Source organism: Bubalus kerabau, chromosome 11 (assembly GCF_029407905.1).
Source record: "Bubalus kerabau isolate K-KA32 ecotype Philippines breed swamp buffalo chromosome 11, PCC_UOA_SB_1v2, whole genome shotgun sequence".
Classification (NCBI taxonomy): Eukaryota; Metazoa; Chordata; class Mammalia; order Artiodactyla; family Bovidae; genus Bubalus; species Bubalus kerabau.
The window spans coordinates 10,093,325-10,237,503 of record NC_073634.1 but is presented as its reverse complement, the minus strand read 5'-3'; the positions used below and the strand labels follow the sequence as shown (position 1 = coordinate 10,237,503).

Below are 144,179 nucleotides of genomic sequence, written 5' to 3'. Positions count from 1 at the left end.
CTCCTAAACACCACAGAGCTTCAACTGCCTTATTGATGGTGATGATGATGGTTCTGATGGTGATGGTGGTGATGATGGTGACTATCTTAAAGGTGATGTGAAGATTAAGTGATATAACACATGTCTGAGAGGAAAGTGCTTAGTACAAATAGACACCAGATGCATTTTAGATTCTTTTTTTAAATTTATTGGCATATAGTTGCTTTACAATGCTGTGTTATTACAGTAAATTGAATCATTTATACATGTATATATTTCCCAGGTGGCTCAGTGGTAAAGAATCTGCATGCAAATGCAGGAGATGTGGGTTTAGTTCCTGGGTCAGGAAGATCTCCTGGAGAAGGAAATGGCAACCCACCCCAGTATTCTTGCCTGGAGAATCCCGTGGATAGAGGCGCCTGGCAGGCTACAGTCCATGGGGTGGCAGAGCTGGACACGACTTAGCAACTAAACAACAACAGGCTTCCAAAGTGTCACTAATGGTAAAGAAATCACCTGCCAATGCAGGAGACATACGAGACTCAGGTTCAATCTCTGGGTCCAGAAGATCCCCTGGAGGAGGGCATGGTTATTCTTGCCTGGGAAACTCCATGGACAGAGGAGCCTGGCGGGCTACAGTCCAGAGTCACAAAGAGTCGGACATTACTGAAGTGACTTAGCATGCACGCACATCACGCTTTGAGCTTCAGCCAAGCTGTTGTGTGTCTCAGTGGTACATTCTCTTCTATTGCTGAGAAGTACTTAATTTTTGCATGTACAGCTATTGATGGATTGGTGCACACTATGCCAGGAATCACTCGATTACCTCTTGGCCCCAGATTCACCATTCAGTATCTGCTCCATGGAATGGACTTAGTTTCTGAAACATTTATCCCTTATGGTGAGCACCGTGTAGTTCCGTCAGCAGAGGGAGCTGGAGGGACCATGCCGGAGAGCCTTCCTGTTTCCCGCTGCTGTGTTCCGTGTTTTTCTTCCTCTTGCTGCCCCATCTATCAGCAGCATGGGTGTGTGATGTCTGCTGGTGCCCCTCCAAGGCTGTACACACAGAGGAAACCGCCTCTCATCTGTCCTGGACACCATGCAGTTTAAGCCTCTGGCCCATGATGGATACCCCCCGACCCCTCCCCTGCCCCTGTGCACGGCCACATAACTCTGACTCACCTGCACACTGGCTTCCCAGGTGGTGCTAGTGGTAAAGAACCCGCCTACCCGTACCGGAGACATGGGTTCGATCCCTGGGTGGGGAGGATCCCTCTGGAGGAGGGTATGGCAACCCACTGGTTCTCTTGCCTGAAAAGGTCCATGAACAGAGGAGCCTGGAGGTCTACAGTCCATGGGGTTGCAGAGAGTATGACTTGAGCACAGCCCAACACGAGGAATAAAAATATATTTACGCTCTCACTTTCTACTTGGAAATAATATTTTACTACTTCAAGTTGTGTGTGCCTTACCACCACACAAAGACCCCTACCTTGTCCCTTGTATGTTGATATTACGTCTACCTACATTGAAAATTCCATCAGAAAATGTCACTGTTTTGCTCTCAATGGACTGTATCCTGGATATTTGAAATATTATGTCATGCAACTCTGGATCTTATGAAATCCTATGTAGGATGCCACTTTGTTTAATCAGGCAACTGACCTAGTTGGACTCAAGCCCAAAATGCTAACCAGCCTTGTGGTTTCACTGTCAGTTTTTTTTCACTGTCCTTCAGTTCTGTCTGGGCTGGTCCCTGGAGCTCAGGAAGCCGTCTATCCTATAGTGCAGTTCTCAGAGTTTATGCTGTTCTATTTAGGGTCAGATTCACGCCTCTGAGGCTTGGCGGTGAGTTTGCTTTCCTGAGTGCCTTCCTGTCTACACTCAGCAAGGTACTCTCAGGTTCTATACACCTGTGGCTCCCTCTGCGAGACTGCCGGTGCTCTTAAGCGCCCCACCCTGCAGTGCGTTTCCCGTCGTGGCTTCCAGCGCCCCCACCAGGTGGTAAGAGGAAAGAAGGAAGGGTCAAGAGATGTTGGCCACGCCCTCTTGAGACCACAGCTCCACGAATCAAAACGGACGGTATCCCCGCCACCCCCCCCCTCCGCCCTCCACCACAGAGACCTCGGCTCTTGAAACCAAGCAGGTACTCAGTAGTGTAAGTTATGCGTGTATGTGTACATATGTACCTTTGACAATAGTCTTTCCCACGATGATTTATCGTAGGATATTGAATGCAGTTCTGTGTGCTGTACAGGAGGGCCTTGTTTATCCGTCCTGTATATGGAAGCGTACATCTGCTAATCCCAACTTTCCACTTCATCCTTCCTCCAACCCCTGCTCCCTTGGCAGACACCAGTCTGTTCTTTCTGTGATTCTGCTTCTGTTTCATAGATAGGTTCGTTTGTGTCATATTTGAAAAACCAAACTGATTTCTATATGCATCTAATCCAAGCTTCATAGCCACAATGAGTGGGGAAAAGGTGGTTGAATGCTTACTCCATCTTATCTGGTACTGCAGTCTGGAAAGGTGATAATATAGATACTAAGTGTGGGCATTAAAACCCAGGTGAGACCAGGGACACTGTCAATCTGCCTGAGATATCACCCAGGGTCAGTAAAGACCATTCTACAACGTGCTCTAGAGGTAAGATGACCACCATCTAAAGTGGGTCATATTTTCAGAATCAGAAATTATACTCTCACTATGAAAATTGTACTTGGACAACAGGTGTGAAACAGAAGCAGAGCTTATGGGCACCTTATTTAGAAGGTGCGGTGGGGGAAAAAATTATTCCTTCACATTGCATTTTACCAAGATCAATTGTTTAATTGCCATCAATCTCCTGTATCACAAACTTGTTTTGGCTGTCCACCTTATTTGATTGAATTACCTGTAAGAAATATTAATAAAGCTTTATCCTAAATGTTCATTTGTCATTCTCAGTGCACCGATTCACCTGAAAGAGTGTATTCTGTAAATGGTAGACCTAGTTTCTTTTTTGTGTGTATGCAGAAATAAGCTTTGGTTAATCTAAGAACAAAACTCCAAGGACCTCCTGGTGGTCTAGAAGCTAAGACTCAGCATTCCCAATACAGGGGGCCTGGGTTTGATCCCTGGTCGGGGAAATGGATTCCACATGCCTCAACTAAAGATCTCACACGCCAAATCGAAGTTTGAAGATCTCAAGTGCTGCAACTAAGACCAAATAAATAAATAAGTATTTTAAAAAGAACAAAACTCCGGACCTCCGGAAATATCAGCTATGGCCATTCTTATTCTAGAATAAAAGAAACCTGGATAAACTGGCCGAAAGAGATTTCTGAGGCTTAGGTCTCTGAGAGTGACCGACCGGAAAACCAAGGACTCGGGTCATCCCCATGACACCATGGGACAATGAGAGTGTGCCTCCTTCCTTTCTGAGACCCTGCAATGAGGCTTCCCACAAGAAACTCTGTCCAGAAATAATTTGTACCCTTGAACTCATCTTTAACTTTATCACTGAAATTCCCAACAAGGATGCTGCTCGAGGCCAAGCCACCGTGGTTTGTGTGATGTGGGTGCCTCTGTGCAAAGAAACCTCAGAGCCTTTCCCACCGGCACTAAGCAGTGGCCAGATGACAATGACTTTAAACCTGGATCACACTCACACCAGTGAGTGGGGCACAGAATGTGTGAATCAGCCCAGAAGGTGCTTTGCTTTACTGCACAAATGAATCGTTCCCTTCTATTGGGGAAGCTCCAGTACTTTGGCCACCTGATGTAAAAAGCTGATTCATTGGAAAAGACCCTGATGGTGGGAAAGAGTGAGGGCAGGAGGAGAAGGGGACGACAGAGGATGAGATGATGGATGGCATCACTGATTCACTAGACCTGAGTTTGAGCAAACTCCAGGAGAGAGTGAAGGACAGGGAAGCCTGGCATGAAGCCTGGCAGTTCATGGTTTGCAAAGAGTTGGACACGACTTAGCAACTGAACCATAACAACAAATGGGGAAGACAGAGCATGACATGTGCACATCCGTCTGTGACTAGAACACTGTTATAACTGCAGGTTGAACTCTCATCAGGAAAACACACTGGTGAGAATGAAATGAGCCTTGTCTAGGAGAAACAGGTACTTGGTCCCCCAGCTGATGGTCCATCACTTATGAGGATCTCAATGAGACCAGTGGGTCAGGAAGCACATGGGGACCACCAGTCTCAATGGGCCAACAGTTCAGACTTAAGCACTGTTCAAGCCCTAATATTGCTATCTGTCAACCAGTGTAGACAATTATTTCCCAGACTGTTGTCTTGGCTGCTGCCTCTTGCCACTGTCTTTCTATTGGCTTGGCCAAAAAGCTCCATAACATCTTACAGAAAAACCTGAATGAACTTTCAGGCCAACACAATATTTTGCACTTAAGATCCCTGGGTAAGGAAGATCTCCTGGAGAAGGAAATGGCTACCCATTCCAGTATTCTTGCCTGGAGAATCCCATTGACAGAGGAACCTGGCAGGCTACCATCCATAGGGTTGCAAAGAGTCAGACATGATTGAAGTGACTTAACACACACACTCACACATACATGCGCACACACACACACTCACGCATGCAAAACCACTGGTCGATTCCTTGTCTCCTCATTGGCCAGATCATGTTGGCTTAATTGTTCCCCACTTCCTGTGGTCCAGAGTAAAGCATGAACTTCAGGCCCTGCACAAAGGCCAGGCGACAAGGAGGAGCTGACATTAGCCCCACTCTGCTCCCTAAGGCCTGTGTCCTGACTCAGGGCTGTGTCAGCCCAGAAGAAGGGGATCTTCCTTCTAGTTCCCACAAGGACACACTAGAGATGAACCAAGGTCCTGTCTGGTCCTTGACCTCTGTTTTCTCTTTTCCTCCTTGCGTACTGGGCTCCAGTGAATGGTGAACACAGAGTAAGAATTGTCTTCTTCACAGAGATGCTTTAGGCAAAGTTTTAATCACTTGTTTTTATTTGATTGCAAAGATATATAAAGTGATGTGTATGATACAAAACAGACACAACAGTCCACAGCCACCACTAGGAAAATCTAAGGGACTTTGTGGGCTGAATGTGTGCAGGAGTCTGGAGAATTCGCCCTCTCTCTGTCCTGTCCAGGGAATCAGAGCCTTGCACCACAGCTTCCGTTCCTTCCAGTGCCGGCCAAGCTTGCTCGGGGCCGGCGGGACCCTTCCCAGTGATATCAGCCTGGTGTGAGCTGTGTGTTCTATCCGTCAAGGTCTCTGCTCACTAGGGGCAGGATGGGAGGCAGAGGGAGGCGGTTCACATCCATTTTACTATCCTTCTGGCTGGGAGCTCCTCCCAGTGGGTTCTGTCTTACTGCGTCTTTTCCAGAGAAAAAATCCATGGCATAATTCTCAGATGGTTCCACGTGACTCCCCTGGAGCTTTTCACAGGCATGTGGTAGCGTATTTGGGTCCAGAATCTAGAGTTGGGAGGAACTGATTTTAAGCCTTTCCAGGTGATGGTAGGCAAAACCCTGAGAGCTCTTCTCACTAGATGAGGTAGGGACTCCGGCTCTTGGAAGGAAGAGAACTTAATTAAAATCAGTTTGAGTGTTTGATCCTCCAAAGCCAGATTCACCGCTGCTTGTAGTTCAAAGATGCTGGGTCCACTGACGTAGTTGGGGCTCAAGATGAAGATTCCCCTCCTGCTTTTCTTAATAATGCTGACAATGTCCTCTGTGTACACTGGAGAGAAAGAATTTAATTATTTGCAATTGTTATTGTTACACCTTGAGTCACCATAACCCTGAATCTCCCAGATCCACCCAGCAGGGGTCTTTGTGATGGCGAAGGAAAGAAGAAGCCTGATTTTCTCGATCACTTCTACTGCATCAACTAACTCTACAGACAGTTGGATTATACTCCATGTCTAGTGACTGTCAGTTCAGCTTCCTCCCCTGTGTTCTCTCCCCTCAACTTCTGAGTCCCTCCAGGATCAAAACTCACTGGAACCAGGTTGACTGGAATGAGGGAGGGGCAAGCAATGTCCCTGGCTCCTGGGTTGGGGCCTCTGAGGAAGAGGAGGATGGTGGGATGAATGAGGTCCACACATCTGATGGGTGCCCGGCCCGGGAGCCTGCTGGGCCCATTGCTGAGTCTGTGGCTGGCAGAGTCCCAGGAAGGACAGGGACCACTCATTTGGGAAGACAGAACTAACTTCCGGTTGAGGAGCCAGAAAAGATATCTTTGTTCTGGAAGTCTCCCTGGGCTTTCTGAAGACGGATTTTTTTTTTTTTTTTCATGATGAAGCATGTCTCTGCAACACATGGCTTTCTGTGTCATTGCCCAAGATATTCTAAGCTCATGAGTCCTTCCAGAAGATACGTAGCCCAAGAGAAAGAATGGAGGACAACACGGAGAGTGCATGCCTGTAGCTCTCCTCCTGTTCCTCGTTTTCTGCCAGCTGCAGACCTACCTCCCCCGGGGGCCACGTCCCTTTCAAGCAGGCACAGGGTATATCCATATTTGTTTTCCAAAACATCAGGGAGAAGATTCAGAGCCAAGGTTTCCTCACTCAGAGATGAAGAGGCCTCGCTCTCAAAGGGGCTCCATTTCGCATAGGATACAAAGGCGTCAAACTCCTTTTGGTCTGAGAAAGAGAACAAGAAAGAATGTGAATACCTACCTAAGCTCCAGCCTTATGGTAAGTGGGGAAGAATTGAGACTTGGGATCCTTGTTTAGTTACTCAGTTGGATCGGACCCTTTGTGACCCCATGGACTGTAACCTGCCAGGCTCCTCTGTCCACGGGATTCTCCAGGCAAGGATATTGGAGTGGGTTGCCATTTCCTCCTCCAGGGGGATCTTCCCGACCCAGGGGTCAAACCCACATCTCCAAGATTGGCAGGCAGATTCTTTACCACTGAGTCACTGGGGAAGCCCTGAACTGATTTTGAAAGTCAAAAGCAGCATCTGTGTTCACTTTTTCAGAACCACACTGCTGAGGGGCATCCACTGTACACCCAGAATCAGATTCTAATCAATGAGGCACTCCTGCGTCTTCCCTGAGGTCAGATCAAACAGCCAGGGCTTTTTCTCTGATTAAACCACACGCACTCCGGAGTTCCTCCAGACTGTCTCTGTAGCTGCAGCCCCGCTGTCTCATTAGGTACACATCAAAGGACAGTCTGCTCCATCAAAGCATGATAATATCCAGAGAGCAAAGCCCCGTGAGGGCCCAACACGCTAGCACGCTGACGGCACACGTACCTGGGTTTGAACCCCCAAGTGTAAAATCAGGGACGAACAACCCCTGGCGGGCTGCTGCCAGAGTTTCCTGGGATAATGTAGATGAAGAGTTTAGTGTCACTTACAGCAGGCTTGTTCCTTTCCCTTTCAGATAGAGAACTATATTTTGGAACTTGTTTAGGATATTTTAAGGTCTCATACGGAGAAGGCAATGGCACCCCACTCCAGTACTCTTGCCTGGAAAATCCCATGGACGGAGGAGCCTGGTGGGCTGCAGTCCATGGGGTCGCTAAGAGTCGGGCACGACTGAGCGACTTCACTTTCACTTTTCACTTTCATGCATTGGAGAAAGAAATGGCAACCCACTCCAGTGTTCTTGCCTGGAGAATCCCAGGGACGGGGGAGCCTGGTGGGCTGCTGTCTATGGGGTCGCACAGAGTCGCACATGACTGAAGTGACTTAGCAGCAGCAGCAAGGTCTCATAAGATTCTGTTGGGGCTTCCCAGCAGCAAAGAATTTGCCTGCCAATTCAGGAGAGGTGGGTTCAATCCCTGGATGGGGAAGATCCCCTGGAGAAGGGAATGGCAACCCACTCCAGTATTCTTGCCTGGAGAATTCCGTGGACAGAGGAGCCTGGTGGGCTACAGTCCATGAGGACACAGAGTCAAACAGGACTTAGTGACCAAATAACAATAACAACAAATGCTGTTGTTGACTCAACTATTATAAATACACATAGATTCTAAGGTGTGCTGAAGAACTAAATGGAAACTTTGCTACTGCTACTGCTGCTAAGTTGCTTCAGTCGTATCCGACTCTGTGCGACCCCATAGACGGCAGCCCACCAGGCTCCTCTGTCCCTGGGATTCTCCAGGCAAGAACACTGGAGTGGGTTGCCATTTCTTTCTCCAGTGCATGAAAGTGAAAAGTGAAAGTCGCTCAGTCGTGTCCGACTCTTAGCGACCCCATGGACTGCAGCCCACCAGGCTCCTCCGTCCATGGGATTTTCCAGGCAAGAGACTGGAGTGCGGTGCCATTGTCTTCTCCGAATGGAAACTTTAGAACATCTCAAAAGTTAGCCTCTGGGCTCTGAAATTGGACACAACTGGCTCATTTTCCAGCCCTTTGCATAATGCCTCTCAAATAGTGTTACTGGAGAGAGGGGATATATGTATACATATAGCTGATTCACTTTGTTGTACGGCAGAAACTAACACAATGCTGTAAAGCAGCTATGGGTGCGTGCTCAGTCACTCAGCCGTGTCTAACTGTTTGCGACCCTGTGGACTGTAGCCCACCAGGCTCCTCTGTCCATGGGATTTCCCAGGCAAGAATACTGCAGTGGGTTGCCATTCCCTTCTCCAGGGGATCTTCCCGACCCAGGGGGTTGGATTCTGCCAATCCCCATTGGCAGGCAGATTCTTTACCAATAGTGCCACCTGGGAAGCCTGGTGCAGACATGTCCTGTGTGCCTACGTTGTGCTACATGCTATTCTAACCCTCAGTGTGTCCATTCACCAAGCCCACATGGCATTCATTGTGATTACAACCCTACTTTACAGAAGAGAGAACGAAGGAGGCATGGAGATGTTAAGTCATCCACCATCTTGCTTTAGGATGTTGAGTGGAGAGTCATTTTTAAGTCCAATATGTCCTACAGTAGCATCGTTGGCAAGATTCCTAGTAACTGGAATGAGAAGAGATCATTTCTCCCCCGGGGGCCTAACCCTCCCAGGTGTAAAGCCACCAGACCAGCAGTAGGACCTCAGAGGCTGGGGGTCATGACTTTGCCCCTCAGGGAATGTGCGTGTCCCAAGCTCTCTCCCTCTAGGTCCATTCAGAGGGGAAACAGCAGAGGCGAGGCGGGCCGTCTTACCCCCGAGCGTCTCGTCCTTGCTCCAGTAGGTTCGGTAGAGCAGCACTATTTCAATCCAGTACATGTAGAGCAGTGCGCCCGCGGTCAGCACGCCTGCCAGGCCCGTGACTGCGCCCAAGAGGATGTAGAGGAACACCACTGAGGGCAGAGACGCGCGGCTGTGAGCTGAGCAGTCACAGAGGCAGAGTGCCCTCCCACACACTCACACTCACACAGCGCCTGCCCGGCACCTCTGCCAGAGGTGATTTACCGGAAGCACTGCCATTGAAAACATTTCTCTTGATTCCAGACATGTCTTAAATCACATCTTGAAGGAACTGTCATAAAATAAACTCAAGAGAACCCAGGATAATGGCCAGTTCCTGATTGGGGTGACTGGGGAAGCTGACAAAAACTACTTTTATTTACTTTTCCCTGATAAGCTTCCCTCTCATTTATTATAATTTACTTTCATGTGTTATCAAATCTACTAAAATCTAAACTTCCTGAAGCCCAAAGCTACTTCCAGCTTGCTTTCTCACCTCTAAAGTACCTAACACCCGGCACCTTCAACCCACACCTTTAAGAGCATCCACAGGCGCCAGGCATTACCTGCGTCCTAGTTAAGCCCCACAAGCATTCCAAATGTGCTTGTTGTCTCATCTCTATTCATCGGTGAATGAATGATATCACCTTCAACTCTGAACTTCTTAAAGAAATTTGAAAGCCATTCCTTATCAGGAATTTCCTCTCCAGCCACAATCTGTGATATATACATGTAACTCCTAAACTGAGCGTTTTTCTCCATCTCCCTTCTTTCTCTCCTCCACTCTCCAAGTCCAGACCATCACATGCTCTGGATTTGGAAGCCAGGGGAGGAAAATAAGAAAGAGGGCTAGGTCCCAGCGTGATGCCTGTCATGTAGGGCATGTTCTGTAGGTCTTTACAGAAAGAATGAATGAGTGAATGAACTAAGGAGTGAGTGAACAAATGATAGGTTTCTCCAGCACAGCCCCTGTATGCAAAATATTAGTAAGAGGACCAGCTCTTGGCCACCGATGTGAAACTTACAGCTGTGTGGCCTTGGTGAAGGTATTGAGTGAATCAACATAAGCAAAGTGCATGCTTAGCTTGGCATCTAGTGCATGTTTGTGGCTATCATCACCATGACTGCTTTTTAGGGAAGTTCCTCTCCTCCTAGGTAAAAGCAGTTGTGTACATTCTGCATCCCCCTTCAGGCTCACCTCCTGTCTTCTTTTTTAGCTGGATGGACTGAGTAGTGTTCCCAATGGAGTTCTGGGCAAAGCAAATGAACTTCCTGCGAAGATCACTCTGAGTAACTTTTTCCAAGAGGACAACACGTTCTATGACTTCATCCTTTAAGGTGGATTTAACACTAGGAAAAGAGGCAAAATAGCACACCGCTTGGGTAACACTGACATGCATTGGGTAAGATTGACATGCATTAAACAGTTTTTGGAACTTGTATAAGCAGACAAACTGTTTGGCTTTCAGAAGAGCTGTCAGATAGTACAAGGAGATGCTGGAAGGATGGAGGATACTCAGGGATGACCCACTTTTTAAAAATGATGGAGTTGGCTAAGCATCATACTAAGCACTTATACTAGAATATAATTGGTTGTTGGAGAAGACTTTTTAGAGCCCCTTGGACTGCAAGGAGGTCAAATCAATCAATCCTAAAGGAAATCAGTCCTGAATTTTCATTGGAAGGACTGATGCTGAAGCTGAAGCTCCAACACTGGCCACCTGATGCAACGAAGTGACTCATTGGAAAAGACCCTGATGCTGGGAAAGATTGGAGGCAGGAGGACAAGGGGACAACAGAAGATGAGATGGTTGGATGGCATCACCAACTTGATGGACATGAGTTTGAGCAAGCTCTGGGAGTTGGTGATGGACAGGGAAGCCTGGCGTGCTGCAGTCCATAGGATCACTAAGTGTCAGACACTACTGAGCAACTGAACTGAACTGAACTGATAATTGCTTGTGGGCCTCATCTGATCTTTCTTTCATGACAAATTCCCCTTGAGAAGAGATACTACAATTTATAAATGTCTAACTTCTACTGAAGGACTTCCTGGTGGCTTAGCAGTAAAGAATCTGCCTGCAGATGCAGGAGCCGCAAGTTCCGTCCGTGGGTTAGGAAGATCCCGTGGAGAAGGAAATGGCAACCCACTCCAATATTCTTGTCTGGGGAATCCCGTGGACAGAGGAGCCTGATGGGCTACTGTCCATGGGGTCACAAAGAGTCCAACATGACAGAACAACTAAACAATAACAACAACAGCATTGTAAATAAAGCTGCTGTGGACATGCATAAAAAAATAAGAAAAAAATAGCTATCCCATCTCTGGGTCTCATTTTCCAGGTCGGATTGTGTCGACTATTCCTTCATGTCTCATAATTTTGGTCAGACTGCTTATTCCTGTGCCTTTTCCTCTGGATACACTCGGACCATTAAGGACTACAGAGTGCGGACCCTGACTCACCCCACTGTGAAAGGAGGACCACACGGGGGATGGGAGTGTCTGGCATGGGTGCAGAGTCTTCTCCGGTCTGTTGGACACACCGAGTCTATTCAAGCAGCCTGGGTCAGTGTGCCTGCTTATTAGCATGGTGGGCAAAGCAGCCACAGCAAACTGTTCTACAAACAGAACTTTGAAACAGCTGATAAAATTTTTTTAAAAATAAAAACTTTTAAAGTAATTTTTAAAAAGGGACTTCAAGGACTTCCCTGGTAGTCCAGTGGTTAAGATTGCATTTCTAATGCAAGGAACGCAGGTTTGATCCCTGGTCAGGGAACTAAGATCCCACATGCTGCACAGCGCAGCCAAAAAAAAAAAAAAAAAAAAAAAGGAGATAGGGGAGAACTTCCAATAATCTAGTGGTTAAGATTCTGGGCTTTCATTGCCAGGTTCCTAGGTTCAATCCCTGGTCAGGGGAGTAAGATCCCACAAGTCACAAGGCCAAAAATAAAAAATAGATTTAAAAAGTAATAAAACAACTGAAATATTTAGTTCTATGACCCTCTTTGACTATACCCCGCCAGGATCTTCTGTCTATGGGATTTCCCAGGCAACAATACTGAAGGAGGGTGCCATTTCCTCCTCCTTCCCAACTCAGGGATGGAACCCACATCTCTTGTCTTGGCAGGCAGATTCTTTACTTCTGAGCCACCAGGGAAGCCCATACAAAACTGCCTTTGGCCCCCAAGTTTAAAATTAACTCACACTTTGCACATCTATGCTTTTGCTTGCTCCACTAGCTGGTGCTAGTGGCCACACCATCAACTGTGGGTGTGTGTGTGCAGCTCTGGGTGTACATTTGAGGGGTTTTTTAAAGGTGAAAGCCTTTCGTGGGAGTTGCAAAGAATAAGTTGGCTCATTTCCTTCTTACCTTCTGCCCTTGGGTGTTTTGATTTCCCACTCCTGGTCAGAATCTCTGATGTACCATTTTATCACAGGATTAAAGTTTATTTCGAAGCCAAATCGTGCCGTGCAGTTAAGCGTTAAAGGCTTTCCTGAAAAGGAAGGGGCCACAGAAAATAGGAAGGCCGCTGGTGAGAATGATGTGCCCTGTGAAGGAGGAAGACGCCACCTGGAAACTGTCCCCTGAGGCGGTCAGGTTCACAGGTAGAGCAGACGTGCTGGACATAGCCAACCGTCTACCCGTCTCTCATTGAGAAACGTGTAAAACCAGGAATAGATCTCAAACCTGTGGCTATATTTACCCAGATGAAGACTGGCATGGTCATACACTAAGAGTTCTGATGTGGTTTCAGGATAAACACCAGGAAAATGAGCAGTTTCAGTGACTAGCCCTGTCTTCCGACGCTGCTGCTAAAGTAGTTACAAGGGTGTTCCTGAAGAATATTTTATAGGCAGTATTTGTATTTCTTGTTGTTGTCCGACTCTTTGCGACCCCATGGACTGCAGCTTGCCAGGCTTCCCTGTCCTTCACCATCTCCCAGAGTTTGCTCAAACTCATGTCCATTGAGTTGGTGATGCTATCCAGCCATCTCATCCCCTGTCACCCTCTTCTCCTCCTGCCCTCAATCTTTCCCAGCATCAGGGTCTTTTCCAATGAGTCGGCTCTTCATATCAGGTGGCCAAAAGCACTTGCATGCTAAATGAAAATCCTGAGGTTTTGGTGATTATCTGGATATTCAGCTCTATTTTGAATTGTGCTCTGTGGATGGGTGTGCACGTAACTATACTGCCCTCTTTCTACCCATTTTCTGGGGAAGGGTTATCCAGAAATTCAGTATTTTAACCATATAAAGTTTAGGGACTTCATTTGAAAACTCACCTTTACACCTTGATAATGCTTTTCCTACAGTAATAACTTTAACATTCACTGGTACCATAAACAACCCGCCTGCCAATGCCAGAGACATGAGACACTCAGGTCCAAGCCCTGGGTCAGGAAGATCCCCTGGAGGAGGGCATGACCACCCACTCCAGTCTTCCTGCCTGGGGAACCCCATGGACAGAGGAGTCTACCGCCCACAGGGTCGCAAAGAGTCAGACACGACTGAGGCTACTTAGCACAGCACATAGGTAACTTGGCTATTTTTATATTAATTAATGCTTTCCTTCCTTCTTTCCTCCTTCCTTTCATTCTTGTGATGTTGCCTGTACTATTGGGTTGGCCAAAAACTTCATTTGGGTTTTTCCATGAGGTCTTACAGGGGAAACCCAATGAGCCGTTTAGCCAGCCCAGTAGCTCTAGTTCATTATCAGGATATACCGCTACCGCCACCTAGTGGTAATTTACCATATCTATTTTGACGTTTCTTTCTATAATGAGATAATATCATCTTCTTCTTGTTTAGTCACCAAGTCTTGTCTGTAGCCCACCAATCTTCTCTGTGGGATTTCCCATGCAAGAATACTGGAGTGAGTTGCCATTTTCCCCTCCAGGGGATCTTCCTGACTCAGGGATCAAACCAGTGTCTCCTGCTTTGGTTCCTGGGTTCTTTATCCCTGAGCCATCAGGGGAGCTGTAATTCGCATCTAAAAAAAACTGCTACGCCGTGGTCTTTTACGATAATATTACTTTTTTTCTTTCTACAAGGATAAATACTTTATTAGCACTTAAAGTAGCATTTATTTTACTGGCACAATCAGCACTTGGTTTTGAAGACAGCAGTTCTTCTTTGGCTATGTGGGAAGATGCAGATATTATTGAAGCTGACAAAATCAAAGGGAACCTTATACATTTAGCAACTGTATAAGGTCACAGTACTTGTCAGTGGCTGAGTCTAGATTCACCCCCGGTTCTGTTTGACTTGAAATCCTGATGCTCTTCCTTGAACCACACTTAGACCTGCTCCCAGAAGCACAAGGTCATTCAAGGGTGATGACCCCACCCATCTTACCAAGTTCTACTTCCAAGGTGTCCTTGATGGGATCCAGAATATCTGGTTTGAGATTAGTGTTCTTCACTAAAAGATAAAAATGGAAATTATTATTTGCATTGGAAATCTGAAGGCCTGGTCTGCAGGGTCACATTTTGATCTAATTTGGGGAAACTTTTCCAGATTTTATCCATAATCCATAAGACTAGAAATTCAAGTTTGCATGTGAAAATCATGCTTCCAGAAATGACTGTGACATCAGATTGCAGGTTTTGGCAAAACATGAGTCCTTGATAAGTCCATATCTGCCCAGGTACATTTTCTTCCAGGCCAGCCTGCTTGCTGACCACAGACTTGAACCCTCATCTTTACCCTCCAAGATTGGTTTGTGGTCCATCTGGAGAAATGGAACAGGAAGGAGAACCCACTTGAGGAAATGCACAGGTCAGCCAGATTGGAGTTCACCTCTTCCTCCATCCTCAAATTTACGATTTATTTCAAAATAAAGGTGAGTTCAGCCCTTCATGAATCATTTATCCCTCAACTTCCTGTCACAAACTTTCAAATGTGCCTCCACTGTCAAACTCCCTCCTGAAGATGCCTCATCTCCTAAGATAGGAAAATTCACCTCTTCTACTCTGGGCACCTCCTACTCTTCTCCTACTTCTCAGGGACCTCCTTCCTTCAATTACACCACCTACTCCTTGTATCTTTGACTTTCTCTCTCTCTCTGTCTTCCCATCAGCATTTATCCTTGCTCAGTCTTTCCATCTTTTTTTTTTTTTTTTTTTTGCCACTCCCCGAAGTGGCTTGTAGGAATCTTAGTTCCCTGACCAGGGACTGAACCTGTAACCTCGACAGTGAGAGCTCAGAGCCGTAATCAATGGACCTCCAGGGAATTTCCCAGTCTCTCCATCTTAAAACGGAGGGAAAACACCCTTCAGCTCACGTCCCCACCCCTTCTCCTTCCTTCCCCGCTGAGTTCTGCAAGGAGCACAGTGTGTTCATTTGTTCCCCCTCCCCTCCCACGCATCTGATTTCTGCTCCCATCTCTCCACTGAAAACCCTTTAGCCAAAGTTGCCAGTGACCTCCATGACCTCCTTGCACAAAAATCTGCTGGGCACAGCTGAGTTTTTAACTTGCTTTCCCTCTTAGTAGCTAGGTCAGAGAAGCAAATGGCAACCCACTCTAGTGTTCTTGCCTGGGAAATCCCATGGACAGAGGAGCCTGGTGGGACCCTGCGTGGGGTCACAAGAGTCAGACATGACTGAGCGACTAAACAACAGCAAGCAGCCTTGGCTGCTGCCGGGCATGCTCTCCTCTCCTCCTTGGGCAGCACATTTCCGGGCCCCGAAGCTGGCCTGTCCTCCCAGTCTCTGCTCACTGCACTAAGCGCTGTGGGCTCCTCCTTCCGCTCTGCATCTGGTGAATATCACTCCGCGGTTCTCTCCGGGTGGTCTTCATTCCACCTGCTCTCCACGTGGGGCAGCTCCAGGTACCTTCCCCGTGAGACGTCTCTGCCCTTGAAAGGTTCTCTCTCCTGCGTCATCAGTTTCACTTCCTTAACTGCTCCCTCCCTGCCCTTCCACTGATACCCACTTGCTGATGCAAATAATGACCCTTCTCTTCCCAGAGCCAGTGATCTGTTCCCGGGTCTCACCACATGAGGCCAAGCCTCACTCCCTCCTTCTTGTAACACCTTATCCCCAAGTTCCGGGGCAGTTTTCCTCTGTCCTCGCACCCCTGCTTCAACTCCTGTGAGGATGCTCCTCGTCCCCCACATCCCCCAGCGCTGGATGCTCTGGCTCTCTCCTCTCTGTCCTCACTCCCAGCCTGACCCCGTCTCCCTGGACTGTATGCCAACCATTCCCACATTCACAGCTCCAGCTCTTACACCCAGTCTGGTTTATCCAAACACCCACTTGTCATGGTGACTTGGTGACTGAAAGTCCTTTCAAGGCTAACACTGAATTTCTTCCTCATACTCACTTCTTGTTCGTCTGTCTCATGGCACGGTGCCACAGTTTACCAACTCATCGTGCCAGGAAAGTAAACCGTCTTTGAGTTTCCTCTTTCATCTTGCACTTAAACTCCATCCACATGTTTTTTACATACATATAAAGCCATTTCTAATCACCTCTGCTAGGTCTGCTCAAACAGTGACCAGAGAGGACTTCCGTGGTGGTCCAGTGGTAAAGAATCCACCTTCCAATGCAGGGGACAAGGTTCCAACCCTAGCTGGGGAACTAAGACCCCACATGCCATGGGGCAGCTAAGCCCAAGCCACATCTAGAGAAGCCCATGCACTGAAATGAAGACCCAGCACAGCCCCTCCCCACCAAAAGTGACAAGAGACATCTTTCAAGAGCATAATTCAAACCTGTTGCTTCTCGCCTGTTCCCTCTACCAGCCCCCTATACCACATCCTGCCCTTCCACTTCTGTTCCATCCCATCCCAGCTCACCCCATTCCTCCCCATTCTATCTCATCTTCTCTCAGTGTATTACAGAAAGTCCACCTCCTTGCCCAACTTAAAACCTGGCTCTCGTTCTGGACTCCTCCTTTTCCCTCTTCCTCACTCCTGATTCCCAAGCCCCTTTACGTGTAACTCCCTAAATATTTCTGGAGTTCATTCACTTCTCTCTATCCCTCCGTCCCTCCTAGTTCAGGCCGCCATCAGCAGTTGCCTGCTTGCCTAATAGCAGCCTCCTAATTCTTCTTCCTGCCTCCACTGTTGCTCCCCCAAACACATTTTCTGCACAATAAGCAGAGAGATCTATGTCAAAACCAGATCTATTCATGACACTCTCCTTCATAGAACCCTCAATGGCTCCCGGTTGTTCCTTGAACAAAGTCCAGACTTACTAGAACAGTGTGGAGTCAGTTCTGTTTCCAGATACCCTCAACTCACTTTCTTCTGCGCCCTGAATGCACCATGCTCTCTCTCATCTCTCGCACATTAGCTGTGCTGCTCACTCTGGCTGGAATAGCATCTTGCCCATCTTCAGTGGGCAAGATTTGTCTTTGCCCCTCACTTTTCGGCTGGCCTCGGTACCCAGGTGTGGGTTTGATGGGCCTCCCTCGTGCTTCACTGCTTCCCTTTCTCTCTATTCATCCTACTGAACCGTAGCAGCCTGAATCCTCCTGGTTTGTCCCACAAGATAGAAAGTTCTGAGAGGTCAGAGAAATGTCCAGATGCTCACTCTTACATCTTTAACATCAAGCCCAGTGCCTGAAATGTATTAGATGTTCTACAAATACTTGTGTGAGAATGAATACATGAGAGGATGAACAAGTAAGTGAGGAAGACAGAAATGATGACAGAGAAAGTGTGAAAAGATGCAATGGATGTTTCAAGGTATCCTCTGGGAGAGAGAAAAAGCAAATCCTGCCACTGAAAGTTTGATGGGGTGAGTTATCATGCCTGAGTGAAAGAGCAACTGCACTTGGAGGAGCAGCCAGTGCTCCATGTGGGCTATTTGCCTTCTAAGCCCTCACCCAAGGAACAACCTCTTATAAATGTAAATCTCTGACGTCGACAGTGGTGGCGAGTGCGAGGGCCAGGAAGGAGACAGGTCTCGGGGTGCCTCATGTGGTTTGTATCTCGTAATGAAAGAAGAGGAAGTAAAAGTAATTAATGGATTTACTCAGAGCTAAGTCAACCATTCTGTGTGGTTATGTTTTGAGATCAGCCATACTTAAATTATATCATATAGTTTATCCATGCTGATATTTGTAAATCAAATGAGAATGACCCAACAGAAAGCCTGGGGTGAAAATAGACAAATCACGGAAGAATAAGCCCAATGGGCCAAGAAACGAGTGACGGGGTATTCAACTTTGATAGTCGTCAGAGAAACGTAAATCGGAATGGAAAAAGAGAGTCCACCTGAGACAAATCAGAAAGTCTGCAACCTCTTCTAACTTTACTGAGGCTTTCAATGGCCAAGTCAAAGATCTCTCTTGCCAAGTGTCACATTGCAGTTGAAACTACGTGGGTTATTTTCAAATATCTTTTGATATTGATTTCTAACATGATTCCACAGTGATAAGAGAGCACACTCTGTATGATTTCAATACCTTTAGACCATGAAATTTTTGCACCTTGTTTTATGTCCTTGGATATGTCCCAATGTCTCCCGGCTTATAGTCTATGGAAACTTGAATAGAATGTATATTCTGCTGTTGTGTGAAAATTGTGTAAATCTTAATTATGTTGAATTGGTTCACAGTGGTTTTCAGGTCTGCTATATCCTTCTGCTTCTCTGTATATTCATTCTATTAATTTTTGAGAGTTTGATATTCAAACTCCAACTAAAAATCTCCATCTATCTACTTAAAAACGTAATTGTAGTATATAGTAGAACTATATGTAACTTTGTTCTGCATTTTCTAAGTTTCTTATAAACGTATTATCATACTTTCATAATTCAAAAAATAAAATAAATAGAAAGCCTGAAACCACCAAATATTATTAATATTTGGGACAAATAGGAATCTGTACATTGCTCATGGGGGTATAATTTAGCAAAATAATGCCTAAGAACAATCCCATGTGTTTATAGCACAAATTTCATTTTATGACATAAAACAATATCCTACTTTATTAATGGAAATATACATATGTAGCAAAAGCATAAACACGTAGATGGAAACAGTGGGCTACAACTACAAAGAGAGGAAGTGGGAAGGGCTGGGGACCCAGACCTCAAGCTCTATCTATAGCGTTTGTTTCAGTAAAGAAACAGTGGGATGGAAAAGCCACTGTTGAAGCTGGTGACAGGCACATGAGGGTCGCTTAACTCTGGGTGTGAAACATTTAGTATTATTTTCAAACATATTATCTCTTCATGTGTGAAATACTTAATCTTTTTTGTTTCTGTGTATGAATCTTTCATTTTTTAATTAGGATTTTTTTTTTGAGGTGGATCATTTTAAAAGTCTTTATTGAACTTGTTACAATATTGCCTCTGTTTTATGTTTTGGTTTTTGGGCCAGCAGGCATGTGGGATCTTGGCTCTCTGACCAGGGATTGAACTCACATCCCCTGCATTGGAAGGCAAAGTCTTAACCAGTGAACCACCAGGAAAGTCATATATATATATATATATATATATATATATATATATAGCATCACAAAACAAAGAATCAGTACATAGAAAACCCAAATTGTGACAACTGAATATAATCCACAACAAGGTCTTCCTCAGAGGATGGACACTGGGTTAATGGAAAATTGATGTTTACCAATATTCCAGGCTTTTCATGACTGTAGTCTATGACTATCTTCTTCCCCTCACCCCCCAAAAGGAAAAATATCACTAAGCCAAAGAAGATAACTTTAATTGAGTAATTGGACTTGAAATATCAAATATTGAAACCAAAAAATCTCACTTACCAATGGTTTTCACATGAACAACAGCTCTTACTGTCCATGAACTTGAATTATCTGTCTGAGTGTAATCACACACATACATGCCCTGGTGATAGACATAAACTTCATCCACTTCAATTGCGTTGCTCCTCTTTTCAGAGAGAAGTTTTCCATTCTAATGCAAGAGAGAAGAAAATTAAATAACCAGAGAATTACTATTCATATTAAGCTCAGCTATAGCCAAACTTCACAAATTTGAACCAGAGGTCAGTCAGGTATAAGGATATTGCAGAAATTCATACCCTCAAATTGTGAAAAAATTCTGTATTTGTTTCTTTAGGGGCACTGTAATATTTACTGATCAGTATATCTTTATATCAGTATATCTTTAGTCTTGTAATCATTAATTCTCTAACCTTCACATAGCACCTGGCCTTCCAACTCCCCACTAAGAGTGTACTAACAAGTACTCCAATGGTATATTTCTCACCACTGCAGTCAAAGGAAAAGAGATAAAAAAACAAAAGTAATAAAATAATGATAACCTATTACCCATGTAGAGACTTCCCTGGTAGCTGAGTGGTAAATAATCAACCTACTAATGCAGTAGATGCGGGTTCGATCTCTGGGTCAGGAAGATCCCCTGGGGAAGGCAATGGCAACCCACTCCAGTATTCTTGCCTGGAAAATCCCATGGACAGAGGAGCCTGGCAGGCTACAGTCCATGGGCTTATAACAGAGTTGGACATGACTTAGCCACTAAACCACAATGCATGTAGACTGCAAAGTTTTTTCTCTGCATATTTCATATGATTATTCTAAGGATTCTCTGACTGGGTTTGCACAGACTCTATGCTTCCATTTTACAGATGAGAAACTGAGGTTCTGAAGTCTGTGTTTTACTGCATATTGTACAGCTCATGAGAGACCTGAGAATCCATCTACATTTTTCTGATTCTGAGTTTCATGTTCTGATTAAGGAATTTCCCTTCCACTTTGCCTGCTGACTCGCAGAAGCAGGAATTCCCCTCCTCAAGTCTCTGGTGTGTTTCCTGTGGCCCCAGAAAGAATTTCCAGTAGGTTGGCCAGGGGCTGAGAAGAAGATCAGAGCTGGTCAGAGCTGGGCAACTGCAGGTAGGAAGTCAAACAAGACCAAGAAGGGGGACAGATGAGGTTAGACAGTGTTTAGTGGATCTCAAGGATCAAGAAGCTTTTAAAAGGAAGCTTCAGAGCATGCGGTAAAACTCAGAGATGAAACTTCTAGAGAAGATGGTAATATATCTGAAGAACAGAAATTGGTGAAGGTAGGTTTTAAATTATATGAGAAAGTAGTACAGAGAAGAGGATGCAGAGTTGGAACCAGACTGTAGCTGGGCCATGCGGAAGATGAGTAATTACTAAGCGAGCCTGATTTATTTTAATGAAAAGTAAGTATGGCTGAGTGTGTATCATTAAGATTTTATGAGATGGAGGCTTCCCTGGTGGCTCAGTGGTAAAGAATCTGCCTGCCCACACAAGAGTCAAGTGTTCAGTCCCTGATCAGGGAAGATTCCACACGCTAAGGGGCAGCTAAGCCGTGCAGCAACAATTGAAGTAACGAGAGAAGCCACAGTAATGAGAAGCCTGCACACCTAAACTAGAGAGTAGCCCCCGCTTGCCTCAACTAGAGAAAAACCTGCACAGCACCGAAGACCCAGCATAGCCGAAAATAAACTAAAATTTAAAAACAAGACTTTATGAGACAGAACTCCAGCGAAACATCAAAGAAAAGAGATAAACCATTTGTCTCAAGAGGGATGGGAAGCCCTTCTAATAAGACAATCGTAAATGATCCAAGTAGAAAGAGGTGCCGCTGGGGCCTCATGAGAAATTCTTTGTTTTGCTCAGACATGAAACAGTCATGAACAAAACAGGGAAGGAGGAGAGCGGATCAGTGTGAGTGTGTGTAAAGAGCATCAGTGAGTCCTACAGAGAACTGACACCTCTGATACCCTGTGGATGGTAGCGTTGCACAGAGGGTAGGAAGCTGCTAAGGGTTCAGAAGTTTCACAGTGAGAACCATTGAATAGGCCAATGTATGGACCTTGGAAATAATTTCCAAAACGCCCTCCCTCCCTGGCATCATATCAGCCTTTGGTCTGGCGAGTCTCATCTGCTCACCAGCTCCCCATGAGCCTGGGCTCACAGGATGTCACTGGGTACCAGGGACAAGAAGAATGAGGCCAGAGGAAATGAAAAGAAGTGGCGGTCTATGTGTGAAAATTCCATGGAACTCAGGGTTCAGAGAGGATGCAGCAGCCACGTCAGTGCTGTGGTGTGTGAGTGAGGCCATCTTAAACCACCAATGGAAAAGTCATTTGGGCACAGTCCTACTAGCAGGAGGTCACTGCTGTGTCGTGGGCACCCAAGGCTCAGTGCCCCAAGCCCTTCCAGAAGAGCCTCTCCCACTGCTCTAATTCTGCCTTGGGTCAAAGATTCACTAAAGATTGAACAAAAAACACACTCCCCTTAATATTAAAAAAAATGAATCTCTCAGTCGTGTCGACTTTTTGTGACCCCATGGACTGTGGCCTCTGTCCATGGGACTCTCCAGGCAAGAATACTAGAGTGGGTTACCATTCCCTTCTCTAGGGAATCTTCCCAACCTAGGGATTGAACCCAGGTATTCCATATTTCAGGCAGATTCTTTACCGTCTGCACCATCAGGGAAGCTCTCCCAGTGATACTGACTTGGTAAAAAACTTCATTTGGGTTTTTCCATGACATCTCAAAGAAAGATCCAAAGGAACTTTTGGACCAGCTCAATATAACATCATCTCTAGATGAATTCTGTTTATGTCAGTTATTTGTCCTTATATTTTTATTTAGGGCTTCCTTGGTGGCTCAGACGGTAAAGAATCTGCCTGCAGTGTGGGAGACCTGGGTTTGATCCCTGGGTCAGGAAGATTCCCTGGAGAAAGGTATGGCAACCCACTCTAGTATTCTTGCTTGGAGAGTCCCATGGACAGAGGAGCCTGGTGAGCTACAGTCCAGTCCATTTGAGTTAATTGATTAATTTATCATTAATGTTAAATTTATGATTAATTTATTTATTATTAAATTATTAACCTACATCTCTGATGTCTCTTGCACTGGCAGGCTGTTTCTTTACCACTAGCACCTGGGAAGCCCCATTTGTCTAATGTCATCACTTTTAGTGATATGCCGCTTCCAGGAGGTCTGTGACTTTCCATGATACCGTGTGTGTGTGTGTGTGTGTGTGCATGTGTGTGTAAGCACAGGTGCACACACACACATGCAATGCATGCATTTCATGCAGTTCATGAAACATAACCTAAATAACGACCTGTCCAAATCTTTATCAGGATGGATACATGTATGAGTTTGCTGTCCACCTGAAACTATCACAGCATTGTTAATCGGGTATCAGTTCAGTTCAGTTCAGTCGCTCAGTCGTGTCTGACTCTTTGTGACCCTATGAATTGCAGCACCCCAGGCCTCCCTGTCCATCACCAACTCCCGGAGTTCACTCAGACTCACGTCCATCGAGTTGGTGATGCTATCCAGTCATCTCATCCTCTGTCGTCCCCTTTTCTTCCTGCCCCCAATCCCTCCCAGCATCAGAGTATTTTCCAATGAGTCAACTCTTCGAATGAGGTGGCCAAAGTACTGGAGTTTCAGCTTTAGCATCATTCTTCAATACAAAATAAAAACTTTAAAAAAAGATATAATTTTAACAACAGTCATTGTTTGCCTGCTTTTAAGACAGATGCTACATCACCACTGAACACATCCTGACCTTTGCAGCCAAGCCAGAAAAGAAATAAAACTTCCTTTCGTGCATGTCACACAGTGTTAGGGTTTTGTCCGTAAGAGTGGTTTATACAGAAAGCTGTCAACTACCTTGTGGATTGTGCTTACCAGAAAGCAACAATAGCTTTCATTTCAGGGACATGAAGATTGAAACTTCAAATGCATTTTCAACTTAAATAACTGGGGACAAGCTTACTTTCCAGGACTGGGAACAGCCACCTTGACATAGTAAGATGTTGATCACCCCAGATGATGGATTCATTTGAACCGTGGGAAGCTTTGTTCTTAAGAGAGAACTGAAAATAATGAACAGAACCACTGACTTTTCTTACTACAATTTAGAGGTTATGAAATTAATGTTTTTTTTTTAATTCAAGGATGTTCACTTATAATGTTGTGTTAGTTTCTGGTGTATAGCAAACAGTTACACACACACACACACACACACACACACACACTATACATGTATGGATGTAAGAGTTGGACTATAAAGAAAGCTGAGCACCGAAGAATTGATGGTTTTGAACTGTGGTGTTGGAGAAGACTCTTGGGAGACCCTTGGACAGCAAGGAGATCAAACTAGTCAGTCATGAAGAAAATCAGTCCTGAATATTCATTGGAAGGACCAATCCTGAAGCTGAAACTCCAATACTTTGGCTACCTGATGCGAAAAACTGACTCATTTGAAAAGACTCTGATGCTGGGAAAGATTGAAGGTGGGAGGAGTAGGGGATGACAGAGGATGAGATGGTTGGATGGCATCACCAACTCAATGGACATGAGTTTGAGTAAGCTCCAGGAGTTGGTGATGGACAGGGAGGCCTGGCGTGCTGTGGTTCATGGGGTCGCAAAGAGTCAGACACAACTGAGCGACTGAACTGAACTGATAAAATCTCTCACTGTTTCCATTGTTTCTGCATCTATTTCCCATGAATTGATGGGACCAGATGTCATGATCTTAGTTTTCTGAATGTTGAACTCTAAGCCAACTTTTTCACTCTCCTCTTTCACTTTCATCAAGAGGCTCTTTAGTTCTTCACTTTCTGCCATAAGGGTGGTGCCATCTATATGTGTGTGTGTGTGTATATATATATATATATATATATATATATATATACACACATATACATATACTGGAGAAGGCACTGGCCCCCAACTCCAGTACTCTTGCCTGGAAAATCCCATGGACAGAGGAGCCTGGTAGGCTGTAGTCCATGGGGTCGCAAAGAGTCGGACACGAGTGAGCGACTTCACTTTCACTTTTCACTTTCATGCATTGGAGAAAGAAATGGCAACCCACTCCAGTGTTCTTGCCTGGAGAATCCCAGGCATGGAGGAGCCTGGTGGGCTGCCGTCTATAGGGTTGCACAGAGTCGGACACGACTGAAGTGACTTAGCAGCAGCATATACATATACATACTCTTTTTCCTATTCTTTTCCATTATGGCTTTTTACAGGATATTGACTATAGGACCCTGTGCTATACAGTAGAAACTTGTTGTTTATCTATTTTATGTATAGTCATTTGTATCTGCTAATCCCAAACTCCTAATTTATCCCTCCCCTCCTTTCTCCTTTGGTAGTCATAAGTTTGTTTTCTGTGTCTGCGAATCTGTTTCCTTTTCATCAATAAGTTCGTTTTTGTCATATTTTAGATTCCACATATAAGTGATATCATATGATACTTGGCTTTCTCTATCTGACTTACTTCACTTAGTAAAACAATCTCTAGGTCCACCCATGCTCCTGCAAATGGTAATGTTCCATTGTTTTTTACGACTGAGTAATATTGTGTTGTGTGCATGTGTGTGTGTACACCACATCTTCTTTATCCATTCACTGGATGGACACTTCCATATCTTGGCTATAGTAAATAGTGCTTCAATGAACATTGGGATGCACGTATTTTTCCAAGTTAGAGTTTCGTCTGCACGTGTGCTCAGGAGCGCGGTTGCGAGATTGTATGGTGACTCTGTTTTCCTTCTGAGGAACCTCCATGCGCTGCCTATAGTGCCGCACCAACTTCACATTCCCATCCCCAGCGTCGGAGGGTTTCCTTTGCTCCACATTCTCTTCAGCAGTTTCTATTTGTAGACGTTTTAATGAAGGCCATGGTGACCAGTGTGAAATGATAGTTCATTGTAGTAAGGTGTTTCTTAAATTAGGATTTCACTGGGGCAGTATGTTTTCAGTGTTGCTTTAAAATATAAAATTGAGACCTTAAGCACACACTCACCCTCCCTGTTCACTTACTTCTACAATGGCCATAACACTGGTTGTCACTGAATCTCAAGAGAGTCAAGTGAGGAAATAGCATCTCACCCCACAAAAATTTTACCTCCAGGAGTATCTGATGCTGAGTCTGGGAATACAAAAAGCCAACAGGTAGAGACTTTCCTGGTGGTTCAGTGGCTAAAACTTTGTGCTCCCAATGCAGAAGGCCCGGGTTTGATCACTGGCCAGGGAACTAGATCCCATAGGCCGCAACTAAGCCCTGGTACAGTCAAATAAATAAGTACATTTTTTTAAAGAAATCATAAAAGTTATTTGATCAGTGGCAATTTGAAATAATGATTTTACATGAATAAACAGATATATTTGGAAGTCGAATTTAAACTTTTGCATGCTTTCTTAAAGCAAAGTATTGAACTTCAAACAAGCATTACAAGTGCAGGAGGCAATTTAAACTCTCTTCCCAGATTCTGCCACCCAGGGGTCAACTGACATCACAAGAGATGCTCATGCAGCATTTGTGTATCTGATAGGACTTAGAGAAACCATAAGACTCAGTGGAGATGTGAAATGTTTTTGTCATGAAGTTTACTCACACGTCGTTCCTAACTCAGAATCATTTGGTAACTTGTCTTTCCCTAGTTCCTGTTCCCTTTTTGGCTTAACACTGCCCTCCCCCCACCCACTACTCACCAGTGCGAGACACCTGTCACCTGGGAGGCCTTGTGTTTGCTGTCTGGTCTGCCCAGATGTGCCCTCTTCAGAAAGTACTCTAGTCTCCTGCTTCTTCTAGAAACCCTTCAAGACACACTTGTTGGGTGTACCTTTCACTTTAACCATACCCTTTGCTTTCCAAAGGCAGTAAATTTGAACAAATCAGGTTTTCTGCATGAGCGAGTGGTCATAGTTTATGTCTTAACCTCCCATGTCATGGACTTGAGTTTTAGAAGATTTTCTGGCACTGATCAAGAGGGTGGTTCTAATGATTGGGACATCAGACTCTGGCTGCTAGGGGATAGACTGCTTTAGGAAGTCAGGTCTTTTCCGTAGACATGAGGCCACACTTTGGGAAGTTCTGGAGCAGTGGTCCCGAGCATTTTCGGCACCAGGGGCAGGTTGCATGGAAGACAGTTTCTCCATGGACCAGGGTTGGGGGAGGGGGTGGTTTTGAGATGATTCAAGCACATTAAATTTATTGTGCACTTTATCTCTATCATTATTACATCAGCTCCTCCTCAGATCATCAGGTGTTAGATTCTGGGGGTTGGGGACCCCTGCCCTAGACCTCAGATTCAAACCCATGCTTCTATAATGTACGTAAGGAGCTATTACCATAAAAAACAAACTCTGGCATCAGATTCAGAGAAGTCATTCTTACCTGGTACCAGGTCACCTCTGGACTCTGTGCATCACTTTGGTGGCTGAGACCTGGGCAGTAAATGGAGCTCACGCTACCAAGAAGAAGGTGTTGCTTATGTGAGACAGAACTCTCACAGGACATATTTGTTTGGGGCTTAACTTCTAAGATCATCCGGACACAGCAGGCATTCTCTTGGGGGCTCCTAGGGAAGTTAATAAAGTCCCGTGAACACAGGAGATCAATCCAGTCAGTCCTAAGGGAAATCAACCCTGAATATTCATTGGGAGGACTGATGCTGAAGCTGAAGCTCCAATACTGTGACCACCTGATGGGAAGAGCTGACTTATTGGAAAAAGACCCTGATGCCGGGAAAGATTGAAGGCAGGAGGAGAAGGGGGACGACAGTGGATGAGATGGTTAGGTGGCATCACCGACTCAATGGACATAAATTTGAGGAAACTCTGGGAGATAGTGAAGGACAGGGAAGCCTGGCGTGCTGCAGTCCATGGGGTCACAAAGAGTCGGACACGACTTAGCGACTGAACAACAACAACAACAACATGAACACAGCCGCTATATTCAGATAGTAAAGGACGTGGAGATGTTTGCAGAGAAAAATGCACTTGAGACATTACCTCATCCTAGGTCTACAAATATATAACCCGGCATGATTTATCCCCGTGCTCAGAAAATGAAGGCTGCTCTTCTCCTGGATGACCTGAGGAGCATTCTGAGTGATTTCTACTGCTGGGTCTCCATTCTGAGGCTGTAGGTACCACCGGACATCAGATAGGTTCTTACTGCCACTACAGGGCAGGTATTCAGAAGCTCGGGTGGGTGAGAGTTGACTTCCGTGGTAGAAGTGCGATTTCTGTGGCTCTGGCAAATCACAAAACAAGACAAACTCCTCTCCACACCTTGCAGAGTATGTTCTAAGCGGCTTTTCAGTGAAGCAATCTGAAAACCACAATAAGCAAAACAACCCAGAAACACATTAGAAGGTGAAACTCTATAGTGTTGGTGCATATACACTATAAAGAATAAAATAGATATCTAGCAGGAAACAGTTGCACAGCCCAGGAAGCTCAGCTTGGTGCTCTGTGATGACCCAGAGGGGTGGGGTGGGAGGTAGGAGGGAAGTCCAAGAGGGAGGTGATACGTGTATACATATGGCTAATTCAGGACCACACAATATTGTAAAACAATTACATTCCAATTAAAAAAAAGCAACTCTTTATCTTCCAACACTGACTGGAAAATTGCCTATTCTGTTAAATAAATATTGAAAGTTGTAATTAAAAAAAAGAAGAAGACACTCTAACTTATATTTCCAAAGAGTATATGGTTTCACAAAGAATTAAGCTCCCATGGGTCTTTCTTCTTATTATTTCCCATTTTGTGAGGAAAAGAAGTTCAGGTCTAATTCCCTTCCACTGGTCTTCAGCATCACTAATAGTAATGGAGGTTTCCTGTTAGAGATGGCCAACCCACCTGTAATTCCTCTTCAGTTGCATCCACTGAACACTCAGAGAGGGTAACTGGGCTCCCCATCAATGCTTGGGGTCAACTCAAAGCTGTTCAGCCCAATCATGTCTCCCCAAAAACGTCACCCCCATTTTAACAGCAGAAAGGAAGTGCTCTGTATAATTATATCATTTTCTCATGTGTTACAGAATATCTGTCACTTTTAACTTGGAACATAAGACTCATAGGGTCAGCAGGAAAAGTGAAAAACCCCTACCTGGAGTATTCAATCCTTTAATTCTCCCTCGTGCGACAAGCCAAAGAAATATCCAGCCCAAAGAGAGCATCATTCTCCCTGCGTCCCTGTCATCGCTTCAGCCTCAGGACATTGGTTCTGTGGTCAGAGTAGAGGACATTGCCCCTCAGAGCTCCACCCTGAGAATCCTCTTCATTTCTGTAAATCAAGAAATGGGAAATGAAGAAATTGGAACCAGCGATCAAAATGCAAGTCACACAGGAAGCTTTGAAAGGGCAGGTCCTACCCAAAGAGCCCTCACATGCCTGCACTCAAGTGGTATTTTCAGCGGTGTGTGGTAGTCCCTGTGTATGTCACTTCTTACTCAACTGAAGGAGGAAGGGCATCTCCGACTCTGGGTCCTGCTTGAATTTATACTCTGTACAGTGTGTTCTTTTGATGCTATTTCTTCCTGGAAAACTTTTTTTTTTCTTTTCTTAAGTTTCTCACCAAATATATATTTTTTCAGGCTTCTCTGGTGGCTCAGACAGTAAAGAATCTGCCTGCCATGCAGGAGACCCGGGTTTGATCCCTGGGTCGAGAAGATCCCCTGGAGAAGGCAATGGCAACCCACTCCAGTACTCGTGCCTGGAGAATCCCATGGACAGAGGAGCCTAGCAGGTTACAGACCATGGAGTTGCAGAGTCAGACACGACTGAGCAACTTTGACTTCACTTCTAATCACATATATTTTCGTGAGCAGCTTAGAAAGAGTTAAGAGAAAGTTTTCCTGAAAAGATGATCCAAGTTGAGTGAAAATGTCAGATTCTTGTTAGGGAAGCTAGGCCTGTAGCTCATGTGTATAAATGAGAATGTCTGTGCTTTGCTGGTTTGTAATAGATGCTAGAGAACAGAGGATGTCTGACTTGTGCCCCAAGTAAAACAGAGAGCATTGTCGCTGGGTGGCATTTCTAAGGATTCTCTGAAGTCTGAAAAGGAAAGAAGGTCACCCCAGGGTAGAATGTCAGACCCTGGACTGTGTTCACGGTGGTTTTGTCCACCTTGTTGATAGAGTGGCTGTTGGACGCTTCAAACCATTTGAAAGAGAGGAGAGATGAGGTTGCTGGGTGCGTACCCGGGTCCATTCAGGTTGTTGTTGTTCAATCGCTCAGTCGTGTCCAACTCTTTGTGACCCCATGGTTTGTGCTGTAGTTTGAACATTCTTCGAAGATATTGCCCTTCTTTGGGATTGGAATGAAAACTGGTGTTTTTCAGTCCTGTGGCCACTGCTGAGTTTTCCAAATTTGCTGGCATGTTAAGTGCAGCACTCGAACAGCATCATCTTTTAGGATTTGACATCGCTCAGCTGAAATTCCATCATTCCACTAGCTTTGTTTGTAGTGATGCTTCCTAAGGACCGCTTGACTTCACACTCCAGGATGTCTGGCTCTAAGTGAGTGATCACACTATCGTGGTTATCCTGGTCATTAAGACCTATTTGGCACAGGTCTTTCGTGTATTCTTGCCATTCAGATTGCCATAACAGAAAACCAAAGACTGGGTGATATACCCAAGAGAAACATCTTTCTCAAAATTCTGGGGTCTGGAAAGTCCAAGATCGAGGCACCAGCAGGATCACCTTCTGTGAGGCCTCTTTTCCTGGTTCGTAAGTGACACCTTCCCAGCATCCTCATATGGCCGAAGGGGCTACCCATGTCAGTGAAACAGAACACGGAGACCACCCTGACCTGAAGCACAGAGGAAGTTTGGAGGAAAGACTTGGTATTGATGGTAAAAGCCACAGAGAATCTGGGCACAAGCAGTACTGGACAGCTTCTGTGAGGCTTGGCCACAGCCCATCAGACCCGCAAGTGTGGAGTGCCTAGGGTGACTGGGACGAGGGAGTCAGAAAGGAAGGTGGGGAGTGGGGCAAGCCACGCCCTCCCCAGGCTACCCTGTGCACAGGAGACAGGACAGGGAAATGTTTCCTCCTGTGCTGACTTCATTCCACCTTGGAGGAGAAGGAGCGGGAGGGGGAGCAGGCCAAATGCAAGTGAGGGTGAGGAGAGAGAGCATGCACCAACTTCTCTGAGGAGGCAGGAAGAGGCAAACCCAGAAAACCACAGAGACATTATCTTGGATGGAGGCGAACAGAGTCATATACAGTGGGAGGTCCCTCCAGATCCGTTTGCCCAGGTGGGACCTGAAGTCAGGATGTTTCCACCTGGTGGCTGATCCGCTGAGAGGAGGGCATGTTCAGCAAAGAAAGGGCTTCACAAGATGGGGGAAGACCTAGGGTGCCAGGGACAGGGACCAGAGTCACCGCATCACTTTTCCCCAGTGGTAACAATGCGGGGGTGAGGGGTGGCTCTTCTTATCTTCTTACCAAGATTGTAATCAAGGAATAGGGCAGGATAAGCAACTGCCTTTCAAGATGCGGTCTGCCTCTCACCTCTGCCTGCCTTTCCTTTGCCCACAAAGCCACTGAAGGGACAATATCTCCATCTCCAGTCACTGCCTGGAAACAAGTCCTAGAAGCATCTGCCTAGACAACAGGCCTGAGAATGTAATTTCTGTGCTGATAACCTCACCAGCCCTCCACCCATGAGATAAAGAGTCCATTCCAAAGCATCAGACGCCAAACCCTGTATGACCTAATGTGGCTCCCTCGTGACTTATCTTGTGCTTCATCCCCAGAGAGACCTCCACTGACCACTTGCAGCATGATCAAGTGGTCTATCTCCCTCCCTCTTCCCCACTGCCCCAGCCAGCAGCCATCTCTCTTTTTACTCGCATGTTGGATTGCTTTGTCTTAGCACTCATTATTGTCTGAAAAACATCTTGTTTTAGAGACTTTCCCCCTAACTAGAATCAAAGCTCCATGCTGGCAGGAACTGAGCCTGTCTCGTAGGCTGCACAGCCTAGGACAAATCTTCGTGCATAAATTATAATCAATTCTATTGTCCAAATAAATGCAGAAGAATTCAGGAGTCAAAATAAATCAGTATCGGCACTTAACTTGCTGTGTGACTCTAGCTAAGACACTTAGCCTCCTTCTGCATTTCGGGATTTTTTATTTGCAAAATAAATTATTTGGACTGTAATAGCTGTTCTTTCACCTTAGAGCTAGGGGACTCAAACTTCTGGGGATTTGGCTGGGAAATATGCTTTTTTTTTTTTTAAAGCTCCCTGACTGGGGAAATCATGAGACTCTATGATTTCTAAGATTATCTCAGCTCTAACATTCCATGGTTCCATGATTGAATGACCAATGACCAATCATAGAAAATCGGCTACCACGACACCTGTAAGTCTCCAGCCCTCAGAAATTCCCATGACAAGCTCACTTGCTGGCATAGGACCTCAGGCTGCCTGGGACTGTCCCTAGGCTATGCCTTTGTCTCTGGGATTGTGTTTCTCAAATGATCTCCATTATGAGAATCACCCAGAACGCTTGTTACAAATTCAGATGTCTGAGCTCTTCAAACTATATTAAATGAGATTCTCAAAGAGAAGAACATTGGGCTGTATATTATAAACAAGTGTCAGGGGACTTCCCTGGTGGTAAAGTGGACAGGAATCCACCTGTCAATGCAGGGGACAGGGTTTCTATCCCTGGTCTGGGAAGATCCTACATGCTGTGGAGCAACAAAGCTTGCGTGCTACAATTACTGAGCCACGAGCCACGAGCCTGTGCTGGCAACAAGAGAAGCCACCACAGTGAGAAGCCCGTGCACGCCGATGAAGAGGAGCCGCTGCTCATCGCAACTAGAGAAAAGCCTGCGTGAAACAGTGAAGACCCAGTGCAACCAAAAATAAATAAATGAAAAAACAAACAAGTGTCAGGGACGTCACCGTGACCCAGAGAGCGTCCCGGGGCAGCCCTGCTCAAGGGCAAGAATAGAGCCTGGGGAGGCGGGTCTGTGCTCGGGCACGGCGGTTATTGCCAGCACTGCCGTCAACTGAACATGAGAGCTGGTCCATTCTGGAAACCCCATCCGTGTGGGATAACTCAATGGGTTTTGTGTGTCAACATCTACCTTTTTGAGATCTTTTAGTTTCTATGAGATACCTTCCATTCCACCATCACCAAAACACTTCCAAGAATCATAAGGAATTATCCAAGATGCCTTTATCAAACATTTATCATGCACTGAGCAACTTAACCAAACCAGGCTGCAAGTCTGTTCATAAAACAGGAGTAAAACAATAGCCAGGGAGCTCTGAATCTAACAGGGTCCTGCCCTTTTACATACTTTCTGCTCACACTTTGGAAGGTGGCTGTTCTCTTTCTGGTTTTACTGATGGACAACCTAGGCTCACATTGCTTGAAGAGGGGACCCCACTATTAATGATAATTGCACATCTTAGAAATATTAGAAGAGCAATCTGTGTCCATATGAAGAGGGTCTCAGAGACTAATTTTCCTATCACCATATGTCATCATCTCAGAGGAGCAGATGAGAGGGGGCTTCCCTGGTGGTCCAGTGGCTAAGACTCTGTGCTCCCAATGCAGAAGGCCTGGGTTCCATCCCTAGTCAGGGAACCAGATCCCGCATGCCTCAACTAAGTAAGAGTCTGTATGCCACACTAGGAATCCTGCAAGCTGCAACTAAGACCTGGAACAGCCAAATAAATAAAATTTTTAAGTGGAAATGAGAGTCACAGGGTGACTTCAAGTATCTGAATGGTCTCTTCTCCAAAACAGCTTCCACACCTGCTTTCCCTATTTCCTTTGTCAGAGGTTGACGATCCCTCCCCTCTGCCCAGTCAGTTGGTCAAGACTACGCTTTCAATATCTTTGGTTGACGATAAACTATTCTTTTGCTGATCCAGGCTTTTGGTGGGAGAATAAGAAGAGGAAAGGGCAGGCATCAACAAAGAATCTGAGACTCAAGTAGGGGAATCCCACCGTCAAAGACAATTTCCCGTGGGATCATCGGTGACTATACACAGAGAACACATGTACATGTAGACATCTGATCTGGTGTAATAGCAACAATTTAATTCAACTACTATAATTATGGTTCTCACATAATCCATGGTAGCTTTATATACCATTGTCTAGGAATTACAGAAGATCAACAGTATAGCTTGATCCAGTGGCTAAGAGGCTGAGCTCCCAAAGCAGGGGGCCTGGGATTCAATCCCACAGGCCAATCCCTGGGATTGATCTAGGCTAGGGAACTAGATCCCACATGCTGCAACTAAAGATCTCATTCATGTGCCACAACTAGAACCTGCTGCAGCCAAACATGATTTTTTTTAAAGAGTGTAGCTCACACTCTCAGAGCTCTTAAGGTGGTCAAGACAAACGTTGAAATTCATCAGCCACCTTAAATCCCTCTACTCTCCAGCTTTCCCACAACATACTTGAAGCTTTATAGAAAGGCTTATTTGGTAACCACAAGTTTTTTAATAACGTGAAGCCTCCATATATATAGAGGTATAAAATTTGCTACTTCAATACCACACCTATCAGTATAAAATAGTTTATGAAAAGGAACTGTGCTAGCAACCCATCCTGAAAATGTTTCAAGTTCTTTTCTCAAATTATATTTGCTGGTTAGGAAATCTAGTGAAAAAAATACACTCATGTCTTACCTGTACTTCCTGTCCTTAAGCCACTGAAAAGGAGGAAGGAACTTCAAGGCTTTATTTCAGTGACTGCCGGCTTTTCTATCTGATGAAGAAATGTGAGCATATCCATTTTGAAAGAGGAATACAGTATGTCATCCTGCCCAGAGAGATACACTTAACTCACACAAGTTTAGAAATAATAAGCTAAAACTGGAGAGAAAAAAAAGGAAAATCTTTTACTAAAGGAAAATGACCATTGACATAGTCAAATTCATGATCATAAAGAGAAAAATCAAATTAACTGCCTCTATCAGTAGAAGGAAATGACCGAAAGATGAAGCATCTAAAATTCTCTCCAGACCAACCTCCTTGACTAGATAAGGTTTGCGGTTAGGTTTAGTTGAAAGAGTGAGTAAGCCTACTTCCTTTACAGGAATTTCCTGTACAGATTATTAGCATTCAACTCAACTTCTCAACTGTGGGTTTTGGGTTTTTCTGTTTTGTTTTGTAAAACTCCCCAAAATGTAACCTTTATGATATAATCTAAAGCTTCTCTTGTGATTAACTTTTTTAATTCTGCAAAAGAAAAAAAAAAAAAACTCTATCAACATTTATTTGAAACAATAATTTATTTATATAGACATGGAAACGAATTTAAAGTCTAAAATCACCAAGGTTTTTTGGTGCCTATTTTTATTAAGGAAAGATTCAAAATATAACATATAATTAAGAACAGCCTGTGTGGCGTGTGCTCAGTTGCTCAGTTGTGTCTGACTCTTGGTGATCCCATGGTCTGTGGCCCACCAGTCTCTTCTGTCCATGGGGTTTCCCAGGCAAGTATACTGGAGTGGTTTCCTACTCCAGGGGATCTTCCCGACCCAGCAATCAAATCTGCGTCTCCTTCGTCTCTTACGTTGGTAGGCAGATTATTTAACCACTGAGCCACCTGGGAAATCCCAATTAAGAATACTACTGTTCCTTTCATAGAACAAATAAAATAACTTAATAAGAACCTGAGGACTCTCTGAGAGCACCCTGGTCAGAAAGAGTTTTGATTAAGCTTCTTGGTTAAGCCTAGAAACCATCCTTCCTCAAGATAAGACTGATTCATTGAGCATCTGAACGCTCCAGGGCTTTTTCTACATTTATCTAGCGGATGATGTAAAATGCAAAAGAAGACTACATTCACTTTGGGATGAAGGCGAAATAAGTGTTTACCCGAGATGGAGGAGAAAAAAGGGAGTGAGTTATTATAACTAGGAATGAACCCCAAAACATATCCATCCCAGGTCACAAATCTGCCTAGAATTCCAAGAGAAAATGAAGTTTCTTCCAGGCCTGTTTCCAGACAGGTCACAGGGAGCAGATGAACAATATTGCAAGCACATGAGGCTCCAGGCTCACAGTGTCATGAGGGAGCAACACAGCAGGAAGAAGAAAGACCTGGGAAGAGATGTGTCTAGATTGGAAGGGAAAGGCCAAACATAAGGGTTGTCTATGGCCTGTACTCAATACCTGTTGAATTGAACTAGATTCAAGTGAGTTGCGATATGGGAGCTGGCTTTGTGAAGCTTCAGAGATCCTGATGCAGACCTAGGAGTTGAGTCTAAAGTGATTCAGGGAGGTGATTAATAAAGTGAGTTTGACAGCTCAAATTGAGAATGAAGAGGGCTTGACAGGAGAGGCAATCTTATCTACAGCCCTTGAGGAAGAACTAAAGGTCCTTGACTTAGTTTTATGGCTGAACTGTTAGCATTTCATTTTGTTTTATTGCTATCCTTTGTTTTTGCATTCTCACTTTGATTATATTTGCTCTTTGGAACTCAAGGAAAGCCTAGGCAGCTAAAGCTCTCCTACAGACAAGAGTGGGGGACTCGGGGTTCTGTCCCTGGGAATGCCTCCAGGGGTCCTCTCAGTTTCACATTCCCTGAAGTTTAGCCCTCCACTTACTGTTATGCTCACCAGAACAATGCAACAACGCAAAACAGCTGTCTGAGGAGGCCTTACAAATAGCTGTGAAAAGAAGAGAAGCGAAAAGCAAAAGAGAAAAGGAAAGATATAAGCATCTGAATGCAGAGTTCCAAAAAATAGCAAGGAGAGCTAAGAAAGCCTTCCTCAGCAATCAGTGCAAAGAAATAGAGGAAAACAACAGAATGGGAAAGACTAGAGATCTCTTCAAGAAAATTAGATATACCAAGGGAACATTTCATGCAAAGATGGGCTCGATAAAGGACAGAAATGGTATGGACCTAACAGAAGCAGAAGATATTAAGAAAAGGTGGCAAGAATACACAGAAGAACTGTACAAAAAAGATCTTCATGGCCAAGATAATCACAATGGTGTGATCACTCACCTAGAGCCAGACATCCTGGAATGTGAAGTCAAGTGGGCCTTAGGAAGTATCACTACGAACAAAGCTAGTGGAGGTGATGGAATTCCAGTTAAGCTATTTCAAATCCTGGAAGATGATGCTGTGAAAGTGCTGCACTCAACATGCCAGAAAATTTGGAAAACTCAGCAGTGGCCACAGGACAGGAAAAGGTCAGTTTTCATTCCAATCCCAAAGAAAGGCAATGCCAAAGAATGCTCAAACTACCGCACAATTGCACTCATCTCACACGCTAGTAAAGTAATGCTCAAAATTCTCCAAGCCAGGCTTCAGCAATATGTGAACCCTGAACTTCCAGATGTTCAAGCTGGTTCTAGAAAAGGCAGAGAAACCAGAGATCAAATTGCCAACATCTGCTGGATCATGGGAAAAGCAAGAGAGTTCCAGAAAAACATCTATTTCTGCTTTATTGACTATGCCAAAGCCTTTGACTGTGCGGATCACAATAAACTGTGGAAAATTCTGAAAGAGATTGGAATACCAGACCACCTGACCTGCCTCTTGAGAATCCTATATGCAGATCAGGAAGCAACAGTTAGAACTGGACATGGACCAACAGACTGGTTCCAAATAGGAAAAGGAGTACGTCAAGGCTGTATATTGTTACCCTATTTATTTAACTTCTATGCAGAGTACATCATGAGGAACGCTGGGCTGGAAGAAGCACAAGCTGAAATCAAGATTGCTGGGAGAAATATCAATAACCTCAGATATGCAGATGACATCACCCTTATGGCAGAAAGTGAAGAGGAACTAAAAAGCCTCTTGATGAAAGTGAAAGTGGAGAGTGAAAAAGTTTGCTTAAAGCTCAACATTCAGAAAACGAAGATCATGGCATCTGGTCCCATCACTTCATGGGAAATAGATGGGGAAACAGTGGAAACAGTGTCAGACTTTATTTTTCTGGGCTCCAAAATCACTGCAGATGGTGATTGCAGGCATGAAATTAAAAGATACTTACTCCTTGGAAGGAAAGTTGTGACCAACCTAGATAGCATATTCAAAAGCAGAGATGTTACTTTGCCAACAAAAGTCTGTCTAGTCAAGGCTATGGTTTTTCCAGTGGTCATGTATGGATGTGAAAGTTGGACTGTGAAGAAAGCTGAGCACCGAAGAATTGATGCTTTTGAACTGTGGTGTTGGAGAAGACTGTTGAGAGTCCCTTGGACTGCAAGGAGATCCAGTCAGTTCATTCTAAAGGAGATCAGTCCTGGGTGTTCTTTGGAAGGACTGATGCTAAAGCTGAAACTCCAATACTTTGGCCCCCTCATGTGAAGAGTTGACTCATTGGAAAAGACCCTGATGCTGGCAGGGATTAGGGACAGGAGGAGAAGGGGACGACAGAGAATGAGATGGCTGGATGGCATCACTGACTTGATGGACATGAGTCTGAGTGAACTCCGGGGGTTGGTGATGGACAGGGAGGCCTCACATGCTGTGATTCATGGGGTCTCAAAGCGACTGAACTGAAGTGAATTTTCATATTCACTTAGATGATCCAAGGAACACCCTGATCTCTCAGTTCTTCAACTTCCTTTCTTCTAAGTGTCTTGTCCTTCACACCAACCTCAGGCATTTATTCCTACACCTGCCGTTACTAGTAATTGACAAGCCTCTGTAATTTCCATGTCAAGCATCCTCCACCCTGACAGTCTCCTCCTATCAGCTTATTCCCTTAAACACTCCAATTTGGATTCATTTGTGACATCGTGTGGTCACAGATGAATCTTTGTTGATCTTACCAATATGATACCCGCCATTTCTGCATTTTCCAACTTAAATTTTATCATCATTCAGCATTATCAGTCACTTGCCTATACCCTTATTCACTTGACACTCTATTTTATTGTATTAGCGTGAAAAATACTAACTCTACCCCCTAGTTAAACATGTACCACCAAATATGGCTGGAGAAAAGACAGGTGTGCTGACTGGTCTCAGTAAGATACGGGAGACTATAATCGCCATTGCAGGTGATTCAGAAAACACAGGTTCAATTCCTGGGTAGGAAAGACCCTCTGGAGGAGGAAATGGCAGCCCAGTATTCTTGCCTGGGAAATCCTATGGACAGAGGAACTTGTCAGGCTACAGTCCACGGGGTCACAAAGAGTTGGACATGACTGAGGGACTGAGCATGCACACCTTCACACATGAAAACAAGGAGGGAATCTCACAAAACCAAGTGAAGTTTCAGAAGAAAAGACAGGTGGCTGCTGTGGGCTATAGCAGAGCAGTCAAGAGGGAGTGAAGAGTTTCCATTAGAGTCGGGGATCCAGAGCCTGCAGAGTGTGAGAAACGCTGCAGCAAATGGATGAGGGATTAATGAGTAAGCCAAGCATAGCCTGCCTTTCTAAGAACTTTGACTTTGGACAAAGTTGTAGATATAACCTGATGGCTTCCTAACAATGAAAGTTGTGCTTTAACCCCCAAACCCACCACTACCACAAACACATTTTCCCTCCCTTTCTGCCTCCAAATACTATACCATAATTTTAGTTAAATGTTGAATATTTACAACATTGTGACCAGGTAAATACTATGTGTGGCTGAGCCATATAATGCTATATAATGTTTTTCATTGAAAAAGACCCCGATACTGGGAAAGACTGAAGACATAAGAAGGGGGCAGCAGAGGATGAGATGGTTAGATAGCATCATTGACTTAGTGGACATGAATTTGAGCAAACTCTGGGAGATAGTGAAGGATAGGGGAGGCTGATGTGCTGCAGTCCTTGGGGTCAAAAAAGTCAGACACAACTTAGTGACTAACACTTAACACTTTGGAAGATATCCTTGGAAGATTAGCCTTCAGTTCAGTTCAGTCGCTCAGTCATGTCCGACTCAGACCCCATTAATCACAGCACGCCAGGCCTCCCTGTCCATCACCAACTCCCGGAGTTCACTCAAACTCATGTCCATCGAGTCAGTGATGCCATCCAGCCATCTCATCCTCTGTCGTCCCCTTCTCCTCTTGCCCCCAATGCCTCACAGCATCAGGGTCTTTTCCGATGAGTCAACTCTTCACATGAGGTGGCCAAAGTACTGGAGTTTCAGCTTCAGCATCAGTCCTTCCAATGAACACCCAGGACTGATCTCCTTTAGGATGGACTGGTTGGATCTCCTTGCAGTCCAAGGAACTCTCAAGAGTCTTCTCCAACACCACAGTTCAAAAGCATCAATTCTTCAGCACTCAGCTTTCTTCACAGTCCAACTCTCACATCCATACATGACCACAGGAAAAACCATAGCCTTGACTAGACAGACGTAGATTCTACTTGACAAAGTAGTATCTCTGCTTTTCAATATGCTATCTAGGTTGGTCACAACTTTCCTTCCAAGGAGTAAGCGTCTTTTAATTTCATGGTTGCAGTCACCATCTGCAATGATTTTGGAGCCCCCAAAAATAAAGTCTGACACTGTTTCCACTGTTTCCCCATCTATTTCCCATGAAGTGATAGGACCAGATGCCACGATCTTCGTTTTCTGAATGTTGAGCTTTAAGCCAACTTTTTCACTCTCCACTTTCACTTTCATCAAGAGGCTTTTTAGTTCCTCTTCACTTTCTGCCATAAGGGCGGTGCCTAGAGTCTGTTTCCCTTTCTAAACAATTCTATAATCATTTCTATCTAGTTAGAAAGGATTGAGCATTCATTACATCTAAAACATGGCTTATTCAGACATGTTGGATTTTGCTAAATAAAATTGTCACATGAAATCTCAAAATAAAAATGGGTAAAAGCAGTGCTGGTCTGGTTGACAGGTTGGAGGGAGTGGGAGATGGGGAGAGGTCTGGAGTCAGCACACCCATATGCCCGCCTCACTCCATCCCTCTTCCTGGATGTGCAATAAGACACCTCTCATGAGCCCTGGGATTCCTGAAACTCAATTTGAAAGTTGATTTTAATATGTTAACCATTAAGTATTATTATTATTTATTGGTGTATAGTTACTTTACAATGCCATTACTTTCTACTGTACAACAAAGTGAATCACTATTACATACAGGTATATCCCATCTTTTGGGATTTCCTCCCTAGTTAGGTCACCACCGAGCATTGAATGGGGTTTCCTGTGCTATACAATAATTAGTTATCTATTTTATACATAGTATCAATAGTGTATATGTGTCAATCCCAGTCTCCCAGCCCATCCCATCTCTTCCCCTTGGAATCATACACTTGTTCTCTATGTCTGTATCTCTATTTCTGCTTTGCATATAGGTTCGTCTGTACCATTTTTCTAGATCCACATATATGTGTAAATATACAATATTTGTTTTTCTCTTTCTGACTTACTTCACTGTATGACAGCTTCTCTAGGGTCTCACCATTAATTATTAAACTTGCACATCAAGTTGTGGCTATTGTGTAAATGGGGCATCACATGTTTCCCGGATGGTATGTGCAACCACAAGGTAGGCTACAAAGAGATGAAAGCTGGTTTTCATAAGCCTCTCGCAGATACACAGTGTTGGTCTCAGCCCTCCCAGCCCGGCTTGTGATCACTATCAGGGTGGTCCGGAGGCGGGTCTGCAGGGACCCTGTGTCCTGCCTTCAGCGCACACAGCCCGTTTCCTGTCGGAGCTGTGGTTTGGCCACTCTCTGAAGAGCCCTGCAAGGCTCCCAAGCCCATCTCTCAGAGTAGCTTCTTCTCAGGAAGCTGGCTCCCCTCAAAGCCCAGGTCTCCTCCCTCAGAGCTGCACTCGTGCCGGGGTGATGCGATGAGCTATTTCCCCTGAGCATTTAGAGCTGCGATTCAACTCGATTGTGCTGGTGTCTCGTTCAGACAAGCATGCTGATGATGGCTGCAGGGAGCTCACCCTCCTCTATGCCTGGCTGACAGTCCTCTGGAGCCAGCTGGTCAACCAATAGCATCCGTATTGGATGTGCTGCTAGTACTTGTCAGGGGCCTGACTCCCTGTATCTTAGCAGGTACCACGGCCGAGTGTACATTCCCATCCTGTGCAGAACTTGGGTGTTATTGCCCTCCATCCCTACCCTAGTACCCTAGAAGAACCCTTGTACTCTTTTATCCTCCTCTGAGCCATAACCTTGGGAAGATCCACTGGAAGAGGAAATGGCAACCCACTCCAGTACTCTTGCCTGGAAAATCCCATGGACGGAGAAGCCTGGCGGGCTGCAGTCCCTGTGGTCGCAAAGAGTCAGACACGACCGAAGCAACTTAGCTTGCGTAGCATGAGCCAGTCCTAAGCAGCCCTGCTTCCTCTCTGCAAGACTGTCTAGACCCTCTGGTACAATGGATCTCCCCAAGAAGTGCCCACAGCTTCCCCCAAGTCTCACTGTCCAACAGGTGATTCCAAAGAGAGGGCTTGGTACCCTCTCTGCTCCAGCCTGTCACACTAGCTACCTGTATGCTCAGGATTGGCCCCTGGATTGGTTGTGTCTCAGGTTCCAGGCTTTAGAATATTGGGTAATAAGGTCTCTCTCTGCTCTCAGAGTGGAGAAGGAAATGGCAAGGTGGAGAAAGAAATGTCAACCCACTCCAGTATTCTTGCCTGGAGAATCCCATGGGCAGAGGAGCCTGTTGGGCTACAGTCCATGGAGTCACAAAGAGTCGGACACAACTTAGTGATTTAACCACCACCTGCTCTAAAAGACTGTCAGAATAATTTAGTAAATACTTCCAGCACATAATGGACACACACGGAGTGTTTCTTTGTACATCTTAGGTGGCGGACTCATCTCTGATTTTCTGAGATGGACTCCACATGTAAGGACATATGAAGTCATAAAAGAGAATGACATTATTTTATCAGCCAGTTACTTATTGGTCCTGGTTGGAAATGTTTGCACTTACATTTTAAAATATGCACGTGAATTAACTGGCATGTGAATAACCTGATATTCCTGCTGGGCATTGGGTGGCCTTATGACAGTAAGCTCAGTTTTGGCTCCTGGATGGAAGGTGAAACTGAGAAAGTATGTACAAAGTAATCTGACATAAAAAAAGATAGATGGAAATGTTCATTGTGAATGACCCACATCTTATCAAAGAGGTGGAAATCCACAGAGAATGAGGGGTTGACATTTTTTTAAAGTCTTTATTGAATTTGTTACAATATTGTTTCTGTTTTATGTTTGACTTCTTGGCTGAGAGATATATGGGATCTTAACTCACTGATTAGGAATTAAACTCGAACTCCCTGCGTTGCAAGGCAAAGTCCTAACCACTGGACTGCCAAAGAAGTTCCTGAAATTTTAAAATAAGTGAAAAAGATGTTGAGATGTTTCAAAAATAAAAGCACAACATCAATGATTCGTTAATGTATTTTAAAGCACATATTTAATATATACATTTAACACATTATTACAAAATCCATTTAATGTATTTAAAGAAACATAATAAGAAAGCAAATCATTCTGTGTGTTAGAGATAATGATGATAGGAATAAAATTTCTCACGACCATATATTTTCACATATAAATCTTAGCAATTAAATCATTTTACATTTTTAACCACACAACTGGCATACAAAGTTGTAAGTAGTGCTACAAAAGTTAGATCACTTTCTTATACTGAAAATCTTATTTTTCATTTTCAGTAGTATCTACCACAGCTGTTCTATTTAATTTTTTAAGTTGCCTTTAATTTTTTTAATTTTTTATTTTATGTTGGCATATCATTGATTTACAATATTGTGTTAGTTTCAGGTGTACAGCAAAGTGAGTCATGTATCCATATCCATATATCCATTCAGATTCTTCTCACACATAGGTCATTACAGGATACTGAATAGAGTTTCCCGGACTGTACTGTAGGTCCTAGCTGATCATCTATTTTATATACAGTAGTACCACAGCTGTTTTAAACAGTATCTGCTTTAAATGTTTTTGGAATTGTCATACTGCACCCATATATCCAACTAGGCTTCCAAGCTTACCCAGCTCTTTCCTTTCTCTGTAAGGCTGGTAGCTCTCACTCTCTCACTGATTTTCAGGCCCAGCCATTACCACTAAGGCCATCAGGAAGGCCCAGAGGACTGGGTTCACTTTAAGGAGACAGATATATGTCTTTAGACATTGAAAGTTGCACACATCCAGTGAAGAAATATCCTTTCCAATGAAGCTTATCCTACAGCTATGCTTCTCCTCTATACTTCTCTGAATAAACGAATATCCTCAAGTCACTGACTCAATGGACCTGAATTTGAGCAAACTCAGGGAGACAGTGAAGGACAGGGAAGCCTGGCAAGCTGCAGTCCATGGGGCTGCAGAGAGTCAGACACGACTTAGCAACTAATAATAATAAAAGCAACAACTAATAACAAAAGTGGCAGGACCAACACTTACAGAGTGTTAATTCTGTGCCAGTAACTGATGTAAGTGCTTCATTTATATTTATTCATTTAGTCCCCCTGTACAATTCTTATAAATTCTAATTTTACTGATGAGGAAAACTCATCACAGGTGAGTCAGAGGAGATGCCAGAGGTCATGGTAATAGTAAACCCAGGACCCAGTTCAAGTGTCTTGGCTGCACAGGCCCAGCCTTGCCCTCCATCGGAGGTCTGCGCTTGTGTGCTCAGTCTTGTCTCTTTGAGACCCCATGGAATGTAGCCCATTGGGCTCCTCTGTTCATGGGATTTCCCAGCAAGAATACTGGAGTGGGTTGCCCTTTCTCCAGGGGATCTTCCCGACCCAGGGATGGAACCTGTGTCTCCCTTGGTAGGTTTGATCCTGCTGCTGCTGCTGCTAAGTCACATCAGTCGTGTCCGACTCTGTACGACCCCATAGACGGCGGCCCACCAGGCTCCCGTCCCTGGGATTCTCCAAGCATACTGGAGTGGGTTGCCATTTCCTTCTCCAGTGCAGGAAAGTGAAAAGTGAAAGTGAAGTTGCTCAGTTGTGTCCAACTCTTTGCGACCCCATGGACTATAGCCTACCAGGCTCCTCCATCCATGGGATTTCCCAGGCAAGAGTACTGGAGTGGGGTGCCATTGCCTTCTCCGATCAAATAAATTGGTAGGCTGATTTATTTTACTGCTGAGCTGAGGAGCATTTTAAATTTGTAACCTTTTAAAAATGGAGCAAGTATATTAAAAATGCATAACCAACAAGGTCCTCCTGGACAGCACAGCAAACTCTGCTCAATGTTATGTAACATTATGGGCTACGTTAGCCTGGATGGGAGGTGAGTTTAGGGGAGAATGGATACGTGTGTATGTGTGGCTGAGTCCTTTTGCTGTCCATCTGAATCTATCACAACATTGTTAACCAGCTATACCCCAATATAAAATAAAAGGTTCAAAAAAAAAAATTGAGCAAGTGACCTTCAATTTTTTGGCTGCTTAATAACTAATTTGATCTGGTCCCTATCCCATGTCTAAACATTCAAAATCAATAAATGTCTGAGACTGTTTTTTAAAAAAAAACAGAAAATGATTTGTGTCTGGCATGAAAGATAAAAGGTTGTTTGCAGCTCCTTTTTAAGAAGTTTCCACAAATAGGTCCAATTAAGCAAGCCCTCTGTAGCATCTTAGTGGGATTTCAACGGTAGGCCTGCAACTGTAGCAAGGATAATTAAGGATGCCCTGAGGTTGAAACACTGTTACAATAGCTCAAACCTCACACCCCGCCCTGCACACAGCCCTGCAGCCCCATCCCCAGCCAATCCCAGGCACTGAGGTGTGTAGAGGTAGCAGCTCTTGCGAGAGCTGGGAGACACCATTCCAGTTCCTGTGTCACCCACTGCATAGGCAACACCACAAGGTAAACTTAAAATCCTTTAGCTCAACTTTTAGCATTAAAAAGCTCTTAAAACCTGCCCTTATTTTAAGGCCTAAGTTATTTGCGTCATGTCCAGCCTCACATCAGAGGATGAGATGGTTGGATGGCATCATTGATCCAATGGACATGAGTTTGAGCAAACTCCAGGAGATAGTGAAGGACAGGGAGGCTTAGTGGGCTACAGTCCATGGGGTCACAAAGAACCAGACAAGAATGAGTGACTGAACAACATCCAACCTCACAGTTACTGAACATGTGACTGAGCAGACTGCCTGCATCCAGTTATAGAAGGAGAAACAGGAGACGCATTTCTGTTGAGCTCCCCAGTCTTCTAGGAGCTCAGGGACTTCCCTGGTAGCTCAGTTGGTAAAGAACCTGCCTATAATAGATTTGGTTTGATTCCTGGGTTGGGAAGTTCCCTTGGAGAAGGGATAGGATACCCACTCCAGTATTCTTGGGCTTCACTGGTGGTTCAGATGGTAAACAATATGCAAGCAATGTGGGAGACCTGGGTTCGATCCCTGAGTTGGGAAGATCCCCTGGAGGAGGGCATGGCACCCCACTCCATATTCTTGCCTAGAGAATCTGCATGGACAGAGGAGAACTGGTGGGGTACAGTCCAGGGGGTCACAAAGAGTCAGACATGACTGAGCGACTAAGTACACAAACTGGAAGTCCCCGGCCATAGATGAATATTTAGTCTTATCCCTGGCAACCTAAATGCCAAGTTCATCTTCAGTCTGTGAGTAAGATGTTCACAGAGTAGAGTTAGATATTTGAATAATGCCCTCTGTTATCCACAGGCTCAGACAGTCCTCAGACTGTCAAGAGCTTTCTTCTGCTCAGCTTTTCTGAAGATTAGGACTTCAAAAGAACAGGCAAGACTTCTGACTCATCTCTGCAAGGTTTGACTGCCTTTGCAGGCATCAGATAAAGAAGATTCTTCCAGAACCTTGAGTTATAAGACAGAGACTTATCTGCCTTCCACTTCAGAACTCTGTGGGATTTCAAAAGCTTCAGTGATTGAGGCAAAAATCTGAAGTCTCCGACAGGTGTAAATTCAATTAAGATGATTTTAATTTTCCTTTCCACCAGTGCTTCATGGAGTCCACTTTCAAGTTCATACCTGACTTCACTAGACATATAACTTTTACTGAGAACAATGATCAGTCTTCGGCTTTTCTCTATCAATGAATGGATTTCATCAACAACAGCTGAAAATACAAGAGGTGGCAGGTTAATTTAAGAAAACCAAAAGGGTGGACATGAGATAAAAATCATGTTGCACAGTCCTATTTTGTATTATTTAACTCAGCTTCACTAATAAAGTTTAAAGTAAGTCATTCTCAGTTTTATATGCCTATTTTTTTAACTAATTTTTTTTTTGGCTGTGTGGCATGTGGGATCTTAGTTCCCTGCCCAGGGTTAGAACTCACACCCCCTGCATTTAAAGAAGCAATCAACTGCGCAGATAACAATGAATACCTCCTTAGCCTTACTCTGTGCCTGGTGTGTGTGTGCTCAGTAACATCCGACTCTGAGACCCCATGGGTGTAGCCCACCAGGCTCCTCTATCCATGGGGCTTCCCAGGCAAGAATAATGGAGTGCATTGTTACTTCTTTTTCCAACTCTGTGCCATACCTTCTTCTAAACATGTTGCGTATATGAACTCCTTTAATCAGCACAATGATCCTATGAAGAAAGTACTGTAATCACCCTCATTTTACAGAGGAGGAAACCAAAGCACAGCATGGTTCAGTAACTTGCCCAGAGTCACACAGCTGGTAAATGGCAGAACTGGAATCTGACCCCAAGTGGTCTGGTTCCAGTGTGTCTATTCCTAACCATGACACCATCTTGCCTCTTCACATGCATGGAAGAACAGGCTAAAATTCTAATTGAAATATTAAAAAAAAAACCCACAACACAATAATGTGGCCATTATTCTAGACCACAGGTTGATAAACCTTTTCTGTAAAGGGCCAAATGGTAAATATTTTAGCCTTGGCAGGTCATACTGTCTTTGTCACAGCTATTCAACTCTGCTGATGTAACTCAAAAGCAGCCACAGACAACACAGGAGCAAATGCATGTGGCTGCTTTAAGGACTGGAGCTGCCCTGTGGTTGACAGACTGCCAACCTCTGTTCTAGATCTAGCCCTTCGCAGACTGAGGTTCTAACCCAAACTAATTATGAATTGATACTTTCACACTGTGGTGCTGGAGAAGACTCTTGAGAGTCCCCTGGACAGCAAGGAGATCAAACCAGTCAATTCTAAAGGAAATCAACCCTGAATATTCACTGGAAGGACTGATGCTGAAGCTGAAGCTCCAAATACTTTGGCCACTCAGTCGACTCATTGGAAAAGACCCTGATGCTGGGAAAGATTGAGGGCAAGAGGAAAAGGGTACAACAGAGGATGAGATGGTTGGATGGCACGAGTCTGGACATGAGTTTGAGCAAACTCTGGGAGATAGTGAAGGACAGGGAAGCCTGGCGTGCTGCAGTTCATGGGGTCCCAAAGAGATGGACATGACTAAGTAACTGAACAACAATACAAGCATTCTTTATTTTTATTTAAGAGTGAAGAAGAAACCTGTTATTTAAATGATTCCTAGAAAATAATGGAAATATTTAATAATAAAATGGATGCAAAGTCAAGAAGAAATACTTTGTGACACCGTGTCTTCTTGGATACAAAGAAGTGACACACAAAAGCATCACAGTGTCCAATGCATCTGACAGTTTGGTATGTTATCCCTTAGAGAGGTTATTTGTTATTTAAAAATATTTTCTCTTTCTAATGTGTAACATTTTCCCTTCTTAATTTGTAACCTAGGAGGGAAAAACACTTTTTTTAAGACTTTTTTTTTTTTTAATGTGGACCATTTTTAAAGTCTTTATTGAATTTGTTACAATATTGTTCTGTTTTACACTTTGCATTTTGGCTGCACGGGATCTTACCTCCCAAACCAGGGATGGAATCTGCACTCCCTGCATTGGAAGGTGAAGTCGTAACCACTGGACTACCAGGGAAGTCCCCACAACTGTTTCTTATTTACTGCCCTATCCTAAATGCCCAGCTTAGAATTTGGCACAAGGATGGTGCTCAGAGAATGCTGAATGAATGAAAGAGTGATGGTAACTATCAAGACATTTGTGTTGCATCATTTGTGAGGCAATGGCACCCCACTCCAGTACTCTTGCCTGGAAAATCCCCTGGATGGAGGAGCCTGGTGGGCTGCAGTCCATGGGGTCGCTAAGAGTCAGACACGACTGAGTGACTTCACTTTCACTTTTCACTTTCATGCATTGGAGGAGGAAATGGCAACCTGCTCCAGTGTTCTTGCCTGGAGAATCCCAGGGACAGGGGAGCCTGGTGGGCTGCCGTCTATGGGGTCGCACAGAGTCAGACACGACTGAAGCGACTTAGCAGCAGCAGCATCTATAATAATTTGACACCAGATTCCAAATCTCTGAAAGACTTTCAGAGGAAATGTGGAAGTGTTACTAAATCTCTTTGAGTTTAGCTGTAATATACTTTAGTATCATGTTACAGCCATTTGTATTCATATATTAATTTAAAACTTGAATTTCACAATCAAAATATGGTATGAACCATCAATCTCATTTTATTTAACCTTTACCATTACTCCTAATTTCTACTTTAATTTTCTTACAATGTCAACACGATAAAGAAGAAACATTTTTTGGTAAGAATTAACCTGTGTTTATAGTCCAAAGAATCACATATTAAATTAGTTTTATTAGGTTTTGCTATACAAAATACTATCAAAAGAGGGATTCATCCTGTCCTCAGTCATGTTTGATGATTTGTGACTCCATGGACTGTAACCCACCAGGCTCCTCTGTCCATGGGATTCTCCAGGCAGGAATATTGGAGTGGGTTGCCATTTTCTCCTCCAGGAAATCTTCCCCACCCAGGGATAGAACCCACATCTTCTGATTAGCGGGCGGCAGATTCTTTACTGCTGAGCCACCAGGGAAGTTCTTACTCTGCTCTATTAAATGCTTTGTGGTAGCAATTCTGGTCCTGGTTCTGAAAATGGAGCACTTGCTCCCTTTCTTCAGAGTCAGAGACCTCTGAAACAAGAGGAAGAGTTCAAGTCCTGGACCAGGCTCCCCAGAGGCCACACTTGGAAGGAGTACAGGTTGCTCATAATTTCTGGTTTACAGGGGAACGGCTACCCACTCTAGTATTCTGGCCTGGAGAATTCCACGGACTGGACTGTCCATGGGGTCACAAAGAGTCAGACATGACTGAGTGGCTTTCACTTTCACTTTTCTTTCATTTTTAAGCAAATAGGAGAGCTATTCATCTTTTAAAAACCATCTCCACTAATTTTCCTTATTTTTTAAGGCCTTCTTTTAAAATTGGATGTACCGTGTTTATTATTAATGTGTATTTACTTATTTGGCCTCACCTCACAGCATGTGGGATCTTAGTTCCCTGACCAGGGATTGAACCACACCTCCTGTATTGGAAGCTAGGAGTTTTAACCACTGGACCGCCAGGGAAGTCCCCTTCCACTAGTTTTCTATGTGGTATTCCCTTTCTTACCTCCTCCAGGAACCACATCTCTTTCAAATATGCATAACTTATACCCAAAATGTTTCTCCAACACCCTGGGCAAAGTCTCCACAGCAAACTTGTGCTCCTCTCCATGCTCGGGCTGACACTCTTTCAGGTAGGACACAAAAGCATCATATGTTTTTCCATCTAGGAGATAAGGTTGACCCCTTTCATTAGTGTGAAAACAAGGCTTTATTTAACTAAAGACTTGAGTGAAAGTCCCGGAAGGTGGGAATGGAATCATTGAAAGAGAAAAGTCAAATACAGCATCCTCACATTCAAACACATCAGTTCAACACAGTGTAGACATTAAATTACATACATTACTATGTGTGAAACAGATGGCTAGTGGGAAGCTGCTGGAGAGCACAGGGAGCTCAGCTTGGTGCTCTGTGATGACCTAGGGGGGGTGCACAGAGGCGGGGGGCTTGTTGGTGGAGGGCGGTCCGAGAGGGAAGGGACCTCTGTATACATACAGCTGATTCACTTTGTGGTACAGCAGAAACTAAAGCACTGTTAGCAATTATACTCCAATAAAAAAATCTGTGCAGTTCTTCATATATCGATTATACCTCGATGAAGCTATTAAATAAAAGAATAAAATATTTTTGATAGAAAACAAATTTAAAAACAAAACAAGAATGTTTAAACTAGGTAATGCCTGCTGCTGCTGCTGCTACGTTGCTGCAGTCGTGTTCGACTCTGTGCAACCCCATAGACAGCAGCCCACCAGGGTCCCCCGTCCCTGGGATTCTCCAGGCAAGAACACTGGAGTGGGTTGCCATTTCTTTCTCCAAGGTAATGCCTAAGGTCCCTCAAATATCCTTTGGTTCCATGTTTTTCATGCATCCCTCTTTATCTCTGACTTTTGAAGTTGTCAACAAGGAATACACTCAGTTATCATTATAGGCCAACAAAAAAATAACATACTCAGACCTTGTGTGGGAACCAAGTAGTCAACTGGCAAATGTTTCCTAAGCATGTACATTAAGAATCCCACTGCTTGACACCAAAAAGGTCTCTTGACACAGAGACCTGTGAAAACAGATGAAGAGTTCAAGTTCTAGACCAGGCCCCCAAAAAGCCATAATGGAAGGAGTACAAACTTTAGGTTTAGGCACCAAAGGAATTTAAAGAAAATAGAAGGTTACGGAGCCCAAATATGCTCTCTCTCCAGGATCGGGAAGCAAATCTTACCTTGGCTTATTCTACTGCTATTAATATCATTTAATTCTATCGCCATCTGAATCTACCCCCAACCACCCCCTGAAAGTGAGAATAAAAACAAAGCTGAGTATTTACCCTGGGGAATGGAAAGAAGTGACTGGAGATGACTGAAATCATATGCTATAGGAACACATGCTACATGGTCTATGATGCTTTAGACAGCAATAGAAAAGCTTCTGGTCTATTATAGGATTTCATTGATGACATCTGCTTCTACTTAATTCTGGATAGGAAAGCAGTGTTCAAGGGGACTGTGTCAGCAAACAATAAAGACTGTTCTACTAACTGGGTGACTGAAAAATAATACACATTTCTCTCTTCTGCTTTCATCCAATCTATTTGAGAAGACAGAGTGGACACATGCAACATCTTGGAAAAGCTGACAAATAATGTTAGCAGCTACAAGACAGTGTAAACAAAACAACAAACAAATAAAAAAAAAACTTGGTCTAAGAGTAAGCAGAGATCTCCATGGATATGATGTTAGTTGGGATCAGTAGAGGAAGAAGGGGGAGTAGGTGTAAAAAGGTCTACCTTATCCCATGACATTTGGTTAGATGCTAGAAGAATTAAATTTATGCTTGCGTACATTACTGGGGTGAATGAATTTGCTACTGAGTTTAAGGCTAAATATTATTGGCTTCTCTATTTCAAAAGAATAGGGTAAAAGCATTCTTGGTCCATGTTCTTTATGTTGAGTATCACTTATGCTCAACAACCCAGCCCAATATCTTCAGCAGCATCCAGGCTCACAAAACAACCCTTTCTGTCTCTGGGAAAAGATTCTTCAATTCTGCCTCTAGCATCCTGGTTCAGAAGTTCAAATCAGAACTTATCTTTGGTTTAGAGCAACTGCTTTGAAGAATAGAGCACATATGAAAGACTGAACATTTGGTAAAAATTGCAGAATTCATATTCATATCAAAGGTAAGAAAAGTTGGCAGAAATAGAGCTACTTCTGAATTTAATCAGTAAGTGGGTCCCTTGAATAATTCTTAGGTTGTTGTGAAATACAGCTATCTATCAGTATAAGTAAGAGCCAGTGATTCTATTGGGCTTCCCAGGTGACTTAGTGGTAAACGAATCCACCTGCCAATGCAGGAGACGCAAGAGATATAGGTTTGATTCCTGGCCTGGGAAGATCCCCTGGAGTAGGAAATGACAACTGGCTCCAATATTCGTGCCTGGAAAATTCCATGGACAGAGGACCCTGGCGGGCTACAGTCCATGGGGCTAGAGAGTTGGACACGACTGAGCAACTAAGCACACAAACGTACATCAAACGAACTGTATCTACATCTACATTTCTAGTCATTCTCCTTTAGGGAGTTTCCCTTCAGTTACACTGCACACAAACAAAACGATGACTATACTAAGTTCTCCACTACATCACTTCTGCAATAACGGAAGCTTGTAAGAACCCCGAGTGTCCATCAAGTGGTGACTCAATAAACAAAGGTGCACCCATGGAAATAAAACATTGTGCAACCCGAAAAAACAAGAGGCTTTATAAACTAAGATGGAAGGGTATCCAAGATACAGTAAAACAAAGTTCAGAACAGGGTGTAGAGCACGGCAAGATCTGTCTTTCAAATAGGAGTGAAATATGATTCTATATTATTAACATTCATTTGAATATACTACCAATAGGAGATGAGGCAGGAAACAGGCGTTGGACGAACACGTATATATCATTTCTAAGAGTTTTAGTGTTTTGAGCTATGTATGTGCTACACACACACACACACACACACACACACAGATATAAAAGCAAGTGCAATGGATTATACACATATCTTTCTAATTTGGTAACTATTTTGAATTTAAAAAATATATATATTTATCTCTTTATTTGGCTGCCCTGGGCCTTATTTGCAGCCCTTGGGCTCTTCACTGTGGCATGTGGGGTTTCTTTTTAGTAGTGACACTCAGAATGTCTTTTGTTAGCTGCAGCACGTGGAATCTAGTTCCCAGATCAAACCCGGGGCCCCTGCATTGGGAGCGTGGAGTCTTAGCCACTGGATCACCAGGGAAGCCCCTCTATTTTGAATCTTGAGGACCTCTAATCACCTTCAAAATTAGGAAAACTGAGAAACCACAGTCCCCAGATAGAAGGAGGAGCAGATAAAAAAATAGCAGAGCTAGGGGACTGGAACTCAGGTCATGTGGTATGGAGTTCAAGGTTCTTGCAAGTCCATCATGCAGCCTCCTTTGCCGGGTTTAAATAATGAACCATGATACAACTCAACTCAATTTAAATGACTTTAACTGAGTGTGCACTTTGTGTAAGGCACCAGATGGTGTGTGAGCAATGACATTCAGACACACAGTCCTAGGGCAAGAACACGTCACAGGACACTTAGAAGGACACAGCATACATGCATGAAACCACTAGAGAATAATTTTTGGCAACAGTTAAGTAAGCACAAGAAAAAGTGGCACAGACAACATCCACAGCAGATGATTCGTCCATTTTTCTTATGGAAAACCTCTACTGCCATTGCTGCCACTGCTAAGTCGCTTCAGTCGTGTCTGACTCTGTGCGACCCCACAGACGGCAGCCCACCAGGCTCCCCCGTCCCTGGGATTCTCCAGGCAAGAACACTGGAGCGGGTTGCCATTTCCTTCTCCAGTGCATGAAAGTGAAAAGTGACAGTGAAGTCGCTCAGCCGTGTCCGACTCTTAGCGACCCCATGGACTGCAGCCCACCAGGCTCCTCCATCCATGGGATTTCCCAGGCCAGAGTACTGGAGTGGGGTGCCATTGCCTTCTCCACTATCTCAACAATATCTGCCATTAACTCAACAATATAATCAACATAAAGTGAAGATTAATTCATAGCTTCTTAATGAAACTGTAAGATAAGAGATCCCAGCATTATGACATTCGTTACCTGTTAAGGTTTCGTCTCTTCCCATGAAATGTCTATAAAATAGAACCAAGTCAACTCTATAAATGACACCCATGGTCACAAGGCAGACAACCATCACTGAGATCACAACAGCTACGATCATTCCTCTAGTGAAGACGTGGCCTGGGATGTCAACCATGTCTTCTAGAAAGAAAAAGAAAATGGGAAAAATCAGTCAGGGAAATTTCATTAGAATCTTTCTCCATCACATTGCTGTAGTCAGTTTTTTTTACCTTTAACACAAATCAACTTGTCTATCCAGTTACTCTGAACTCCTGCCCTTAGTCTCCTGTAGTGATCTTTCTGCTCCATAGAAATGTGTACAAGGGTATTATACAGAGATGTGAACTGAGAATCTGTTTCTACCCAAGGAAGTCAGATTTCTAGGATGCTGAGACACCAGGGCGAAATGCAGAAGGACCCACACATAAATCTCAGTTAGTGGGCTGGGAACATATTGTGAAGGCGTGGAATCTCTTAAGATTTATTTTTATTTATTTTTAATTAATTTTTGCTGATTTACAATGTGGTGCTAGTTTCTACTGTACAGCCAAATAAATCGGCCACACATGAACCCCCTGCCGTATGGGCTTCCTTCCCATTCAGCTCACCACAAAGCATTCAGCAGAGTTCTCCGTGCTCTGCAGTATGTTCTCATTAGTTATCTATCTTATTAGTCTCTATGTGTCCATCCCAACCCCCCACTTCCCCCTTGGTACCCATACATTTGTTCTCTACGTTTGTGTTTCTATTTCCGTTCTGCAAGTAGGAGCATCCACACCGTTTTTCTACGTTGCACATACATATGCATATATGGTATTCGTTTTTCTCTTTCTGACTTCACTCTGTGCGACACTCTCTAGCCCCAGCCATGTCTCTGCAAAGGACACTATATTTTAATTGAAGCGCAGTTGATTTACACTGTTATCCTAGTCTCAGATGCACAGCAAAGTGAGTCTGTTATGTGTAGGCATAAATTCACTCTTCTTCCGATTCTTTTCTTACATAGATCATTACAGAATACTGAGTAGAGGTCCCTATGTTATACAGTAGATTCTCATTTGTTCTCTATTTTATATACAGAGGTGTGTATATGTCAATCCCAAACTTCCGATTTGCCCCTCCCCCACCCCCTTACTCCCTGGTAACCTTGAGAGATTGAGTGCCCAGGCGAGGGCATGTGGGCTTCAGCCTGGATCCATCACCTATTCTGTGTCCTAGAGAAAGTCACTGATACCCTCAACTCTTAGTGTTTTATCTGTACACACAGGACAGCAATGAAGCTAGTAATATTTTCTCCTTCACATACAGGGCTGCTGTTTTGAAGGTGGGTTAAATATTACAAATAAGTAGTGAACACATTACCTGGCACTCAGCTCTGAGAACTTGTGCATATTTTTGTATGAAGATGTCCTTTGAGAAAACAAGTTACCTTTCCTAGATGGGTTGAGTTTATGCTCATTACAGACAACATAACCCATAAAGGTTAAATTAAATTATTCTGTCATAAAGGACAGAATAATTCTTTTTAATAAATCTGTTCAAATCTTTTAAAGTTGCACACTTTTTTTTTTTTTTTTAATTTTTTGGCTACACAGCATGAGGAATCTTATGCTGGGACTGAACCCACACCCCCTGCATTGGAAGTTCGGAGTCCCAATCACCAGACCGCAGGGAAACCCCAATAGAATAATTTGTAATAACCATTCCACAGTGTGACCATGGCCACTGCCAACATGCTAGTACATTTCCTTCTAGATTTTCTTTTTTCCCTGAAAACATTTACTTAATTGGACCCACATGGTGATCACTCTTTATCGCTTAACATTATATTATGAGGGACAGCAGTGAGCTGAGACCAGTGCCGCCACTGGACCCCTGTGAAAAGTCAAACCCTTAGCCTCTCAGGAGCCTGGTTCTTGGTGTGTAAGGTGAGGAAGTGGTGAGTTATGCAGCCTCTCAGCTGCAGCACTCTAGGTTTGCACCGACTTCCAAAAATAAAATTCCTCACACCTTTTAGCAGCAAGAGGAAGCTTTTGGTGTCGATGCCTCCCTCATTGACCGCAGTGCAATTGTATGAAAAGTTTAGATTTCTTGTATTTACGTTCTCAATCCTCAGTATTGTGGAAGCAAGCCATTTGCCTTCTGAAGTCCTGTAAGAGAGGAACATGGTTTAGCAATAGGCTGTGTGTCGTTACCAGCAACATGACCCATGAGAGAGGAATTTGTTTGCGCAAATACATCTTGGTAAAAAGCAATGCTCTGTGGACTTCAGAGATCTTCGCTTTCTGGTGAGTTCTGTTCAAGTGTGAGCTGCCTGCTCCCTGGGGATGTCAGTCCTCCTGAGACCATCTGGGGCAGGTGCTGCCTAGAACTAAATGCCTGGAAGACAATGGTGTTCAGTTGAAAATACGAGAAAATATTTTCTCTCTCAATTACAGGCATACTTCATTTTACTGAACTTTGCTTTATTGCACTTTGCAGATATTGCACTTTTTACAAATTCAAGGTGTATCAAGCAAGTCTCTGGGTGCCATTTTCCCAACAGCATTTGCTCGCTTTATGTCTCTGTGTCATATTTTGGTAATTCTCAGAAATTCACCTTTTTTCATTATCATTATATTTGTTAGGGAATCTGTGATCAGGGATCTTCGATGCTACTATCGTAATGGTTTGGGCATTTATTTTAGCCATCAAGTATTTTTAACTAAGGTATGGACATTGTTTTTTACATTTAATGTCATTATACACTTAACAGAGTACAGTACATGCCCAGTCGCTCCGTTGTGTCTGACTCTTTTGCGACCCCATGGACTGTAGCCCGCCAGGCTCCTCTGTTCATGCAATTTCCCAGGTAAGAATACTGGAGTGGGTTGCCATTTCCTTCTCCAGGGGATCTTCCCAATCCAGGAATCAAACCTGCGTCTCCTGCATCTCCTAGATTCTTTACCACTGAGTCACTGGGGAAGCCCACAGTATATAGTGTAAATAATTTCATGTGCATTGGGAAACCAAAGAATTCATGGGACTTGCTTTATTGTGGTATTTGCTTTATGGTGGTGGTCTGGAACCAAACCCGCAATAGCTCCAAGGTGTGCCTGTGTTTCATCCATTCCTCCTGTCCCGACTATTCAGTGTCCCTCCCACCGTGAAGTCTCTGCCAGCAGTGACAGGCTGTGAATCATTAGTACAGATGCAGATGCATGTCAAGCTTGTCCTCACAATCCTAATGATAACTCTTATTTTGTTCCGCATTTAAGTTAAAACACAATACTATTTTCAGACATCCTCCAAGCACATGAGAAGTACCAGTTAAGCTGCTCAGGGAGTGTCAGAAAATGACCAGAGACCACCAGTGCAGCCAGCTGTCTTTCTCTTCTGAAAGGACTCAAGATGTCCTGTCTTTGATACAAGGCAAATGCTCTTGATATCTGCCTCTTGCCAGTGGCAGGCTCTATAGGCTTGGGGCCAACCAGCACTCCCAGGTATAGGCATTCACCTGCCAGGCCTCCAGCAGCTGGACATGGGACCCACTGCAGCCTCCAACTCTGTTTCATTTTAGAACCAAATTCTCTACAGAAGTCACCAAACCAGAAATAGCTTCCCTGGTGGCTCATACGGTAAAGAATTTGCCTGCAATGTGGGAGGACCTTGGTTTGACCCCTGGGTTGCGGAGATCCCCTGGAGGAGGAAACAGCAGCCCACTTCAGTATTCTTGCCTGGAGAATTCCATGGACAGAGGAGCCTGGTGTAGAGTCCATGGGGTCACAAAGAGTCAAACTCAACTGAATGACTAACACTTTCATCTTTCTTTCAACATCAATGTAAAATCCACAAACAAGACACAAAAAAACTACTGAGGACCAAAATAGAAGACATAAGTTCATGCACCCACTATAAAGATTCAGCTTCACTTAAGCTCTTAGCTGAGTTTAAGCTCCATTTCTGTAAGTTTGGTGAGTTGGTTTTCTGTGCCTCCAGAGATGAGCGATAGACCGTGGGAAGAGGGAAATGCAGGAATCCAGTGGGGGGAAGGATGCTGAGGACAAGATACAGCAGCCGGAAGGCCACACAGTCCAGCTGAGCCAACACTGCATGAGCATCTCACACCTGATTCTGGGTGAGGGCATAGACCTTGCACTGTAAGAAGCTTGTACACATGTGTCAGCAAGAATTGAGGGCTGCCGGCAAGATGACAGTGGAGAAGGCAATGGCACCCCACTCCAGCACTCTGGCCTGGAAAATCCTATGGACGGAGGAGCCTGGTAGGCTGCAGTCCATGGGGTTGCTGAGGGTCGGACACGACTGAGCGATTTCACTTTCACTTTTCACTTTCATGCATTAGAGAAGGAAATGGCAACCCACTCCAGTGTTCTTGCCTGGAGAATCCCAGGGATGGGGGAGCCTGGTAGGCTGCCGTCTATGGGGTCGCACAGAGTCGGACACGACTGAAGCAACTTAGCAGCAGCAGCAGTAAGATGACAGAGAATATGTATACAACATATATGTGTGTGTATGTGTGTGTGTATAAAAAAATCAGGAAAAACTAAAAAATTCAGCTAAGGTGACAGACACCTCAGGACCATGACTCACTAAAACCCGAGTGTACAATTACCTTAATAATGATGGTAATGACTCCAAACCATTCAGAAGCATTGAAATGGCCATAGAGGGACTTCCCAGGTGGTCCAGTGGTTAAGATTGAGCACTTCCACTTTAGGAGGTGCTGATTTGATTCTAGGTCAGAGAACTAAGATCCCACAAAGGCAGGTGCAGGCAAAAATGAATAAATGGTCATAGGTTCAGTGTGTTTTGTTTTAATAAAGTATAACCATTCCTTTGTTGCTGCCGTTCAGTCACTCAGTCATGTCCAACTCTTTTGCAACCCCATGGGCAGCAGGACCACAGCATACCAGGCTTCCCTGTCCTTCACCATCTCCCAGAGTTTACTCAAACTCATGTTCTTTAATATAGGATATTTAAGTATTAAACTATACGCCATTTGGAACATTTTGCACTAACGCTGCCTCCTAGATATTTACACCTAACCATCCTGTTGGGTTTTTCTATCTGCTCTTACTGTGTTTCTAATTTCCATTAATGGACACTGATGGGAAAAGGCTGCCATAATTACTATGGTCAATGTCAATCGACCAACAACAAATGTCAGGGAGTACGTGATTAGTCATTTAAATCAGTGTTTTCTTGAGTCATCATTTACACCTGACAATCTTTGGAAACCCTCCTGGACTTGAGAAAATCCCTTAATTCTCACCCTTAAGAAAGAGAATCATATATATATATATGTACATATATATCGCTGATTCAGCTTGTTGTACAGTAGAAACCAACACAACAGTATAAAGCAACTACACTCCAATAAAAATTTTTAAAAAGCAAATATAATTGATTAGTTGGACCACCCTAAAAAAAAAAAAAGATAATCACTATAAGGAATGTTATACAAAGAAGCTCTGAACTATCCCTAAAGAGCAGGAGGCAGTGTCTATGTCAGCATAGCTCATGCCCAGTGAAGATATCCCCTCACACTCACAAAACTGTCTTCAAATGGCTCTCTCCATCTTCATGATTTTTTTTCCTTCATTTTTTTTTAAATTTAAATTTATTTATTTTAATTGGAAGCTAATTACTTTACAATATTGTATTGGTTTTGCCATACATCAACAAGAATCTGCCATGGGTGTACACGTGTTCCCCATTCTGAACCCCCCTCCCACCTCACTCCCCATCCCATCCCTCTGGGTCATCCCAGTGCACCAGCCCCAAGCATCCTATATCCTGCATTGAACCTGGACTGGTGATTCGTTTCTTATATGATATTATACATGTTTCAAGGCCATTCTCCCAAATCATCCCACCCTCTCACTCTCCCACAGAGTCCAAAAGACTGTTCTATACATCTGTGTCTCTTCTGCTGTCTCGCATACAGGGTTATCATTACCATCTTTCTAAATTCCATATATGTGCATTAGTATACTGTATTGGTGTTTTTCTTTCTGGCTTACTTCACCCTGTATAATAGGCTCCAGTTTCATCCACCTCATTAGAACTGATTCAAATGTATTCTTTTTAATGGCTGAGTAATACTCCATTGTGTATATGTACCACAGCTTTCTTATCCATTCATCTGCTGATGGACATCTAGGTTGCTTCCATGTCCTGGCTATTATAAACAGTGCTGCATCTTCACGATTTTTAGTTCTCCTAGTTTCCATAATTTCCAACAAGAAAACAAAGAAAAGTGTGTAGGGGGAAGTACAGGGGGCAGATCTGGAGAGGAAGTGGTATTGATAGATGGCCTGCCTGTGGCTGGGGGTGTTCCAGGATTCTCAGAGAGAGGCGCTGATGATGCACTGCGTTGCCTATGGACACCCAGCCGGCCCCACGGTGACACGCAGGCAACACAGCCAGGCATGCAATAAGGGTCCAGAGTGCACTCAAGGGGCCCAGAGTGACTTGTGCACGCCCCAGTCTCCTGATGTGGCCTTTTCTCTGGCACATTCGTAAAATCAAAGCGTTTAACACAATGTTCAAAGTTCATACGACAGGGGCCTAGTTAATCACTCTTCCATAAGATGGTGGAGGTAGCATCTTCACCCCCATCAGATCCTGACTCACCAAAAGCTAATTCCGTAAGGCAGTGCTAATAAGCCTCACTGACCTTCTTTGTCTTTTTTGACTACACCACATGGCATGCAGGATCTTAGCTCCCTGATCAGGGAATGAACCCACACCCCCTGCATTGGAAGCATGCAGACTTGACCCCTTGACTTCCAGGGAAGTCCTGACCTTCGCTTTCTAATTTAGACCTCAGCAATAAATTTCTGCATCATTCATAAGCTTAGATATGACAATTATAATTATAAAATATATAAGTTATAATTATAAGTTAAATTCATCCCAAGCATCCTATCAGTCTTTCAGGAGTCTGGTGTTTTGATCTCATATATATATATATATATGATCCAGGGGCTTCCCTGGTGGCCCAGTGGTAAAGATCCCACCTGCCAATGCAGGAGATGTGCGTTTGATTCTTGGTCTGGGAAGGTCTCCTAAATTAGGAAATGGCACCCCACTCCAGTATTCTTGCCTGGGAAATCCAATGGACAGAGGAGTCTGGTGGGCTACAGCCCATGGCGTTGCAAACCACTCAGACACGACTTAGTAGCTGAACAACAACAATATATCACATATCCATACCTAACTCTCGTCACTTCCCCTTCATGTACATTAGGATCCTTTCCATTTTTTCTCCGGGTGTTCCAGTAAATCAAATCCTTTTCATTCAGCAGAGCAGAGCAGTTGAGCTGAATATCTTTTCCTAGGTAAAAGTTGACAACCAACGTTCTGATTTTAGAAACTCAAGTTTCCCAAAGGCTATAAAATTAATAAAGCCAATGTATATTAATGTAACATATTATGCTAATATAGTGCTGCATCTAAGAAAAATTTGCCTTGTTTTCATTAAAAACAAAAAAACTTGTAAAGCAGAGAAATTAGGTCGCGATTACAAGTCATCACCAAACTATGAATTGGCTTCTATTCAAATATTTATGTTGAAATCAATTATTAAAACTTAGGAAGGCCAGTGGACTTTCTTTTCAACCAACAGTCTAATAAGTAGTGTCAGGCCAAAACACCCACTGTAATGTCTAGAAAAACAAAATGGATAAAAGACAAAAAATTAAATTAGCTAAAAATTAAAGATGTCAAAGTGAAAGGAAAACTAAGAGAAACAGTTGGACAGAAAGTACAGTGAGGAATAAAGTTCTTCCAGGGTGAACTGGGGCTTCCCTGGTGGCTTAGGGGTAAAGAATCCACCTGCCAATGCAGGAGATACAAGTTCAGTCCCTGGGCCAGAAGATCCCCTGGTGAGGGAATGGCTACCCACACTAGGCTTCTTGCCTGGAGAACTACATGGACAGAGGCGTCTGGCGGGTTACAGTCCACAGGGTCACTAAACCCAACACAACTCAGCAACTAAATAGCAAAAACACCAGTCAAGTCAGTCCACTGATTCAAAGTGAATCCCTTAATCAAATATTCAAACCATACAGTAAGTTTGAATAATTTCTCCAGAGAATTCTCACTGAGTTTTCATATTTTAAAATGACCACAGTTACTATTTGGAGAAGGAAATGGCAACCCACTCTAGTATGCTGGCCTGGAAAATCCCGTGGACAGAGGAGCCTAGAGGTCTACAGTTCAGGGGGTCGCAAAGAGTCGGACATGACTTAGTGACTAAACAACAGTTACTGTTAGAGAAAAGCCACATAGAAAGTGATTAAAACCACAGGTCTGCAAACCATAGGCACTTCCATAATCGTTTGAACACATTGCTAATTTTAACTATCACTAAAAAGGGCAACATTCAAACAATGACAAGGTTTTCCTGCTTCTGCAATATTCTTCAGTAAACATGGCATGTGTTACGAACACAACGTTGATCAATAAAAAACCAGAATCAGCCTTGAAAGACTCAATTATGCCCCCCGTTCATAAACCCAAAATATATGTATGTCAAATATACCTAGTTCCACTTTAACTTCATCGATCTTTGGTCCAAGAAGAGCTGGAATTATATTACTGTGGTCTGAAAGTGAATAAAGAAAACAAAAATGCATTAGTTTTGCAGGGAGCTCTGCTAAGACAGATGTATTACAACATCTGTTGTAATATACTTATTATTCCAGGGAACAAAGATTCTCACAGTCATCACTTTCCATTTATTACTTTATTGTATTTTCATTAGATAAGGGAGGCAGGGAATACTGGTTGCCCTTTCACTTTCCATCAACTCAAAGCTCACCTAGCTGGAGAGAGCTTACTGAACTTGGTCTCCCCTCAATTCCACCTATGACTTCTGCCCAGCACAGCTAAAAGCCAGAAGGTGCAGGAAGACAATGAAACCTCCAGACTTAGAAGATGCAGACTCACTGGGAATTGTCTTTATGTCTCCCTTCTCTCTGCCCTCAATGCCTCAAAACAGATTTACTGGGTGCAAGGCACTGTAAAGTGGCGTGTGCCAAGGATGCAGGCGCCTCTAGAAGCTGGAGAAGGCAGGTATTGGTTCTCCTGCAGAGCCTCTAGAATGAACACAATCCTCCCGAAACCCAGAATTTAGCCCAGGGAAACCATTTTAGACTTTTGACCTCCAAAACTGTACAATAAATTTATGTTGTTTGAAGACAGGAAGTTTGCGGTAATTTGTACATTCACAATGCATGCATGGAATACAGCTATATAAGTGGACAGTTGGAGAGAAGAGGGAAAATGCTGCTAAAGTAAATGAGCTCTAGAAACTGTGAGCCCACGACTTTGTTGGATGAGTCAGCCTAGGAGTTTACAGCTTCCTGGGAAAGAACAAGAAGGGTGGATAAGCCACCTGTCTTCAGACACTTGAAGGAGCTGTCATTTGCAGAAGCGACCAGATTTAATTTGTGGAGTTACTGAAGGCAACCACAGACACGAGTGGAAACTACAGGAAGGCATCAGTTCAGTTCAGTCACTCAGTCGCATCTGACTCTTCACGACCCCATGGACTGCAGCATGCCCAGCCTCCCTATCCATCACCAACTCTTGGAATTTACTCAAACTCATGTCCATTGAGTCAGTGATGCCATCTAGCCCTCTCATCCTCTGTCATCCCCTTCTCTTCCCACCTTCAATCTTTGCCCATATCAGGGTCTTTTCAAATGAGTCAGCTCTTCGCATCAGGTGGCCAAAGTACTGGAGTTTCAGCTTCAGCATCAGTCCTTCCAATGAACACTCAGGACTAATCTCCTTTAGGATGGACTGGTTGGATCTCCTAGCTGTCCAAGAGACTGTCAAGAGTCTTCTCCAACACCACAGTTCAAAAGCATCAATTCTTCAGTGCTCAGCTTTCTTTAGAGTCCAACTCTTATATGCATACGTGACTACTGGTAAAACCATAGCTTTGACTAGATGGACCTTTCTGGCAAAGTAATGTCTGCTTTTTAATATGCTGCCTAGGTTTGTCATAACTTTCCTTCCAAGGAGTCTGCTGCTGCTGCTAAGTTGCTTCAGTTATGTCCGACTCTGTGCGACCCCATAGATGGAAGCCCACCAGGCTCCCCTGTCCCTGAGATTCTCCAGGCAAGAACACTGGAGTGGGTTGTCATTGCCTTCTCCATTCCAAGGAGTAAGTGTCTTTTAATTTTATGGCTGCAGTCACCATCTGCAGTGATTTTGGAGCCCAAGAAAATAAAGTCTCTCACTGTTTCCATTGCTTCCCCATCTATTTGCCATGAAGTGATGGGACCAGATGCCATGATCTTAGTTGTCTGAATGTTGAGTTTTAAGCCAACTTCTTTACTCTCCTCTTTCAGTTTCATCAAGAGGCTCTTTAGTTCTTCTTCACTTTCTGCCATGAGTGTGGTGTCATCTGCATATCTGAGGTTACTGACATTTCTCCCAGCATTCTTGATTCCAGCTTGTGTTTCATCCAGCCCAGCATTTCTCATGATATATAAGTTATATAAGCAGGGTGACAATATACAGCCTTGACGTACTCTTTTCCCGATTTGGAACCAGTGTGTTGTTCCATGTCCAGTTCTAACTGTTGTTTCTTGACCTTCATACAAATTTCTCAGGAGGCAGGTCAGGTGGTCTGGTATTCCAATCTCTTTAAGAATTTTCCACAGTTCATTGTGAAGGCATAACTGGACTCAATGGGAAAAAAAAAAAGACTTGTTGACAATCAAGTGTTAAAATCTGGACCCAGCTGCTGAGTAATTTGGTCATTTCCAAGGCAGTTCCCAAGAAGAGACTGAATGATCTATTATTGGCTGAGCCATATGAAGGATATCTTCACTGGGTGGGATTTAATTGAAAAATTACTTCTAAGGTCTCCAGCTCTGGTGCTCTGGTGGCTTAGATGGTAAAGAACCTGCCTGCAATGCAGGAGACCTGGGTTAGATCCCTGGGTTGGGAAGATCCCTTGGAGAAGGAAATGGCTATCCACTCCAATATTCTTGCCTGGAGAGTCCCCATGGACAGAGGAGCCTGGAAGGCTACAGTCCATGTGATCGCAAAGAGTTAGACATGACTGAAGAGACTTTCCAAGCAAGCAAGCAAGGTCTCCAATATCCTGTAAGTCCAGGCTTCAGTGTTTCCATTACATAGGGTCTGGGTTCATGGTAAACCAGAATAAAAGGCATCATCCCCAAATGAAAAGCTTCTTCTACAGCGACACCTGTGCTCCTTACATGCTCTCGCCTGAGTGGACTCTCCCTAGCATATCCTCCTATCTGTCCTTCATGCTCTGCCTATAGGAACAAGCTCAAACAGCCTCCAGCATCTCTTCTACCTCTGGACTCTTTCTGAACCCTTAGAAACTCACAGATGACTCTAATTTCATATTCCATGGGGCCTCTATGTAGCTTATCATCTTGATACAGAGCAGTATCCAGGGGGGCTCCTGGGCACAAAAGCCTTTCTGTGTCCCCCATTTATTGAATACAGGAAATTGGCTTCATTCAGCATCCAGGACCTTCCCTGAGTTTCCAGGATGCAGCGACAAGGGAGGAACAGTCAAGAAAGAATAGTGCAGCCTTGGGGCAGCGTCCTGGTTCCCCCTCAAGGGGTACACAGAACAGTATCTTTGAGCTGTTTTGCAAACACTGAACCCCCACCAGGTGGGAGAACTTAGCAGTGATAAATAGAATACTTTCTGCCACATCAGTTAACAAAGGATGTCACAGTCATCTGTTGTTCCGTTGCTCAGCCAGCTCCAACTCTTTGCAACCCCATGGATTGCAGCGCATCAGGCTTCCCTGTCCTTCACTATCTCCTGGAGTTTGCTCAAACTCATGACCATTGAGTCTGTCATGCTATCCAACCATCCCATCCTCATCAGAGATTGCAGCCCTCCAATGTGAGTTAGGGTTTCCCAGATGGTGTTAGTGGTAAAGAATCCACCTGCTAATGCAGGAGTTGCAAAAGACACAGATTCAATCCCTGGGTCAAGAAGATTTCCTGAAGGAGGAAATGGCAACCCACTCCAGGTTCAATCCCTGGGTTGAGAAGAACCCCTGAATTAGGAAACAGCAATCCACTCCTGTATTCTTGCCTGGGAGATTCCATGGACTGAAGAGCCTGGTAGGCTACAGTCCATGGGGTTGCACAGAGTCAGACACAACTAAGCAAATGAGCACAGCACTAATGTGAGCTTCTGAGCCCTGAGGGAACTTGGGAAGTAGCATACCTGCCATCTCACAGTCATCAGGCTACAGCCACTCCCCAGGGTGAGCCCTTAGGAAACTCCAGATGTGAAAACACAGGATACTGGCCCCAGATAGCTGAAGTGAAGTGAAGTGAAAGTTGCTCAGTTGTGTCCCACTCTTTGCAACCCCATGGACTATGCAGTCCATTGAATTCTCCAGGCCAGAATACTGGAGTGGGTAGCCTTTCCCTTCTCCAAGGGATCTTCCCAACCCAGGGATCAAACCCAGGTCTCCTGCATTGCAGATTCTTTACCAGCTGAGCCATCACAGAAGCAAAGGTGCATAGCAAAGGAATGACTTCAGGGAGCCCAGATTCTTATATCTTCCCATACAGAGAAAAGCACTAAATTCCTTAACTTGTGATATCTAGTTTTCTTTAATTCACAATGCTCTTGAGGTTCAGATTACCTACCCTTCGTTGCAAAACTTCTAACCTGGCTCCCCGTTCACCTCCTTGGAGCAGTGCTCTCAGGGTTACTTGAGATGCTGCCTTCTGGGCTTCATAACTCTCAACTTTTAGGTTGTGAATATTTTTTAGGTTGACAATGAATGGTATGCTGCCCAAAAGAATGTAGACCCCAGACTGGTTACAACCGGGTTGATCATGCTGATGCTCACTTACCTCACCACCAACCAATCAGAAGAATGTCCTCAAGCTGACCACGCCCTCTTTGAACCATGACTCTGACTCCTCACTACCCCTTCCAGGTGGAGACACACAATCCTGAGGGCATTAGCCCACTGCGGCCCCCTTTGCCTGGCAAAGTAATAAAGCTGTTTCTTTCTACTTCACCTAAAATTCTGTCTCCAAGATTTAATTTAGTGTCAGGGTCCAGAGTTCAGATTTGGCTTTAACCTCTCATGACTATATATAATCAAATTCCTGAAAACAGTGCATTATTCACTTAATTTCATATTTCCCTGCTTTTCTTACCTCCTAATACTCAGTTTATTGACTATAGATGCTCAATAAGCAATATTGAGTGAAAGCAGATGCTTAAGAAAAGATTCCACAATGTACTGAAATAGCAAATGGAAGAACATCAGAGGTTCACTTATAACAACTTTCATTACCCACCCTCACTCCATCCCTGCAAAATTATCCAGAGTGGAAGATGCTGCCAAAATGATTTTGACCCTTATATGTGAACTAGTGATGTGGTCACAAGTCCAACTAAGTTGCCTCTGCCTTCCTGTATGACTTTAGAAGAAAGAAAATAGTCCATTTTACTAAGACATATTTGTTTCTTTCTGATTCTAAAATTTATCTTACCTCCAACTATTGTAATATTGAAGGTTTTTGTGACGTTGAATAGCTTTCCATTATGATGTAGGAAAAACACACAGGTATAATATCCCTGATCTTTAAACTCTGCATTCTTTAAAAATGGGTTTTGATTGTTCTCCATCTTTTCACAGTTCTGTTTTAGAAAAAGCAAGTTAAAATACCTTGAGTAAAAATGGTATCCTATGACAAGAATTTAAAATGTTAAGTTAAAGATCTTTAGAGAAAGAGGGAAAGAGAATGAAAAACTAGCAATTTCTGAACAAATGTCTCAGTGATTTGGTACTGCCTCTACTGGAACAATGAAATATACTCCCATTAGTGAACTGGACCCTGAAACAAAAAAGATAAACTAGTGGAATTAGAATGAGGTCTGTAGTTTAGTTAATAATATTGTTTAGTTCAGTTCAGTCGCTCAGTTGTGTCCGACTCTGCAATCCCATGAACCAGCACACCAGGCCTCCCTGTCCATCACCAACTCCTGGAGTCTACCTAAAGCCACATCCATTGAGTTGGTGATGCCATCCAACCATCTCATCCTCTGTTGTCCCCCTCTCCTCCCACCCTCAATCTTTCTCAGCATCAGGGTCTTTTCAAATGAGTTAGCTCTTCGCATCAGGTGGCCAAACTATTAAAGTTTCAGCTTCAACATCAGTCCTTCCAATTAACACCCAGGCCTGATCTCCTTTAGGATGGACTGGTTGGATATCTTTGAAGTCCAAGGGACTCTCAAGAGTCCTCTCCAACACCACAGGTCAAAAGCATATTGTATCAGTGCTAATTTCCTGTTCATGACTGTTGTATTATATGGTTATGTATGTATATTGTTAACAAGGATAAGATGAATAAAGGGTATATGTGAACAATAAAAAAAGAAAAAGAAAGAAATATAATCCTATTTCTGGTATTATTATTAGCATTATTAATATTCTCTGGGAAATAGAGTATGGGGATATTGTAAATGCTATCATCATTTCCTTTTCATCTCTCTCTTATATACACAAAGAGAGGGAGGAAATGGAGGAAGGGGAGAGAGAGAGAGGGAAAAAAAAAAAACCACTACCACAAAAATATCCCTGTTTGGGTCAAAACTTTCCACACAACTATTTCTTAATGCTTTTAGCCTAATTCCATGTATTCAGGAGTACCCATCCTAGGGGTGGGTAGTGGAGTGGGGAGCAGAATTACTCAGAGAATCATGTTCCTAGCATACCATCCAGCCCCACTGAAGTCCCTCATCAGAAGACAGCGGACTGATTAGAAAGGCATAAAGAGGGCTTCATTGGTGATCCAGTGGTTAAGAATGTGACTGACGATATGGACTCAACGTGTGTACTGAACGCCTAACCTGCAGCATCCTACGTGGATGTGGGAGCTCAGACAAGTCAGCTGAGCTGTGCAGACCCACAGCTTGTATGTTACACATTATGAGACCAGAATGCTGCACAGCCATCAGACCCTCCTTTGGGAATTTTGTCTCTTCTACTGTCTTCAGTTAAAATATTTTAAAAGCACTACCTTATATAATACCGTTCTATTGGCCAGTTGTTGATAGTAATTGTGTTCACAGGGTATCTGCAAAGATTTCTTAACTTCCACAGCTTTACTCATTACCAGTTTCTCAGTAAAACAGCTGTGTGTGCTTCTTGGGATGACATTTAATTTCCAGTCATGAGTATCATTTCTAGAAAATAAAGGTTTAGAGATATTTTATCATTAGGACAAAGACTTTTCAAATACCACTTTTCAGTAATGAATCCAATGAAAAAACGTTTCTTTATTTTTGTAGAAAGAGACTCATTCATGGATGCCCAAGTCCTGTTCTTCTACCCCAACTGTGAGTTATATAGTCTACCTTAGTATGGAAAGACCCAGCTGTAAACCCACTTCTGGAATCAACCCTGTTAAAAAGTCACATAACTTTCACAGGTTAATAAGAGATTCTGAATTTCTTTCCGACTCCTGGGAGTTCTATATGTAAAAACAAACCCCAGTGACCTCACTCTGTGCAAAACCACAGGAGTGCAATTAAGGTTTCACTGCGATGTCTCACTCTGCTCTCAAGGGCTCTGATGATAAATCAGGACTCACTCCAGAGGTGCTCGTGAAAGCATCTACTGTGTGCAGCAGTGCTCCATCACCATGCACCTGGCGCTGAGCTATTTTCTACAGGTCGGTCTCAAATCTCTATAAAAATCCACACATGGAACTTTCCTCATGGTCAAGTAGTTTAAAATTCGCATTGCAATGCAGGGGACATGGGTTCAACCCCTAGTCTGGGAAGATTCCACATGCCATGGGGCACCTAAGCCCCACATGCCACAACTACTGAAGCTCTCATGCCCTAGAGCCCATTCTCTGCAACAAGAGAAGCCAATGCAATGAGAAGCCTGTTCACTGCAACTAGAGGAAGTGCAGACCCAGTGCAACCAAAAATAAATTAATTTAAAAGAAAACCACACAAAAATCATGTATATATATATAATGTATATACATAAGTACAATCACATATATCATGTATACATAAGTACATACACAACATCACAGAGGTACCAGATTAACACTACGTCATCCATGTTCTCACTAACGGTTCATCACATAGACTATTTCTTGTCCCAGTTACTCCTTCCCCATCTCACCAAATAAAGTATAAAGAGAACTAAGTTCAGTAATAATCACTGACACGTTCAGTGAGTGGCCATCATTTCATAGAATTCAGGATTCTTGACTACAGGTATCCTGGAAGACTCTATCTAGGCTTAGTCCTGAGAAGGCTGTGCCAAGTCCATTGGATGCTCCACTCTCACTGCCCTGGGAGGTAGGTTTGTGATTGTCTGACACACACATCTTTCACCAGCACTGCCACGTGGCTCTCAATCAACTCCTGAAAACTGGACTAGGGTGTGTGTGTTCGTCACTCAGTCACACCTGACTCTTTGCAACCCCAGGGACTGTAGCCCACCAGGCTCTTCTGTCCATGGTGCTTCCCAGGCAAGAATACTAGAGTGGGTTGCCATAGCATTCTCCAGGGGATCTTCCCAACCCAGGGATCAAATCTGTGTCTCTTGTGTCTCCTGCACTGGCAAACGGATCCTTTACCACCGAGCCACCAAAGAATTATGGCCACCAGGACTAGAGAGTATCTAAACCAATTCCAGCCCATCTCCCCAGTCTGAGGTCATCACCCCGGAATCTGTTCTGCTTCACTTCATGCTTAGAAACATCATGAAGCCTGCACCACTTGATTCTTTTGACTGGTGACTTTGGGCAACAGGAGCAGCTGCATTAAAAAATGAATTTCATTGAAGCCTCACTTATCTTTGGCAAGGGTCACCTAAAAGTAAATCACACTGAGGCAATCCCCTTTCATTAACATTACTAAGAAAATAAACACAGGGCAGTATTTAATTCAGTTTTTCAACAATGACATATTACTTCACGTTGTAGGAAGAACAGGAAGAAGAAAACATATGGATAATCAGACTTCTCCAATTATTGTTTATTTGATTTGCCAAACCAAGTCCAAGAGTTCTGTGAAATATACTACCACAATGAAAAGGTGTACTTACCCCATTTGGAAGGAGTAAGATCCACTGTCATTCAACTCCACTGGCCAGAACTCCAAAACATAATCACGCAAAAGAATTCTGGGTGAACTGTGCAAGCTCAGGTCAACAAGTCCATGCGATTCATTTTTGTACCATTTTATGGTGGTTGTTTTTTTCCCATGCTCGGGTGAAGACGAGCAATATTTCAGATAGAAAGGTTCCCCTTCGACTGCGGTAATGTGAAGACGTGAGGTACAAGTTTCTTCTAAAGATTAGCAAGGTAAAAGGAAAAAAAGCCAGAATGACAAATGTAAGTTTTCTTCAGATGAAGAAGCTGGATTGGTAAGAACATCCTGAGAAAACTCGATGTCTCATTTCTGTGGGTTCCTATTTTAGGGTCAACCTTTCCAACACTAAGAAATGGGAGGTCAATCTCTCTAACAGTAAGGCACTTGCAGAAGGTAAATGAAGACAAAATTTCCAACAGCGTCTCCCAAACAGGAAGATACTGGAACTTAACCTACAGAAGCTGGAAGACAACTAAATGCATGTAGTCTCTTAAAAGAAAATGTTACACATGACAGTCACCAAGGTCACAGTGTTGCCACACTTACCCTGAAACATCCCACTTGAGGCATCACCATAGGGGAAAAAAAAGAAACCTAGAAACCTCAGAGTTTCCCCTCTAAATCATCAGAAGTCTCACCGGTCTTGTTTTCAACCAGTCTACCTAACCATTCCCCGGGCAAGGGAGAGGATGATTAAAAGTATGCTTATGTGTGTGTAAATCCATTACTTCTCTAGGTTATCATGTAGATAATCAATAATTGACTCATATAATTCCTACTGATGATTAATTCATATTGACTTACTCAAATCTGGGTCACTTCTCCTTTCTGAGATCTCTCTCTCCTTCCCTCTTTCTCAACTAATCCAGACACAATGGCTTTAGGGATTTATTGGATCCTTTGGGTCATCCTGAGTCACCTCTCCCCTCCTTCTTCACTTCCAATAGTTCAAAGTAGGCAGGAATGGACTTTTTCCCTATCCTGTCTTCTGGAAGCTCCCTTTGACTGCATTTTGAACATGAGAACCCATACATTGAACCAAGCAGTTCTCTGGGGGGATACAAAGTGTGTGCTTTCTCTATAGCCAGGGTTTATTTTTCAAAGCAACTGTCTGGTTTTAATTCAGTGTTGTTAACCACAAGGTAGAGAGGAAGTGGCTCCAATGGCAGAAGCATTCTTTGAAAACATGGCTGTCAAAACGACCTCGAAGCACAGCACCTAATGAACATCAATCTCGCTTCTGGTGGTTGTTACGAAACCTTTAACTTACAGCTCAGGACTTCAACTTGGAAGGTGTGATACATGTGTGAATGAGGGTGTTAGTTTTCATTGGCACCTAAAAGGATGGTAAGTCAGTAAGAGCTTGATATATGTTCCAGTTTGAGAGATATAACCTACATATGCGTGCTTGCTAAGTAGCTTCAGCCATGTCTGCCTCTTGTGACCCTATGAAATGTAGCCTGTCAGACTCCAGTGTCCCTGGGACTTCCCAGGCAAGAATTCTGGAGTGGGCAGCCATTCCCTCCTCCAGGGGATCTTCCCCACCCAGGGATCAAACCCAGGTCTTCCGCTTGGCAGGCAGATTCTTTACTGTTGAGCCACCAGGGAAACCCCAGGGAGCCATGATATAACCTCCCTTTGGGATGGAAATCACATGTGAAAAACTTTGTAAAAATCAGTGACAAGGATGGTTGTGATCTCTTTGGTTTCAAATAACATGAAGTCAATTTCAGACAAATGTATTTCAGAATAAAAGTTTTCACTTCCTGCTCTCTACATAAACTCACAGGGTTGAATCTTTCCTTTATCAGTAACCTCACATGAGTTTTTACTTGATTCCATTCCTATGAATCTCTCATTTTCTATGCCAGGGATACCAAAGGGTTGGTAATTTTCTAAAGTAAAATTTTAAAACACAATTTTTAATAGTTCAACATCTTTAGGAACCACCTCCACATAAATAAGTAAAACATTGATATTCCCTCTAGAACACCAATGAAGCAAGCTTGTGATTGATTATAATTACTCACCTGAGGTGCTTATAAACATAAGTACCCAAACTGTCAGGGGTATTTCTCTACAATGCATGTTTAGGATTCTGCTTCAAATGGCTTCTCTGGAAAACAGAATAAAACAGATTCAGCCAAGACTTTCAAACAAAAGCATACCTGTTTCATGAAGGAGGTTTTCAAAGTCTTCTGGCATACAGGCTAAAAAATTAGCTCAACAAATGTTTATATCCCTTCATACAGTCACCAGTGTTCCTTAGAGCTTTCAGCCATGCAGAATTAATAAAATTTCAAGGCAATTCAGGGGGAATACCTAAAAATGCAAATTTCTAAGACGGCCTGCTGTATTTTAGGTCTGGTCCACTAAATCTGACCTCGAAGGTCAAAGGTGAGGACAACAGAATTTCCAGAAAATCCACTACCCTGTGAATGAACAGTCTGCCTGTGTGGAAGTGTGAGTGTATGTGCACTGAAGCTTCTTTTTTTCCCTCCCACTACACCAAAATATTCATCACCATCTTCAATTGGGTTGAATTATTAAATATTGACCTTTTTCTTTTCAGAACTAAATTTTTCACAGATTAGGAGCTACATTTATCTTGCTCATCACTGTATGACTAAAGTCAATGCCTTCCATATAGTAAGCACTCATTAATACTTGTTAAAAAGGAAGAGGTGTGTCTATGCTCATATAACCGTAGAAAAACTCCCAAATTTCAAAGTTTTATACAATCCAGATGCCTAAGCTAAATGGACTCAATGAATTCAAATCTGTGTTGAATTTTGATACTAATCCAACCCATCTTTTGTTTGACTAATTATAATACAAATTGAGAGAGAATACAAAAATGGGTGCATTGGGGTTCATAGATCAAGACTGAATATCTCATAAACAAACTCATGTTCCTTATATAACGCATACCTGTAAAGGCAGTGAAACACGGTGGAAAGAGTTTGGAGTTTGGGACATACAAAACTGGGCTGGCATTCCTGCTTGAGTCTTCACAGGCTGTGCAACCTTGAGCAAGTCACTTAGAAGTCACAAGGCTTATTTGCTCTTTACCAAAATAGTGTTGATAAGAAGGCCTATCTCCAAAAAGTACTGAGCGATTAAATGAGCAAATCTTTATGCAGGATTCCTACATGTGTGGTAGTCTCTCTACCCCAAATAATTCTTTCACTAATCACCACTCAGTTCAGTTCAGTTCAGTTCAGTCACTCAGTTGCTCAGTCATGTCTTTGCGACCCCATGAACCACAGCACGCCAGGCCTCCCTGTCCATCACCAACTCCCGGAGTCCACCCAAACCCATGTCCATGGAGTCGGTGATGCCACCCAACCATCTCATCCTCTGTCACCCCCTTCTCCTTCCACCTTCAATCTTTCCCAGCATCAGAGTCTTTTCAAATGAGTCAGTTCTTCACATCAGGTGGCCAAAGTATTGGAGTTTCAGCTTCAGCATCAGTCCTTCCAATGAATATTCAGGACTGACTTCCTTTAGGATGGACTGGTTGGATCTCCTTGCAGTCCAAGGGACTCTCAAGAGTCTTCTCCAACACCACAGTTCAAAAGCATCAATTCTTCGGCGCTCAGCTTTCTTTATAGTCCAACTCTCACATCCATAGGTGACCACTGGAAAAACCATAGTCTTGACTAGACGGACCTTTGCTGGCAAAGTAATGTCTCTGCTTTTTAATATGCTGTCTTGGTTGGTCATAACTTTTTTTCTAAGGATTAAGCATCTTTTAATTTCATGGCTACAGTCACCATCTGCAGTGATTTTGGAGCCCCCAAAAATAAAGTCTGTCACTGTTTCCCCAACTATTTGCCATGAAATGATGGGACTAAATGCCATGATCTTAGTTTTCTGAATGTTGAGTTTTAAGCCAACTTTTTCACTCTCCTCTTTCACTTTCATTAAGAGGCTCTTAGAATACTGTTAATGCCCGAATCCTCAATGAAGTTTAATGGCTAACCTGCCAAACCACTCACATTAAGCCTTAGGAATAACATCACCAGGCCTTTGATGTAATTTCTGAGACAGAATACTCAATAATGTAAAGACAAAGGAATATAGTATGAGTGGAAAGTACCAACTGATCATAACCAAATTAGAATACATCTATGGTTTGAAATCAATCCCTCGACCACACACAATAAAATTGTGTCTACAATTTTATTATTAACACTATCCTCTTATCTCAGGTAGAATGAAAAGCTTCATTTCCTCTGGTTGAGGTCAACACAGCCTTGTAAAGGACACTGCTGGGGGTTTTTTTGTTTGTTTTATTTTTAAAATTTTCAAGGTCTGCTAAGAGATGAAGTTATTACTAGATTATTCAGCATTCTGATGATTTAACTCTGAGTTTCAATATGCAACATGTGAAGATCCCAGTATACAGATTAGCTGGTATTTGCACTGCTCTCTGTATGTGTATATATAAAATTTTTAATGTACTCATTATGGATTTAAAACATTAAGATATTAAATTATGAAAGTCATTTTCAAAAGAAAAGCTATTCTGATAAATGTCATAGACATCCTGCTACTTATCAATAAGATATATTTAGGAGGATATAAGTATTGCATTTCTTACATGGAAGAAGTTTGGTGGGTATTTTTAGTGTTATGTTTGATGTTGATACCATTTTTTTTTTTTTGCCTTTTCATAATTCTTAAATTTTTCTTTTTATTTCTTTCTTTGAAAAAAATTTTCTGATTTATAAAGTAATATATTCCAATTATGGAACATTTATAAAATAAAGATTGAAAAGAAGAAGATAATTTCAATGTGCATCATACTTTAGCATTGGTTCATACTTCTTTCTGTATATTTTCAAATAATTAAGATTTAAAATCATCTCATATCCTGCAGTTACTACTTAATGAAATATCCTTTTCCTGTGTCAAAAAATATTCTTTGTTATGAATTTAACTACCACATGATATTCCTTCTTATGGATATTTTATAATTTACAAGATATATTTTACTATAAAATGACTTTATTATTTTACTATAAAGTGACCTATGGCAGCATAGATCAGTTTTGGGGGTACAGCCTCTGGTACCAGACTGGCTGGATTTGAATCCTCATTCTACCCTTTTAAAACAAATAATTTTTATTGGAGTATAGTTCCTTCCCCTGGAGTGAGAAACGGCAACCCACTCCGGTATTCTAGCCTGGAAAATTCCGTGGACTGAAGAGCCTGGCAGGCTACAGTCCATAGGGTCACAGAGAGTGGGACCTGACTGAAGCGACGGGACGCACACATAGCTGCTTTACAATGTGTCAGTTTCCACTGTACAGCAAAGGGAAGCAGCTATACGTATACATATATCCCCTGTTTGTTTGGTTTTTTAATTTCCTCCCATTTAGGTCATGACAGAGCACTGAGTAGAGTTCCCTGTGGTCTAGAGCAGGTTCTCATTAGTTATCTATTTTTATACAGACAGTCGTACAGAGCGAAGTCAGTCAGAAAGAGAAAAACAAATGTCATATATGAATCCTTATATGTGGATCCTGAAAAAAACTGGTACAGATGATCTTATTTACAAAGCAGAAAGAGACAGACGTGGAGAACAAACATATGGATACCAACAGGCAAAAAGGGTGTGTGGGATGAATCAGGAGATTGGGATTGACCCATATACACTATCGATAGTATGTATAAAATAGATAACTCATTCTACTCTTTAGCAGCTGAATAACATTGGGCTGGTCACTTACCATCTCTGTTCCCCAATCACTTTATCCATAAAAGGGAATAACAATACTACCTCCCAGAAATGTTGTGAAGGTTACATGAGCTACTGCTGCAAAGTGTCTGGTGAGTGATAAATATCACTGAGCTATTATAACTGGTTGGCCAAAAAGTTCATTCAGGTTTTCCTGTAACAGTGTATGGCAAACTAGAAGGAACTTTTTGGCCAACCAAATATTTTTCAATATTTCTTGTTTTTTTCTTGATGCTACTATATGGCAGTATAGCTATGAGTCAAAGAATATATTCTAAATATGATAAATGCATACCACCAAACTGTACCCAGAAATGTAATAATTCATACCTCTCACCAGCACAAGACCTGGGCCTTCTTGGTGGTTCAGTGATAAAGAATCTGCCTGCAATGCAGGAGACCTAGATTCGATCCCTTGGTCAGGAAGATCCCCTGGAGAAGGGAATGGCAACCCACTCCAGTATTCTTGCCTGGAAAAACAGATGAGCCTGGTGGGCTACAGTCCACGGGGTCACAAATGAGTCAGACATGACTGAGCGGCTAACACACCAGCACAAAACAATATTCCTCTACTACACCCACATTAGCATTGAGTTCTCCCCTTCTTTAAATCTGATTGGGTATTTAAATTGGTAAAATAGTGGCTTTTACCACTCATGGCTTATTACCTCTCTATGGCTTTTACTTCATGGCTTATTAACCTGCATTTCTATTGACATAAATGAGGCAAAATACCAATTATATATTTCCAACTATTTTATATCCATGTCTTCATGCTTTTTTATCCAGTTCTTAAATTTTTAAGAAATTTGTTACAAAATTTCAATTTATTGCATAGTTTTCCTTTTCAATCCCCATTTTGATGTCTTAATGTATGGACAATTTTATATTTATGCATTCAAGTCTATCATTCTTTTGCTTTGTAATTTTTGATTTTTTTTTTTTTTTTTTTTGGTTGAGCTATGTGGCACGTGGGATCTTATCAATAGTTCCCTGGCCAGGGATCAAACCAGTGCTCCCTCCCAGCCCATCCAAGGCCCTTGCATTGGAAAATGGGGTTCCAGATCCTAGGGCAAAAGCACCAAAATGGTGTGGTGTATCAATAATACACTGAGCTCAGGTACCTGCATCTGAAGGCACAGCCCAGGCATCTATTTGATAACTGCTGTACAGCCGCTGGGGTTCTAAAACCCTGGGAGGCACCTCAGATAAAGGCAAAGGTTTTGAAATTAGGAAAATGTAGGAGTGAATCTGGGAATCTGTTACTTAGTAGCTGGATGCCCTTGGGTAAACTACCAAACCTCGCTGCACTCGGGCCCCCTCCTTTTAAGAAGCATGCTTTACTTCTGTTTACAATAGCCAGGACTTGGAAACAACCTAAACCCGTCCAGTGACAGATGAACGGATAAAGAAGATGTGGTGCTACACGGAACACTGAAGCGAAGTGAAGTCACTCTGTCGTGTCCGACTACTTGCGACCCCATGGACTGTCGCCTACCAGGCTCCTCTGTCCATGGGATTTTCCAAGCAAGAGTACTGGAGTGGGTTACATGGAATAGTACTCAGCCACTAAAAGGAACGAAATAGGGTTATTTGTAGAGACGTGGATGGACCTAGAGTCTGTCATATAGAATGAAGTAAGTCAGGAAGAGAAAAGCAAGTATCATATTAACGTATATATGTGGAATCTTGAAAAACGGTTCTGAGGAACCTGTTTCCAAGGCAGGACTACAGACATAGACATAGAGAACTGGCATGTGGACACAGAGGGAGGGAAAGGGAGGATGGGACGAATTGAGATTAGGGTTGACATACATATATGTTATCATGTATTAAATAGATACCTAGTAGGAACCTGCTGTACAGCACAGGGAGCTCAGCTCAGGGCTCTGTGATGACCTAGAGGGGGAAGGGGCAGAGAGGCTCAAGAGGGAGGGGATATATGTATACATACAGCTGATTCACTTTATTGTACAGCAGAACCAACACAACATCCTAAAGCAATTACACCCACCCCGCCAAAAAAAAAAAAAAAAGAATAGGAAGCATACTTCATTTGGCCTGTAGGAGGCTAAATCGAAAACGAAGCATCTAAAAGTTTTCCACACAGTGTCAGACACAAGTAACTGCTTGATAAACGAAAACTCTCACTTCCTTTCCCTGTTCTCACCTTTCTAGAAAAAAAAAATTGGGACGGTTTTAGACTCTAAAATTATACTATCAGGGAAAGTTGATGATGGTGATTCACCAATTATTCATGTAAGTATGCACATATACTTCATATTTAAAATTATACGCATAACATATATAATGGGGTTCCCTGACGGCTCAGCGGTTAAGAATCCACCTGCAATCCAGGAGACACATAAAGGCGACTCTGTTCGATCTGTTCTTGCCTGGAGAAAATTCCATGGACAGAGGAGCCTGGTGGGGCTACAGTCCATAGGGTCGCAGTCAGACACGACTGAGCGACTAACACTTTCATAATCGTCATATTTAACTGATCTTTCAGAAACGCTGCCCCAGAGGCTGGCCGCCCTCTTGGCAGCAGAGGACAGTGGAAGAAGGTGAAGGTGAAAAAAACAGGTCTTTCTTACCTTCAGAAGGGGTCCCGAGGCTAGGGCGGGGGCTTCCTCCACACGGTTCGGTTGGCGGAGGCAGGCGAGAAACAATACCTGCTGCCTTTCTCCCACCGTGAAAGAAGAAAGGAACCGCAAGTACAATTAAACAGAGAAGGCTGAAAAAGAAAAGAAAAAGAAAAAAAAGGAACGGAAAGTATGAAGACAGAGAAAGAGTCTGGCAGAACTCAGCTGCGAGTGGGGTGCTCTCTGCTCCTGTGCCGGGGAACGAGTCCTGGGTCTGGGACGCTCCCCGTCCGGGTTTGCTCAGGTCAGGATTCTTCGAGTCTGGCTTCTCCTCCGTGGGGGCGCTCCGGGTCCGGGGTTCTCCCAGTCTGGGGATGCTCCTCGGATGGGGGCGCTGAGTCCCGGGTGTCCCAGGTTCGGCGCGTTCTGGGTCCTGGGTGTCCTGGTCCGCGGCGCACTGGGAGCGGAGTGCGCGCTCCTCGCCGCGCTCGGGGTACAGGCTCCTGTCGCGGGGCGCCCCGCCCTTGGGTTCCGGGGAGCGGCTCGCTGGAGCCGGGAGCCGAGGGGGCTGAGGAGGCTGCGGCGAGGGGCGGCGCGCCTAGGTCCCCGAAGCTGGCTAGCGGCCCCCGGGGCCAGGAGGGGGCGCGCCGGGGCAGCTGCTACGCACCCTGGGCGCAGCGGGCAGCTTGCACCACAGCCCCGGAGTCAGTCTTTGGATTGAGAGCATTTGCGCTTTAAGGGAAGGGGCTGGGCCGGCAGGCGACCCCATGGAGGCAGAGCAGTCCTAACCCGGGGGGCCCGGCTTCCCCGAGGCTAACCAAAGGTGCGGAGGACTTGGTGTTTCAAGCCCTGGGGTCCTGGCTGGGTCCTAAGGCTTTCTGCTAAGCCTGATGGATGGGCGTTCCCTCTTGGGAAGTAAAAGAGAAGCACAGAGGTGTTACAGTGAAATTTTAAAAGGGTTAGAAGAAAAGGAGGCTAAAGGAGGTGTGTTTGTAAGTTTTTATGGTGTGGTGAAAGAAATGGAACATTTCCTGCCATATCAATAAATAAGGATGTCACAGACATCCACGATTTCAGACCTCCAATGTGAGCCCTAAGGTCACTCTGGAAGGAAAGAATACCTGCCATCTAGCTGTCAGCAGAATGTAGCCGCTCCCTAAGGTGAAGCTTGAGGCACTTCAGGACGTGCAAACACAGGATATGACCCCCAGACAGATGAGATGCACATCAAAGGAATGATTTCAGTGAGCCCAGACTCTTGCATCTTCCCACACATAGAAAAGAGCTAAATTCCTTAACCTGAAGCATCTGGTTTCTTTAATTAACAGTAATCGTTTGATTTCCCAACTACCTGCCCTTGGTTGCAAAACTCCTAAATAGTCTAGCTCCTCCCATCACTTCCTCACAGCAGTTTCTCAGAACTATCTGAAACGCTATCTCTGGGGTGCAGTCCTTATTTTGCCCCCAATACAACTTTAACTCTCAACTCCCACATTGTGCATTTTTTAAAAAATCAGCAGATGGAACTCAGGATGTATTTTTAGACTGGCCTGTGATTGTATCTTTCAAACAAAAATGAGAAATGAAACCCATGGCAGACAGGTAAAGGGCTTAAAGACAGTGATTTTCATTCTTTTTATCCAATCAAAGTCATTAATCTAATAAAAGAGAAAAACCATAGGATTTCTCAATAACTGCAATTAAAAAGCAACTGGCAATATTCAATACTGTTTCTTGATTAATAACAGTAGAGAAATTAGGAACAGAAGGGACCATTCTTACGCTGATGAAGAACACCTATAAGAAAGCTACATGTAACTACATAATTAATGGTGAAACGCTTGGCGTTTTCCTAAGATGGGGAACAAGATAAAGATGTCAGCTCTCATCTAGGACAATCATTTTGTAATTAGTAAAGGAATAAAAATAAAAGGCATAAAGATTGGGAAGGAAGAAATAAAACTACTGGTTTCGGCAGAGGACATAATTTTATGTTGATCGCCCTTTGAAATCTACAAGAAAAGCCTGTTGGAAAAAATTAATGAATTTATCAAGATCACAAAACACAAGGTGAATATATAGAAATTGACTGTGTAGTGGGAATCCCTAATAATGTACTTTCACAGCTTTGAGAAATTTCACAGAAATAGCACCTGGAAAAATAGCATATATTAAGAAACTATGGTAATGATTATCTTTTATGTTTTCCTTAAGAATAATCTCCTTGTTACAACCCCAAGGCCAGACCCAGAAGGGAGTATGACTGGGATCATAAAAGCATGGCTCTTGGAATGCTAGTCAGTGTCAGGCACTAACACTGCCTACATACTTGCTAATTGTTCCCAAGACTAGCCCAGAAGGGAAAGGCTTGGGGTAAACACAAGGAGATCTGGATTTTGTCAGTGTAGTCCATGACATTTAGGAGTACGTTATTAATACAGCATGTGTCTTGAGAAAGATTAAGATCTGAGAAAATCTTGTAGTCTGCAATTAGGAATAAAAGCTGGACTCAGAGTGGACTCTGCACCTCAGTCCAATAGAGGCTGCAGATCTGCTGACCCATTGCACCAGATTTCATGTTCTGTCTTCATTCTCATCACTTGCTACCAGACCATCAGTGCAACAGATTGCAATTCTATATACTAAAAATGGAAATTTGGAAAATGAACTTTGCTAGAAAGATACCACTTACAAAAACATAAAAAAATCAAATACCAAAGGATATTTTTTTTCAAAGATATACAAGATATCTACTATGAAATCTACAAAATACTGCTAGGAGACAGGAAATACCTCAGTGAATGGGGGGCTAGACCATGTCTATGAATGGGACACTCATTGTTAAAATATCTACTCTCCACAAACTACAGAATTTATAGAGTCTGTATATTCAGTCATAGGAGGAGTTTTCAAAAAAAACTGAAACACATTCTAAAATTTATGAAAATGCAAACCATCTAGAATAGTCAGAACAATCTTACAGAACAGAGAGGAATCAAACCAGCTTGAAGGTTTACAACAAGGCAATAGTACTCTTGGTAGCGTGATATTAGCATGAGCATACACGTGGAAAATAAAAGAACAGATCCATACATATATAGTCTGGGCTTCCCTTGTGGTTCAGCTGGTAAAGTATCTGCCTGCAATGGGGGAGACCTGGGTTTGATCCCTGGGTTGGGAAGATCCCCTGGAGAAGGGAAAGGCTACCCACTCCAGTATTCTGGCCTGGAGAATTCCATGGACTTGTATAGTCCATGGGGTCATAAAGAGTCAGACACGACTGAGCAGCTTTCACTTTCACATGTATAGTCTATAGCTATTTAACCAAGATACCATGTCAGTTCAGTAGGGAATGAAAAGTATTTTACAAATGTTGCTGAAGTAATTGGGGGAATATTTCTATATACAAATATTAATTTACAATAGACCATAGAGTTAAACATAAAAGCTGGAATCATACACATTTCATAACAGTACATAAGACAAATTCTCCATGACCTTGGGATAAGCAAAAAAAAAAAAAATTTTTTTTAGGACACAGAAAACACTATCCATGTAACAAAAAATGATAACTTGGGCATAATCAAAATTTTAAATGTCTGCTAATCAATAGGTGATTTTAAAAATGAATAGGTAAACCTGGAAAAATTCTTACTTTACTTCTCTCTGAAAAGGAACTGCCCCTCCCAAAGAGACTAGTAAGGTGAGAATTATCAGCAGACATCTGAAATTTTGATGACATCCAATTTTTCAGTTTCTTTTATTATGGAGCTAGGGAAGAGATTATTTTCAATTCCCTGTTATGATATCCCATGTATTTGCTATAGAAAGATTCCAGATTTGGCTTTATGCTTTCAAGTAGTTAATGCAAAGAAGGAAATAAAATCAGTTCCAAAATATCCTGTGTTCATGAATCAAAACAGCCTCTGTCCTTCCAGGTGGTAGTGAATCTGGAGAGAATTTACTCTTAACAGCACTGGTCCCCAACTCTGTTGGCACCAAGGACCGGTTTCATGAAAAACAGTTTTCCCATGGATGGAAGGTGGGGCAGGGTGGGGCGGGGGATGGTTTAGGATGATTCAAGCTCATTGCATTTCTCGTGCACTTTATTTCTATTATTATTACATCAGCCCCACCACAGAGCATCAGGCATTAGATCCCAGAGACTGGGGACCTCTGCTTAAGAGGACACAGAATGAAATCCACATTACAAGAACATGTCTTAACAAGTTGTCACTATTTCATGAATTCTTACTCTGGTCTAAATACTTCTATTTCTCATTTGATTACCACAGAAATACAAGGAGTTTTGGTATGATTATTCTCATTTCTCTCATATGAAATAAATTTTAGAATGAAAACTAACAAATATAATGACAACTGGATAATTGAGTAAGGTACACCAACAAAATCGGCAATATTGAGATGATAAAAATTAAGCATCTGGTTGAATAAACTCGAACATGTTCTGGCCGAGTGAGGAAGATTTAATACCAGTGTTCCACTAGAGATGATCTGAGTGTTCTTTAAGATTACATGAAAATTTAATTCTAAAACTTTCAAAATATGTTCAAAATATGTAATATAGACAAGGGATAAAGAGAGAGAGAATGAGAGAGTGAGAGAGAGGAAAAGTATAGCTGCTGCTGCTAAGTCATTTCAGTCGTGTCCGACTCTTCACGACCCCATAGACGGCAGCCCACCAGGCTCCCCCGTCCCTGGGATTCTCCAGGCAAGAACACTGGAGTGGGTTGCCGTTTCCTTCTCCAATGCATGAAAGTGAAACGTGAAAGTGAAGTCGCCCAGTCATGCCCGACTCTAGCGACCCTGTGGACTGCAGCCCACCAGGCTCCTGTAGCTAGAAGATGCTAAACCACAATGGAGAAGGACTAGCCAAGGGAGATGGAATGTGAGGTTAAGAGTCAGGGAGCTTGAGGCTGAAAATCCCTGGGCATTTTGCATGCACCCGAAATCAGGCAAACGGAAGTAAAGTTAGAGCATGAAGCTTGAGGTCTGAAATCCCTCCGCTATAGTCCTATTTCTGGAGCTCAGTGTCTGGTACAGCAGCGTGACTCAGGAGAAATTCGGATGCACAACACGGGATGCATTCGCCATCAAAGCAACCACTGCTACCCCTGGGCACTCAAGGATGCCAAGCTTGGAGTTTTCCTGGGAAGTCGGCTTGGCACCGGTGGCATGTGGTACCTTACATGTTTCCAGAACTTGGAATTCAGGGACCGCTTGTTGGCCACATGGTCCTCCCTCCACTTGATGGTCCCCTGCACTTTGATGAGATGCTTAAGGGAGTCCTGAAGCTCCTCAAACTGCAGGCCGCCAGGCGGGCACAGAGCCTCCATTTCAATGAGGATGGCCTTGGAGTCCTGCTGAATGAGGGCGCTGTGCAAGGCGATCTCCCGCTCGTAGGTGAACTCCTTGCTGTGCACGATCTCGGGAGTGAGGATGAAGAGGTGCCGCCTGCTCATCCGGATGCTGGTTTCCACTGCGCTGGCTACATCTAGTGATAAAAGACACGGCAGAGGAGTTAAGAACCCGCACACCTCTGTCACCGCGCAAGTGCCAAGCCCTCTCTTCTCCCAGGCAGAGCAGTCGAGAGTTCTTCAGCTCAGGGGGAACCTACAGTTACATAGCAGGAGACTTGGAATTCAGGTTCATTGTCTACACGTTGTGGCTTCCCTGGTAGCCCAACCGGTGAAGAACCCCTCTGCAATTCGGGAGACCCCGGTTCAATCCCTGAATCGGGAAGATCCCCTGGAGAAGGAAACAACTACCCGCTCTAGTATTCTTGCCTGGAGAATTTCATGCACAGAGGAATTATCTACACATTATCTTCCTAGAATATTAGTTTACATATTGCAAAAGGACTTAGAATTGTTAAAATTTTTTAAATTTTAATTGGAGGATAATTGCTTTATAATGTTGTGTTAGTTTCTGCTGTACAACAACATGAATCACCCATCAGTTCAGTTCAGTCTCTCAGCCATGTCCGACTCTCTGTTGACCCCATGAATCAAAGCACGCCAGGCCTCCCTGTCCATCACCATCTCCCGGAGTTCACTCAGACTTATGTCCATCCAGTCAGTGATGCCATCCAGCCATCTCATCTTCTGTCGTCCCCTTTTCCTCCTGCCCCTAATCTCTCCCAGCATCAGGGTCTTTTCCATTGAGTCAACTCTTCGCATGAGGTGGCCAAAATACTGCAGTTTCAGCATCATTCCTTCCAAAGAAATCCCAGGGCTGATCTCCTTCAGAATGGACTGGTTGGATCTCCTTGCAGTCCAAGGGACTCTCAAGAGTCTTCTCCAACACCACAGTTCAAAAGCGTCAATTCTTCAGTGCTCAGCTTTCTTCACAGTCCAACTCTCACATCCATACATGACCACTGGAAAAACCATAGCCTTGACTAGACAGACCTTTGTTGGCAAAGTAATGTCTCTGCTTTTCAATATTCTATCTAGGTTGGTCATAAATTTTCTTCCAAGGAGTAAGCGTCTTTTAATTTCATGGCTGCAATCACCATCTGCAGTGATTTTGGAGCCCCCAGAAATAAAGTCTGATACTGTTTCCACTGTTTCCCCCATCTATTTCCCATGAAGTGATGGGACCAGATGCCATGATCTTCGTTTTCTGAATGTTGAGCTTTAAACCAACTTTATCACTCTCCTCTTTCACTTTCATCAAGAGGCTTTTGGGTTCCTCTTCACTTTCTGCCATAAGGGTGGTGTCATCTGCATATCTGAGCCATAAGTATACACATATCCCGTCCGTCTTGACTTCCCTGGTGGCTCAGATGGTAAAGCGTCTGCCTACAATGTGGAAACCCGGGTTTGATCCCTGAGTGGGGAAGATCCTCTGGAGAAGGAAAATGGCACCCCACTCCAGTACTCTTGCCTGGAAAATCCCATGAGAGGAGCCTGGTAGGCTACAGTCCATGGGGTCACTAAGAGTCAGACACGACTGAGCAACTTTACTTCACTTACTTTATCCATCTTGAGCCTCCCTCCCACCCCTGCTTCATCCCACTCTCTAGGTCATCACAGGGCACCCAACTGAGTCCCCTGTGCTGTGTACAGCAGCTTCCCACCAGCGACCTATTTTATACATTGTAATGTATATACTTCCATGCTACTCTCACTCTGACTTAGAATTTTAACTCTCTTGTTGAAGAGCGCAAACTCAGGAACCTTTGCTTCTCTAAACTGACTCAAGTCTCTAGGAAGTCTTGGATCCACTTTGCTCACCCCCCCTCCCCAACCCCCAGTAGTCTCTTTTTTAGAAGCTAATTTGATTGAAACTAGGAAAATTTTAAGGAAGATGAGATCCATTTGTCAAGTGACTGTTTATGGACCGTCAACTCTACGGTGATTTCCCTTAACTTCTGGGTGGACTGAAAACATGCAAAACACGCAGCTGTCAAAGCAAGAGGGAAGAGCGTGATGAAGGAAGCACATCCATGAAAAAAAATAAAAAAGTCCAGAGATTCTTAGAGAGCAGGGGCCAAAGACTGCCAGTCCACAGGGTTGGAAGCATGAAATCAGTGTCAAATGGTGCCAGCCAGAGCCCTTGTGTCAGTAGATCCTAACAGAAATCTCAGAATACTTGAAAGCACAGAGAAGAGAGAGTTTAATGAAAGGACAGCTTATAAAGGATGTGGGTGGAGCCAAGGGAAATCAATGAGAGATGCTCAGACCTCCACAGCTGGTGACATCAGAGAGTGACAGTCACCCTCCAGGTGTGAAGGGTGGAAACGGTTATGGAGCCCAAGCTGTGTACCTGGAGGACCAGCCAACAGCAGCCAGTGCTCAGCAGGGAGAAGCACAGCTACCTAGGCTACCCCACCCGGAGGGGACCAGGGATACACCCTGCCCTCTGAGCCCCTGCCTGTGCCTCCCGTTGGCCTAGCCTGGTGTGAAGCAGATGATGCCTTCCATAAAGTTCAGTCATCAGGCCACTGGATGGAGTAGGGGGTGCACAGTGGGCTTGAAAGAGCCGATGGCGGGTAACCATCATGAGAAGAAATGCACTGCATGGCCCAGTTATGAAATTATTCTAAGGGAAAAGTGAATTTTGGTGTTGGTTTTTAATTTATTTTAGTTGAGGTGAGATCAGAGGACATGGACTTCCCAGGTGGCGCTAGTGGTAAAGAATCTGCCTGCCAATGCAGGAAACAGAGACGTGGGTTCCATGCCTGGTCAGGAAGATCCCCTGGAGAAGGGAATGGCATCCCACTCCAGTATTCTTGCCTGGAGAATTCCATGGACAGAGGAACCTGGAGGGCTACAGTCCATGGTGTCCACAAATAGCCAATGGGGAGAGCTGGAGGAAGAAGGACACCTCGGGAGAGATGTGGGTTACATCCTCCTGAATTGTATACTCTACAGTTCTCGCAAGCTGGTACTAGGCCATTAACAGTACCTGAATATTTCAGGATGAATCATATTCACCTTTGATGTGTTCATTTCTTTTTAAAAATTTTTATTTATTTATTTCAATTGGAGGCTAATTACTTTACGATACTGTGGTGGGTTTTGCCATACATTGACATAGATCAGCCATGGGTGTATCCACCATGTGTCCCCCATTCTGAACCCCACTCCCACCTCCCTCCCTGTCCATTCCCTCTGGGTTGTCCCAGTGCACGGGCTTTGGGTGCCCGTTTCATGCATCGACCTTGGACTGGTGATCTAGTTCACATATGGCAATATACATGTTTCAGTGCTGTTCTCTCAAATCATCCCACCCTCGCCTTCTCCCAGAGTCCAAAAGTCTGTTCTTTAGGTCAGTGTCTTTTTTGCTGTCTCGCATATAGGCATTTGAATACCTCTTTGTGGTAGGAATGCCAGCTGAAACTCACAGTCTATGAAACATACCCTGCCTGGTTCATGTTCCAAATGCTTCCTGGTCCCTGAGGAATTCGAGAAGCATTAGAAGGAGGGTTTCCAAAGTGTCTTTGTTCAGGACCCTGTCCACCTGGGGGTAGCTACAGGAAAGAGGAAATTAACACATACCCTCCCTGAGGCTGGCCATTCTAAATAAAGTGGTATTCCTTGTCCCCCCCCCCAAAAAAAAGAGGGTCCCTAAGGTAGTACTTGACATAAATATGGAGGGAAAGAAGAAACACTACCGAAATGCTAGAGTTGTGACCCAGCTGTCAAAAGCATGTGAAATTGACGAGGAGTATTAAGAAACAGAAGACAATTCTATGTTCTTGTGAGGACATACATTTGCAAATGTTTCTTCAGTGTCAGGAAAATTATAAAAACTTTGAGTCCTTTCAAATATGTTAGCCAGTGCCTCTGGATAGGAGAATGTAATTCTTTGGATGTTAAGTCTTCTTTCAGATCTAGACAGACTTCAGAGATGTCAGTTCTCCTAGTGGTGGACCTGGGCAGGTGGATGTGCTCAGTTGCTCAGTCCTGTCCAACTCTTTGTGACCCCAAGAACTGTAGCCCACCAGGCTCCTCTGTCCATGTGATTTCCCAGGCAAAAATACTGGAGTGGGCTGCCTTTCCCTTTTTCAGGGGATCTTCCTGACTCAGATTGAACTTGTGTCTCCTGTATCTCCTGCATTGGCAGGTAGACTCTTTACCGGCCCTGCCAGATCCACAAACAAGGATGTCTTACCCTGTCTTCACATCACTGCCACTCCTGTGAAGACCTCAGGATCAGAGTGGTGATGGGGAGAGGAGAAGAAAAGAAGAAGTACTTCCTTCTTCTGGAGAAATATTTAAAAGTTCTGGTCCTAAGACCTGGAATAATGATTGCAACTCCTGATCCAAGAGCTCATCACTTAGCTTTCTGAGGAATGAGAGTTTCTGTCCCTGATGGTTGTGGATAAGTTTACCTTGTCCAGGAAGCAGGTCTCTCCCATAGATGCATAAGTTGTAACCACATTTATTTTCAAGAACATCGGGCAGAATCTGGTGAACAAAGTACTCCACAGAGCTGGCCCCCTCTGGACTGTTTTTGCAGCTTCGTGGATAGATCACATAAGCATCATAGATCTTCCCATCTAAACATGAGAACAAGGAACACAACATTATTAACTGGTCCTTAAAAAATTCTCATTTTACTCTTGATAGACATTTCTCGGGGAGAGTTTTAGGATTATTGGTGAATATACCACAGCCCCTCCAATATTCTAGAATCTGGAGAGGATGACAACAATCTACCATCCCCAAAATGTCATCAGAAAGTGACTTCCCAGGTGGCACAGTGGTGAAGGATAAACCTGCCAATGGAGGAGATGCAAGAGACTCGGGTTCGGTCCCTGGATTGGGAAGACCCCCTGGAGCAGGAGGTGACAATTCACTCCAGTGTTTTTCCCTGGGAAATCCCATGGACAGTGGAGCCTGGCGGGCTACAGTCCATGGGGTCACAAAGAGCCAGACACGACTCAGCACACACAGAGTACAGTCATCAGGGAACCAGTCTTGGTCCCACATTCTCCTTTTTACTGTCTCAGACTCGAACAGAGTTCACGCTGAACTTGGGCAGAGTTCAAGGTGTTCAGACTGAACACAGACAAGTGCCTGACCAGTTTAGTTCAGACCATATTGTCCTGTTTGATTAATAATATATTAATAAGCATTTATAGTCACAGATAAGGGATTTTTTTGCTGTGCCAGGCAGATCTAAGTTTTAGTTTTTCTTTTCCCCATGGGGAAGTGAAAATGCTAAAAGGTAGTTCATGGTGGCAAGGGAGGAGAAATGTTTAAGGGGTCTGAATTTCTCACAAATCAAACAATTAGCTCTAGTTGAGTGACTCTATGGAAAATCTAAATTTTATCTGCCTCCAAATGAAAGAACGGTGTTCATATTTAGCTGGTATAACTGCTTCCTTTCATGTGTGTACATATGTAGGGAGGTAACACTCTTTATGGAACAGGGTTTCTGGCAAAAATACACCTACAATCTGATGGACCTTTCTAACATGTTCACCTCTGGAAAAGAGGAACAAATTTGTAAATGTTTGACTTCCGTAAAGTTTTACCAGTACATATTTCCCCAAATGCCCTTTCTGGGCTGGGAGCAGATTCTGTTATTGAGGAATTAGTAAGAACAGCAGTTCTACTGGGGAGAAAATTGGAGCTGTTTAGGTGAATTTCAGAACCACAAGGAATGACCAGACAGGATGAAGAGTGTCCTCTGAGTACTCAAAAAGATTTATTGATAATACGCTAATAATAAGCAAAAGAAAATCTAAGTTTAGTAGCATAACTATTAAGAGATTATTAGATAAGCAAACAACAGCCATTATAGAACCTTTTCCATTAAAGAAAATTTGAAACTTGCCACTTACCGTTCCTAGTTTTGGAAGGTTTAACTATGTCTCTCCAGAACAGAATAATCTCAATCCAGAACACTTTTAGAATTATCACCAAGGCATTGATTAGTAATAATAATAGGGTAAATCCTGCAAGCATGTAGTAGGTACTTTGTTGATCCACTATTCAAAAGATGGGGGAGGAGAAACATTATTATTATTTCTAAAACAGGAGAAAATAAAAAAACACGTGGGTACTGGCATCCATTGGGAGGACAAGAGATTCACACAAGGACTGCCTACGTGGAATTCTCATGGCTGTTTCCAGAATCAGTAAATTAACGGTTATTGAGCCTCCAGTCTGTGCAAGGCACCAGGCTAGGCATTGTAGGGGATTTTCAAAGCATAAGAGATACAGCTGTTGTTCTCGCTCAGTCATGTCTGACTCTACGCCCCCATGGTCTGCAGCACGCCAGGCTTGTCTGTCCTTCCCCATCTCCTGGAGTTTGCTCAAACTCATGTCCATTGAATCAGTGATCCCACCCAGCCATCTCATCCTCTGTTGTCCCCTACTTCTCCTGCCTTCAGTCTTCCCCAGCATCAGGGTCTTTTCAATATAAAACATGTAGAGACACGTGTAAACTTAGCTAAGATAGAAAGTGAAAGACTCAGTTTTAGCTAACAGAGGTTTTAGGAAGGCGTGCCCACTGTGTGCTGGATTAGCAGTTGGAGACTTCCTGCAGAATGAGGTCCCTGAAGGTCTCCGAGTAAGACTCGGAGAGTTTCAAAGGAAGAAATGCACTCCTGGCACGCAAGGATGCTCTGATTCCAAGGGCAGAGATGGGAGTGTGTTTTCTGAGGAAGACAGATAATCTAATTTGGGGAATTGCTGGAATACATGATTGGAAAGCTGGATCCAGGCCTAGGTTCTGATCAGACTGGAGGGTCCAGCAAAAGCATTTTGTCTCTATCCTGGTCGTGGGAACCACTGAAGAGTGTTGAGTGGTTCCTTAACAATAAAGGTGGTTTTCAAGCAAGATTAGTCTGATGGTATGGAAGTTTTGTTTCTGTGGCCAATAGATCCTCGAAGTAGAATGAGAGGAAAGTTTCTGCAGTATGGGAGGGGCCAGATCCATATAATAAGGAGAAAGGAGTGGACAAGCTTGGCATTGGTGGCATTAGGGAGAAATAATCAGCAGGTCTTAGAGACTTACCGCATCTGGGGTTGGTGAAAGCAATGGGAGAAACAAGAACTTTGTAACTCTCTAATGAGTGTTTCATAAAGTCAAATTACTGGGTTTTAGGTCCTAAATCGGAGAAGGCAATGGCACCCCACTCCAGTACTTTTGCCTGGAAAATCCCATGGATGGAGGAGCCTGGTAGGCCGTATAGTCCATGGGGTCACTAGAGTCGGACACAACTGAGCGACTTCACTTTCACTTTTCGCTTTCCTGCATTGGAGAAGGAAATGGCAACCCACTCCAGTGTTCTTGCTTGGAGAATCCCAGGGACGGGGAAGCCTGGTGGGCTGCCGTCTGTGGGGTTGCACAGAGTCGGACACGACTGACTCGACTTAGCAGCAGTAGCAGCAGCAGCAGGTCCTAAATACACCATTATTTCCCTTCTGTTGAACACTTTTTAGCCACTGCTGCACTTTTACCCTTACTCATTGCTTCACAACATATATATGCAAGACGGTCCCCATCTGGACTGTATCAGATACATACAAACTTAATGTAAGGACTGTGCTCATCAATAGTAATTTTGGCTGTTGTAAGTTTACTTCCCTCTTTAAAATCGTTAACCATCCTATCTTACAAATAGTCCCACTTAAAGATAAATTTGAGGAGACTCAAATGAGATTTGGCTGTATAATTCCCTTTTCATTTGCATCTGATCTCAAAACATAGGCTCCCAGTTTTGCAAATTCCTTCATTAGTTCATCAGCTCCCTGACTATCTAGCACTATGAAATCAAGAATTACCAAGGTAGGGAATTTCCTGACACTCCAGTGGCTAGGACTCTGCACTTCCCCTTCAGGGGGCACAGGTTGGATTCCTGGTCAGGGAATTAAGATCCCACATGCCTAATGGCATGACCAAATAAAAAAAAAATTTTAATAAAAAAAATGTAAAAATAATGACCAAAGTGAGCTGATTCAAAACTGAAAATTGGCCGTGGGCCTGGTGTCTGTGTTGTCATCAGCTTAAATGATAAATATTCCCTAAGTAAATTTTTTCAACATGATTCCTCTCCAGGTCACGTTTTCTAAAAATAATATCTGGACAAGCGCTGGGAATCCCAATTTCTTGCACAATATTTATACATGTGATTGGTTTACAAGCAGAGAGAAGTTAATTGAAGACATTAAGAGAAGTTGAAGTTCAGTATCTTCCTAAATGTTACTTTACAAATGCATAAATAACCCTTATATGTGATGCCTAACACTGAATATTTTCCATAAGTGTTTATAAACAGGAAAAGCTGCATCTGAATCCTGGCTCGTAAAACTGCACAATTAGTCAACCTCTCTTTGTTTCAGTTTCCTCATCTATAAAAGTAGACAATAGCAATAGTAACTTCATTATGGATTTTTGATAAAACAAATGAAAAATTATATGAAAAATAACGACTGGTCCTCATATTTAGAGAACAATGAATAAATGTTTATTATTATTATTATTCCCTGATGGGTCAGACAGTAAAAAATCTGTTTGCAATGTAGGAAACCTGGATCGATCCCTGGATTGGGAAGATCCCCTGGAGAAGGGGATGGCAACCCACTCCAGGATTCTTGCCTGGAGAATGCTATGGACAAAGGAGCCTGGTGGGCTACAGTCCTTGGGGTCACAAAGAGTTGGACACGACTGAATGCACGCATTATTATTATTGATAGTAGTGGTATCAAATGTTGAATATTTAATCATATGGGGACATAGGCTTTTTAAGTTTTCATTTTTAAAATTCAGGACAGTGTGTAATTTCTTTTACTGTATGATTAGAAACAAAAGAATTGATTATGACCATTAAAAGCAGTTGCAACAATTTTTGTTTAATTTACACAGTTTTTGAGACAGAGTATAATCGTGTTGATTTGAAGAAAAGCAGGTGAAAGTTAGCATATAAAGATGAATTGGAAGAAACAAAATCACATGTATGCAGAACATGAGAACAATTCCAGCTGGGAGCTCTGTGATGACCTAGAGGGGTGGGATGGGGGCGGGGATGGGAGAGAGATCCAAGGTGGAAGATATATGTATACGCAGAGCCGATTCACTTGGTCGAACAGCAGAAACGAACACAAAAAAAGCAATTACATTCCAATAAAAAAAAAAATTCCAATACACAGGAACCTAGAGAACATTCATAAAACGACAATGTGAGCACAGACAGCAGTGGGATAAGGACACCATGGCAGAGTTGGGGTCAGGTGGCTTCCCCGTTCCTGTGGGGTCTTCTGTGCCCACCAACACCACAAATGTCAGCATAAAATGACATCTCATCAGGGTCAACACATCCTGAGATGACATGGATACATATATGTATATATAACTAGCGGAATCCTGACAACCCGTGGAGCATGATAGCATTTAAAATCATCTGCAGTAGTCATGGCTTGTTCGTGTTGAATTTAAACAAGAAAAATCCCAAGGACCACTTCAGGCAAAGACTAAATAACTCTATCAAATTAGTTAAATTTTCCCATCTCTCCCAGTCAAGTTGTGCTGCTGTGGGTTTATCCAAATTAATCTGGACTGTACCTCGCTTGGACTTCCCTGGTGTGTCAGATGGTAAAGAATCCACCTGCAATGCGGGAGACCTGGATTCGGTCCCTGAGTTGGGAAGATCCCTTGGAGGAGGGCATGGCAACCCACTCTAGTGTTCTTGCCTGGAGAATTCCCATGGACAGAGGAGCCTGGCGGAGCTACAGTCCATGGGGTCACAAAGAGTCCAACACAACTGAGCGCCTAAGCACAGCACAGTACCCCACTTACTGGTATAAACTGAGAGTTGAACTCTCCCTGTGACTATATGACAAACACATTAAATAATTTCTACATCATCACACATAGAGTGACAAGAAAAGATATCAAAATTTTCCCTGCACCCTTTGTTACACTGGACTAAATGCTTCATCTAATCAAGGGAGTGTCTTTACTTGGATGTGCATACAAGTGAGAGAATCGACAGGTGCTCAGGAAGGAAGTGTTTGTGAAACTATTTTTTGCTGCCATCATTGTGCACAGTCATACATGGAGGGAGTGGAAGAAAGGTGCACTCACTCCCAGGGAGAAGGAGTGTGTCCTTACTGACTGGTTTAACGGTGTCTGAGTGTGCTGATCATAAAAAGCACAGTGACAGTTCAATCGCTTCCTTTCTGTCTTGAATTCTGTCCCTCTACACAATATATATCTGTCTCTATATACAATGTGTATATGTGTAATGCCTACACCTAGGACAAATCTTTTCTCCTCCTGCCTTTTTCAATTTGTGAGATGGAGCATTTTGTTGTCTTGATGGATTTTCCTGCAACCGCACGCCAACACACTGTTCTCTAAGAATATGATATCAGCTTACAGTTGATACAGCAAACCCAAGTGACTGGAGTCTCAGAAACACGCCTTACTTGGATTTTTCCTCCTTAGTGTTATAGTGTGCGTGATGAAGCCGTGGAAATTCATGGCCAGACAGTCATACTTCGATGTCAAATCCTCTTCTTTTACATCCTCTATTCTTAAAACGGTGTTTCGGCAAGTCAGCTCATTGCTAGGATTAAAAGGCAGTCGGTTACTTTCAGTGCTTGCTGCGCAGTTGCAAACCTTGTGGGAAGGTAGGGGGCTGCTTTAACTGCCATTTAAAAATACCTTTGCGTTTGCTCCTGCATTGCTTGTATTCTCGTTTCACCAAAGTTCGTAACCTCACTTCCGTTCACCCGCCAGAAGGCCTCAGCCATGACCTGAGGGCCTTTCCCAAAGCAAGCCAAGCACGTTATGTTTATTGGTTTTCCTAGATAAGAAGGAAAGAAACTCATCCATAAAAATCTGTTCAAATGGGATTTAATTTAATGTGAAAAAAATTCACTGAACACCCTCTGTGTGCCACGAAAGAAAAGTGAAATTGTTACTCAGTCACATCTGACTCTTTTTGACCCCATGGACTGCAGCCTGCCAGGATGCTCTGTCCAAGGAACTTTCCAGGCAAGAATACTGGAGTGGGCTGCCACTCCCTTCTCCAGGGATCTTCCCGACCCAGGAAGCCAGTCCTCATGTACTGCACTGCAGGCAGATGCATGGCTATAAATATATCCCCGTTTCCCTACCTCATCAGCAGCACCTTCTTCTTTCTCTGCCCTCCCTTCGCCTCCTCCTCTCCTCTCCCAGCTTCTTCATTTCACTCACAGGTCAGGGTGAAGGTCAGCCCCCTCCCCCCTCTCCTTTCTCCCCTGCTCTGCAGCAGAAACTAAAGAGGCTTCACCAATGCTACATTATAATCTAAGATTTCCCTTTACTATACATTGAAATTTATTTTTTTTTAATTGGAGTATAGCTGTTTTAAAAAAAAAATGGGATATAGTTGTTTGGGGTTTCCCAGGTGGCTCAGTGGTAAAGAATCCTCCTGCCAATGCAGGAGACACAGGTTCGATCCCTGGGTTGGGAAGATCCCCTGGTGAAGGGAATGGCAACCCACTCTAGTATTCTTGCCTAGGAGATCCCATGGACAGAGGAGCCTGGCAGGCTACAGTTCATGGGGTTGAAAAGAGTGGGACACGACTGAGCGACTAAGCACACAGAGTTGCTTTACAATGTTGTGTTCCTGTTGTGCAACAACACGAATCAGCTGTATGTACACGCATATCCCCTCTCTGTCGGACATCCATCCCACCCCACTCCACCCCCCTCCATCCCAATCTTCTAGGTCTTCACAGAGCACCACGCTGAGCTCCCTGCCCTGTACAGCAGGTTCCCACTAGCCATCTGTCTCACACGGCAGTGTATATATGTCAGTCCCAAACTCCCGGTTCATTCCACCACCCCCACCATTTCCACACATCCATTCTGTACATCTGCGTCTCTATTCCTGCTCTGAAATAGGTTCATCTGCCCCATTTGCCTAGATTCCACATATATACATTAATATACAATTTTTGTTTTTCTCTTTCTGACTTTTTTCACTTACTTGGGGGACTATTACTCAGCCATAAAAAGGAATGAAATTGGGTCATTTGCAATTTCTTTTTAATGGCTGTCTTCCACTCCTTTCTCATCCTACCAAATACCCCTCCTCTCCCTGTTATTTCCTTTGTAGGTAAAACCATTTCACCTGACTCAGCTACAATTCCACTATTTCTAACTATTCCACTATTTCTAATCTTCTAACAAGAGCCTCTCTACTCTCCCTCCTGTTAATCTGAGACTTCCTCCTTCAGAGGAAAGATTTAAGGGCTGTTTCCTGCCTTAGGACAGAGCATTCAGCTGTCCCCTACTGAGTTCGTAATTTCTGGGTCAAGAATTAGGCATCCAGGGACTTCTCTGGTGGTCCAGTGGTTAAGAATTCTCCTTCCAATGCAGGGGGTGTGAGGTCAATCCCTGATTGGGAAGCTAAAAGATCCCATATGCCTCACAGCCATAAAGCCAAAATGTAAGACAGAAGCAATACTGTAACAAATTCAGGAAAGACTTTAAAAATACGAAAAAAACAAACAAGAGGCATCTGAAGAGAGAAAAGGAGTTTAGAGTCTCCCGGGAGATGACAACGGTATAAACACACAATTGGAACACAAGGTACTCTAGTGTTCTAATAGAAAGATGGGGCTTCCCAGGTGCCTAGTGGTAAAGAACCTGCCTGCCAGTGCAGATGTAAGAGGTGTGGGTTGCGAGTTGGATCCCTGGGTTGGGAAGATCCCCTGGAGGAGGGCATGGCAACCCACTCCAGTATTCTTGCCTGGAAAATCCCATGGACAGAGGAGCCTGGCGGGCTACAGTCCATAGCGTCGCAGAGAGTGGGGCAGGACTGCAGTGACTTAGCATACAGCACACACTGATCTGTCTAAGCCTAACCATCCATAAACATAGAGTGGGACAATATCTACCTCCTGGACAGAAGCAAGAGGGAAATGAGGCAGCACAGGTGAAAGTACCAAAAAACAAAAAGCAAAGCAGAGCACAGTACAAATGTAAGTGCTGTATATGGTGGTGAGCACATATCCCTAATTTTAGAAAGTGCCCAAGGTGGGTGTTTGCAAGTATATCTCATTTAATCCTCAAGACCTACTATGGAAATAGCTTGACCCCCGGGTCACGTGGAAGGATTTTCCAGGCAAAAATTTTACAGTATTCTTATAGTTTTCTTACCAATTTCCACTTCCTTTATTTCGTTTTGTGGAGGCGCTATAATTACAGGAGGCAAAGAAAAGCCCTGCTCCTCTGAAATTAAAGACAAAGACAGAATTTCAATATTTGGAGAGCATTGAGTAGTCGTCAATACAAAGGTTGTATTTTCATATTTCTGTCCTATTTCGTAGTGAAGTTGCTCAAATTTTTCTATTGTGATCTATGGCAAGAAATACACATGTATACACATACAACCCCCCCACACACAAATGAAACAAAAACAGTCAAGCAATACCTTTCTGTTACTAGCTATGTGTTTGTTTGTTTTTTTTTTTATATTTTCTCTTCTCTTTTTTTATTGTTAAAACAAATACTATGCAAACCATTAAATGAATTGCATAATGTAGCAATTGCCAGAAAACCTCGATTCTATAGACTAGGCATAATGCTACAGGGGGGATTTCCAAAGACCCGTGAAAGTGATAAACACATCAGTCTACACTTCTGCTCGCAACCTTCCACCTGTGTGGCTTGCCATATCAGAAAGTCCAAATTCCTGTAGCATTGTTGCTTAGACATGGTAAAAATATTCTCAAAGTTTCTGTAAATAGACAGAAGCCTATTTAATCTCTGATATAACTAACTGAATGAGAAGTTAGTTCTAATGGAGCACGCATGCATTCCTGTACCCCTTGATTCTCACTTATCTCAGAATGCTGTGATTAAGGACCTCCGTGGGGTTTGATGTTGAACTCTGAGAGATACGAGCACAAATGTGGTCCAGTGCTGCTCATTTTACAGGGGCGGAGCCCTGGAAAACTCCAGACAAAACTCTTGTCCACTATTGTTCTGCCCAAAGAAATGTGCCAGGCATATAGGTTTCATCTATACCCATAGATCAAGCTATGCTGAGGAGACCCCAGCTCTGTAGATCTGTCAGGTTTGATTGTGAAGCCTTTCCCCTGATGGATTTTTATAGAATGTAAAGTGAATTTGAAATAAAAATTTGAATTAAATGACCACCTAAGGTGGTAGATGATGATGAAAGCCTTGCAAATCAAGATTGAAAACCACCCAATAATATCTATGCATCTCTTTATAAAGTTTCTTATTATACTTCTAATCCAGTTAGTTATATCAGAGAGTAAATAGATCTTGCTGTATTTACAGAAACTCTGACAAGACATTGGGAGAAAGAGAGTTAATCTTGCTCTTCAAATAGTTGAGTTGCTGTTCAAAAAAAGTTAGGTGATTGCATTACCTTTGAAAAATTAAAACATAGAGGAGAGAGCAGATGTGGCTTTGGATTCATAGTATAATTTCGCCCCCTCCCCCAAATGTCTTAAAACATGATGGTGTATAATTTAGAAAATCTCCTTGCATCATATTAGAGGATGTGTAAGAAAAGATGAGGCAGGAGGAAGCTCAAGGAGGAGGATAAAATACAGGCAAATCAACAAGAAGGACACAATTTCTCTCACTTTATCTTTTTTCAATATTGCCCTTGTTACATTCAGTAGCTTACCAGTAACTGTGAATGATTTGGTTGCTGTTACAATATATTTGACTCCATATTCGTTGTGTATAAATTTACATGTATAATCACCAGTATCTTTGTTGGTTGCATCGTCAATCAGCAAGAACGACTTGTGTGCCAGGTACCTTGGTCCTTGGAGAACTTCACAGTTCTGAAATGAAAGGTTCCAGTCCACTTTTAGTAATTCTTTCTTACCTATTTTGATTGTGTATTTTCATCTATTTCCTGGCAAGTTTCTTTTTACCTTAAACCACTCAACAGGCTGTGTCCAATTGTAGCGGTTAATTGTAGGACAAAATATTAGGGAATTTTTTTCTGATCCAGATGTTGTTGAATATATCAGATAATCTGGAATATTGCAATCTGGTTGTTTTTCAAAAATGGTGACATTCACATATCCAGTCTTATTGTAGGTAGGACTATTAAAATAAAGTAAGCAATTTTTAAAAAGTCACTTAGCATTATGCAATAATTTAATCCAACTCTAACTTTTACTTAATATTATTTAGCATTATGAAATGACTTAATCCAACTTTTAATCTGGCAAGAATACTGGAGTGGATTGCCATTTCCTTCTCTAGAAGATCTTCCCAACCCAGGGATCAAATCTGCGTCTCTTGCATTGGCACGCAGGTTGTTTACCACTGAGCCTCCAGGGAAGCCTAATCCGACTCTAATTTTTACTTAATATTAGCATTAGCAGCAGCAGCAGCAGCAGCAGCATTATGAAGTGACTTACTCTGACTCTAACTTTTACTGAATACTAACACTATGAAATAATTCAACTCTAATGTTTCTTCCTAAAACAATTGCTATAGAGTAGTTCTTATTTTAAAATAGTCATTAAAATCTAAAGTTTTAATTGCTTTTTTGGTTACATTTTAAATAAAATATAACCCCTTGTAGCTGCTGTTCAGTTGCTCAGTCGTGTCCAGCTCTTTGCAATCCCATGGACTGTAGCCCATCAGATTCCTCTACCCATGGGGTCCTCCAGGCAAGAATACTGGAGCAGGTTACCACTTCCTTCTCCAGCAGATCTTCCTGGATGAACCCACATCTCCTGTATTGGCAGGCAGATTCTTTACCACTGAGCCACCAGCGAAGCTTAAAACATAACCTCTGCTGTAGCCTTAAAAAGGACTCCCTCACCATTTCTCTATATACTATATGTGGTGTAACACCAACCCCTGATATAATAATGAAAATAATTAGTATCTGTTAAGAGTTTTCTATGTACCATTTATGGTGGTAACGTTACCTCATTTTGGCTCATGACAGGCTCTGAAGTGGGTTCTGTTATCATGTGTATTTGACAGATGAGGGAACAGTGAAGGAGAAGCAACTTAACAACAGCACACAGATAAGCAGTGAGGACCGTGGATTCAAAACTAGCACCCTCTGACCTCAGAGCCCAGGCACCGAGCTAGAGCGACTTGCCTTTGGACATAGTTGGTCTCATAGCTTATACTTACCAAACAGGCACACAACATTTATGAGACAACATTTGTGATGACCGCATGTAGAGTAATGCACTCGGGCTTGCCCCTCAGGTGGAAGGCCCAGGTGACCACCCTTTTACATTCATCACAAGCCTAACCTTTTTATACTGGATTGTTCTTATTTGGAACTCAAAGTGAGCGATTGCTCTCAGTTTCTCAGCCACTAGAACAACCTGGTCTTTTTCTAATTGGGCTACAAGTTAAGCCCTGCAATTATGCATCCAAATAGCTCACCAGGGACTTCCCTGGTGGGCCAGTGGTTAAGACTCTATGAGTCCGCTGCAGGGGGCACATCCCTAACAGAGCTCAATCCCTGTTCGGGGAACTAAAATACTGCATGCTTTGCAGTGCCTCCAAGTAATAATGACAAATAGTTCACCAGCACCTGAACTTCACCATGAAGACATTCCTAGAAGTGCTCTTTTATTCAGATTACTTCATAAATATGACTGTTCGAGAGGTCTAGAAAGGGAAGAGAAGTGAGGCAGCTCAGAATATCAGCTGTTAAAGACGAAGGAGCAGGCCTGGACAATACCGTCTGACAATGCAGGTATAAAATCCCGAGTCGCTGACTTTGGCTGGGAGGAACTTGAGACACTTCCCTGAGGCAACTATCCGATTTCCTCTCTGGGTAGAAATACTTTTGTTGGTTTTTGAGTAATACCAGTCCACAGGGTATGGATATTTTTCTTGTCTGGGACATGTCACAATTAAAGCCTCATTTTCCAGGCCCAAAAATGGTCTGCCTGCAAATTAAAAACAAACAAACACACACATAAATTTCTTGAAGTGATCATATGAAAAGATTACAATTTTGGTATTCTAAATATCCCCTTCTAAGCTTCCCCAGCAGCATGGTGGTAAAGAACCTGCCTGCCAATGCAGGAGACTCAGGTTCCATCCCTGGATCAGGAAGATCCCCTGGAGTAGGAAATGGAAACTTGCTCCAATATTCTTGACTGGGAAATCTCTTGGACAGAGGAGCCTGGCAGGCTAGAATCTATGGGGTCGCAAAGAATCGGACATGACTTAATGATTAAACAACAGCAAGATTAAATTGAGAAAGCTGTCATACTTTGTGACACTTTGAGAAAGAATAAGTAAATCGTCTAAGCTCTTTTATGAAATATTCTAATGGGTACACTGGAGAAGGAAACGGCAATCCATTCCAGTATTCTTGCCTGGAAAAGTCCATGGACAGAGGAACCTGACAAGCTACAGTCCGTGGGCTTGCAGAGTTGGACACAACTGAGCGACTAACAATGGGTACGTAAATTAGTGCTTTAACCTGGACCTTGATCCTCCACATTGCTCCAAAGAAACACAGCCAAGTCCACCTACACAAAGCATGTTGTCGAGTCAACAAACACTGCCCATACATCTATGTGCAGGCGTCATGTTACATTTTGATGTATTTGAATGCATTAAATCAAAATGATGCTGTATTTGTTATAAAAAATTTATCCCCATAAAGGGGACAAATGAAGAGCTGCTGATGAAGAATAACTCTAAGGACTTTCCTGGTGGCACAGTGGATAAGAATCCCCCTGCTAAAGCAGAGGACACACGTTCAATCCCTGGTCTGGTAATATCCCACATGCTGCAGGGCAACCCACAATGGAGAGGAGCCCCTGGTCACTGCAACTACAAAAAGCCTGTTTGCAGCAACAAGGACCCAGAACAAGCAAAAATAAATAATAAATGAATTTTTAAAAAAGAATAACTGTAGAACGTAAATGAACTCTCCACATTGCCATTCAGTTAGAGCAATTGGATAGCAAGGCACATGTTCTTGGAATTACTTAATTAAAATTGTTTTAAATCTTAGTTCAAAAGCAATACTTACTAAACCTAGCTGATGTGGAAGGTATGAGAGCTGTTAGAATTACCGAGACCCAAAGTCTCATTCTCAGTTTCTCAAGTGAGAGCAGGTGCTGAGAACCGATTCTCAAGATGATTCAGGTCGAGTCTGAGACATCCAATGGCAAAGCTCCCACCTAGGAGATTGATGATATTCCCTAAGACAGATAATTGCAAAGAACTGTCAGTATCTCTACCAAAAAAAAATGAATCATGTGAAATCACAAGCAAGCAATTATCCTCCAATTAAAAATAAATTAATTTAAAAACCAATTATTATCCAATTAAAAATAATTTTTAAAATTCTCAAGCAAAATATTTACAGCCATGATTTTGACTTGTTTAATACCCCTGCCCCTTGCAAGGAGGAGTCATCCTTAGCAGATCTTTAGTATATGAGCTAACTTCAGACACACATCATTGAATACTAGACCTTGGGGCCATGCAGACCTGATGATGGCCGTCCTGTTTCACTGTCTCATGATTGAAGCTAAATTAAGAGGAAAGAAAATAAGTTTCTATTTTTGAAAAAAAAAAAAAAAAAGAAAGAAAATCATAAAAGTCAAGTGACCCTAGACAACACAGTATTATAAATGCTGACATAAAACCACAAACACCCACACAAGCTGGCAACTGGCTGTGCGTTAACATGATCCCCTTCTTCCCCCAAGAACACAGGCAAGCTCTCATCCCATGTTTCCTAAGGATTATGAGAAAGAGATGGCTAAAACGGTCATCAAATTATTGCCCTAGACACCATTCCAAACCCTCAAAAACATGTCTCTCACCCTGTTTGTCCTCAAGATCCACCAAAGGCTTTCTAAGATGAGTTGAAGGTCTATGAAAAACAATTACATTTTTTTTCTTTCAACAAAAGGATAACAGCTATATATTTTTTTCTTAAAAAGTTGAGGAAAGATGGAACCAATAAAGAAACCAACAAATATAGGATGACTACAATAACCCTTAATATATTTCTGGATAGCATATTTCCTCTACACATGAATTGTTGGTACTTTTCTCATTACATGTATGGAAACATTTTTACTACGAACTTTACTTAAGTAAAGGATGCTTACCCAAAGTGAAGGGCAGAAGGAAAGAACTTCAAGTCAGTGACTGAGCCGTGAAGATTTTCTAGTTCTTGTGGCTTCTTCCTTACCGACTCCCCACATGCACAAATTCCCCCTTTTATTTGAAAGGGGAGATAAGAGACATCCTTCCACACACCCACTCCACCCACCCTAAAATTTCATCTTGAGCCAAAATCCATGGCTCGTTCAAAAGTGCCGGTTCACTGCATACCAAGAACTCTTGACCCTGATATATAAATATTTAAGGACAACAGAATAATCCTTTGGAAGAAGTAATCAGATCTTATCCCGTTTTAGCATCAGTTACTCAAGCTAATGCTTGGCGTTTGTGGCTCCAATATTATTACAATTTGAGTTCCAAATGATCTGGAAATCCGGGAACACTATGACTGCCCATCCAGATACTCCTTGATACTTTATTTGACACACTCTAGCGAGGAAGGCTCAGCCAGTTATAGCAGCTTTGGTTCTGAGAGAGTTTCAAAAGCAAATGGGGGCAAGAGATAAAAAGTAAACAGACTCCAAGGGGTTTTGCAAATGTACTGTTTAAGGTCCAGAACTAACATAGTCTCATCCAAACACGGATTCCAGATTCTCAGATTCAAGTCCCTACAGGGCTCTTAGATGGGAAAGGCAAGTTTTTCTAAGGAGTTCATAGAAACAGAGGGAAATCATTAGACTGTCTAACAGGGAATGACATGGAAAACTGTGAGCCCCAACTCTTGGGTTCCATGTCAAACAAATGTTAGCTGCAAATTTGCCTTTAGCTCCACATAGCTGGTGTGACTCAGTCATGAGTAAATTTGACTAACTTAAAACTCACCACATCCCAGAAGGATTCTGGGACTGATTCCAGACCAGCACAGTAATAAATAACCAAAGTTAAGGCTTCTCAGGAACTCACTGTATGTCACATACGGTTCTCAATGACTTACATGTATTAGCACTGAAAGGTTGTTGTTGAATCACGCTAATACACCGGGATTCTTGGCCTCCGGAGGAGAAGAATTCAATCCGGGGCCAGAGACGAGGCTTGATCGCTCAGAGCTTTTGTGTAATAAAGTTTTATTAAAGTATAAAGGAGATAGAGAAAGCTTCTGACATAGGCATCAGAAGGGGGCAGAAAGAGTACCCCCTTGCTAGTCTTCAGCTGGATGTTATATAGTCACTAGCAGTCTGTTAATGAAAGAAAGGAATGTCTTAAAATTTAGAATGGCACCAAATGGTTTATCTTGGGCCATAAAATAATTAACTTGAATCTTAAAGAAGGGCAGACCACCATACAAATAGTTTCATTTACATAGATTAGGGGAACAATATCTGAGTATAACATACTGGTTTGTCAAGTAGGTTTTGGGCCAAGAGGTGGAACCGACTTGGAGACAGAGTTTGGGGTAAAGGTGTAGTACATTAGCATAGCTTAAGACAAACATTTCCATAAGAAAAAGGCATTGGTTATCTCTAGGCTCAAGAATAGCTAACTTCAAGGCGAAACCAGGTGTCATTATGGCAACACAGTATTTTAAGAGAAACCTCCCTTTAAATTTGTATAGAGAAGGAAAAAAATATTGCTAGTTTGTTTCCTCCTGCCGCTTCAGAGAGATAAAAATGTCTGACACTTGCAGGCTATTTCGTCCATTTGGAGACCCCTCTCTCCTTGGGGACCCCTAGATTTCCTATCAACCTGCCTAGGAAATGACTCTCAGCACCTTCATTCTCACCACCGCCCGTGATACAAGCACTGTTATTATTATAGCTGTTTTACAGACCAGGACACTGAGACACCAAGTGATAGCTGCTCAGTCGTGTCCTACACTTTGTAACCTCGCAGACTGTAGCCCACCAGGCTTCTCTGTCCATGGTATTATCCAGGCAAGAATACTGGAGTAGGTTGCTATTCCCTTATCCAGGGGATCTTCCCAACCCAGGGCTCCAACCTGGGTCTCCGGCCCTGCAGGGAGATTCTTTACCGTCTGATCCACCAGGGAAGCCTTGAGACACCAAGAGGGTAAGCAAATGGTACAAGTTATGTTATGCTAAGAGATGGAGCCAGAATTTGAACCCAAGCAGGTTGGCTCCAAAGGCTAGATTCCTAACCACTATATTATTTTGCTATGATATGATGAAGGTTGAAAGAGGAGGTGCTGCCCAAGAAACGTTCTAGTGGATTTTTGGAGCCAATTGACAACACCACCACTTCTCGCCCTTCTCCCCTGTGGCTGGCAATGTTTTTGAGGCAGGCATCTCCTTCTGCACCAATATCAGTCATGCGGTCTCAGAGGGAGAGATGAAAAGTCTTGTCACTGCTGGGAGATTCACCACAAGATGCTGGCTTTTCTTCAAGGAATTAGATCTGCTTATCGCTACGCCTGACTCAGTTGTTAAGATCGTATGGAATTTGGCACTGAGAATCTGCTCCACAGAATCAGCAGCAGGCAAGCTTGGAACAGCGCCCAGGACACTGTAACCTCTAGGTAACATTTTGACAAACAAAATAAAACTACCTTAAACATGCTTACATTTGAATACAAACTTACATTTTGTATCCTAAAACATCTTAAAATTTTTAAATTAAGTTTAGGCATTTATTCATTCAGACTAGGCCATGGTTATCTTGGTTTCCTAGTTTTCAATAAGGCTTCAGTTAGAGTTTTAATAGCATACCCATGATATCTTCCAGAAGCATTTAATAAAGTCTAGCTATTGTGATAAATAAAAGCTTTACTATAAAATAATTCAATTATTCAACAATTAACTCCTTGCATTGAAAGTACAATATTGCATAGTACTTATCAGCAGCAGCATTCAAATTTTACAGATTAAAATAAAAACCCAAGGATGAGACTGGTTAAATAATTTGACCAAGCTCACACAGTTGTGGCTGGGGTTGAAACCAGACTTGCTGAACCTCAAAGACACGTCTTTTTTTCCCCTAATCTTAACTGAAAAGAGAGATTACAGTAATAAATCTTTCCTTCTTATGATTGAGACAGGGAGATGAAATAAAATAAATAGCCCTAATTTCCTTTAAGGCCATTTTCTATAGAGAACTAAGCAATTTTGGCCTCTAACTACTATGATACCATCCAGTGTAAAAGTATAGTAGTTTATAATAACTTAGCAAGACAACACATGAAAGGCAAGGGCTTCCAGTAAATAACTAAATCCAAGATATTGAGCAGCCATGAATTCTGCCAAGTTAAGCAGAAATCTTCCAATGCCTGCTGACTGCAAGGGCAGATTACCCTCTTTTTAAGAATTCTCAGAATTACTCTTCATTTTCAGAATTTATCTAAACTAATTTGGCCATAGGGGGCTTCCCAGGTGATGCTTGTGGTAAAGAACCTGCCTGCCAATGCAGGAGTCTCGGGTTCTATCCCTAGGTCAAGGAAGATCCCCTGGAGGAGGGTTTGGCAACCATGCCAGTATTCTTGCCTGGAGAATCCCATGGACAGAGGAGCCTGGCGGGCTATGGTCCATAGTGTCACAAAGAGTCAGACATGACTGGAGCAACTTAGCACGAAATTTGGCCATATATTTTTTCTCCTAATTACTAAGGTGGAGCCTGGACATGAAACAGAGTTTGGAGTGAGAATCCCTCAGTATGGGACGTATACAACCAGGCAAACCTCTTAGACATACAGCTGGAGATGTCAGGGCATCAATGAGCTATTTGCTGCTGAAGTTCAGGGGATACATGTAGGTTAGAGACCTACATCCAGATATATATATAAATTCGGGATACATGAGTATATAGATGAAATTAAACCCACCAGGCTGGAGGAGATCTTCCAGAGTGCAAGCAGATAGACCTTGAAGCTACACAAGAGAAAAGCTGCTCACCTTCCCTGGAAAACTCCCCTGGAGAGAGGTATTCATCCTTCCTTCACAGATCAGTTTGAACCTCTGTGTGTAAATCACTGCAGAAGTATTGAGAATTTTGCTCTTGTTGTTAGTCGCTGAGTCATGTCTGTCTCTTTGAGACCCCATGGACTGTAACCCACCAGGCTCCTCTGTCCATGAGTTTCTCCAGGCAAGAATACTGGAGTGGTTTGCCATTTCCTTCTCCTGGGTATCTTCCTGACCCCGGGGTTGAACCCGGTTTCCTGCATTGGCAGGTGGATTCTTTACCACTGAGCCACTTGGGAAGCCCCATCTTTCTCCATACTCGCAAAAAACTGGAAAGTGTGGAAGGGCAAGCAGAGAAATATGACCCTCATAATCACAGGACAAATATTTTGAAGGACGTAGATGAAGAGTTCTTCTACTGGAAAAGCAAGAATCTGAAAACCAAAGACATCCCCGATCTTTTTGAGCTACTGGTTCACATATCCAAATTTGGAAGGGTCAAGCTCCTTACCTACACATCCTGTTCAAGAGCAGAGAGAACTCTCCTTCCTGTTGGGGATTCTGTGATTCAAATCAGCAGCCACAGCGGGCTACCAGTAGGGCACAGAGGTGAAGATTCCCAAAGTAGGAAAAGTAAAAAAATAATGATGATGATGAGGGCAGACATTATTAAGCATCTGATATTAGCTAAGTGGTGGTTTAGTCACTAAGTATTGTGACTCCATAGACTGTAGACTGCCAGGCTCCTCTGTCCATGGGATTTCCGGGGCAAGAATACTGGAGTGGGTTGTCATTTCCTTCTCCAGGGGATCTTCCTGACCCAGGGATCAAACCCAGCTCTCCTGCATTGCAGGCAGATTCTTTACTGACTGAGTCACCTATGACTTTACACCCATTTCATCTTTAGACACCACCCTCTGAGCCTGACGTTAGTACTAATATGCTGGCTTTATAAGTGAACAGTACGAGAATTAAAGAGGTTAGATGAATAGTCTAGAGTCACGAGTAAGAGCAGGGATTAAATGTGGTTCTGTGGGTGTCAGAGCTTTCTCTCACATACTGTATACAGACTAACAGGAATGTCATGACAAGGTCCATATTGAGACTTTGGGGGCAGTGACACATGAATATGTCATTAAATACGGCACATGAATATACATAGCTCCCTCTTCTCCACACCTGACACACAGTGGGTGCAGCTTTAGGGGCCAGCTCTGCCACATTTGACCCTGCACGCTTTGTTGAGAGCCTTCAGAGAGGAGAGGAACGGAGCCATCAACCAGAGGTCCCCATGCCAGACATGGGTTTGAGTCAGTTATTCCTCCCTACCCACCACTTCCCTCAAAAGACGGGCCCCCAGCAGCCCTCCTCCTGAAACACATCACTCTCTTTTTTTCCATCCTATTTCCTTCCCCACTTCCACACACTACATTCCTCTCCCCTGCCCCCCCAACCCCTACTGAGGAGCTCTTTTCCTCCCAAGATTTTTTCCCTTCTCCACCATCTGAGCAGATTCCATTTCTGAATTTCAGCGGATTCCAGCAAGAACAATTCTGGAATATGAGCACTCTGCATGCACTATATACCACAAGACCCCCTTCCAAACCCACCCTCCTCCATTTCTTTTCCAATACAGCAGGCCAATGGGTTTCCCATTTGGTGCTAGCTGTAAAGAACCCGCCCGCTAATGCAGGCAATGTAAGAGATGTGGGTTCGATCCCTGGGTCAGGAAGATCCCCTGGAGGAGGGCATAGCAACCCAATCCTGTATTCTTTCCTGGAGAATCCCATGGACAGAGGAACCTGGCAGGCTACAGTCCATAACACATCACAAAGAGTCAGATATGGCTGAAACGACTTAGCACGCACATGAGGCCAAAGTTCCACATAATACAAACAAGACTTTAAGGGACTTCATCACTCTCTACCTTGGTTTTCCCACTGGTAAGACTACCTTTTTCATAAACAGAAAATCAAGGGCAATGATTATTTTCAACCTAAATTTTTGCGTTCAAATTCCATTCCCTTTGAGATCAAAGCATTTTTGAAAAACGCTGCAAGGAAAGACACTTACCATCTGGCTAGTGAGCTCTTTCTTCCCCAGCTTCCTACCAGCAGAGTTTGCTAACTAGAAAGTTAGCAGTTCTCTAACAGCTCTGTGCTACATAGGATAGCCACACTTCTTTTGAAGCCTTCCATTATCCTTATCAGTTAAGAGACAGGAACCAGGTTGCTGATGAGCAGCTCTGTTAACAAATATTGACTTCAGTTTGCACCATGTTCTCTATTTGAAAGATCTCTGATGAAGATGCACTTTCCACTGCAACGGTAGCTCTGCAGATGGTCACATTTCCTCTTAGTTCTGTTTTACCTTCCTTGTGGGTAACTTTTTCAGCAAAACCTCCTGACTTAATCTAGGTGGCAGGTCACTCGGTGCCCTTACAGTGAGTTGGCAGCTGAAACTATGGTTCTAAGAACAACAGTGTACATTTCTGCAGGAGGTTTTCCTGTTGATGCCACAATGTCTGTGTTTTGAAAACTCTGATATGATTGGGTGCCTAAGCGTGAACTAGGCTCTGTGCGCAGGGATCTCTGCACATGCTGACCCCTGCACTCCTCAGAGGCTTAGTGGACGCTCAGAGGGGCTGATCAATTACCTTACTCAGGGCAACAGCCAAAATCAAAAGCCTCTGTAACTGGACTCTTTCCATGAGAATTCCAAAGAAACTGACTTTAATCATCTATGTGATTTTATTATTATTATTCTATATTTTTGGCTGTGCTGGGTCTTTATTGCTAATTGGGCATTTCTCTAGTTGCGGTGAGCAGGGGCTGCTCTCTAGTTCATGCTCAGGCTTCTCATCACGGTGGCTTCTCTAGTTGTGGAGCCCGGGCTCTAGGACACATGGGCTTCGGTAGTTTCAGCTCCCACGCTCTGGAGCACAGGTTCGATATTTGCAGCACAGGAGCTTAGCTGCTCTGGAGAATGTGGCATCATCCTGGGCCAGGGATTGTACTAGTGTCCTCCTCATTGCAAGGTGACCTCCTAACCACTAGAGACCAGGGAAGCCCCAGTGTGATCCTTTTTCTTACAGCCCATGGAATTCTCCAGGCCAGAATACTGGAGTAGCGTAGCCTTTCCCTTCTCCATTCAAACTGTTGGTGACTTGCAAATGATCAGGATGTACCATCTGCCAAGGACTCTCTAATAGAGTAGAAAGAGCAGGAGCTTTAGATCTAGAGGGTTTTTCTCTCACTGACTGCGTCACTTAGGGCAAATTTCCCATCCTCTCTAAGGCTCAGTGCAAGTGGGTATTGTTATCAACTGTTTTTCAGTCAGTAAGCTGTGTCTCCCTCTTTGTGACCCCATGGACTGCAGCCCTCCAGGCTTTCCTGACCTTCACTATCTCCCGGAGTGTGCTCAAATTCATGTCTATTCAGTCGGTGATGCTATCTAACCATTTTATCCTCTGCAGCCCCCTTCTCTTCCTGCCCTCAATCTTTCCCAGCATCAGGGTCTTTTCCAATGAGTTGGCTCTTCACATCAGGTGACCAAAGTATTGGAGCTTCAGCTTCAGCATCAGTCCTTGCAATGAATATTCAGGGCTAATTTCCTTTAGGATTGGCTAGTGTCAATAGTAAACAAATAATCTAATATCAGCCATAGTAACGAACATTGGTGGCTCTCTGCCTTCCCATATAATTAACCCACCAAAACTTTGCTTAAAAAACTTCAATTTTTTTTTCAAGTTTCCTTCAAGACCCCAGTCTCACCAAAGGAATCAAATCTTCTTCCCTATGATCACCATACATAAAAGATGAAAATCCATGGCAGAATCCAGTTATTTATGGCACAGTCTTTATATGGAGCCCACTTTTTAAAGAATTGTTATTGGAGTATAGTTGCTTTATAATCTTGCATTAGTTTCTACTGTATAACAAAGTGAATCAGTCATACCTATACATATATCTGTTCTTGTCTGGATTTCCTTCCCATTTAGGTTACTACAGAGCCCTGAGTAGAGTTCCCTGTGCTCTACAGTAAATTCTCATGAGTTACCTATTTTATACATGGCATCAATAGTGTATTTATGTCAATCCCAATCTCCCAGTTCATCCCCCCAGGTGTCCGTGCATTTGTTCTCTATGACTGCGTCATACAGAGTGAAGGAAGTCAGAAAGACAAAAACAAATACCGCATATTAATGTATGCGTGTGTGTGTGTGTATATATATATGGAGTTTAGAAAAATGGCACAGAGAAATCTACTCTCACACAGAGTCATTTATCACTTCTTCTTCGCAGCTAGAGATTTAGAGAAAATGCAGTTAAGCAAGAAACCAAGCAGTATTTATTGATGTGCCCAGCATTGTGTGGGGCATTGTGAGAGATTTGAGGTCAGGATGAAACTCATTCCTGATCTCAAGGAACTTAATCTTTACCCCAAAAGGGAGGGTGAGGGGAAGGTGCCTGCACGCATGCTAAGTCGCTTCAGTCTTGTCCGACTCTTTGCAACCCCATGGACTATAGCCCACCAGGCTCCTCTGTCCATGGGAACTTCCAGTCAAGAATACTGGAGTGGGTTGCCATGCCCTCCTCCAGGGTATCTTCCTGACCCAGGGATCAAACCCGAGTCTCTTATGTTTCCTGCATTGGCAGGCAGTTTCTTTACCTCTAGCACCATCTGAGGGGAAGGCAACATTTTACAAACCTGAAAAAATTTGAGTTTAAATTAGAAATTTGCAACAGTCTGGATGTTTTTAAAAATTAGAGCAGGTTATACACAGAGGAGCTTGGTGGGCTACAGTCCATGGGGTCGCAGAGAGTCAGACAGGACTGAGTGACTAAGCACAGTGCAGTACATTGAGAACTCTTGAGTGGAGTTTTAAAAAACCTTTCTGGCATAGTGAAGTTACGGTTAACCCTAAATCTAGATCTCTCGATATCCCTTATCATCACAGGGTCTAGAAACAGGGCCAACTCTGCTGTGGAATGTCTTTCAAAGAACTTCTCAGCACTGGCACTGACGTACTTGACTGCTATCAGGATGATTAACGGCATCTTCAGTGTTTCCATTACCAGCTCAGGACATTTTGTGAAGTTCAGGGAGGCCACCATCTGTCAGGGTCCGTCAGGTTTTGTAAGAAGGAAGGAAAAGTTTGATGGAAGATTGAGGGGCCTTAGCAGCTGTGAGTAGCTTCAGGAGGATTCTTTTTCCTTTATCTGCAAGGTCTCTACAGAATGTAGAATCCAGAGACACTTGCTGATGTACCCAACTAGCAGGGAGAGACTGGGTGAGCCTGGGAGGGGCCAGAGACTGCTCCCTTGAGGATGTCACCCCGCCAGACCTGAAGACCTAACTTGGCACCTCAGGCCATGATTGCATCTCCTGGAGGTGAGTCTCCTAAACAAAAGTGCCCCAGAACCGATGGAAGGCTACGCTTCTCTAAGGGGGCACAAGGCACCTGTGATGATTCACCATTCAATGACATGAAAGGAAATTGGCCAAGCTTTTTCATTTGAAATGAGGACAGACTGGTGCAGCTGGAAGAGCCGAAAACTGTTGGTTGTCTGTGTGTGTATGTACGTGCACACACACATGTGCAAGAGATAATTTATGTTTGCATGTGGATTTTGTCCATATGGACATGACATCTTAGCTCTTTACCCAAACCAAAAGGAGCTTTTAAATGTCAATGAGCTTTTAAATGTCAAAAATCAGAGCTTCCCTGGTGGCTCAGTGGTAAAGGATCTGGCTGACACTGCAGGAGACATGGGTTCAATCCCTGGTCTGGGAAGATCCCACATGCCACAGAGCAACGAAGCCTGTGCGCCACAGCTATTGAGCCTGTGCTCTAGAGCCAGGAAGCCAAACTACTGAGCCCATGAGCTGCAGCTACTGACGTCCACACGACTGAATGACCCCGCACACAGGCACATACACCAACTGGAAGAGAAATTTGATCTGAAAAATTATATTTTTCTACATTCTCTCTCTCCCTCTCCTTCTCTCTGTCTCTCCCCATGTCTGTTGCTCTTGCTGCTGCAAGTCACATCAGTCGTGCCCAACTCTTCTCAACCCCATGGACTGCAGCCTACCAGGCTCCTCCATCCATGGGATTTTCCAGGCAAGAGTACTGGAGTGGGGTGCCAGTGCCTTCTCCGGATGAGCAGCTGAGTATATATAAATTGTGAGGCCCCAGTAAAAAAAGTCCCTTTACTCAGCGTGACAGCCAGGCTCCAGGAGGGCCCCCAATGACCCTTTCCTCCTGTCGTGCACACCTTGCAGAGTCCTCTCTCGCACTGTCAGTGTGACCAATAAAACATGGGGTAAGCCATCACATGCCACCTCCAAGATTATGAAGAGCATGTGGCTACCATCTTGGTTCTCTCTCTGGAGTCACTGTGTCTCAGAGAAGTCACATGTGGAGCCTCCCCACGAGTGTTCCACATGGAGAGGAACCAGAGCTTCATGCCAATGGCCCACATGAGTGAGCCTGAAGGGAGGTCTTCCAGTTGCAGTAAATCTTTTGGCCAACAGGTTGACCACTACTTTATGGAAGACTGTGAAGTAGAACCACTCTCGGATCCCTAACCCACAAAAGGTACGCGAGACAAGAAATATGTATTGTTTAGGCTACCCAACTTTAGAGTCATTTCTTATACACAAACAGGTAATTTAACAGTGGACAATAACGTGTCAATCACTATTTTCCTTGTGAATCTATCAACAAGGAGGTTGAAGTCAGGGTCCTTGCTAGTGTGAAATGACTTTCATTCAAAAATTCCATTTCTCCTGAGTGAAGTCAGACAGAGAAGGTGAAATATCCTATGGCATCCCTAATATGTGGAAGCTGAAAAGAAATGATACAAATGAACTTATTTAGGAAACAGAAAAAGACTCACAGACTTAGAGAACATTCTTACAGTTGCTAGTGGGGGAGGGTAGGGGAAGGGATTGTTAGTTTGGGATGGACATGCACACCCGCTGTATCTAAGGTGGATAATCAACAGGGACCTACTGTAGAGCACAGGGAACTCTGCTCAGTATTATGGTATTATTAGTATTATGGTATCAGTCGTATTAGTATTATGGTATCAGTAGTATTATTGGCTGCCTGGAGGAGAGGTGAGTTTGGGGGAAAATGGATACATGTATACATATGGCTGAGTTCCTTTGCTGTCCACCTGAAACTATTACAACATTTTTAATAGGTTATACCCCCAATACAAAATTAAGTATTTAAAACGAAAATTTCAACTTCTAGTCCTATTTAAGAGGCCTTCTGTGATCTGTGTTGTCGGGAAGTTGCTCTGTTGTATCTCTTTGGAGTTCATTTATCAGAGGCAACTTCCTACCTTAGAGATTGTTCCACTTTTCTTAAAAGCACTCCTTCCCCTCATCTAATCAGATGAAGTTTCTTCTGTTCCACGTGCTCATTCTATATAGTCACCAGATCATTGACTGGGTGTCAGAAGTTAACAAGTCTGTTTTATCATAGACATCCTGCCCCTGGCATACTGGTCAGCATGGTGGTATCTCAGAGGACTCGTGGGGATGGGTCTTTGTGGACAGAGAGCTGACCTGCATGGGGGTACCAGGAGCACAGCAGACAGACAGCAGACAGCAGGACAGAGGGAGAGCCACGGGTCTGGGAGGGCAGAGGGCAGGAGCTGGGTCTGGGTCTCTGGCAGGGGCTGCATGACTTTGAGCAGGCAATCTTTGCCCTGATCTGAAATGTTCTCATCCTGATGTGGTGTCTCCTGGAGCAGCCCTCTGCTCCTCAGAATCTCACACAAATGCTTTAGTCTCTCACACAGTGAGAGTGGGAGAGAAAATCCGATGTGTAGGTTTGTTGCTGTTTAGTCCCTCGGTCATGTCCGACTCTCTGCAACCTCATGGGCTGTAGCCCACCCAGCTCCTCTTCCAGGCAAGAATACTGCAGTGGGTTGCCATGTTCTTCTCCAGGGGATCTTCCCAACCCAGGAATTGGACCTGAGTCTCCTGCATTGGGAGGCAGATTCTTTACCACTGAGACACTTGGGAAGCCTGATACACAGGTCTTAATACCTCCCTTTGTGCTGGCCTTTCCTTTCTGCGGTCTCGGTTACAACCCCTGCCTTGTAAGTCCATAAGAACATGAGAGGGAAAGCCCAACTGCAGGTCCTGCTCTCATCCACTCCTCCTGTTTAAATAAATATCAACATTTTCTTCATGGCCCTACATCTTCTAAAACCTAAATCTAAATATCTGGGGTTGGTGAAAATGTAAACATGGTCATCATTTGCTGATATTCTCCAAGCCTGTAAACATTCATTCCCAGATTATCTTCTGAGATCAAGTCTAGATATTTTGAAGAAATATTCCAAAAAAATTTAGACTCAGGAAGGAAAGAGGATTCTGGAGGGGAAAAAAAAAAAAAGAGCTAATTTCACAGAAACCACAGACATACATTTGCAGGAAGTCACTTTAATCATCCACTTTAAAGTGTTTCTCTTCACTGTCCTGTCCAGTTCTCCTGAAACCAACTTCTGTAATTGAGGACATATTTTTAAAAAGAATTTGTAAACACACTTGTGTAGTACATAGCAATAGTTACATAACAGGCGCTGCATTTTTGTCTGAAGCACAAACAACGGAGTATTGAGACATCAGACTAACTTTGAAATCATGTATTTCAGACCGTGATGAGCAATCCTCAGTGAAGAAAGTTTGAAAACTTCCGAGTATTATTCCTAATAATCATTTTAATCATGCTCCCATATTTCCCATCAGCCCTGTATCTAAGACTGTGTATATGAACATAGTTAGGCAAGACACAACGTGCTGTGCACTAAGCCACTTCAGTCATGTCCGACTCTTTGTGACCCTAGGGACTGAAGCCCACCAGACTCCTCTAGGCTTTAAATGAATGGTGTTAAGACCATTTTAGATTTGCTTAAGCATTATAAATGTTTTAATATCAACATTGTAAAATATACTACAAGCAATAGAAAAATCCAGTTTAATTGATGAAAAAAAATTAAATTCCAGGATGCCTTAGAGATTAAAACAGTATAAAAAATTTAAAGCTATAAACGTAGAATAACATATTTAATTGATTATGAGATGGGAGTAATATTGGTTTTCTGAGCATAACAGCAAATACAGAAACCATAACAACATAGACCAAATCAATGTCATTACCTTTGAACATATTATAAACAGACAGTAAGCAAAAGCCTGGAGAAATATTTGAAAATTTATGTATAGCTTATATATGTAGCATATGTACATATATACACACTCAAATATATACATTCTATATAAGTATATGTTATAAATCACTAACAGGAAAGATAATTTAATTTTTTAAATGTTCAAAAAAGGAGATCTAGAAGTTTCAGGAAGCTTCACTAGAAGTTTTCAATAAATAAAATGCATCAGAAGTAATTAAGAAATTTAACTCAAATACCATTTCCACTTATCAAATTTGTAAAAGCTTTACAATATTATATAATATCCAATACTGACAAAAAGAATGTGGAGATGGTGAATGTATAAACTAATACAAACTTTTTAGAGGATAATTTGGAAACATATCAAAATACTCTTTAACTTGGTAGCTTGTGTTTTGTTAATATATTTTTAAAAAGTCATGGAAGTTTAAAAATATTTAGCTTCTCATTGGCAATGTTGTGGACAATAGCAAGAAAAAAAACCCTGAATATACAAATCAGAAGGAGAAAAACAATTATTGTATATTAACACATATATATGGAATCTAGAAAAATGGTACAGATGAACCCATTTGCAGGGAAGGAATAGAGATGCAGACGTAGAGAACAAACTTCTGAACACAATGAGGGGAAGGAGAGGGTGGGACATCTTGAGAGAGTAGGGTTGCCTTATACACACGATCATGTGTAAAATAGACAGCTAGTGGGAAGCTGCTGTTTAGCACAGGGAGCTCAGTCTGGTACTCTGTGACAGCCTAGAGGGGTGGGATGCGGTAGGAGGGAGGCTCAAGAGGGAGGGGATATATGTATATTTATGCTGATTTGCGTTGTTGTATGGCAGAATCCAACACAACATTGTAAAGCAATTATCCTCCAATTAAAAAAAAATAAAATAAAAAATAAAAGTCAAGCATATAGCCTTAGGTCAAGGATATCAAAAGAAGTAAAAGGTGATTCAGGAACAAATACTCTAAAGCAAAAGCTAACCTTCTATCTCTATTTACATCAGGAGTGCTCCTATTTCCTGATTTCACATACACATACACCTGCACACGGACACACACACATTTTTAAGACATTCTCAACAAGGAGGGCAGAGAAGGCAATGGCACCCCACTCCAGTACTCTTGCCTGGAAAATCCCATGGATGGAAGAGCCTGGTAGGCTGCAGTCCATGGGGTCGCTAAGAGTCGGACTCGACTGCGTGACTTCACTTTCACTTTTCACTTTCATGCGTTGGAGAAGGAAATGGCAACCCACTCCAGTGTTCTTGCCTGGAGAATCCCAGGGACTGGGGAGCCTGGTGGGCTGCCGTCTATGGGGTCGCACAGAGTCGGACATGACTGAAGAGACTTAGCGGCAGCAGCAGCAGCAACAAGGAGGGTGTTGGCAAGGTTCTGCATTTTGACCTTGAGATATGTAAGATGCCAAGAAGAACATGTCTCCAAATAAATGCCAGAGATTACTCAGCCCTTCTACTAATCCGAGGCAAAATTACAACTACCCTAATTCAAAGAATCTCCTTATTTTGAGGACGCGATAAAAATTGTGACATATTGTATGAGTCAGTAATGACATATGTGGTCTATCATTTCCCATGGCAAATCCTCCCTCCAGTAACTTCTGTAATCAAGCATAACCATTTTTACATTCTCTTCTCCAGTTTCGTCATGTACTTTAACTTTATTGCCAGGGGTTATGACACATCCATTCCTGGTTGTCCAAGACCACTTTAGCCGAGACCAGGGATGGACGTAAATCCTAGTAACTCCATCAATGCTAAGGTGACCCTTGAGACAATGTGTAAATAGGACAGTTATTTCTCATACAGCTTCTAGCCATTTACTAGGGAAACTTTTATTATGTATGTTCTGTATTCCAAGTCATATATTAGATATTAAAGAATAAGATGGAAATCAACTCTGAATATTCACTGGAAGGACTAATGCTGAAGCTGAAACTCCAGTACTTTGGCTGCATGATGCGAAGAGCCAACTCACTGGAAAAGACCCTGTTGCTGGGAAAGATTGAGGCCACGAGGAGAAGGCGGTGACAGAGGATGAGATGGTTGGATGGCATCACTGACTCAATGGACATGAGTTTGAGCAAACTCTGGGAAGGAGAGGGAAGCCTGGCGTGTTGCAGTTCATGGGGCTGCAAAGAGTCAGAAACAACTGAGCCACTGAACAATGACAACAGCAACTAACCTAATTCAGACAAAGAATCTGCTTATTTTGAAGCCTCGATAAAGAGAAATTATGGCATAATGTATGAATCAGTAGTAGCCCAGACAGTAAAGAATCTGCCTGCAATGTGGGAGACTTGGGTTTGATCCCTGGGTTGGGAAGATCCCTTGGGATCTCTTGCCTGGAGAATCCCATGGACAGAGGAGCCTGGTGGGTACAGTCCATGGGGTCACAAAGAGTAAGAAAAACATAACCTGGTAAGCAAAATATTTTTTCTGAGTTCTGTGAGCGGCTCTAGCAAATTAATCGATCCCAAGGAGGGAGTGATTAGGACCTCTTGTCTTTAATCAGTTGTTCAGAAGCACAGGTGATGATAACCTGTCATTAGAAGCGTGTGTGTGTGTGTGTGTGTGTGTGTGTGTGTGTATGTGGAGGGGTGGTGTCTCGGAACTGAGACCTCAAACTGTGGAATTTGATGTCATCTCCAGGATATGTGCGTGTGTGCATGCACGGTTGCTTCAGTGGTGTCTGACTCTTTACAGCCCCATGGACTGTAGCCCACCAGGCTCCTCTGTCCCTGGGATTATCCTGGCAAGAATACTGGAGTGGAGTGCCATGCTCTCCTCCCAGGGGATCTTCCCAACCCAGGGATCACACCTACATCTCCTGCATTGTCAGGTGGATTCTTTATCACTGAGCCACCTGGGAAGCTTTTTTATTTGGCTGCTGCTGCTGCATCACTTCAGTCATGTCCGACTCTTCGCGAGCCCATGGACTGCAGCCTACCAGGCTCCTCCATCCATGGGATTTTCCAGGCAAGAGTACTGGAGTGGGGTGCCATCACCTTCTCCGATTTATTTGGCTAAGTTATACCAGATAGATACATTAAAAATTGCATCTCCTGCATTGCAGGTAGATTCTTTACTGTCTGAGCCACCTGGAAAGCCCCATCTCCAGCTTATACAGTGTCAGAATTGAGTAGGACCCCCAGACACTAAAACTTGCTTGCTGGCATGGGAAACGCTCTGCCCCCACTCCCCCCCAACACACACACACACACTCATTGGAATTGGTTGCCAAATCCTGATTGGTCCCAGGACCCTGTTCTATCACACTGGTAAAGATCAGAAAAACTTTTAATGTTCCGCTTCTGAGTCAAAGACTTCACTTTCCAGGTTGGTTGGAGAACCTGATCAGAACAGAAGTCCTCATTTCCTTCCCCAAGTCCCCATTAACCTGGCGACTTGAGCTAAGAGAGTGTCTGAATTTCTCAGCACCACTCCTATCATGGCTGAGGCTGAAAGGCCAGCTGTGAAAATGAAGCAGGAGGTTTTCGAACACTGTTTCACTCAACCTGCCAAAACCCCAATATTGCACTTTTAGAAACTCGGCTGAAGTGCCATCAGATAACCTTCTTAGTAATAGTCAATTAGCACTTGCTCAAAGTTCTCAGTAGGAGTCAACGTCAAGAAAATGGAACACAGATCTCAAACAAAAGATAATGTAGAGGATGTCTACACCGGAGTCCCTCGTTTCACAGTGAAGCTTGGTCATGTGATGGGATGTGTCCAACACCAGTTGACGTGTGACAAATTCAAGGACAGACTCAACGGCGCTGCTGAGCCATAGCTCTTCACTCAAAGAAGGTGACGACTGTCTCAACCTTCCTTTTCTCCCGAGGACCACGGCTCCAACAGGAACCTTCTTACTGTCTAATCTGGAGGAAGTCATCCAAATTTTGTCACAAGTGCCCCATCTATAAAAAAGGGATGGTACCAAGTTGTTGGCTTCCCAGGTGGCTCAGTGGTACAGAATCAGCCTGCAATGTGGAAGATGCAAGTTTGATACCTGGCTCAGGAAGATCAGAACAGATGGATGGACAGAGGGAGAGCTTGTTGTTGTATATACACACACACACACACACACATATATATATATTTAGCAAAAAAAAAATGTTATGAAAAGGGACTTCCCTGGTGGTCCAGTGGTTAAGGATCTGCCTTCCAATGAAGGGGATGTGGGTTCAAGCCCTGGTTGGGGAACTAAAATCCCACATGCTGCAGGGCAACTAAGCCTAATATCTGAATTTAGAGAGATGCCCTAGTGCTACAAGGAAGACCCAGCTCAGCCAAAATAAAAAATAAATAATTTTTTAAGTGCCTTCAAAGAAAAAATTAAAAAGGACACTTAGTAGTAGAAGAAAAAGAAAGAAAGGGATACCAAGGTTCTAGGCTAACCTCCACGTGACAAGCATCTATACCACAAGATCAGTGGAAACAGTGTATATTCTCCTCTAGGTGGGCTGCAACGTGGAATCAGCAGGGAGCCAGGTCCAATCCTGAGGATGAGCCCACTCCCAGAGAATGATGGAGCAGGGCACTGGAAGGATCTGAGGATTCTGAATAGCTTCCGGAAGCCCATCCAGCCACTGTGCCCAGCGCATCTTGCCACCCACGCACTGCTGCGTGAGAGAGGAGTAAACGGATGTCTTGTCTAAGCCAGTCTAGCTTGGCCTCTTTTCCTCCTCTCTGACTAATGCAGAAGACCCCCTGTGTACAGAGTGACCAAGCAGTGTTGAGGATGGCTAACAGTATCAAGTGTAGCCTGCCAGAGAGTGCTTACAATTTCAAGTCTCCCTCTCTCTGCCTAGATGATGAAAAGTGCTATGGTAGCTTACAGTCAAAGTATGTTTTCCCAATAGTAAATAGTTCCTTCTCAGCAAATAAACCAGACCTCTGCTGGTTCCAGTGTTCACCTCTTCATGCACTATTTCAATGGAAGAAGTGTCCTAAATCTACATATTTTTATACACAGAATATATTGTCTTAAGTAAATTCACACATCTTAAGTGCACAGTACTATGATTTTTGATAAACACATAAACCTGCATGGTGGATGCCTTGACCGAGAGATAGAACATTTCCACTACCCCTGAGCGCTCCTGTGTACTCACCCGAATGTTATAGCTCACTGAATAACAAATTACCACCAAAACTTAGCAACGCAAAACAACAAGATTCTGTCTTACTTTCTCACATGATTCCTGAGGGTCAGAAATCCAAAGTGGCTCAGCTGGGTGTCTTTGGCTCAGGGTCTCTCAAAAGGAGGAGGAGGGGAGGGTAGTTTGCCTATTCATTTTCTTAATGCTGTCCTCTGATGAGCAAAAGTTCTGAATTATTTAAACTGTATTGAGGTGTAATTTAATGCAACAAAATTCACTCATTTAAAGTGTATAATTAAATGATTTTTAATAAAGTTAACAAGTTGTACAGCTATCACCCTAATTCAGATTTAGAACATTTCCATCATCCCAACAAGATTGTTCAGGCCCATCTAGAGTTCATTTCCCCCATTTCCAAGCCTCTACCAGGCAACTACAGTTGGGGTAGGGGTGGAAATCCGCCCACTGTGGATTCACCCACGGTGGATATTTTGTATCAGTGGAAGCATACAACATATGGTCTGTGCATCTGCCTTCTTTTCACTTGGCATGTTTCTGAGATGCTTCCTGTATTTCTATATATCTATACTTCATTTCTTTTTATTGCCAAATAGTATTCCATTGCATGGATAGACCAAATTTTGTTCATCCACTCACAAGTTGATGGACATTTGAGTTGTTTCTGCTCTGGGCTATTATAAATAATGCTGATATAAAATTCATGTGCTGAAGTTTTAAATTTTGGTGAAATCTAATACATTCTTTTTAAGTTAGTACTTTCTGGGTTGACTCAGAAAATCTTTGCCCAACCCGAGGTTTGAAGTGAATTTTTCCTGTTTTCTTATAGAAGTATTGTATTTTTAGTTTTTACATAGAATCCACCTTAAACTAAAAAGTTTAAACTAAAATGTAAAACCTGACTCTAGGTTGACTTTTTTTTATATATATATATATATAGATACTCAGCTCTTTTATTCCCATCTCTTTAAGGAGTCTTTTTCTCAATAAAGTACTCTGGTGCTAAGTCAAAACCGTATCAGTGTGAATCTATTTCTGGATTCTCTATTTTACCATTCATTTGTCTGTCTTTATTCTGACAACATATAGTCTTGATTACCATAGCTGTGTAGTAAGTATAAAATCAGGTAATATAAGTCTTCTAACTTTTTCTTCTCTGAAACTATTCTGACTCCTAGGTTCTTCACATGTTCACATAAATTATAAAATCAGCTTGATAATTTCTGCAAAATTAGTCTTAGGAATTTTGACTGAAATTACACTGAATTAGTAGGTCAATTTGAAGGGAATTTAAATCTTAGAATTATTTAAATTTTCAATCCATTAACATACTGCATATCTTCATCTATTTATACCTACTCTAATTTTTCTCAGCAACATTTTGTAGTTAGAAATGTAGAGGTTTTATGCATATTGTAAATAATATTCTTAAATTTTATTTTCTAATTGTTCACTACCAGTGTATAGAAAAACAATGATTTCTATATATTGATCTTTCATCTTGTGATTTTGTAAATTCACTTGTCAGCCCTAGAAACTTTTATGTTTTAGACTCCTTTGAATGTGTTTTTTGCATACACACTCAATTTCTTTGGAAAATAGAGACAATGTTAATTTTTCTTTCCAATATTTATTATCTATTGTCTTCATACACTCGCTAGGGCTCTTAGGTTAATATTGCATAGAAATAGAAAGGGCAGACATCTTGATTTTCTTGACCTTAAAAAATATATATATTCAGCTTTTTAAGTATAAAGTTTAAATTTAATTAGTTCTTTTCCTATCTTCTTAATGTAGATGTTTAGACCACTGATTTCAATCCTTTTTTCCTCTCTAATATAATCCACCAGTGCTATAAACCAGAGCTATGTATTTCCCTGTAAGCACTGCTTCTATTTTGTCAAATATATGCATATAAATGCGCATACACGTACACACTCCATTCCCAATAAATAAAATAATAAATAACATGTTTTTATTTTATACATACATTTATAATCACCTATAAATACATTATAATCACCTTTCTCTTACATTGGTGTCCTTAGTCACTCACCCATTCTTTCCAAATATGTATTAAGCATCCATTACATGCCAGGCACTGTTGTAGATGCTGATACAGCGATGAATCCAGGTAAGTCAAGTTCCTCTTGTGTTTGAGTTTGTGAAATGCCAGATTCACACAATTGCAAAAGACAAATAGAGGTAAGAAGGGTAGTGTACCTCATTCTCCCATCTTCTCCATTCTAACATTGATAACTGAAGGATGGTGGAATAAATCCAAGCCACAGTAACTGGAATGACTGGTGTAGTTTGTCTACAGGACAGGGGAGCAGGTCCCACCTTCAGGGAAGTTCATGCTCTGGGTCACCAGGAAGCCCAGGGGTGTATATGCTTAAAATTCCCAGGGTGATTATGGTTTAAAGCAGAGACTGGAATCTCACTCAGGCTTGTTAGTCTGCCTAAGCCTCAGTTTCCTGAATTTTAGAACTGGAATAATAGCTCCTTTCCAGGGACTTGTGAGAGTTAAATGATAGAAGACAAGCAATTCATATTAGTTTCTTTATTAATATTTTTCTCTGATAATGTTTTTTTGCCGGGAGCCGGCGAGAGACATTCCACTCGTGACAAAGGTCATGAGGAAGGGGGCTCGGCATACGCAAAGGCGGGATCGAGCCTCGGGAGTGCCCCCGGATATTCTCGAGCATCTACCCCCAAAAAAACCAGAGTCTGCCTACTTTATTGCTTTGTGCTCTCACCTCTGACTTTACTGGGGGCTGTCCCCCACCACCATCTCACTCTCTCTGTCAAAGAGTTAACTTACAGCTCCAATTAATAAAGTTCCTGGGCAATTAGGAGTGTTTAAATCCAAACCCCTCAGATGGCTCTCTAACTCGCCTGACAAGTTTACCCGGACACCTACAGCTATGCATACGATTGTTTACAGTCTCCCAGCCTCCAGAGGCACGGGAAGCTTAAGATATTCAAATAGCTTAGAGCCTCTCAGAGAATTAGAAACTGTCAGAATAAAACTAGTAAAAGATTTCATTGATGAGCCAATGTTTGTTGCCAAGTTTTCACATCCCCTGAATTGTATCCTTGAATGTGCATTAATTAATATAGTTGGTATGTAGAAAAAATAAGTAGTGGCCTGGTGTTAGTAACTTTAGACCCTTAAGGTAGTAAATTCTTTCCTTTGTAAACCCATTACACATCCACCCTATAGGAACGTAATCTTATCTTTGGAAGATGGCGCCAAACCTTAAAATAATTACTCTTAGAGAAAATAAGTCTTTGTTGATAAGTCCTTGTCAAGAGTCATAAAATGTTAATAGGCCTCTGGCCAGAAGATGATGTAAATCACCTAAACCATTTGTATACGATAAATCTGCAGGAAAGAAACCCTGGTTTTTGATAAGCATCAAAGACTGCTGATTTTGCATCCCCTATTATCCTCTATGTGTAACTTAGGGTATAAAAGCCCCTGTTGAAAATAAAGCTATGGGCCTTGCTCACCAACGCTTGGTCTCCCCATGTCATTCTTCCCTTTAACTTCCAGCTGAGTGTCCATCTGGAGCGTGGATGTCCTCTGCGACCATTTATTTGCCTGGGCTTCTAAGACCCACTCGAGAAGGTGTCTAAGGTGGGGCACCTTCCGCTATTCGAGAGGGCGCCTGCGGCCTCCGTGGTCAGAGCTAACCTGGTGTCACGGGTTATATTGATTTTCCGCGTAAACCAAGCCACTCAGCTTCTTTTCTCCACTGAATTTTCCTACTGAGCTATCCTCATTCTATTCCTCTTTATTATCTCTAATTAACATTTGAATAGGTCGCCTAGCCGTCTCTCCTTCGAATACCCTGGATCAGCTGGGGCTGGACCCCGGCATTTTTTAAAACATTTTATTTATTGATAACCGTCCGAATGTTGTTGTCTAATTCCTTCTGTAACTTTTTCTTTGATGCATTGACTATATAAAAGTGTGTTACTTAATATCCAAATAATTCAGGAATATTCCAGATACCTTTTTGTTGTTCAATCCTAATTTAATTCTCTCTTGGTCAGATAACTTACTCTGTATGTTTTAATTTTTTAAAAAAATGTATTGAGACTCACAATTTCTTAGCCAGAATATCTGGTCTAACCTACTTTATCCCCCACTTCTATTTGTATCAAAATATTCTCTCCCAAGAAAAATCTCATATTTTTAGCCAGGTTATTAGAACAAGAGTCTTTTGTTCAAATCCTGCCTAAGTGTTTGTTCTCTGGTCTGCAAAATAAGAATAATAACAATACTCACCTCATAGGAGTTGTGAAGATAAATAGCATTGTTTAAATAGAGCACCAAGCATAACATCTGAATTATAACCGAAGTTCAAGCATCAGAGGTATTACTGTGCCTGTCCCATTTCCCCACCTGGACTGTAATTTCCTCAAGAACAGATTTATAGCTATTTCTTTAGCTGTCCTAAAGCTATGCAACAGACTACAGTGGAAACACACTGGCCTCATAAATAGACCCTCAAGCTTTGTTCTGTCACCAAAAAGTACGCTCTCCGTGTCATGTGCGTTAAAGACCAAAGATCCAGGGAAAACAGCGAGAACCCTACTGAAAGCAAAACAAACGTGGTCTCTGCCCCTGTAGAGCTGACAGCCTGCTGCAGGAAACAGGTATCAATCAAATATTTAACCCCCCCAAAAAAAGTTTTTTTAAAAAATTATGCTTCTCATTTTCAATATATTTTACATCCTGCTGCCAGATTAATATTTCAGTTACTCTTAAGAAATTATTCAGTGACTTACTACTGCCTTTGGATAAAGTCCAAAATTCCTGGTGGCACTGCCGTGCTTAGAGGTACAGGGATCTTATCTTTGAGAGCATCCAATAGGGAAGTTTGATCTAGAATTGAGCAGTCAAGGGAGGTCTTTCTGAGGAAGCCAATGGATTTGTGACCTGCAGGATAAGTGGCCATTAATAGGCTGAAGAGTAGAGGGGAGAAAGTTTGCAAACAAAGGAAATAGTGCAAAGTCCTATGGCAGGAAGAAGCATAGCAAATACAAGAACTGAAAGAAGGTCAGCTGGAAAACAGAGCAGAGGTCGTGCGCTACAGGATGAGGGTGGAGCGACCTGGTAGAGTCCTCTAGCACTGATGAAGAATTCTGATATCTCACCTATAGTGGTGAAGAGTTTCCAGTAGGGAGATTACTTGGGTTCAGCAGTGTCAAGAACAAATTAGAGGGACTTCCCTGGTGGTTCAGTGCTCCCCATGCAGGGGGCAAAGTATCCCTCCCTGATGAGGAAACTGAGATCCCATGTGCTGCAGGGTGTGGCCAAAAGGAACAAGCTTAAAAAAAAAAAAAAAAGAACAAGTTAGAAATAGTGTAGATAAATGAAATCCGTCTGTGTTTCAGTTACTGTTGCTGCAAAACAGTGCTGTTTTGATGGCTGATAATTAGCTGATAGTTACTCTCATCAGCTTAAAGCCTCCCCCGTGGCTCTGTGGTAAAGAACCCACCCGCAATGCAGGAGATCCAGGTTCAATCCCTGGGTCAGGTAACATTGGGCAGCGCTGTCCCACAGTGCACCCCGATTCCGGGACCCAGAACGTGGACTGCACTTCTCAAGGGGAGAATTACAAAAGGGCTTGAGAGTAATGTTTCAATGGGCAAAATAAGCAATAGTTTCTTTCCGTAGAAATGGTGATAGATAAGGGTACCTTAACTAAGGCGACAGTAGCAGAGGTGGAGAAAAGGAATGAAGGGGTAAAAATGAGCAGGACTTGGTAATAGGATTGATGTGAGGGGAACAGTGAGCTTTCCAGGTAGGACGCCAGCATGGATGGTGGTGAGCTATGGGACAGAGGAAGGGGATCAGGGCTTGCCTGTTTCGCTTTGTGAGGAGGGTAACTTGAATTTGGTTTTGATTTGGAAGAGACTTTGAGACTTTGGAAAGTCAAGTGAAGAGCTAAGAGAAATTGAGGCTGGCTATATAAACATGGGAGTTATTTCAGTGATAACTTACGTATAGATGTAGATGGGGTCAGAGAGAATATAAAGTGTGTAAAAGGATTTCCCTTGTGGTGCAGTGGATAAGAATCCACCTGCCAATGCAGGGGACACGGGTTCGATCTCTGGTCCAGGAAGATTCCGCATACCACCAAGTCCATGTGCCTCAACTACTGAGCCCATGCACCTGGAGCCTGTATTCCAAAACAAGAGAAGCCACTGCAAGGAAAAGCCCCTGCTTCTACAAGGAAGAGTAGCCCACAGTTTCCACAACTAGAGAAAGCCTGAGCAAAAGCAATGAAGGCCCAGTGCAGCAAAAAATAATAAATAAAATTTTTAATAAACTGTGAAGAAAAGATCTGTTGTTTAGTCAATAAGTTATGTCTGATGCTTTGCGGGCCCATGAACTGTAGCCCCACCAGGCTTCTCTGTCTATGGGATTTCCCAGGCAAGAGTACTGGGGTGAGTTGCCATGTCCTTCTCCAGTGGGTCTTCCTGACCCAGGGATTGAACCTTCATCTCCTGCATTGGCAGGCAGATTCTTTACCACTGAGCCACCTGGGAAGCTTGAAGAAAAGAGAGATGGACATAATCTTTGAATAATTTGAACATGTAATAGTCATGGAGAGGAGGCTAGAGGTCCCTGAAAAACAGTCAAGGAGCTAACAAGAAGCTAAGAGTGGCTTGCTCACCAAAATCCCCAAAAAAAGAATGGTTAAGGAAAGGAGAGTGTCAACCATGTCAAATGCTGATGAGAGGCTATGTGAGAAAAGCTCTGAACATCTAGCAGAGGGAGGTGATTATTGTTCATTACAAGATTGGTTTCCATAGAGTTATTGGTGCCTAATGGAAAACTGGAAGAAGCTTTTCTGAAAGGGAGGTGGAGAGAAGTCCAAGGCTTTTACCTTGTGGTCACTGATAACCCCAGTGTGGTCAGATGCAACAAGTGATTTGTCAGATCATTCTCTTCTACTGTTGTTATCGCTATTGGCACTTTTAATCGCTCTGCTTCTATAATCTCTTTAATAAAGAAGGTAACTCTATGTTTGAATTTTATATTTCTCCAGCCACCATATACTTCCCAGAAACTCTCCTCTGTGTTTCACTTGGCTGACTGTCTTCTTCTCCCCATCATTTGCCTGGGGCCACTTCCCCTGACTCAATATCTGTGTCTCCTTTCTTCATTCAAATTCTCTCCCTCCCAGGCTTGCTGTCCCCACTCACAGCCTGGCTTACCTGGTGACTTCACATCTGTCTGGTGGATGGCTTCCCAGAGGCACTACTTCATCCCACAAGTTTCTTCTTCTGCCCAAATTTTTATCTCTGCCTGTTTTGAAGGTCAACTACAGATGAGCTTGTGGCTGAAGCAAGCAGTTTAAATACCCAAAGTTAAATCATTCTATACAAACCCTCCTTGGCATTGTTCTCTATTTCTAGTTCCCCATATCTTGCATCTCGATGCCAGCTGCTTCTTGCTGCCTCCCTGCTTCCTGCACCATCCCACACATGTAGAGCTGTTTCCTGGATCTCCATGTATTTCCATCTTCACAACAATAACCCAGACCCAGTGTTGCCCATGCATGATTCTAAGTGACACACATCACATTCCCAGATAATGGTTTCTCAAAATCATCTTCCTAACATGGTGTCATACTGTAATGAGGTAAGCTGGTTAAAATAGAAAAGGGAAGACTAAAGAATATTAAAAATGACTAGGAGATTCTAACTTGTCAATTCTAATACTTCGCCAATTGTTCCCTGGAGTACTATGTTGAAAAGAATTCTGAAACTCAATCCAAATTCAGTATAAGAGTTCCATGATTGATTTGTATTGTGCTCAGATGCTCAGTTGTGTCTGACTCATTGCAATCCCATGGACTGTAGCCCTCCAGGCTCCTCTGTCCATCGGATTTCCCAGGCAAGAATACTGAAATGGGGTTTCATTTCCTCCTTCAGGGGATCTTCCCAACCCAGGGATCAAACCAGAGTCTCCTGCATTGGCAGGCAGATTTTTACCACTGAGCCTCTTGGGAAGCCTTTGACTGGTATTATTGGCTATAATTTGGTGGGGGGGGGGGGGTAGAATTAGCAGTCCAAACTGCAGGTCAAATGCAATTTGTGGTAAGAGTGTTGGACTAAATATGTCTGTATTTTAATACCATTGAAAGTGTTGTGGGACTTCCCTGAATCCAGGGGTGAAGACTCCGTGCTTCTACTGCAGGGGGCATGGCTGCAATCCGTGGCTGGGGAACTGAGATCCCTCATGCCACAAAGTGCAGTGACTACCCCCACCCAAAAGTACTGGACTATTTCATACAAATTCCAAATGAAATATGATTTCCTAATATATATTAAAGTGTAATATGGTTCAACTTTTGCTCTTTTGTTCCTTTTAAGTTATTAATGTGTGTCCTTTTATACAGCTAATTATTGACTAGGGGTTCTTTGTTCCAAAGAGCTCTTAAAAAGAATGCCTGACCAGAAAATGTTAATTATGGACCAAATAAGATGCACCAATACCTCCTCAGGTTGTGACAAGTTACCCTAATATTCTGCCTATGCATTCAACCAAGTGAAAATGTAGAATCTGTCAAAAGAAAGACCATCTTGAGATGCCTCCAGCTTTGTTCTTCTTTCTTAGAATTATTTTGTCTATTCGGGTTCTTTTGTGGTTCCATACAAATTTTATTCCATTCTATTTCTGTGAAAATGCCATTGGAATTTTGATAGGGATTTTTACTGAATCTATAGATAGTTGTATGTAGTATGGACAGCTTAACAATACTGTTTCTTTTAGTCCATGAACAAAGGACATCTTTGCATTTGTTTGCATCTTCTTTGATTTCTATCAATATCTTATAGTTTTCACTGTGCAGATCTTTCACATCCTGTGTCAGGAAGCATTGAACAGGAGGCTTCCTGTGTGCTGTTTTGGATCCGTCAGGAGTCCTCTGTTACTTATTAATTCCTGAATATTCAGGAATTAAGAGGAGAGGCAAGCCTCTCCCGGGGCTGAGGGATCCAGGCATTTCCTTCGTTAGTTTTCCAATACGGTGATAAGTATCCTCTTTCTTCTTATGAGCCATACAGTAAAAGTGATTGTTTACAACTCTTTCTCTTTGATATGGATCACTTATGTCTGGAATTTTAATCTTTATCTTTGCTGAGAATAACTACCTTGTAAGATAGTATATATGCCCACACCATGTTGATTAAAACACCTTTGCTCCATCAGAGCTCTGGTCCCCATGTCTTTCTTTCTCTCTCTCTCTCTCTCTCTCTCTAAGGCTGATTTTCTGGAGCGCAGAGACCCGTCGTGCTCACTCTCCTGCCCAGGCTTCTAAGACCCTCTCGAGAAGGCACACTGTGCCTTCACCCCACCTCGAGAGGGCGCCAGCTGCCTTCATGAGTGATGCAAGCCCTGTGTCAAAGGACTTTATTGGTTTTATGCGTAAACCAAGGAATATCAGCCTCTTTCTCTCTCTCTTTTACTTTCTTATCATCGACTCCGGACCACCAGGTTCCAGTCCATTAAAGGACCTCGACAATCCTGGGTTAAATTTATTCCTGAGTAGTTTATTGTTTTTGATGCTATCATAAATGAGAATGTTCTCTTTATTTCTTTTTCAGAGGGATCATTATTAGTGTATAGAAATGCAACTGATTTTTGTATGTTGATTATGTATACTGACACTTAACTGAATATGTTTATTAATTCTAACAGATTTTTGGTAGAGTCGCTAGAATTTTGTGTAGATAAGGTCAGATTATCTGCAAACATACTATTTTACTTCTTCCTTTCCAATTTGGATGACTTTTATTTATTTATCTTGTTTAATTGTTCTGGCTGGGACTTCCAGTACTACATTGAATAAAAGTGGTGAAAGTGGGCACCCTTGTCTTATTCTTGATCTTAGGAGAAAAGAATCCAGCCTTTAATCATTGAGTATGATGGTAGCTTGTCATGTGCGACCTTACAGAAAACTGGTCAATCTGATCACATGGACCACAGCCTTGTCTAACTCAATGAAACTCAGCCATGCCATGTGGGGCCACCCAAGACGGGCGGGTCACGGTGGAGAGGGCTGACAGAATGTGGTCCATTGGAGAAGGGAATGGCAAACCACTTCAGTATTCTTGCCTTGAGAACCCCGTGAACAGTATGAAAAGGCAAAATGATAGGATACTGAAAGAGGAATTCCCCAGGTGGGTAGGTGCCCAATATGCCACTGGAGATCAGTGGAGAAATAACTCCAGAAAGAGTGAAGGGATGGAGCCAAAGCAAAAACAATACCCAGTTGTGGATGTGACTGGTAATAGAAGCAAAGTCCGATGCTGTAAAGAGCAATATTGCATAGGAACCTGGAATGTTAGGTCCATGAATCAAGACAAATTGGAAGTGGTCAAACAGGAGATGGCAGCAGTGAATGTTGACATTCTAGGAATCAGCGAACTAAAATGGACTGGAATGGGTGAATTTAACTCAGATGACCACTATATCTACTACTGTGGGCAGGAATCCCATAGAAGAAATGGAGTAGCAATCATGGTCGACAAAAGAGTCCGAAATGCAGTACTTGGATGCAATCTCAAAAATGACAGAATGATCTTTGTTCATTTCCAAGGCAAACCATTCAATATCACAGTAATCCAAGCCCATGCCCCAACCAGTAACACTGAAGAAGCTGAAGTTGAATGGTTCTATGAAGACCTACAAGACGTTTTAAAACTAACACCCAAAAAAGATGTCCTTTTCATTATAGGGGAGTGGAATGCAAAAATAGGAAGTCAAGAAATACCTGGGGTAACAAGAAAATTTGGCCTTGGAGTACAGAATGAAGCAGGGCAAATCTAATAGAGTTTTGCCAAGAGAACGCACTGGTCATAGTAAACACCCTCTTCCAACACCACAAGAGAAGACTCTACACATGGACATCACCAGATGGTCAACACCAAAATCAGATTGATTATATTCTTTACAGCCAAAGATGGAGAAGCTCTATACAGTCAGCAAAAACAAGACCGGGAGCTGACTGTGGCTCAGATCATGAGCTCCTTATTGCCAAATTCAGACTTAAATTGAAGAAAGTAGGGAAAACCACTAGACCATTCAGATATGACCTAAATCAAATCCCTTATGATTATACAGTGGAAGTGAGAAATAGATTTAAAGGACTAAATCTGATAGATAGAGTGCCTGATGAACTATGGACAGAGGTTCGTGACATTGTACAGGAGACAGGGATCAAGTCCATCCCCATGGAAAAGAAATGCAAAAAAGAAAAATTGCTGTCTCAGGAGGCCTTACAAATAGCTGTGAAAAGAAGAGGACCAAAAAACAAAGGAGAAAAGGAAAGATATAAGTATCTGAATGCAGAGTTCCAAAGAATAGCAAGGAGAGATAGGAAAGCCTTCCTCAGTGATCAATGCAAAGAAATAGAGGAAAACAACAGGATGGGAAAGACTAGAGATCTCTTCAAGAAAAATAGAGATACCGAGGGAACATTTCATGCAAAGATGGGCTTGATAAAGGACAGAAATGGTATGGACCTAACAGAAGCGGAAGATATTAAGAGGAGGTGGCAAAAATACACAGAAGAACTGTACAAAAAAGATTTTCACGATGAAGATAATCATGATGGTGTAATCAGTAACCTAGAGCCAGACATCCTGGAATGTGAAGTCAAGTGGGCCTTAGAAAGCATCACTATGAACAAAGCTAGTGGAGGTGTTGGAATTCCAGTTGAACTATTTCAAATCCTGAAAGATGATGCTGTGAAAGTGCTGCACTCAATATGCCAGCAAATTTGGAAAACTCAGCAGTTTTCCAGGACTGGAAAAGGTCAGTTTTCATTGCAATCCCAAAGAAAGGCAATGTCAAAGAATGCTCAAACTATCCCACAATTGCACTCATTTCACACACTAATAAATTAATGCTCATAATTCTCCAAGCCAGGCTTCAGCAATACATGAACCGTTAACTTCCAGATGTTCAAGCTGGTTTTAGAAAAGGCAGAGGAACCAGAGATCAAATTGCCAACATCCGCTGGATCATCGAAAAAGCAAGAGAGTGCCAGAAAAACATCTATTTCTGCTTTATTGACTATGCCAAAGCCTTTGACTGTGTGGATCACAATCAACTGTGGAAAATTCTGAAAGAGATGGGAATACCAGACCACCTGACCTGCCTCTTGAGAAACTTGTATGCAGGTCAGGAAGCAACAGTTAGAACTGGACATGGACCAACAGACTGGTTCCCAATAGGAAAAGGAGTCCATCAAGGCTGTATATTGTCACCCTGACTATTTAACTTATATGCAGCGTACATCATGAGAAACGCTGGGCTGGAAGAAGCACAAGCTGGAATCAAGATTGCCGGGAGAAATATCAATAACCTCAGATATGCAGATGACACCATCCTTACGGCAGAAAGTGAAGAGGAACTAAAAAGCCTCTTGATGAAAGTGAAGGAGAAGAGTGAAAAAGTTGGCTTAAAGCTCAACATTCAGAAAACAAAAATCATGGCATCTGGTCCCATCACTTCATGGGAAATAGATGGGGAAACAGTGGAAACAGTGTCAGACTTTACTTTTTGGGGCTCCAAAATCACTGCAGATGGTGGTTGCAGCTATGAAATTAAAAGACGCTTACTCCTTGGAAGGTAAGTTATGACCAACCTAGATAGCATATTCAAAAGCAGAGACATTACTTTACCAACAAAGGTCCATCTAGTCAAGGCTATGGTTTTTCCAGTGGCCATGTATGAATGTGAGAGTTGGACTGTGAAGAAAGCTGAGCGCCGAAGAATTGATGCTTTTGAACTGTGGTGTTGGAGAAGACTCTTGAGAGTCCCTTGCACTGTAAGGAGATCCAACCAGTCCATTCTGAAGGAGATCAGTCCTGGGTGTTCATTGGAAGGACTGATGCTAAAGCTTAAACTCCAATACTTTGGCCACCTCATGCAAAGAGTTGACTCATTGGAAAAGACTGATGCTGGGAGGGATTGGGGGCAGGAGGAGAAGGGGATGACAGAGGATGAGATGGCTAGATGGTATCAGCGATGCAATGGACGTGAGTTTGAGTGAACTCCGGGAGTTGGAGATGGACACGGAGGCCTGGCGTGCTGCAATTCATGGGGTTGCAAAGAGTCGTACACAACTGAGCGACTGAACTGAACTGAACTGATATTCCTTATGGGATCTTCCCAGATGACTCAGTGGTAAAGAGTCCACCTGCCAATGCAGGAGTTGTGGGTTCAGTCTCTGGGTCCCGGAAGATTTCCTGGAGAAGGAAGTGGCAACCCACTCAAGTATTCTTGCTTGGAGAATCCCATGCACAGAGGAGCCTGGCAGGCTAGAGTCCATGGGGTTGAAAAGAGTCAGACACGACATCTTGACTAAACCAAAACCACACACTGAACATAAGCATGGACAGAGGGCCCCTTACCACTGACATGCCCTTGCTGGGCTGGAGTTGCTCTTCACCTCAAAGTGCAAAGACACAGATGCAGTGTCAGCTACACGGGCTGATAACAGTGCTTCTCTATTATTTCAGGAACCAAGAAATTCCAGGAAATCTGTTTTACATAGATACATCAAAGCTTCTTTTAGAACTCTTTTGGTTTTTCTTTCTTTCTTTTTTTTTTTTTTTTCAGGTTAAAAAAAAATCTATTCACCACCTATGCAAATATTACTTCACATCCCCTGGCCATTCAGTGATGTGAGCTATCTCATCAGTCTCAAGAGACAGAATCTCCTGCAGAATCTGATGGGAAACATCTCTAGGAACTCAAGGCCCCACCAGCCACATAAGAACCTGAGAGGCAGGCATGCATGGTGGTTAAGAGCAGTGGCTTTGAGGCCAGACCACCTGTGCACGAACCTCTGCCGCTGCTTACCAGCAATGTCGTCTCAGGGCAAGTTACTTAGCATCTCTAAACCTCAGTTTCCTTATCTATAAAATGGGGGTAGCTACTGCAACTTTTCAATATTATGTCAATGATAGGTAAGAAAATGTGTGTCGAGTGCTTAGACCACAATAAAACATATCACAAACAGTAGTTACTCTTTGATGTAACAGAGTATGGCTTGGTTTTTATTATTTTTAATCCAGAGATGTTTCCAGCATCATCTCTCTGGGAGGAAAAATGGTTACGTTTGAACAGAACTTGGTTTTTCCTTGAGTAAGGTCAGTTGATGCCTGCTTAGGGAAGCGATACAGGTGAGTCAGCAATCATTGTCCTCAGAGAAGAGTCTAACGTTCAGTAAAGATTCAACGGCCTCCCTGGTGGCTCAGTGGTAAAGAATCTACCTGCCCGTGTGGTAGACATGGGTTCGATCTCTGATCTTGAAAGATGCCACATGCCTCAGAGCAACTAAGCAACTAAGTTGCACCAGAGCTACCGAGCCTGCACAACCTAGAGCCCTTCCCAAAACAAGGGAAGCCACAACCTAGAGCCCTTCCCAAAACAAGGGAAGCCACAACAGTAAGAAGCTCAAGCAGCTCTTCTGGAGAGTAGCCCCTGCTCGCTGCAATTACAGAAAAGCATATGCAGCAACGAAGACCCAGCAGAGACAAAAAGAAAATAAACAAATAAATAAATTTCTTTAAAAGTGTTCAAAAGGTTCTGATGGTAACTAAGCTACATCTATTGGAGGATACACTTTGCTGCATAGAAAACTGAGGTTCTCTGGGGTGGAGGAAAGCTGCTTCCAGGATTCCAAGGTAGGAAGCCATAGCAGAGGACAGGAGGGTGAGCCTGCAACAAGCCCTTTGAGTTATGAGTGATTGTCCTTGGAAAGCAATGAACCCTGAGCCTGGAAGAGCAAAGCAGAAGGGGGCACCTCCAAAGCCATTGCCAACAACGACAGGGGGACTGTGGTCCCCCTGAACTGATAAAGTCAGTGGTGACTGTAACACTTGGAAAGGAGAAAAGTATGCTACTGTTTAAGGCTCTAATTTTGACCCAAAAGCAAAAATCTACATTGATTTGCAAGGCCATTTGAGGGGATGTCCATTGAGGAGAAGAATTCACTCTCAGAAAGGCTCACTGTGCTCTCAAATCTTTATGCAACCGTCACAGTCTCACAGATTTCACTGGAATAAGAATAGTCAAGAATGGTCCTCCATCTGTACCTACAGCAGGCAGACAGCCATCTGACCTAAGTCATGCCACTCTCCCTCACCTGCCTCAGAGAGACCCCTCAGGCTGAAAGCATCAGGCCAACCACTGCAGAGCCCTGGACAGGAAGCATTAGGAAATAGACAGAGAGGCTGTCCCACTTCTCTTTTTTTAACACATTACCTCGTGTTCAACAAGAGGTGTCATATCCAGAAGTTTATGAGTAGGTCAGTCTCTCAACCAACTCAAACTCTGCTGACAACTTATAAGGATGAAAGGTAAAAGTGTAGATTTATTTCATGTCCCCTTTTCAATTGCTGCACCCTGGCAAGTAGTCTTTCTAGAAACTGGGAAACCTTTTTTAGGGTCAGAAAGTCTATTCTATAAGGACAGGTATTGGGCTGATATACTGTGATATCAATACATTGGCAACCAGGATATGTACCTTCCAGGGAAAGTTGAGAAGATCCAAAACCATTGTGAGCATCTCACACAGAACCAAAGATGTCATCTCTGCAGTTGTACATGAAAGTCCAACATTCCCTGGGGAAAAGCTAACATTCCCTCTGTGATCAGAGTAGCTGCTGAAATCAGTGCACTCAAAGATCCCACAAAGTTGAATACAAAGATAGCACCACAACTTCTTACCCAAAAAAAGGTAGTGGGGAAGGAGGTTGGTATACCTGGCAGGGGGTATTGTGGTTCAAATCATAGCATGTGGACCAAAAAAAAAAAAAAAAATTGCCTGCTTCCCAGGTGGCGTTAGTGGCAAAGAATTCGCCTGCAAATGCAGAAGACACAAGAGACACGGGCTCAATTTCTGGGTTGGGAAGATCCCCTGGAGAAGGGAATGGCAACCCACTCTAGTATTCTTGCCAGGAAATCCCATGGACAGAGAAGCCTGGCAGGCTAAATCCATGGGTCGCAAAGAGCTGGACATGACTGAGCACGCAAACACACCTCATTCCAGTAAACAATGAATGCTGCCCACCATCAGCCACTGAGATGTATGATGTTCAACTAGCTGGGTTTCTTTTTTTCCAGCAAAAACTTGTGTGTATCCTGGCTCCTCCCTTACCTGTTTGGAAAAGTTCCTCAGGGCTATCTGACAGGCTGTCTCTCAGGCTATAGTACTCAGAAAAGTCTCCAAATAAAAGATAACTCTCAACTTTTTGATTGTGTGATTTTTTTCCCCTGTCAACAGTGGCTGCCACTTGTTGAGAAATTTCTATGTGCCAAGCTCTGAGTGCTTTACACATGTTACATAAGTACATATATATTCCCATTTGCGTACTCAAAATAAGTCTGAGATTAAGGTATTGTTAGCACCCTTGTGGTGTAGGAAACCAAGGCAGAGAGGAGTACCAGTCACATAGTTGGTACGTGGGAAAACCAAAATCCAATGTTCAATCAAGTGGACCCCTTTACCTGCTCTTACCATGATTCTGTCTTCCACAACTTTATGTTGCTCATCCACTTCCGTGTTTTAGGTGGGAGGCTTTGGCTAAGGGTAAGGATGTGGCGTGTGGTCTAATCAGTAACGTTAGCAGAAAAGCAAATGCTTTTGCAGCATCTTCTTTGTTTTGTGTTTGTAAATGATGCCCAGCAGCCCTGAACAGATCATTGATCCAGACATAATATGAGATTAAACAATACATAAACTCCCTGCTTTCTAGAACTTTCCGTGCCAAGAGAGATGTACTGACATCATTCAAAGAGACAAATAAGGTGTCTGAAAATAAATGTATATGTTTAGAGAAGTAAAAATATCACGCGACCACCTGAACAGACTATTAAAGAAATGCTTTTGAAAGCAAATAGTCAACACATTTCTGGAAATGACAGAAGACCTCAGAGTTCTCAAGGTCAGCATTCTCTGACTTTTCTTGAACAAGAACACTTAAAAATAAAGAATGCATTGATCCAATACTGTAAGAGACTATGAAATAGTTTATATATTTAGAATAAAGGACAAAGCAAAGGTGAAGTTACAGATAATTACTTACAAAATGTTAAACAATTAATTTTTATTCTTTTAAAACTAGATGAATTATCATATTTTTTGACAAAAGGACAAAACACCTCAACTTCATGTTGAAAATTGGAGAAGGAACCTGGAGGAGGCTGGCGGGCCACAGTCCATGGGGTCGCAAAGAGCTGGACACAACTTAGCCACTAACCATGCACACATGTGTTGAAAATAAATGATTAGAAGTGCACATAATTCATAGACCATGGACCTTAGGAAAACAGGGTGTTGGAAAGTAAGAAGACAGAAATCTGAGCATTCATGCATGTCAGGATCCCCACATCAGATCCGCGCATGTTCGGGTATGGCACAGCCTTCTTTAAAGGCTAAGAGAACTAAAAAATGAAATTTAAGCTCTTTTCTTTTAATTTCATTTAAACCATCTTTCAGAAAATTCATATCCATGGCATTGTTTGTGGAAAAACTTGGAAGAATATCTGAGGGATAAAATAGTGATCCAAGTCATTAAGGTTGATGGGATGGAGTTGTATAGAGAGAAGAGATGTAGACAAAGGAGAAATAGGGAAGGGCCCTCATCATTATACCTAGTGCTCTATGAAACCCAACATTCATTATTGCTGGGGTCCTGCCCCAGTTGGATCCAGGGATTCCCTCAGGATGACGGCATGGGCGATTAGAATAGCAAAGCAAAGAGATTAGAGGCTCATTAAAACTGGTTTACATGGAAAATCAATATAACCCATGACACCAGGTTTGCTCTGACCAAGAAGGCCGCAGGCACTCTCTCGAATCACTGAAGGTGCCCCACCTTGAGCACCTTCTCGAGTGGGTCTTAGAAGCCCAGGCAAGTAAGTGGTCTCAGAGGACCTCCACACTCCAATTATTTTGGCCTGAAGGAAGATCAGAAGAGAAAAAGAGAGAAAAAGAAACAAGAAAGAATGACATGGGAAGACCAAGCTTTGAGAAAGGCCCGTAGCTTTATTTTCAAAGGGAGCTTATATACCTTAAGTTGTGCATAGAGGATGATGGGGGTGTGAAATCATGCAAAGTCAGCAGTCTTTGATCCTTATGGAGACCAGGCTTTCTTTTCTGCAAACAAATGGTTTAGGTGATTTACATCATTTTCTGGCCAGAAGGCCTGTTAACATTTTATGACTCTGATAAATGTTTGTGAACCATAAGACTTATTTTCTCTAAGAGTAATTATTTCAAAGTTTGGCGCCATCCTCCGAAGGTGTCAGATAAAGTTGCATTCCTATAGGGCAGAGGTGCAGTGGGTTTACAACAAGGAAAGAATTTATTACCTTAAGAGTTTAAAGTTGTTAGCACCAAGGCCACTACTTATTTTTTCTATGTACCAACTATATTAATTAATACACTTCCAAGGATACAATACTTGGGGATGTGGAAACTTGGCAGCAAGCATTGGCTCAACAATGAAATCTTCTACTAGTTCTAACAATTTCTAACTCCCCTAGAGGCTCAATACTATTTGCCTCTCGCGTTTGGGAGACTGTAAACAATCGTATGCATAGCTGTAGGAGTCTGGGTAAACCTGTCAGACAAGTTAAAGATCCATCTGAGGGGTTTGGATTGAAACACTCCTATTATGCCCAGGAGGCTAATTAGCTAGAGCTCTAAGTTGATTTCCTTCAGAGAAAGGTGGTCAGGGATAGCCCCCTGCTAATGTCAGAGGAGTTGGTGAAAGTCATAAAATAGTAAAACAGACAGATTCTGGTTTTGGGTAGATGCTCAGGCAGGTCCGGGGGGGCCCCTTGAGTCCTGACTTGCCTTTGCATATCAGGCCTCTCCGCATGACCTTTGTCATGGGTGGGAACTCCCGTGCTGGCTCCTGGCACATTATCATTAAAAACAAGAGTCAGTTTAGTTTCTAAATTCTTATGCTAAAAGCCTAGAAGATGAGAGGTGACCAACCAGAAGATGAGAAGATACCAGTTGGAAGCCTCCTGCAAGAACCCTACCAAGAGATGGAAAGGGCTTGAGTTTAGAAAACAGATGTTAGAATTGAGTAGGAAGGAAGAACAAAGTGTATGCCTGTGTTTAAGAGTAGAATTGATTAGATTTATCAGGCACTTTGCATTTAGGAGGGAAAAAGGGGAAGGACTTTGAGGGACACCTCACAAGTAAGGTGGGTGTTTGACAAGCATTCACAGACATACCAAACATGGGAAGAGGAACAGTTCACAGGAAAGCAATGATGGGTCAATCTCTGTGGTTGTTGTTTAGTCATTAAATCATGTCTGACTCTGACCTCATGGACTGTAGCCCACCAGGCTCCTCTGTCCACGGGATTTCCCAGGCAAAATTACTGGAGTGGGTTGCCATTTCCTTCTCAGGGGATCTTCCTGACCCAGAAATCAAACCCACAGCTTCTGCATTGGCAGGTGGATTTTTTTTTTTTTTTTTTTTTACCACTGAGACAACTGGGAAGTCCTGGGTTCAACTTTGGGTAAGCTAATTTTGAAGGGCTGTCTTGACATTAAGCTATTAGAAATATTTTGGTAAAATTATGGGTTCCACCTATTAATTGGGGATTTGTCAGTTTCTAATTTGTAGTCAAGCCATGAAAATGATTGAGATCATTTGGGATGAAAAACCAGAGCAAGAACTACAGGGACAAAGAAGGAGCCCTGGGAAGCATGACTCCTTGGGGGCTTGGTACCCACACAGGGAAGTAAAAAATGTAGAAGATGATGAAGGAAGGAGAAGTTCCCATCAAGAAACCAGGGCAGGTACTAATGATGTCTTTTAGACATCAGAATTGTTGAGGGTGGCATGGGCAGAAGAGTGAGTTGAAAGGAAATGCTAGGAGAAGTGAGAACACTGAGTAAGTTTGATGTGTGTATGTTTGGAAATGTCAATGAATGCAAAGACCACTGGCTCCTCCTCTCAGAGACACTAAAAAGAGAGACAAAGCAAACCTCACCGGAGACTTGGTGTCCTCAGAGGAGCATCAGGTCTCAGTTAAGTCCAGGAGCTACAAAGAATGTTCTCTGAAGAATGTGGGAAATCCTTGGTGGTCCAGGGGTTAAAAATCTGCCTTCTACTGCAGAGGATACAGGTTTGATGCCTGGCTGGGGAACTGAGATCAGACATGTTGAGGGGCAACTAGAGAAGCTCACATGTTGTAACAAAGTGTTGCAATGAAGACTCAATATAGCCAAGAAGAAAAAGAGAATTTAAGGGTGAAGATCATCTACTAACAATGGAAAGTTAACCATTGGAGTTCCATGTATATTTTGGATATTAACTCCTTATCAGATATATGGTTTTCAACTTGTTTCTCCTGTTCCATAGATTGCCTTTCCATTCTGTTGATTGTCTCTTTTGCTCTGCAGAAGGTTTTAACTTGATGTCATCCCACTTGTCTACCATATAATCCATCAACCATGCTTTGGGGTGTATATTCAAAAGCATCAGAATCAGGATCTTTAAAAGATCCTGTTCACTCCCATGTTCACCGCAGCATTATTCATCACAGCCAAGAAATGGAAACAAGCCAAATACCCACCAACCAATCAACTGAGGAAGAAAATGCAGCTTATATATCTGATGATGGAATACGATTCAGTTTCAAAAATACAGGGAGATCCTGGCATATGTGACAACACGGATGAACCTGGAGGACATTATGGTAAGTGAAATAAACCAATCAGAGGAGAATAAACCCTGCAAAGATTCCACTTTTAACATAGTCAAACTCATAGAAACAGAAGGTAGAATGGTGGTTGCCAGCAGCTGGGGAGATGGGGAAATGACGGGTTGGTTGATGGGTCTGAAGCTTCAGTTACTTAAGATGGATAAGTTCCAGAGACCTGCTGTGAAACATTGTATCTACAGTTCACAGTACTGTAAGAGGGTAGATCTCACATTAACTGTTCTTATCTCCAGAGAGAAAGAGAGAGAGAGAGAAATCATGAAACTAGCTCAGATCCCCAGATAGAGAAAAGGATCAGATGAGCCCTGGGTCCCTCCCATACCGAGAGACAGGTTAGAAGAAGAGGTATCAATGGAGACAGAGGAAGAAAGTTAGATGGGAAGAAAACCAGGGGTGTCTGGAGTCTAAAAACCAACTGAGAAATGTTTCAAAGAGCAAGGAGTGATTCATTGTGCCATTGCTGCTGGCAGTTCCGATAGGCTGAGGACTGGGGGAGAAGAAACCACTTACTCAATAATATAGACACCACGCCATATTGAGAAGCTAGTGTTTGTAAAATAGTCGGTACGAAAATCTATTAATATTTAGACTATTTCAAGAAAGAGTGGGAGGGACTTCCCTGGTGATCCAGTGGTTAAGACCCCATGCTTCCAATGCAAGGGGCCCAGGTTCCACCTCTGGTAGGACACCTAGGACTCTGCATGCCATGA

The 144,179-nt window shown here is 43.0% G+C and overlaps 3 protein-coding genes across 8 annotated transcripts; all 3 read right to left on the bottom strand.

Annotated features, from left to right (window-relative positions):
- Positions 1–4,974: 4,974 nt before the first annotated feature.
- On the bottom strand, positions 4,975–29,023 carry IL18RAP (interleukin 18 receptor accessory protein). Its single transcript, XM_055539527.1, is given in 11 exon segments — positions 4,975–5,338; positions 5,340–5,695; positions 6,426–6,599; positions 9,074–9,211; positions 10,297–10,448; positions 12,470–12,593; positions 14,454–14,519; positions 19,832–19,982; positions 27,231–27,414; positions 27,836–28,169; positions 28,954–29,023. Coding segments are annotated over 11 exon segments (1,806 nt in total). The 3' UTR covers positions 4,975–5,281.
- A 14,140-nt stretch (positions 29,024–43,163) lies between these two features.
- On the bottom strand, positions 43,164–81,903 carry IL18R1 (interleukin 18 receptor 1). The gene is made up of 11 exons (XM_055539526.1): positions 79,872–81,903; positions 73,559–73,644; positions 71,482–71,725; positions 69,431–69,596; positions 67,901–68,048; positions 62,913–62,975; positions 61,583–61,703; positions 56,375–56,514; positions 54,344–54,505; positions 50,212–50,370; positions 43,164–46,841 (listed from the first exon to the last, which is right to left on the bottom strand). The coding sequence occupies exons 2-11, from the start codon at positions 73,614–73,616 to the stop codon at positions 46,486–46,488; spliced, it is 1,617 nt and encodes a 538-aa protein (XP_055395501.1). The 5' UTR covers positions 73,617–73,644; positions 79,872–81,903; the 3' UTR covers positions 43,164–46,485.
- A 984-nt stretch (positions 81,904–82,887) lies between these two features.
- On the bottom strand, positions 82,888–110,499 carry IL1RL1 (interleukin 1 receptor like 1). Of its 6 annotated transcripts, XM_055539521.1 has the most exons (13): positions 104,450–110,374; positions 104,159–104,208; positions 103,804–103,860; positions 103,357–103,528; positions 102,046–102,256; positions 100,256–100,430; positions 100,000–100,162; positions 98,496–98,567; positions 96,009–96,150; positions 95,771–95,910; positions 91,180–91,326; positions 89,722–89,889; positions 83,238–85,374 (listed from the first exon to the last, which is right to left on the bottom strand). In XM_055539521.1, the coding sequence occupies exons 4-13, from the start codon at positions 103,415–103,417 to the stop codon at positions 84,989–84,991; spliced, it is 1,665 nt and encodes a 554-aa protein (XP_055395496.1). In that variant the 5' UTR covers positions 103,418–103,528; positions 103,804–103,860; positions 104,159–104,208; positions 104,450–110,374; the 3' UTR covers positions 83,238–84,988. The 6 variants fall into 6 exon arrangements, with proteins under 6 accessions (XP_055395500.1, XP_055395496.1, XP_055395499.1 ...); XM_055539524.1 differs by lacking the exons at positions 104,159–104,208; positions 104,450–110,374 and adding an exon at positions 110,387–110,478 and having other exon boundaries at positions 103,821–103,860; XM_055539523.1 differs by lacking the exons at positions 104,159–104,208; positions 104,450–110,374 and adding an exon at positions 110,387–110,471.
- Positions 110,500–144,179: the final 33,680 nt, after the last annotated feature.

What these genes read in the sequence shown, in the direction of transcription:
- IL1RL1 (XM_055539519.1), bottom strand. Translation starts at nt 103,417, where the DNA reads ATGAGACTTTGGGTCTCGGTAATTCTAACAGCTCTCATACCTTCCACA. An exon ending in TATACCTGCATTGTCAGACG is followed by an intron (nt 100,431 to 102,045) that starts GTATTGTCCAGG and finishes TTATTTTAATAG; the next exon opens with TCCTACCTACAATAAGACTG. An exon ending in ACTAAGGAGGAAAAATCCAA is followed by an intron (nt 91,327 to 95,770) that starts GTAAGGCGTGTT and finishes TCTTTTGAATAG; the next exon opens with TGGATCAACAAAGTACCTAC.
- IL18R1 (XM_055539526.1), bottom strand. Translation starts at nt 73,616, where the DNA reads ATGCATTGTAGAGAAATACCCCTGACAGTTTGGGTACTTATGTTTATA. An exon ending in TATGTTTATAAGCACCTCAG is followed by an intron (nt 71,726 to 73,558) that starts GTGAGTAATTAT and finishes GCTAATCTTTAG; the next exon opens with AAGAAACTTGTACCTCACGT. An exon ending in AAGAGACGAAACCTTAACAG is followed by an intron (nt 50,371 to 54,343) that starts GTAACGAATGTC and finishes CTTATCTCCTAG; the next exon opens with ATGGAAAAACATATGATGCT.